This window comes from Triticum dicoccoides, chromosome 2A (assembly GCF_002162155.2).
Source record: "Triticum dicoccoides isolate Atlit2015 ecotype Zavitan chromosome 2A, WEW_v2.0, whole genome shotgun sequence".
Taxonomy (NCBI): domain Eukaryota; kingdom Viridiplantae; phylum Streptophyta; class Magnoliopsida; order Poales; family Poaceae; genus Triticum; species Triticum dicoccoides.
Window position 1 is genome coordinate 320,972,304 of NC_041382.1, and position 133,442 is coordinate 321,105,745.

The 133,442-nt window shown below is 46.4% G+C and overlaps 1 pseudogene; it reads left to right on the forward strand.

Moving 5' to 3' along the window:
• The first annotated feature begins 67,668 nt into the window (after positions 1–67,668).
• Positions 67,669–120,301, forward strand: LOC119357841 (annotated as a pseudogene).
• Positions 120,302–133,442: the final 13,141 nt, after the last annotated feature.

A 133,442-nucleotide genomic window follows, 5' to 3' on the forward strand; every position in this document is an offset into this window, starting at 1 on the left:
AGCCCCGATTCCTGTCGGTATGCACACCTACAGTTTCCACAGTGGTTACGGCACTACTCCTGAGCGTGCCGTTCAGCTTGCCGCAATGGCAGGAGTCACCGGTCTTCGTCATCAAGAGAGCATGTGCAAGAGAACCGTTCTTATCAATATTATCCCACCATCATCAAGAATCCTAGGCAAATCCAATTTCCCTCCATCAACCCTCAAGATGACCTGGCTATCCTCGCCATGTCTCGTTAAATGATGGCCGAATGTCATCTTATTTTCGAGTTAGTCAGAGACACCATTCGAGCCAGGAGATTGCTTGGTGTCGCTTTACCTCAGTCTCCGCCAGCTTATCCAACTCCTCCACCTCGTCCATCCGGAGTTTCAGAGTCAGCGGTTCCACTCGCTACTCCCTTAGCTTCCTCGTCAGTTCGTGAGCGTTTGCTCAAGCATAGGATGTAATCCTTCGTGTACTGCATGTGCATCTGCTGTAGCATCATGCTTGTGTGTGCCTGTGTGGAGCAGCTTTGTAGCTTGTGTGCTGTGTGCTTTGTTGCAATAAATCCTTTTCTCGTGCTTCTTTGTTTTGAATCCTCGGTGTTACCCCTTATGGAAATTATTCCTCGACCGACACCGGATCAGAAGAATCCGTAAGCAGTACAGATATACACCTAGAAAGTCAGTTAAAAGCAATGAGGTTTTCAGCCGACAGCATTGTATTGCAGACATCCATTTGGATATAAATTGTACCTTGATCAGACTTTCAGCAACAAGTACCTATCAGAGATACACTTTATCGCAGCAAAGATTAAATCAGAAAGAATACAAAATTGGATCAACAGTGCATTTCAAGTCAAAGGTATGGGCTATGCACATAGATTGAATGTGCCATAAGTCACAATTAAAACACTGCGACACCCAGAGTTCAGTCCAAATGCACGGTGAATTCAGTAAGGACAATCAGACAATTCTTCTCATATAAGTAATCAGCTGCCGGACTGAAAAAAAATATGTCATTCCCTTCACCAAGAAAATCAGTCCCGTCCTTCTCCACAAAGTTTTGACAAAGTGTACAAAGATAAGGTTCCTAGTGTGCATCAGTAGGGAATGAATGGATTCCCATACAAGATATTCAGTCTTCTTGATAAAATACTACAAAATCTTCTGTCATAAGGTACCGAGTCTTCCCTAGCAAAGTCTTTAAGGGGGGAAGCTTATGCGGTACGCTACCCCATTTTCCTCAAAAAGATATCCACTGAAGGCTTCGAGCACAAGCCACCTAGTCTTCCTCAACACGATACCCCGGTTGTTTCGGAGAAGTATGTACTTATGATGTTCAGGCCAGTCAGTATGCCAGGCTTAGTTGGATATGATTCATTGTTGAGATGGTGGATAGTTATGTTGTACCCTCATGACTATGTTGATATCGTGCTCATGCATTGTAATTGCATCATGTTATTTTATCATGGCTCAGCATTTTTGCATTCAAGTTTAGCCGGATTAAATTGAAGTTGAACACCTGTTGGCTGAGTCGTGGTGCCACCATATCGAACTGACCAGTGCAAGCACGCTTACCTTTATGGGAAGGTCCTAACTGGGTCTATTGTCGTGCCTCTCGCCTGTGCCTCCAACTAGGGAAGGTTATGGGCGTGCGGTACCCTGGCCCAATAAGCAGACATAACCTTTTGTGCCCGTGTTGTTATTATAGATCCGGTCCCTGTGAGAGACGGCACCTGTGAGCGACATTTTGGCCACGACGGTGGTCGTTGTGTCTTTGGTAGACACGGGGCCACCCAGGACTAGCCCACATGGGAGAGGGTCGGAGTGGCCAGGAGAGTGTCATGGCAGTAGATCGGTTTTGTCGGAACGTCGTTGGTCCACCCGAATGGGAGTGCGAGGCCATGGGTTCTGTAGTGTGGGTATAATGTACTAACCTCTACAGAGTGTATATTAAATCTATTGATAGCCGCGCCCGCGGATAAGGGCCCAATTCGTAGTTGGTCACACTATGAGTCAACAGTAATAATAATAATAATAATGTGCTTAGTAACAACCCCGGTTCGATAAGGAGATAAGTTGGTTGTCATTGCCGGAAGGATCAGCGTTTGAGGCCAAGTATTGGTCATGGTTTTGATCGCCTGAAGGATCACGGTTTGAGACCAAGTGTTGGTCAGGGTTTTGATTGTCGGGATGATCACCATGGTATCGAGGATACCAAGCTGTTGGATATTCATGATGTTGTGCGAGAATCGTGGGTAAGTATCAAGCTCCTTGTGGTCATTTGATGATTACTACGGTATTGTTTATACCAAGCTTGCTTTGATCCTGATATGATTGTGTAATGTCCGAAGTTGGTAAGTGATGCATGTGATGGTTACGAGGTAACCCGAGTAGAATAAATGGTGCATATAGTGTCATCATGTTGCATGATGGTATCTTCAGATTTATATGTTCATGCCATGATCATATTGTTCTAGCGATATTATGTTTATGTTGTTCATGCCTTGTTTTTCTGATGATCTCATGATAATTCCTGCTTAACCTGTAATTGCCATGCTGTTGTTTGTCTTGAATGCTTCTGGTTATTGTGAGCTTGCAAGTACATTCAATGTAGTGACCTGGCGTGTCATGCCAGTTTGCAGGTCGTGCCTAGATTGCTTGCTTGATTGGTGTTGTTCCTATGTTCGCGAGCTAGGATAAACGTTCCAGCCAGAGTCCCTGCGGATTGGAGTCCATCATCACCGTTCGTTGTTCCGCTACCAGTAGTTGTTCCGCTACTTTGAGCTGTTGTGCTGCTTGTATAGAGCAACCGTGGTTGGCCTAGTGTCGCCGTGCCGATGTTAATCATTGTAATATTGGAACCCTTGTATTCATATTCGTGTTGTAATAGAGAGCTGGTTTGTTCTATACTAAGTAGTGTCGTATTCCAGAAGACTTCACCTCGATCTCTGGGCTGGAATATGGGGCATCCCGGTTTCTCTGAGCTGGGGTGCCACAAGGAACCACATTGTAATGATGTGGAGGGATTTATTGATACAACTGCTGTAGGGGAAACGAGGAAAGTTTTCGATGCAAGAATCACTAGCATACATTTTCCTGTTCTACATTACTTTGCAATATTTGCTAGTAGATGCTTACTTGGTCGCGGGAACTATGGAGATCTTAGTGCCCCTGATATTGTTATTTTGCACCATGCTCTGTTTCGTGATACCACTTTCAGTTTAGGCGCTATTGTTGCTAAACGGTTAAATCTGAAGCATACAAAGGGTCCTGTCTTAGGAGGCATCTTCGCCTCGCGCCTTGCTGCACACTTTAACATACCTATTAGGCATTATGAGAAAGAGGAAAAGTTGTTGCCTCATATTTTTCTAGATTATAAGAGCATGGTAGCACATGATTTTATTGTTAAGAATAAGAACAAGATGCTTAACTATAGACTGATGTTTGGTAAGAATCACTTTGAGACTATTACCTTTCCTGCTCCCTCTTTGTTCATCATATTTTCAGGCACGTACCTTATTTTGCCGGAGGCCGTTCAGGCATACCAGAGCCTGACATCAGCTCCAGAGCCGGAGCCGCTATCTGATCCTCATCGTCAGTTTGTTTATCAGTGGCACCCTGAAGACCCTCCTCAGTACACCGGAGAGGGCAGTTTTGATCCATGGGCATATACCAACTTAGGCCAAAATCCTAAGCTTGGGGGAGTACGTATTTCTTAGTGACATTACATTCATGTTCTCACAATCATGCCAGTTGTCGGTGCTCATACTTTTTCATTGTATAATCCATGCTAGTTTATTTTCTTTTTGATATTTCTTCTTGTGTGTTTGAAAAACCTTAAGAAAAACCAAAAAAATTAGTTGTAGCTTTTTGCTAGTTTACTTTTCCATGCTTGTAGTAGTAGTAATCAAAAAGAAAACCCAAAAAGATTTCTCGTTCTTCTTTTGCTTGCTAGGAGCTTTCCCGTGTAAATAGTTTTGTTTCTTTTCTTTTTCTTTGGGGGTCGAGAGGAGAAGACCTTGATGAAAATGTTGAGTGGCTCTCATATGCATTATTGTCGATCTAACAAACAGCCCATATTATCTTGTCTTCTCCCTTGTATTGAATGCTTGCAGATTCTAGCTTAGTCCAATGCACGCGCACTATTATTATTATCCACACTATTCGGTCGTGCAAGTGAAAGGCAACAATGATGATATATGATGAACTGATTGAGATAAGAAAAGCTGGTATGAACTCAACCTCTCTTGTTTTTATAAATATGATTAGTTCATCATTCCTGATTCAGCCTATTATGAATGAAACATGTTTGCAATGACAATTAGAGATTAAAGTTGCACATGCCATGCTTAATTTGCTAGGAGTTTATAATGGTTTACCTTGCGTGCCAACATGCTACTAAAATGGTTGTGATGTGGTATGATAGGGTGGTATCCTCCTTTGAATGATTCGAGAGGCTTAACTTGGCACATGTTCACGCATGTAGTTGAAACAAAATCAACATAGCCTCCACGATATTTATGTTCATGGTGATTTATATCCTACTCATGTTTGCATTCAGTGGTTATTAATTTTAATGCATGTTCATGACTGTTGTCGCTCTCTAGATGGTCGCTTCCCAGTCTCTTTCTAGTCTTCACTTGTACTAAGCGGGAATACTGCTTGTGCATCCAGTTCCATAAACCCCAAAAGTTATTCCATATGAGTCCACCATACCTTCCTATATGCGATATCTACCTGTCGTTCCAAGTAAATTTGTATGTGGTACACTCTAAACCTTCAAATGAAATTATGTTTTGTATGCTCGACTAGCTCATGTATCAACTAGGGCTGTCTATATCTTCCATCCTAGGAGGGTTATTCTCAAGAGGAGTGGACTCCGCTACTTACTCACGAGAAAATGGCTGGTAACCGGGATGCCCAGTCCCATGCTCAAATCAAATCAAAATAATTGCAAACAAAACTCCCCAGGATTGTTGTTAGTTGGAGGCACCCGTTGTTTCGGACAAGCCATGGATTGATGTTTGTTGGTGGTAGGGGGGATATAAACTTTACCATTCTACTTAGGAACCGCCTATAATATGTGTAGCATGGAAGATATCAAGATCTCTCGGTTGTTATGTTGACAATGAAAGTATATCGCTCAAAATATTATTCATCTCTATTTCAAAATTGAGGTCTGGCACCTCTGCAAATCCCTGCTTCCCTCTGCGAAGGGCCTATCTACTTAATGTTATGTTGAGTCATCATCCTCTTATTAAAAAGCACCAGTTGGAGAGCACTGCTGTCATTTACATGCATTACTATTAGTTTACATTGAGTATGACTGTGACTGGATCTCTTTTACCATGAATTACAATTTCCAGTCAGTCCTTGATCTTAACAGGTTCTCTGCATTTATGTTTTGCGGTCTCAGAAAGGGCTAGCGAGATACCATCTTGTTATATCATATTATGATTGTTTTGAGAAAGTGTTGTCATCCGAGATTTATTATTATTGCTCGCTAGTTGATTATGTCATTGATATGAGTAAACATGAGACCTAAATGTTATTGTGAATATGGTTAGTTCATAATCTATGCTGAAAACTTGAATGCTGGCTTTACATATTTACAACAAGAGAAAATAGAGTTTGTAAAAGTTTGTCTTTATCACTTTCAGTTTGTAAACTGAATTGCTTGAGGACAAGAAAAGGTTTAAGCTTGGGGGAGTTGATACGTCTCCAACGTATCTACTTTTCCAAACACTTTTGCCCTTGTTTTGGACTCTAACTTGCATGACTTGAATGGAACTAACCCGAGTTGACGATGTTTTCAGCAGAATTGCCATGGTGTTATTTTTGTGCAGAAACAGAAGTTCTCGGAATGACCTGAAAATCAACGGAGAATATTTTTGGAATATATAAAAATACTGGTGAAAGAATCAAGGCTAGGGGGCCCACACCCTGTCCACGAGGTGGGGGCGCCTACCCTCCCTAGGCGCGCCCCTGCCTCATGGGCCCCCTGGTGCTCCACCGACCTCAACTCCAACTCTATATATTCATGTTCGGGCAGAAAAAAATAAGAGAGAAGGATTCATCGCATTTTATGATACGGAGCCGCCGCCAAGCCCTAATCTCTCTCGGGAGGGCTGATCTGGAGTCCATTCGGGGCTCCGGAGAGGGGAATCGTCAACCTTCCTCCGTTAGGGTTTGATCCCTAGTATCCATTATGTTCTGAGATTGCTGTTGCTATGACTTTGCTATGCTTAATGCTTGTCACTAGGGCCCGAGTGCCATGATTTCAGATCTGAACCTATTATGTTTTCATGAATATATGTGAGTTCTTGATCCTATCTTACAAGTGTATAGTCACCTATTATGTGTAATGATCCGTTAACCCCAAAGTGACAATAATCGGAATTCTTACCGGTGATGACCGTAGTTTGAGGAGTTCATGTATTCACTAAGTGTTAATGCTTTGGTCCGGTACTCTATTAAAAGGAGGCCTTAATATCCCTTAGTTTCCAATAGGACCCTGGTGCCACGGGAGGGTAGGACAAAAGATGTCATGCAAGTTCTTTTCCATAAGCACGTATGACTATATTCGGAATACATGCCTACATTACATTGATGAACTGGAGCTAGTTCTGTGTCACCCTATGTTATAACTATTGCATGAGGAATCGCATCCGACATAATTATCCATCACTGGTCCATTGCCTATGAGCTTTTCATATATTGTTCTTCAATTATTTACTTTTCCATTGCTACTGTTACAATCACTATAAAACCAAAACTGCTACAGTTACTTTTGCCACCGTTACCACTATTATCATATTACTTTGCTACTAAATACTTTGCTCCAGATATTAAGTTTCCAGGTGTGGTTGAATTGACAACTCAGCTGCTAATACTTGAGAATATTCTTTGGCTCCACTTGTGTCGAATCAATAAATTTGGGTTGAATACTCTACCCTCGAAAACTGTTGCGATCCCCTATACTTGTGGGTTATCACCATCTTGACCTGATGATAAGCAGAATAAGCATCCAGGAAGCTCAAATGCTCACAACCCACCGTAGCATCAATGATCTGATCAATACGGGGAAGAACAAAAGGATCAGCTAGGCAAGCTTTGTTAAGGTCTGTGTAATCCACACACATACGCCAAGTGCCATTTTTCTTAAGTACTAGCACCGGATTAGCCAACCACTCAGGATGAAAAACTTCAACGATGAACCCTGCTACTAAGATCCGGGCCACCTCTTCTCCAATGGCCTCACGTCGCTCCTCATTAAAACAACGAAGGAATTGCTTGACCGGCTTAAATTTGGGATCGATATTGAGAGTGTGCTTAGCAAGTTCTCTCAGTACACCTGGCATGTCAGAAGGCTACCATGCAAAGATGTCCAGCTTCTCACGGATGAACTCGATAAGCGTGCTTTCCTATTTTGGATCCATATTGGCACTAATAGTGAATTGTTGAGATGAGTCGCTAAGGGTAAAGTCAACCTACTTGGTATCATCCGCCGACTTAAACTTCAACAAAGGATGATGCTCTGTGGTTGGCTTCTTCAATGGAGTCATAATTGTTTTTATAAAACTTAAGCTCTTTTGTAGCACAAGCAGACTCAGCATAAGCAGCATCGCCTTCTTCACATTCCAAGGCCATCTTCCTGTCACCATGTATTGTGATGGTCCCCTTGCGACCCGACATCTTAAGCTGCAGATACACATAAGAAGGCCGCGCCATAAACTTGGCGTAAGCTGGCCGTCCAAATAGAGCGTGATAGGGGCTTTTGATCTTGACTACTTCAAAGTTCAAAGTCTCTCCCCTGTAGTCATATTCATTGCCAAAAGCCACTTCCAAGGCAATTTTACCAACTAGATACGCCGACTTACCAGGTACTACTCCATGAAAGACTGTAGAGGATGGCTTAAGATCTTTGTCAGTTAAATTCATGCGGCGAAAAGTATCACAATAAAGGATATTGATACTGCTACCTCCGTCGATGAGCACCTTAGTGAACTTGTAACTTCCCACTTGAGGGGCTACCACTAAAGCCAGCTGACCCAGTTTGTCAACCCGGGGCGGGTGATCCTCACGGCTCCATACAATTGGCTGCTCTGACCACCGTAAGTATCAGGGTATTGCCGGCTCAACAGTGCTCATCGCTCGTTTATGAACCTTCCGATCCCGCTTGCACAAGATCATGGTGAAGACATGTTACTGGCCACTATTAAGCTGCATTAGATTTCTTTGATACCCTAACTATTGTTGCTGATTATCCTGATTGGGCTACTGGTTATAATTGCCCTGATTGCCCTGACCCTGATATCTAGAATTTGATCCACCGCCGCCAAACCCGGGCCCATGAGAGCCAGATCCTGACCCGCCTTGTGGGTCATTATTGTTATTGTGTTCCGGGCGAGATCCGGAATTCTTATATTCCTTCATGATAAAACAATCTTTCCACAGGTGAGTCAATGATCTATCTTGGTAGCTGTGTGTTGGGCAGGGCTGGTTCAACATCGCTTCAAGGATGAACTTTGGTCCTCCCATCCGAGGAAATGGCTTTCCCTTCCAACGTCGGTCGTTATTTTGTGCATTAGTATTAGCCACAAAGTATGGCCCGCCATCAGGCTGCTTGCGCTTACCATTACTACCCCGGTTATGACCTGCCATGTTTGACAGCTTCCCTTTTCCATTACCGTTCTTCTTCCTCTCATTGGACCTCTCCTCATCAGACCCAGGATCCTTAGTATTGTCAGAATTAGCATATTTGATGAGAGCCTCCATGAGGTCTCCCATGTCGTTGCAGTGACGTTTAAGCCGCACTAACTTTTGCTTGAGAGGGGTGAAACGACATTTTTGATCCAGAATCAGAACAACAGAGCCGGCGTTGATGCTATCTGATGAGTGGATAATAGCGGAAACCCGACAGACCCAATGGTTGGGCCGACTCATCCTCGCGCTGGACAGAAGCATCTAGTTCGATGATCGACATAGGTTGTTTGCACGTGTGTTTGAAATTCTGAATAAAATGCACTTTCAACTCCACCCATTAATAGATAGAATTAGGGGGCAATCCCTTCAACCAGGTTCGAGCCGGCCCATACAACATCATGGTGAAGTACTTGGCGCACACAACGTCATTGACATCTAACATCTCCATAGCCAACTCGTAGCTCTCAATCCAAGCCTCGGGAGGCTGATCAGCAGTGTAATTGGGCACCTTTCGAGGGCCCTTGAAGTCCTTAGGCAAACAATCATTGCATAGATCTGGTGCTAAGCATGGCATACCCACTGTCCTGGAAGTCATCCCAGCCTGTACAGACGCCGAAGGATCCAACAGAAGTTGTTGATGAGCCACTAATTGAGCCGCCAGCTCCACCTCTTGACATGCCCTAGCCTGATCCATCAAAGCCCGAACATTGTTATCATCATGCGGCGGGTCATGCCCACGCAGTTGGTTCCGACGCTGATCGTTGTTGGAAACTACCAGCGACTCAATGTGCCAGCTATAACTTCAGTTGCGGTGTGGAGTTGAATGAATTCGCTTGCGGCTATATGAGTAAGCCGCCTGCTAGACCACCACTGTTTGAAGAAGCTCCACAGCCTTTTGGGTCTCGACCGCAGCGGGAGACTCGCCTTCCACTGGAAGAGCCGCCAGCTGCGAAGTCGCAGCAATCATGTTATCCAGAGGGTTGGAGTAATGACCCGGCGGTGTTAACACTTAGTGAGGTGGGGTTGCATTCAAATGAGGTGGGTATGTTACACGCAGTGGAGTTGTTAGCCTGGTTATGGTGCCTCGGTAGCCCTGGTCACAATGGGCGGGTTACTTGGTCCTGCTCGAGGTGTATTGAAAAGATTTCTTGCCTCGAACTATGAAGGTAGACAGCTCTGGTATCCGTGTAAGACAGCATTTGATGCATTCTGTTCCAAATTTAACCGGAAAGCTTCTGCTTTAACCCGTTGTGACTCGGCTCCCAATGTGGCTTGGTGTGTTGCCATCCTAGCATTCTCAGCATTAAGCTCCTCCTTAGCCTGAGCTACCTCATCCCCAGTTTCACGACTTCCGCATTATGCTATGCTTGAGTCGCCGGGGTTACTTCTTTAGCTAATAGATTCACCAAAGCATCCAAGAGCTCAGATAATTAAGACCTGAGTCGGCGGGCGCACAGGGCCGCTCGCCCCGTCCATTGCTGCAGTCGTTGAACTAGAGGTCATAGCTGCAATAGTCAATGAATTCAACATTTGTTGCGTACCGACCATGAAGATAGAAACCCCGCTCGGCGGCTCATAGGGGTCCGAAATATTGTCGCCATCGGAACAGCCCCCAAGCCTGCCATCCTGTAGCTGATAGATTGATTCGGTCTCGCCGGTTGAAGACTCATCACCTGAATAGATGGTTGTCTCCTCTCCATACATAGAACCTTCTCCGAGATCCGCTCCATGAACAAAGCCAACGAAAGAACGGTTCCTGACGGGTTGGATCTTTGTCGGTCGTGCACGCTGGGCCGTCTCAACGTTGTCGGTGCAGATACCTGGCTTAGGCTCCGACTCTCCAATCTTGTCGATGAAGACGTGAATTCCGCCAAAGGGGACCCGGTACTCGTACTCGATTGAGTCATCCATGTAGATCTTGCTGTGGTGACTCTTGGTCATCCGACCCATGGCGTATCCCTTGATCCCTAAGAAGCTGCCCTTCAAGAACTCGAAACCACTGTGCTCGAGCCCCACGGTGGGCGCCAACTATCGTGGATTTGTCACGGTAGATTCCCTAGTGAAAGGACTTAGGTGTGGATCCATCGCAACTAGGTTAGCTTGAAGGGGTTGAACGGGATAAAGGACATAGAGAGTTTACCCAGGTTCTGCCCCTCACAACAAGGTAAAGGACAACATCATGCTTCTATTTGTATTGCTTGAGTTTCGATTGCAAGGGAGATAATACGCTTGACTTGGTTCTCAATTGCTTGTATCTTGAGTTAACCCGTCGCTGGGTCTCACCTTTATATACACAGGTAGAGACCCAGAGGCTTAAAGAGTCCCAGTCGGCTCACACAATGTAACCGACTCGGTTTCTAACTAATCATGCCTTACGGAACAAGTCTTCATATGCGGTTCACATGCCAGGTCTTGGGCCTCTACTTGGCCTGCCTCCAAGATCTGCCGTCTTCATACTTCACCTTGGGCCTCCTTGGGCCTTCTTCTTGTTAAACCAGTAATGGTGTAAACCGGACCCTCCTGGGCGGGTCACACCTTGAAGCTATATCCCCAACACAAGGCTAATGGGAAATGGAGGCTTTGCATAGATTTTACAGATCTGAACAAGGCATACCCATAGGACCTATTTCCCTTGTCGTGCGTTGACCAGATTGTGGATTCAACCTCCGGGTGCGACTTGCTCTCTTTTTTGGACGCATACTCTGGGTACCATCAGATCTTTATGTCCAAGGAAAACAAAGAGAAGACCGTGTTCATAACCCCATGTGGCACGTACTACTTTGTACAGATGCCCTTCATGTTGAAGAGCACCGGTTCCACTTTTGCAAGGGTAGTCCAGATTGGTTTTGAGTCGCAGTTGCACAGAAACATTGAAGCTTACATGGATGATATTGTGGTCAAGACCAAGGACAGATCAACCCTCATTCAGGATTTGGAAGAAACCTTTGCTAATTTGCGCAAGATCAACTTAAAGCTGAACCCGGAGAAGTGTGTGTTTGGCGTTCCTTCCAGCAAGCTACTTGTCTTCTTTGTGTCCCATCGGGGAATAGAGGCCAACCTCGACAAGATCAAGGCTATCGAGCAGATTCAAGCACCCAAGATAGTGAAGGACGTGAGGCGTTTGACTGGATGTGTTGTCGCGCTTAGCAGATTCATTTCCAAGTGCGAAGGCAGATGCTGCGCTACAAGATTTGAAGGCCTATCTTTCCTCTGTGCCCACTCTGGCTGCTCCCAAACCACAAGAGTCGTTGCTGCTATACTTAGCGGCAACTAATCAAGTGGTTAGTGCAGCACTGGTAGCGCAGCGGGAAGTGCATGAAGCGGCAACTACAACCATTGTCCCCTCTAGAGAAGAGACTGAACACGTCCTGGCAAGGTCATATGCAGTTCAAGGCCAGGGAGTGCAAGGTAGCGGAGATAACCCCTAGGTTGCCGCAAGGAAGAAGGTGGTGCAACGCCCAGTGTACTTTGTCAGCTCCCTATTGCAGGGGGCTAGATTGAGGTATTCCGGCATGCAAATGTTGATTTTTGGCCTTGTCATGTCCTCAAGGAAACTGCGCCACTACTTCCAAGCCCACAAGATCACGGTTTTCACCAGTTTCCCTTTGCAATAGATACTCCGAAACCCTGAGGCCACCGGCAGGATAGTGGAGTGGGCCTTGGAGTTATACAACTTTGTCTTGAAGTTCGAGAGCATGTCAACTATTCAGATCAGAGCATTGGCAGAGTTTATTGCAGAGTGGATGCCAACTCCTGATGAAGAAGTGTTGGAGACAATCATTCCCAGCAAGAAATTAAGCACCCCTAGAATGGATCATGTATTTTGATGGTGCCTTCTCCCTACAAGGTGCAGGGGATGGCGTGCTTCTTGTTGCTCCCACTAGGGAGCACCTTAAGTACGTCGTCCAGATGCATTTTCCCCGGGAGAAGGCTACCAACAATACTGCCGAGTACAAAGGGCTCCTTGCCGGGCTCAGGATTGCAACAAAAACTGGGGATCAAGAAGCTGATCATCCGCAGAGACTAGCAACTTGTGGTGAGACAAGTCAAAAGGATTACCAAAGTCCACTGATGGATGCATACATTCAGGAAGTGAGAAAGTAGGAGGAGCACTTTGATGGATTGCAAACAGAGCATGTACCTCGTGCGGAAAACAACATTGCTGATCATGTGTCAAAGTGCGCCGCGCCAAAACTCCCCGTGGGACCTGGAACTTTTGTCCTCCATCTGACTCAGCCCTCCTATCCCCGGCAACATTTGTTCTCATGGCTTTGAGAGACTCATTGATATCATGCTTGGGTGGAATAGATCTATGTTTCAAGGAATCAATGTCAAGAGAAATTCTATCCGCACTCCTAGCCAAAGCATCAATCTTAAGCAATTTTTTGTTCAATCAAAGCATTGAAATTCTTTTGCGAACTCATAAATTCTTTAACACTATTGTAAAAAATTAGAGGGCATCTTATTATAATTTCCATAAGAATTGTTGTAGGAATTACCATAATTATTAGAGGAATTACTAGGAAACGACCTTGGATTAAAATTACCTCTATACGTGTTATTACCAAAATTATTCCTACCAACAAAATTCACATCCATAGATTCATTATTATTTTCAATCAAAGTAGACAAAGGCATATCATTAGGATCAATAGGATCACTCTTGCTAGCAAATAATTTCATAAGCTCATCCATCCTTCCACTCAAAACATTAATCTCTTCAATTGCATGCACTTTTTTACTAGTCGAAGATCTTTCGGTATGCCCTTGAGAATAATTAACCATAATATTATCTAGGAGTTTGATAGCTTCTCCTAAAGTAATTTCCATAAAAGTACCTCCGGCAGCAGAATCAAAAAGATTTCTAGAAGCAAAATTCAACCCGGCTTAATTTTTTGTATAATCATCCACAAATTCAAACCATGAGTAGGGCAATTTTGTATCGTCAATTTCATCCTCTCCCAAGATTGTGCAACATGTTCATGATCAAGTTTCTTAAAATTCATAATATTGTTCCTAAGGGAGATGATCTTAGTGGGAGGAAAATACTTGGAAATAAAAGCATCTTTACACTTATTCCATGAATCAGTACTATTTTTAGGAAAAGATGAAAACCAAGTTTTAGCACGATCTCGAAGCGAGAACGGAAATAGCTTCAATTTAACAATATCATTATCCACATCTTTTTATTTTGCATATCACACAAATCAACAAAATTATTAAGATAGGATGCAGCATCTTCATTGGGAAGGCCGTAAAATTGATCTTTCATAACAAGATTCAACAAAGTGGTGTTGATTTCAGAAGATTCCACATTAGTAGCAGGAGCAATCGGAGTACTAATAAAATCATTATTATTGGTCTTGGAAAATTCACACAATTTGGTATTCTCTTGAGTCATCATGACAAAGCAAGCAATCCAACACACCAGCACACAAAAAGCAAGTGAAAAAGACAAACGGAAGAGGGGCGAAGAAAAGGCAAATCTTTTGAAAATCGTTTAGAAGTGGGGGAGAGGGAAATGAGAGGTGAATGGCAAATAATGTAATGCAAGAGATGATAGTTTATGATGGGTACTTGGAATGTCTTGACTTGGCGTAGATCTCCCCGGCAACGGCGCCAAAAATTCTTCCTGCTACCTCTTGAGCTTGTGTTGGTTTTTCCCTTGAAGAGGAAAGGGTGATGCAGCAAAGTAGAGTAAGTATTTCCCTCAGTTTGAGAACCAAGGTATCAATCATGTAGGATACAACAAACAAGTCATCGAATACCTGCACAAACAATCAACAACTTGCACCCAACTTGATAATGGGTTGTCAATTCCTTCACGGTTATTTGCAAAAGTGATCTCTGATAGACATAGATAAATGGTAAAGTAAATATATTTGGTATTTTTGGTTTATAGATTAGAAAGTAGAAGATTGCAAAGGAAGTAAATCGGAAACTAATATGATGGAAAATAGAAGATTATATGATTGAAAATAGACCCGGGGGCCATAGGTTTCACTAGAGGCTTCTCTCAAGATAGAAAAAATTAAGATGGGTGAACAAATTACTGTGGAGCAATTGATAGAAAAGCGCAAAGTTATGATGATATCTAAGGCAATGATCATGAATATAGGCATCACGTCCGTGTCAAGTAGACCGACTCCTGCCTGCATCTACTACTCTTACTCCACACATCAACCGACTCCTGCCTGCATCTAGAGTATTAAGTCCATAGAACAGAGTAACGCATTAAGTAAGATGACATGATGTAGCGGGATAAACTCAAGCAATATGATGAAAACCCCATCTTGTTATCCTCGATGGCAACAATACAATACGTGTCAGTTCCCCTTCTGTCACTAGGATCAAGCACCGCAATATTGAACCCAAAGCTAAGCTCTTCTCCCATTGCAAGAAAAACCAATCTAGTTGGCCCAACCAAATCGATAGTTCAAAGAGACTTGCAAAGATATCGAATCATGCATATAAGAATTCAGAGAAGATTCAAATAATATTCATAGATAAGCTTGATCATAAATCCACAATTCATAGGATCTCGGCAAACACGCCACAAAAAGGTATTACACCGAATAGATATCCAAGAACATCAAGGAGTACATGGTATTGAGAATCAAAGAGAGAGAAGAAGCCATCTAGATACTAGCTATGGACCCGTAGGTCTGTGGTAAACTACTCATCTTCATTGGAGAGGCAATGGTGTTGATGTAGAAGCCCTCCGTGATCGAATCCCCCTCCGGTAGGACGCCGGAAAAGGCCCCTAGATGGGATATCACTAGTACAGAAGGTTGCGGCAGTGGAGAAGTGTTTTCATGGCACTCCTGATTGGTTTTGGAATATTTGAGAATATATAGGCGGAAGAAATAGGTCAATGGAGTCATGACGGGCCCACAAGGGTGGGGGTGCTGACGGTGTCCTCGACTAGGGGGTACTCACCACGTCGTCTCCCGACTAGGTGGATCGGGCCAAGGATCCCCATGGCGGTTTACTCATGGGCCACTTCGGGCAGCCCATGTCGCATTCATGGAATATTCCACAATCTTGATGATCAAGACGAGGACTCCTCTCCACCAATGTATTCGACTAGGACTCTTGTTATCCTAGGCCTCCGATAAATTATATAAGCCGAGGCAGGCTAGTCGATAGATTAGTATGACATTATTCATCATACCCTTAGGTTTTAGACCACAACATATGATCTCGCAGTAGATCAACTCTGTACTTGATACTCCATCAATATAAATAAGAGCAGGACATAGGGTTTTACCTCCTTCAAGAGGGCCCGAACCTGGGCAAAACATCGTCTCCTCTATTCTTGTTACCATTGATCCGAGAATCCACAGCTCAGGACCCCCTACCCCGAGATCTTACAGTTTTGACACCGACAATGGTGCTTTCATTGAGAGTTCCACTGTGTGATCAGCAAAAGATCAACGGCTCGCCTGTAGATCAACTGCGATGTCGATGTATTTGTCACCGGCTCGAATGGTCACCTTGGCTTGACCAAGGACTGTGCCTTGCCTCTAATCGTCATGTTCGGACAAGGGCCTTCATCAACATCAACTCTGATCTCTATCATGATCATGGAGGAATCATCCATGGAGCTCGGGGGCTCAACGTCAACATTGCCCTCGGGCGACCGTGCTGCTTTTTCAAACATCGAACTTGTATCCGCTACCACCACCTCCTCGAGCATCACTTTGATGATTCCTTCAGTGGAATTATGTGGAATTGAGTCTACAACAACAGTGTGAAATATCTTCGCGTTCCGATGGAGAAATCTCTGCCGATCTCAGATATATCGAAGCCCTGTCGAATCTAGACGGGAATCTGGATGAGTTTGTAACGTGGTTTCTAGCATCTAGCTCGGATGTCATTTGGAAGATCCAACCGTTGATCGGCTGTAACGATTCGACCTCAGACGGTCAAATATCTGTGCATAAGTGTCATCACTGGATCGGTATGCTGACACGCACAGTACTCGAGGATTTATATTAGATGTAAATCACATGTATAAAGTAAAGTAAATACTATTACCTCAATCCAAATAGCGGAAGTAACAACAATGTTGTGGATTCCCATCAACACCAACGACAAAGTTGAGTGTAGAAATTGTAACCCTAACATATCACTTACTCATCATAAGATTCCTCCAACATGAGACGTTGCAGCCACAAAGGGTCAGTACATTGAATGTACTGGCAAATTCACACCATAGGATAATGATGAATAATACCTATCACGACATGCATATTTGGCTGGTGGAGGCTCTAAGTTTAATTTTTGCATAAAGCTAAATTTTCCCTACTACACAGGAATATATTTTATTTAACTACAAAGTTTGTTGAAAAATACTGAGAAGGTTCCTCCAACTGAATCCCAAAATAATAATGATCAACCCAACAAATTAATTAAGTAAAGTGATGAGATCAACAGGATAATCCAAGAACCAGATACTCAAGATGTCCATAACCAGGAAAACGGCTAACCATGATTAGTTTGTACACTCTGTAGAGGTTTGTGCACTTTTCCCCACAAGACTTGATCTCCTCCGTTGGATTTCTCGCACTACACGGTGTTTAAGAAACGGATGATCGAGACACAGTCTTTTAGAAGCATTAACTCTTCATTATGGGTAGACAGTACCACCTACATCCCCTACATCTGCTAGTCTACAACTAAAAGAGGTCGTGCAACATACTCAACTATGCTAGAGCCCATAATAGCTTGTGGCTGCACAAGGAAGTTTCTAGCATGAATAATCTTATGATCCCTTTGAGCCTGGGTGGCATTCCATAGGGTGATCACACGGGTACTCCGGGATCCCCTTGGGCAAGCACTAGGTTCTCCAGGTGCCCGTGAAAACCACTGGGTACTCCAGGGTGCCCCAACCAATCCACCCAGATGTGTATTAAAGTGGCCACCTTAAGTTAAACCTTAGTTAACAATAACTCTCACATCTTTCATGAATTCTCTCAAACCAATCCACGTCTATGAGCATAGCATAGCAGTATAAGCATAACATAGTAACTCCCAGGGGTTGAATGCAAGACAATAGGTTCCTACCTCATCAACTACTTCCCAATACCCACATGTTATCAATCCTACTCATGCAATGTTTGAGGGTTGAAACTAATGCATAAAAACTGGGTAATAAAGGGGTATGATCAAAGTGTGAACTTGCCTCGTACTATTGACGAAGATGATTCACACTCATAACTCCTGATAGTTCTGCTCGTCACACTTCGATCAATCTATCGTAAGCAAGCAATAGTAACCATACATAAGCAATCATGCAAAAGAACCGAAGAAAATATCTCAGAAAACTTTGAAAACAAGCAATTTAATCTTGCAACATAAAACAATTTCTAACAGTACCAAAATTAAGTGAATTTGTCCTTATCAGAAAGGTTATGTTAGGGGCTTCGATTTGCAAAAAGAATCAACTAAATCGGAGTCATAAAACTCAAGTTACGATCAAACAAAGCTCAAATACAAATCTATTTGAATTCAAATTTTAAAACTTTCAAAAATATGTTTAAGTTGTTTTATTTTATAGAGCGGTTCATAACGAAGAAGTAGGCGTTGGTTTCGTTGGATTTGGACAAACGAGCGAAAAGTAGCGAAGGTTTGAAGATCAGGGACTAATCTGTAAATAAAATATTTATGGATGGGTCCCTGGCCGAAATTAAAAAGAAAAAAGAAAAAGCATAAGTGACGAATTCGTCCACTACAGAGGCCTAACCAGTGAATGTTCGCTGTATAATAAAACCTAAAAAATGGATCTTGGGTTTTTTAAAGGAAACCGGATCGGACCGACGGTTTTATACCATCGGCGGTTTTGTCGAAATCCGGCGGGGCTCGGCATCGGCGGTGAGCGGCTTCATCGTCGTCAGGCTCGGTGGTGTTGGCGGCGAGGCGAGGCGCGGGCGGCTCTGGCGTGCGGCATCCAGAGATGGCGGCGGCGACATGCAGCGCAGGGCGGCGCCGAGATGCGGGAGGAGAGGGGAGAGTGGCGTGGCTCCGCTTTTTAAGAAGGGGGGGGGGCTCGGGTGCGTGGAGGAGGGGGCAAGGGAGGAGGAGTCCAGGCAGACTCAGCGGCGGTCGCCGGCATGTGGCAGAGGGACTCCTGCCCGGGATCGGTGACGAGCGCGGCTGGGTTGGGCCGTGGCCTGTTGGGCCGGACCTGTTCGGCGGCGGAACTTCTCTTCTTTTTTTAAACATTTTTCCGGACAAACAAAATAATAAAAACAAAATAAATAAAAAGTACTATATAGGCATATAATATATCTAAATTTTCAGAAAAAGTTTTTCTACAACATGAACATTTTTCTAATGTCAAATAAAATCCACAAAAAATTAAATAATTCAAATAGTGCTACAGCTCTAATAAAATCCTATAAAAATCATTTTAAAAATACCAAAATGATTTCAATTTTACTTCTCTCCAATTTTCTGATGTAGGGAATCATTTTACCCTATTTTCCATATATTTTACTTTTGGAGAAAAATAATTTGAATAAAAGGCCAAATAACTCCAAATTTGAAAAATAATTTCAAACGGACTTTGAATTTAATTCTTTGAAACTCCCAACTCGTATTTCGTAGGTTTTGAAGAAGTCATTTTATCTTCTCTCATGAAAATCATTGAGTTGCTTAGAGTTTCCGAATTTGAAATATTTCCAAATAAAATTCAAATCATTTCAAAACCCTTTTCATTTATTTAAATGGAAGAAGTCATGTCATCTTCTCTCTAGGATTTTGTGATGAATTTGTTTTTGATTTCACGGAGATCATAAATGCAAAAATGAAAGTTTGGGAAAGTCCTTTTATTCCCTCTCATTTAACTTTCAAAAGTTTCAATTTCACTCACTTTCAGTCAATCAATCACACAATAAACAACCAACGAAATCTATCTATTTAATATAACATTCCAAAATTTAGAATTTTGGGATGTTACAAACCTACGACCCTTAAAATGAATCTCGTCCTCAAGATTCGGAGAGGCTACAAAGAAATAGGTTAGGGTCGGGGTCTTCTAAAAATCCATCGATCATCACAGGGGGTCTCGGGTGCTACCACCCTTAGAAGCATTGTTACGGTTCCATGAAAACTCATATACTTCCTCCTTTTCGTTGACAGTGTCGATCCTCTCGGATCTTCAGGATAATTTCTTCTCTCGGACCTTTCGGTAGTGGCATAACCTTTTTCCTCAATTCATTGGGTCGTCCTTTCATCTTGGCAAGGTTATACCATGACTGGGTCTTCTTAGCTGACAGGTCTGGCGCCAATACTAAACAACTATCGATATCTCATGGTGGTCAACAATTTATTGTTTTTTCTGCTGGAAAAAAGGTGTGGGATTTATTCTCACCGTATGACCTACGATTTGCCACAACTGCCTTGTACAAGGGAAAATACTTATACCATCTAAGGTTCAGACAAGGTTTAATACCGTTGTCTCTCTACTATAGGCAAGTCACTCAGATTTACCATCCCATATAGCAAGGCGAATAGTAAGAGTAAGTCGGTATGGTGATCAATCCATCCCGCACCCAAATCATTACCTTTTATACGGTTTAGTGAATCTCGGATTCTAACACTCGGTCATCCTCACAAGCATTGCAGAATTTCTCTTGTCGACGAACCAAGTTTGGATAAATCCATTGATTCTGCAGGCCAAACAAACATCTATCGTTCCTTCACAACTCTTTGGTTTTGCGTCAACTCCTATAAGATCATCAGTTGCTAAAATCGTAACTTCCTCTAGGGTTTTTTCCTTCAGCAAGAGTGTTCTTGCTTCTTGGCAGGTCCTGGGGCATGTGGGTTATGGGCCTACCTCATCACTTGTACACCTTGAACTCATCATCGGGGCAACTAATCATTATTTCAACATCCAACTTCTAGCATTCTTAAATCCATCCAAGGTATTGTCTCTCTTCCTTCTATTGGTACCAAACTGAGATGTGATTAGTCAGACTCATCATGGAGTTACAATTGCTCCATATTACCAATATTATACCTCCTTTATATCCAATAGTATTTCATCCCTTCATACTCTTGGGGTATCCCACATATCAAGACAAAACTCATACTTATTTTGTCCGAAATCCACTCCATGGAATATCATTATCCTTTCCAAGGGTCAAGTGTCCTCACAGGGTATTACCACCCTTAAAATGCTCCAATTCTTCCATAGACCATATTTCTCATATCCTCGAAAATGGTCAAAATCTTCCTTCATAGAATAACAACTCATAAAATCCAAATTAGTACCCATGATACTAACTTTATTGATTCTCCAATGACTACAATCTCTTGTGTTTCCATACATGCCTCAATTCAACACCTCGATATAAATGAATGGTTCCCACTACTACTATATTACTTTCATTGCATACTCAACTATTTAGCACTAGCCTCCTTCTCTTTGGGACAATCCCTAGCAATGTGCCCTGCTTCATTACAAGAAAAACATATTACTTCTGACAACTCTCGAGGTTTTCTTTTTGGGCAACCGCTGAAGTAGTGCCCTAAATCCTTGCACCTGAAACAGGTGATATGACTCAGGTCCTCCTTGGAATCCAATCTATTTCTCTTCCTGGATTTTTCCGTGCCAATCAGGGATTCTATTTCCTGTGGGCCATACTCTACTTACTCTGTTGGGAATTCTACTAGATCTCCGTTCAGACAATTCTGGGAGATGTGTCCTTCTTCTCCACATGAATAGCACAACTTGGTGCAGGGTTTAATTGGGTCTGCTTTGGGTGTGTCCTCTACCTCTTCCTTCATCACTTGTTATTCTAGAATTTCCATGAGGGCTCCTTTCATTGCTTCTTTCTTCTACTAGATGGTTCTTTGTACCATGGGGTAAATGTGACACTGAGCAGGGTAGTGGGTAGTCCCTTCAAACAAGAAACAAGTAATATTCCAAGTTGAGCATTCTTCAGCTGGGTGACCTTCTTCACAATGAGGGCATTCACCCTTGTGTTCTTTTTGGGTGTGTCCTATTTCTCCATAGAGCTTGCATGCACAAGGTTTCTTCGTATCACTTCCATAAGGCTTCAATTTTTGGGACACAAACCGAGACTTTGGCAAAGTCAACTTAAATTCTTTCCAAGTGGTTACTCATTGCCATCCATTGATGGTTTGGTACATGCTCCACCAAGTAGCAACACCTCTTTCAAAGCACTGAAGAGCGTGCTGGGTCATATCCTTTCCAACTATAGTGTTATTCTTCATGTGATCCTCCATGTTCTGAATCCATCAGTCCGTCGCCAATTGGCTTATCGGTCCAGGAAACATGAGTTCATCTCCATTCATCCTCTATTCGGTCCAGGGGTTTGGGGTGAGATAAGAGAGATAGAGAGGGATACACACAATGCAAACAATAGTTTTGAAAAGACAGATTTTATTTGTGGTTGTCGCAAAACATCAAACAAATGACAGCTCACAATCATTGCATCTAATGTAAGTATATAACAGGGGTTTGGTCTTCTAAAGGTCAATAAATCTTCAAGGTCGCCAAACTCTTCAAGTCTTGTTCATGTCTCTGATGACTACTTCTGATCGTGCTTGTCCTTCTCAAGTTCTATTGCCAGATCATCTCTGTTGACGCGAATTCTCTCATGACGTCCTTTAGTATTTCCGCAGTTGCGTTCCAAACTTCTCGTTCCAACATCCTTGGCATGAACCATGGTCCAACCGTCCTTCAGTTCCTGTCGAATCTCTAGTATCTCGAGGTTTTGATCCACCAGCTTGGCCACTTTCAGCTTCTTGGTCGTGAGTTCTTCATGAAATACTTCCTCATCAAATACGGCTTCCTGCAGATCCACCCTAAACTTCTTCATGTAATACTCCAGATCTTGGCGATACACCAGCTAAGATTAACTGCATCCTTTGCTGACAAATGCTCCATCAGCCTTCTACCATCCAATCCTTCCATGCATATGCATGCTTATCTCAGCACGGTGAGAATAGCATAAGCGGGCGATAACATCATGGATACCCATGTTTCTGCTCTTGTCATTTCCATGAGCTATCATTCCATAGTTGATATCTCCTGCCTTAGGGTTTTGTTGACAAAACTTTGAGTTCTAATGTTCCATGTTCCGGTCTTTCTTCGATACACCTTGATCTCAGGTATTGACAGCTTCCATAGTCTGCCAAGTTCCATAAGGGTAGCCTTCCTAGGTCATACAAATCTGGGAATTCTTCAGAGCCTTCAAATTCTCCTAGTCTTCGGAGTCTAAACCGTTGCAGTTTCCATTATTATAGTGCACGGTAGAATCCTCTTCATTCCAAAGTGGTCTTAGTTGTCTGATATCTTGTACTTCTTGGAGTGGACTCATTAGTCGAATCTTTGAGTGGTCAAAAGGGAAAAGGGTTATGGTCTCACTAAAAGGAAATATTTGAATAAGCTCATAAGAGAAGAGAGGTAAAAGATCTTTTTGAAAAGAAGGTTGTAGAGAAAAATCTTTCCTATGGGCTTGCCAGTTTCTAGGGGTCACGTCCTATAGTCAACCTGTGCTCTGATACCATCTTGTAGTGATCCGACCTCAGGCGATCAAATCTTTGTGCATAAGTGTCATCCATAGATTGGTATGCTGACACACACAGTACTCGAGGATTTATAACAGAGGTAAATCACATGTATAAAGTAACGTAAATACTCTTACCTCAATCCAAATAGCAGAAGTAACAACAAGGTTGTGGATTCCCATCAACACCAACGACAAAGTTGAGTGTAGAAATCATAACCCTAACGTATCACTTACTCGTCGAAAGATTCCTGCAACATGAGACATTGCAGCCACAAAGGGTCAGTACATTGAATGTACTAGCAAATTCACACCATAGGATAATGATGAATAATACCTATCACTACATGCATATTTGGCTGGTGGAGTCCCTAAGTTTAATTTTTGCATAAAGCTAATTTTTCCCTACTACACAGGAATATATTTTATTTAACTACAATGTTTGTTGAAAAATATTGAGAAGGTTCCTCCAACTGAATCCCAAAATAATAATTATCAACCCAACAAATTAATTAAGTAAAGTATTGAGATGAACAGGATAATCCAAGAACCAGATACTCAAGATGTCCATAACCGGGGACATGGCTAAACATGATTAGTTTGTACACTCTGTAGAGGTTTGCACGCTTTTCCCCACAAGACTCGATCTCCTCCGTTGGATTTCTCGCACTACACGGTGTTTGAGAAACGGATGACCGAGACACAATCTTTCAGAAGCATTAACTCTTTACTCTGGGTAGACAGTACCACCTACAACCCCTACATCTGCTAGTCTACCACTAAAAGAGGTCATGCAACATAATAGCTTGTGGCTGCACACGGAAGTTTCTAGCATGAATAATCTTATGATCCCTTTGAGCCTGGGTGGCATTCCATAGGGTGATCACACGGGTACTCCGGGATCCCCTTGGGCAAGCACTAGGTTCTCCAGGTGCCCGTGAAAACCACTGGGTACTCTAGGGTGCCCCAACCAATCCACCCAGATGTGTATTAAAGTGGCCACCTTAAGTTAAACCTTAGTTAACAATAACTCTCACATCTTTCATGAATTCTCTCAAACCAATCCACGTCTATGAGCATAACATGGCAGTATAAGCATAACATAGTAACTCCCAGGGGTTGAATGCAAGACAATAGGTTCCTACCTCATCAACTACTTCCCAATACCCACATGTTATCAATCCTACTCATGCAATGTTTGAGGGTTGAAACTAATGCATAAAAACTGGGTAATAAAGGGGTATGATCAAAGTGTGAACTTGCCTCATACTATTGATGAACATGATTCACACTCATAACTCCTGATAGTTCTGCTCGTCACACTCCGATCAATCTATCGTAAGCAAGCAATAGTAACCATACATAAGCAATCATGCAAAAGAACTCAAGAAAAGATCTCAGAAAACTTTGAAAACAAGCAATTTACTCTTGCAACATAAAACAATTTCTAACAGTACCAAAATTAAGTGAATTTTTCCTTATCAGAAAGGTTATGTCAGGAGCTTCGATTTGCAAAAAGAATCAACTAAATCGGAGTCATAAAACTCAAGTTACGATCAAACAAAGCTCAAATACAAATCTGTTTGAATTCAAATTTTAAAACTTTCAAAAATATGTTTAAGTTGTTTTATTGTATAGAGAGGATCATAACGAAGAAGTGGGCGTTGGTTTCGTTGGATTTGGACAAACGAGCGAAAAGTAGCGAAGGTTTGAAGATCAGGGACTAATCTGTAAATAAAATATTTATGGATGGCTCCCTAGCCGAAATTAAAAAGAAAAAAGAAAAAGCATAAGTGATGAATTCGTCCACTACAGAGGCCTAACTAGTGAACGTTCGCTGTATAATAAAACCTAAAAAACGGATCTAGGTTTTTTTAAAGAAAACCGGACTTCAAAAGGAAACCGGATCAGACCGACGGTTTTATACTGTCGGCGGTTTTGTCGAAATCCGGCGGGGCTCGGCGTCGGCGGTGAGGGGCTTCATCGTCGTCAGGCTCGGCGGTGTTGGTGGCGAGGCAAGGTGCGGGCGGCTCTGGCGTGCGGCATCCGGCGATGGCGGCGGCGGCGAGATGCGGGAGGAGAGGCGAGAGTGGCGGGGCTCCGCTTTTTAAGAAGGGGGGGCCTCGGGTGCGTGGAGGAGGGGGCAAGGGAGGAGGAGTCCGGGCGGACTCAGCGGCGGTCGCCGGCGTGCGGCAGAGGGACTCCTGCCCGGGATCGGTGACGAGCGCGGCTGGGTTGGGCCGCGGCCTGTTGGGACGGACCTGTTCGGCGGCGGAACTTCTCTTCTTTTTTAAACATTTTTCCGGACAAATAAAATAATAAAAACAAATAAATAAAAAGTACTATATAGGCATATAATATATCAAAATTTTCAGAAAAAGTTTTTCTACAACATGAACATTTTTCTAATGTCAAATAAAATCCACAAAAAATTAAATAATTCAAACAATGCTACAGCTCTAATAAAATCCTATAAAATCATTTTAAAAATACCAAAATGATTTCAATTTTACTTCTCTCCAATTTTATGATGTAGGGAATCATTTTATCCTATTTTCCATATATTTTATTTTTGGAGAAAAATAATTTGAATAAAAGGCCAAATAACTCCAGATTTGAAAAATAATTTCAAAGGGACTTTGAATTTAATTCTTTGAAACTCCCAACTCGTATTTCGTAGGTTTTGAAGAAGTCATTTTATCTTCTCTCATGAAAACCATTGCGTTGCTTAGAGTTTCTGAATTTGAAATATTTCCAAATAAAATTCAAATCTTTTCAAAACCCTTTTCATTTATTTAAATGGAAGAAGTCATGTCATCTTCTCTCCAGGATTGTGTGATGAATTTGTTTTTGATTTCACGGAGATCATAAATGCAAAAATGAAAGTTTGGGAAAGTCCTTTTATTCCCTCTCATTTAACTTTCAAAAGTTTCAATTTCACTCACTTTCAGTCAATCAATCACACAACAAACAAACAATCAACAAAAACTATCTATTTAATATAACATTCTGAAATTTAGATCGAGGGCTTCGCTATCTCTTCATCAGCCTACTCTGAAGACTTCGGTGTCACCAGCCGACCAGCTTTGTCACGTTAGCTGGACGGGGGCTTTGCCTCGGCGATCCAACCTTTGCCAGCATCGCCATGCCGTCGCTTCATCGCCATTAGGCAATGGGTGTGTGGATCTTGTCCCAATTTTGGGAGTAATGGTTCTTCATATTGCTACAATAGATAAACCAGGTGCTATTAATCCTAGTAATTTTTCTTGCTTGGGTTTATTTTTCTGAGGAATTATTACTCCGGTTTGTTCCATCATCTATACACAGGCCAGTCAAATGTTGGCCACATTAACAACGGTCGCCTGGTGGTTCGGTCAGTTTCCGTATACAGTTCGGTGAATGCCGAATCCAGAACTCGGACCAGTCTGTGAATTCAGGCTTTGCCACGCCTTCACCGTGTCACACCGACGCCCTGCATCAACATTGACTTCGGCGCCAGGACACATCTCCTTAAATAAATTATTTTTGCAAAATGCAATTATGCAAGGATTTTATATATATTTATATTACTATTTTTGGACCGCACTATTTTATGTGTGTAGGTGATCGACTTCGACTGCGTCACACGGTCACTTCGGCAAGCCAACGTCGTTGTCGCAATTGGCATAAATCGGCTCATATGATCACCTTGTTTATTGAATTGCCATACCGACGTGTTCGGTTGCCTCGGGGACTTCGGCCTCATCAAGAGGGTCCTACCTCGTCGGGTGTTCGGCGACGGGCCATATTTCTTTTATTACCCCCTTCGCATAAATTATTAATCATGCGAGTTTTATTAATTTTTTTATTTACTATTATCTCCGGCTTGCACTATCTTCTGTGCACAAGTAAATTATCCGGATTGGGCAGCGCTGTCACCTCGGCTGGACCGGGGGCTTCGTCATCACTTCATTTACCCACGCCAGGTACTTCGGTGTCACACTGCCGGCCTGCATCGGCCGTGCTATGTCACCACTTTGGAGCATCGAGCACTTCGCTCTGCCACCTCGAGATCGGCTTGGGGGCTGGGACCTCGTCCCGCCATAAGCTCAGACCGCTCGATGTGTTTTGTTCCTAGTCGTTGCAAAATCTTTTTCTATCACTCCTTTTTCGATGCGAGTGTGTGGTCAATAGCTAGATTGGTCATTTTCTCTCTAATGACCGCTCGAGTTTAGTCCGCTAAACTGGTCTAACGAAAAGTACCATGCCTTTGGGATAGGAGGTTGAAGCCGAAGGCTGACCCACTCAACGTCTTCAGATCGGACGTGTCATGTTAAAGCACGATGGAAGCACGAACTAATTTTAAGACCAATTTTCGGATTGGCACAAAAAATTGATTTAGTTCGGACGTAGAGTTTCCGCATAAGTTTTTTTGTTTTTTAAGCTTATGTCACTTTTTGATCTATTTGTGTGCTTTTTTTATGAGGCGGGACATCCTCTTCACCGAGGTACCCTGCGTAATAAAATAGCTTGGGAAATCTTTTTCGACCCATAGTTCGGCATTTTTTCTGCTGACCTGCACCTCGGTGTTGGGTCTGAGCATAAATCCCGCAGTCACTGCCGGACACTTTTTAAGCATCAACAATATCAACAGGGGGGCTGCGACTTGAGCCGAACCCACCAAAAGCCAAGGTGCTCCGAGGAGTCCTCGGGAAAATGTTCTCGGATATTGCTTTATATGCATCAGTTTTGAATTGTGTCTTCGGTCAATAGTTGGGTTGCCCGGCGGCTCCTGTGCTTGCCTCCTATGTTCCGCTTTTTCGGCTTGGTGCGCAAAGGGAGAATCACTGCGATTGTGCTTCCAGCTAGCATGGTTAAGCGCCTCAGTGGAGAAAGCCAAAAAATGACTGTCACAATAAGCGTAAACTGGTTAGTGATCCGATGACTGTATTAAACTATAAGATCAATAAAGGTCACCCCGTGTTAAATGACGACATTCATAACATTGGCCAAAGTGTTTACGGCTTGACCTCGAATGTGCTGAACACTAACCGAGGGCTAGTTACTGGCCTCCCAACTTTAAGCTCCGATGACTAAGTGAAAGTTATAAAGCCCGCTTATCTGATTGCCTCATTTTCGCTAACACAACCGCCTTCGGGCACCGAGACGTCGGCTAAGGGTTGTTTTGTTATCGCGAAAACAACCTGCGTAGCATCTACAAGGGGGTGGAAGCCGACGATGGGCCACTTTCAACTGATAAACGGTCGCAATGGACTCAAAATAGACATATCATCGGTGTTTGTATTTAATATACGAGGGCTGCCTTCCACAATCATTGTTATAAAAGCCATAAATACGCATCAATTTGACTTAACATTTTGGCCAAGTTGGGTTGCCTGGCTCCTGTGCTTACCCCTACGTTCCCGATTATTCGGCTAGGCAGTAAAGGGAGCACCTCTGTGATTGTTACTACCAGGTCATCCAAGTTAGTACCTCAGGCTGGGCGAAGCCGAAAGCTAGCGATCTTAAAGGATATAATTGGTCGGCAATGACGAAAGTGAAATTTTGGTTCATTAATACCATAGAGTTCTGGAGCTTTCCCCAAACTAAATCCTCAATATTTTCCTCCCGCATTGATTGGAGGTGAGGTTTCATGATTATGATCAGCATGACAACCCAAAGAAAGGAACCGATAGCGGGATTATTTTCTTTGGAAGATGTTTCATATCTCTCTATGTACCTTTGTTTATAAAACCGTATGGCAGGATTGCCATGTTTTCCATAAATCTTTGCCCTTATAATGGCTTTATAAAGTAGGACAAACACTCCCCGACTTCTGGCCAAGGAGTTGAAGCCGATGGTCGGTCAACAAAGTTTTCTACAGTGCGGATCCGAGCATTAATGATGCAAACTAATTGGATACATAGAATCATTACACATAATTTGTGATTTTACTCTAGATATCGATCCTTAATTCGGCCACCCGCACCCGCATTAAGGCTCGGGGACTACTGGGCTTCGGGCTTATCGTTCACTAATATTAAAGGGGCAGATTGATCCCCTGATCTTGTGTTGCCACCCGACCAGTGTCTCGGGGGCTACTGCATTGCCTATTTAATGCAGGAAATTCAAAGTGCTCAGTGTTCGGCTGAACCGTACTATGCGCAAACGCATCTTCGGACAACAATAGGTACCATCTGGGACTTATCCGGCATTAAGCTAATATATTACGGTGACTTCGCAAAACCCTCTCTCAAGGGCCCGTTCGCCGACCACTATTTCCTCTAATATATTACACCACGTCTCTATTCCTAAGTATGCTGCCGAGCTTGGAATTGATCCTCAGGCTAATTTTACGAATCGACCTGAGTCTCAGGGGCTACTAGGGTCAGCGGTTTGATTTTATCCTTCAGGTGCATCTCGGATATTAGGCCAACACGCACCTTGAGGGCTACTAGCTATACATATCGGCAGAGAATACATTGCACAATTCAGAATCAAATTCATAACAATCAGCCCATGGCCGGGGTGGTGCACCATCTCGGATACAGTCCGACGTTGGTACTCGACCGCAAAAGATACCTCGGAAGCAGTCCGGCATAAAGCTCAATTGCAAGTGGCTGGCTCCATAGAGGGCATCTCTGGCATTAAGCTTGTTTGAACCCTTTTAACCTTTTCAAGACCAAGGTAATCTATGACACCTCGGATACAGTCTGGCATTGGAGCTCGGATACATTCCGGCGTTGAAGCTCGGAAGCGGTCCAGCGTTGGTGCTTGGCTACAAAAGATACCTCGAATGTAGTCCGGCGTTGGAGCTCGAACGCGAGAGGACATCGCCGCACGGGAAACACTTCAAACCCAAGGTAGGCATAAAAATAACAAGGCATTGATAATGGCCGATAACTTAAAGGGGCTCGTCGTTTACCCGATGTGTAAACTCTTGGACTCACTTCGGCGATCCTCAAGATTGAAGATGGGAAGATTTTTTGAACCAGTTTTCAAGACCGACGACCGAAGATGAAGAGCAGTTTGGAAGAATCGAGGAGCGTCCCCAACTTGAAGACCGGTTTAGGGGGCTACTAACGGTGTCCTGGACTAGGGGGTACTCACCATGTCATCTCCCGACCAGGTGGATCAGGCCGAGGACCCCCATGGCAGTTTACTCATGGGCCACTTCGGGCAGCCCATGTCGCATTCAAGTAATATTGCACAAGACTTGATGATCAAGACAAGGACTCCTCTCCACCAACGTATTCGACTAGGACTCTTGTTATCCTAGGCCTCTGGTACATTATATAAGCCGAGGCCAGGCTAGTCGATACATTATAATGACATTATTCATCATACCCTCAGGTTTTAGACCACAACATATGATCTCGCGGTAGATCAACTCTGTACTTGGTACTCCATCAATATAAACAAGAGCAGGACGTAGGGTTTTACCTTCATCAAGAGGGCCTGAACCTGGGTAAAACAACATCTCATCTGTTCATGTTACCATTGATCCAAGAATCCACATCTCGGGACCCCCTACCCCGAGATCTGCCAGTTTTGACACCGACCGGTGCGCCCTACCCCCTGGGCGTGCCCTCCGTCCTTGTGGCTGCCTTGTGGCTTCCCTGACTTGCACTCCAAGTCCCCTAGATGTCTTCTGGTCCAAGAAAAATCATCGTGAAAGTTTCATTCCGTTTGGACTCCGTTTGGTATTCCTTTTCTTGGAAACTCTAAAACAAGGAAAAAACAGAAACTGGCACTGGGCTCTAGGTTAATAGGCCAGTCCCAAAAATAATATAAAATAGCATATGAATGCATATAAAACATCCAAAATAGATAATATAATAGCATGGAACAATCAAAAATTATAGATACATTGGAGACGTATCAAGCATCCCCAAGCATAATTCCTGCTCGTCCTCGAGTAGGTGAATGATAAAACAGAATTTTTGATGTGGAATGCTACCTAACATATTTATCCATGTAATTTATTTTATTGTGGCATGAATGTTCAGATCTGTATGATTCAAAACCAAAGTTTAATATTGACATAAAAACAATAATACTTCAAGCATACTAACAAAGCAATTATGTCTTCTCAAAATAACATGGCCAAGGAAAGCTTATCCCTACAAAATCATATAGTCTGGCTATACTCCATCTTCATCACATAAAATATTCAAATCATGCACAACAACCGCGATGACAAGCCAAGCAATTGTTTCATACTTTTGATGTTTCTCAAACATTTTTCAAATTTCATGCAATACATGAGCGTGAGCCATGGATATAGCACTATTGGTGGAACAGACGGTGGTTGTGGAGAAGAAAAAAAAGAAGGAGATAGTCTCACATAAACTCGGTGTATCAATGGGATATGGAGATGCCCATTAATAGATATCAATGTGAGTGAGTAGGGATTGCCATGGAACGGATGCACTAGTGCTATAACTTTATGAAAGATAAAAAAGAAACAAAGTGGGTCTGCATCCAACTTGCTTGCTCACGAAGACCAAGGCAATTTGAGGAAGCCCATCATTGGAATATAAAAGACAAGTTATATAATGAAAAATGCCCACTAGTATATGAAAGTGACAATATAGGAGACTCTCTATCATGAAGATCATGGTGCTACTTTGAAGCACAAGTGTGGCAAAAGGATAGTAGCATTGCCCCTTCTCTCTTTTCTCTCATTTTTTTATTTGGGCCTTCTCTCATTTTTTTGGCCTCTTTTTTTTCGTCCGGAGTCTCATCCCGACTTGTGTGGGAATCATAGTCTCCATCATCCTTTCCTCACATGAGACAATTCTCTAATAATGAAGATCATCACACTTTTATTTAGTTACAACTTGATACTTAGAACAAAATATGACTATGTGAATGCCTCTTGCGATGTACCGGGATGTGCAATGAATCAAGAGTGACATGTATGAATGAATTATGAATGGTGGCTTTGCCACAAATACGATATCAACTACACGATCATGCATGGCAATATGACAATGATGGAGCGTGTCATAATAAACGGAACGGTGGAAAGTTGCAAGGCAATATATCTCAGAATGGCTATGGAAATGCCATAATAGGTAGGTATGGTGGCTGTTTTGAGGAAGGTATATGGTGGGTTTATGGTACCGTCGAACGTTGCGCATCACAAGAGAGGCTAGCAATGATGGAAGGGTGAGAGTGCGTATAATCCATGGACACAACATTAGCCATAAAGAACTCATATACTTATTGAATAAATCTATTAGTTATCGAAACTAAGTACTATGCACATGCTTCTAGGGGTTAAATTGGTAGGGAAAGACCATCGCTCGTCCCCGACCGCCACTCATAAGGTAGACAATCAATAAATAAATCATGCTCTGACTTCATCACATAACGATTCACCATACATGCATGCTACGGGAATCACAAAATTTAACACAAGTATTTCTCAAATTCACAATTAATCACTATCATGACTCTAATATCACCATCTTCATATCTCAAAACAATCATAAGGAATCAAACTTCTCATAGTATTCAATGCACTTTATATGAAAGTTTTTATTATATCCCTCTTGGATGCCTATCATATTAGGACTAAATTTATAACCGAAGCAACTTACCATGCTGTTTAGAGACTCTCGAAATAATATAAGTGAAGAACGAGAGTTCATCAATTTCTATAAAATAAAACTATCGCCGTGCTCTAAAAAGATATAAGTGAAGCACTAGAGCAATATTGCCTAGCTCAAAAGATATAAGTGAAGCACATAGAGTATTCTAATAAATCACGATTCATACGTCTCTATCTAAAAAGGTGTGTACATCAAGGATGATTGTGGCAAACTAAAAAGCAAAGACTCAAATCATACAAGACGCTCCAAGCAAAACACATATCATGTGGTGAATAAAATTATAGCCTCAAGTAAAGTTACCGATAGACGCAGACGAAAGAGGGGATACCTTCTAGGGCATCCCCAAGCTTAGGATCTTGCTTATCCTTTAATATTACCTTGGGGTGCCTTGGGCATACCCAAGCTTAGGATCTTGACACTCCTTATTCCATAGTCCATCAAATCCTTACCCAAAACTTGAAAACTTCACAACATAAAACTCAACAGAAAATCTCCTAAGCTCCGTTAGTATAAGAAAATAAATCACCACTTTTGGTACTGTTGTGAACTCATTATTTATTTATATTGGTGTAATATCTACTGTATTCTAATTTTTCCATGGTTCATACCCCCCGATACTAGCCATAGATTCATCAAAATAAGCAAACAACACATAGAAAACAAAATCTGTCAAAAACAGAACGGTATGTAGCAATCTGGATATTTCGTATACTTCTGTAACTACAACAATTCTTACAAATTAGGAAGACATAATAAATTTGTCTGTTAATCTTCTGTGAAAAGAATCAGTATGTTATCGTGCTTCTACTAAAAATGAAAATTAATCTCCTGGGCGCAAAATTTTCTGTTTTTAGCAAGATCAAATCAATTATCACAGTAAGCTATCCCAAAGGTCTTACTTGGCAGAAACACTAATTAAAACACAAAACCACATCTAACCAGAGGCTAGGCAAATTATTTAATGCAAAACATGACCTAAAAAGCAAGAACAAAAAATAAAATTCGGTTGGCTCCCAACAAGCGCTATTGTTTAACGCCCTTAGCTAGGCATAAAACATGAATAGATCTAAGTATTATCATCTTTGGTATGCAATCCATAAGTTACTCTCATAATAGATTCATAAGTAAATTTAATTTAATTTGTTGGAAAGTGTTCCATTCCTTTCCTTAACGTAAATTGAAATCTAATGTTTCCTTCCTTCATATCAATAATTGCACCAATCGTTCTAAGGAAATGTCTACCAAGAATAATAGGACATGTAGGATTGCAATCTATATCAAGAACAATGAAATCTACGGCCACATAATTCCTTTTTGCAGCAATAAGAACATCATTAATCCGTCCCATAGGTTTCTTAATTGTGGAATCCGCAAGATGCAAATTTAAAGAACAATCATCGAATTCACGAAAACCTAACACATGACATAAAGTTTTTGGAATCGTGGTAACACTAGCACCCAAATCACACAAAGCATGGCATTCATAATATTTAATCTTAATCTTAATAGTAGGTTCCCACTCATCATAAAGTTTTATAGGGATAGAAACTTCCAATTCAAGCTTCTCTTCAAAAGATTGCATCATAGCATCAACGATATGTTTAGTAAAAGCTTTGTTTTGATTGTAAGCATGAGTAAAATTTAACATGGATTGCAACAAGGAAATACAATCTATTAAAGAACAATGATCATATTTAAATTCCTTGAAATCCAAAAGAGTGGGTTCATTGCTACTTAAAGTTTTGACCTCTCCAATCCCACTTTTAGCAATTTTTGCATCAAGATCTAAAAACTCAGAATCATTGAGACACCTTTTAACTAAATTTGACTCACCTCCAGTCCCATATTTATCAAAATTTATATTGGAAAACAAAGATTCAATATGAGCCACCTCAATCACTTTAAGATCTTCATCATTATTCTCATGGAAACTAGAAGAACACGCTTTTATAAATCAATCTTTTTTAGCACGCATCTTAGCGGTTCTTTCTTTGCACTCATCAATGGAAATTCTCATGGGTTTGAGAGACTCATTGATATCATGCTTGGGTGGAATAGATCTAAGTTTCTAGGAATCAACATCAAGAGAAATTCTATCCATGTTCCTAGCCAAATCATCAATCTTAAGCAATTTTTCTTCAATCAAAGCATTGAAATTCTTCTGTAAATGCATAAATTATTTAACACTATTCACAAAATCAGAGGGCATCGTATTATAATTTCCATAAGAATTGTTGTAGGAATTACCATAATTATTAGAGAAATTACTAGGAAACGGCCTAGGATTAAAATTACCTCTATACGCGTTATTACCAAAATTATTCCTACCAACAAAATTCACATCTTAAACTATCATTGTTATTTTCAATCATTATTATTTTCAATCATTGTTATTTTCAATGAGATCCATAGATTCATTATTATTTTCAATCAAAGTAGACAAAGGCATATCATTGGGATCAATAGGAGCACTCTTGCTAGCAAATAATTTCATAATCTCATCCATCCTTCCACTCAAAACATTAATATCTTCAATCGCATGCACTTTTTTACTAGTAGAAGATCATTCGGTATGCCATTGAGAAGAATTAAACATAATATTATCTAGGAGTTTGATAGCTTCTCCTAAAGTAATTTCCATAAATTCTTTGTATAATCATCCACAAATTCAAACCATGAGTAGAGCAATTTCGTATCGTCAATGTCACCCCCCCCCAAGATTGTGCAACATGTTCATGATCAAGTTGCTTAAAATTCATAATATCGTTCCTAAGGGAGATGATCTTAGCGGGAGGAAAATACTTGGAAATAAAAGCATCTTCACACTTATTCCATGAATAAATACTATTTTTAGGCAAAGATGAAAACCAATCATAACAAGATTCAGCAAAACGGTGTTGATTTCACAAGATTTCGCGTTAGTAGCAAGAGCAATCGCAGTACTAATAATATCATTATTATCTGTGTTGGAAAAGTCACAAACTTTGGCATTCTTTTGAGTCACCGTGACAAAGCAAGCAATCCAACGCACAAGCACACAAAAAGCAAGCGAAGAAGACGAACGGAAGAGGGGCATAGAAAAGGCAAACCTTTTTGAAAATCGTTTGAGAAGTGGGGGAGAGGAAAATGAGAGGTGAATGGCAAATAATGTAATGCAAGAGATGAGAGTTTATGATGGGTACTCGGTATGTCTTGACTTGGCGTAGATCTCCCCAGCAACGGTGCCAGAAATTCTTCCTCCTACCTCTTGAGCTTGCGTTGGTTTTTCCCATGAAGAGGAAAGGGTGATGTAGCAAGGTAGAGTAAGTATTTCCCTCAGTTTGAGAACCAAGGTATCAATCCAGTAGGAGACAACGAACAAGTCACCGAATACCTGCACAAACAATCAACAACTTGCACCCAACGTGATAAGGGGTTGTCAATCCCTTCACGGTTATTTGTAAAACTGAGATCTGATAGAGATAGATAAATGGTAAAGTAAATATTTTTGGTATTTTTGGTTTATAGATTGGAAAGTAAAAGATTGCAAAGTAAATCAAAAACTAATATGATGGAAAATAGAAGATTATATGATGGAAAATAGATCCGAGGGGGCATAGGTTTCACTAGAGGCTTCTCTCAAGATAGAAAATATTATAGTGGGTGAACAAATTACTGCCAAGCAATTGATAGAAAAGCGCGAAGTTATGACGATATCTAAGGCAATGATCATGAATATAGGCATCACGTCTATGTCAAGTAGACTGACTCCTACCTGCATCTACTACTATTACTCCACACATCGACCAACTCCTGCCTGCATCTAGAGTATTAAGTTCATAGAACAGAATAACGCACTGAGTAAGATGACATGATGTAGCGGGATAAACTCATGCAATATGATGAAAACCCCATCTTGTTATCCTCGATGGAAAAAATACAATACATGTCGGTTCCCCTTCTGTCACTGAGATCAAGAACCGCAAGATTGAACCCAAAGCTGAGCACTTCTCCCATTGCAAGAAAAACCAATCTAGTTGGCTAAACCAAATCGATAGTTCGAAGAGACTTGCAAAGATATCAAATCATGCATCTAAGAATTCAGAGAAGATTCATATAATATTCATAGATAAGCTTGATCATAAATCAAAAATTCATCAGATCTCGGCAATCACACCGCAAAAAGGTATTACTTTGAGGAGAATATGGTATTGAGAATCAAAGAGAGAGAAGAAGCCATCTAGCTACTAGCTATGGAACCATAGGTCTGAAGTAAACTACTCACACTTCATCGGAGAGGCAATGGTGTTGATGTAGAAGCCCTCTGTGATTGAATCCCCCTTCGGCAGTACTCGAGAAAAGGCCCCTAGATGGGATCTCACGTGTACAAAAGGTTGCGGCGGTGGAAAAGTGTTTTCATGGATCTCCTGATTGGTTTTGGAATATTTGAGAATATATAGGTGGAAGAAATATGTCGGTGGAGTCACAAGGGGCCCAGAAGGGCGGGGGGCACGCCCTACCCCCTGGGCGCGCCCTCCGTCCTTGTAGCTGCCTCATGGCTTCCCTGACTTGCACTCCAAGTCCTCTGGATGTCTTCTGGTCCAAGAAAAATCATCGTGGAAGTTTTGTTCCGTTTGGACTCCATCTGGTATTCCTTTTCTGTGAAACTCTAAAACAAGGAAAAAGCAGAAACTGGCACTGGGCTCTAGGCTAATAGGTTAGTCCCAAAAATAATAGAAAATAGCATATTAATGCATATAAAACATCCAAAACAGATAATATAGTAGCATGGAACAATAAAAAATATAGATACGTTGGAGACGAATCAACACATAATCCATTTCCTCCAAACTGGAGAACTTCCAGAACAGCAAGAAGAAGCTAAAAGAGTAACCCGGAGGGCCAATATTTATCAGTTTATTGATGACAGTTGTACAGAAGGAGGCCCAACGGTGAGAAATTGAAGTGCATTTGCCGGGAAGAAGGAATGGTACTATTGGTAGAGATACACAAGGGTATGTGTGGCTCACACATCCGATCAAGGGCTCAGGTTGGAAAAGCCTTCCGGCAAGGATTCTACTGGCCGACTGCCCTCCAAGATGCAGTTGAGTTGGTCACCAAATGTGAAGCCTGCCATTTCCATTCCAAGAATATCTATCTACTTTCCCAAGCTCTTCACACAGTCCCTTTATCATGGTCGTTTTCGGTCTAGGGGCTCGACATCTTGGGCCCCTTCCTCCATGCTATCGGGGGCTTTGAATTCTTGTTCGTTGCAATCGACAAGTTTACAAAGTGGTCAGAAGTAGAGCTCGTGAGAAAGGTGACTACTCAGCCAGCTATTAAGTTCTTGAAAGGATTGGTGTGCCGCTTCGGTGTCCCTGCCAGGATCATCGCTGACATGACACCCAATTCACGAGCCACGCCTTCATGCAATATGTTCGTGCCCTCGAAAGCAAGATCTCATTCTCCTCTGTTGCTTACCCAAGGAGCAACGGGCAAGATGAGAGGGCGAACGCTAAAGTGTTGCAAGAACTCAAGTCGAGCACCTTTGAGAAGCGGCAGAAGTGTGGCAGGCGATGGATCAGCGAGTTGCCGGTGGTTCTTTGGTCCCTCAGAACGACACCAAATCAAGCTACCGGGCAGACTCCCTTCTCCCTAGTCTATGGGGCAGAAGCAGTTATCCCCACGGAACTCATTTAAGGGTCACCTCGAGTGCTTGCCTACGATGAAGTAGCGCAGGAACAACACCGATGTGATGACATTGTGCTACTTGAGGAGAACCGTCTCTGGGCTGCTACGCGTGCCACAAGCTACCAACAAGCCATGCGTCACTATCAAAGCTGCAAGGTTCATGCCAGAGTTTTGAGGAGGGCGACCTTCTCCTTTGGCGCGTTCAGTCCACCAAGGGTACAAACAAGTTGACACCGTTGTGGGAAGGCCCTTACCGGGTAGTACGAGTCACCAGACCTGGCACAGCCCGTCTGGAGACCGGAGATGGCATTCAGTTTAATACTCGTGGAACATCGGGCATCTCCGTAAGTTCTACCCGTAAGGCGCGGCTATCGGGCCCTGCCCGGTAGCCACCCTTTTGTACAGGCCTTACCGATGTTGCATGTAACCCCTTGTACAAAGCCAGGCACAGACCGTGAGCAACAGAGAAATAAATGAAGCATTGCCCCCCCCCTGAAAAATTGCATGCATGCATAAGCATATCATGAGCATGGCATGTTCATGTAGATAAGATCACATATGGCATCATTTTCATCTGCATTCAATTGCAGGCTCTTGCTATGGACTTGGCCCTGAAGAAGAGAAGAGAAGAAGAGCCTACATTGCTATCCCCGACAAGCCAAACAAATAAGTTTTCTCTCTTATCCATACGTGTTTTGTAAGTAGAGACTTGTGCATATGAAAACCTTGCCACCTCTGAAACTTAGGTGCTCCCATCCTTTGATCGAACGTTGCTTCAGTCAGGGTGGTTGTAGTGGCCTCTGGCGAGAAGGTTTGGCGGGGGCTGGTCCCTCTTAATGGTTTATGCTCGGTAGGCCTAGCACCACGACAACGACTTGAGGGTACCGGCAGGATAGCCTACCGGGGGAAACTTTCTTACTTAAATGAATAGAGTCATTTCACCTCTGCATGGACACATTACATGCACAAGTACCCGGCAAAGTTTATCTTTCTCATTAATATGGTGATTAACAAGTACAAATCTTACAAAACACAAACATGGATAAAAGAGATTACATAATTTAGACTAAAGTTTGGCAAGTGCCTACACATTTTAGATTGAAAAAGCATAAATGACTGTGATGCCTTTTGCTCTGTCCGTCCCCTCCATGAAACTACATGAGGAGACGAAGAAGACGGAGGGAAGGACTGGCTAGGATTCGACGCCTCCCCAAGATCAGGCTGGCGCCGTTCCCGGGCAGGGAGGAAGAAACTGGAGGGTAGGTGTCGGTGTTCTGGGAACGGGGGTCCCCAGACTTGCCTCCCTGCGGCCCACGGCGTGGCGCTGTTAGCGGGCCCTTACAGCCCATCTTCACCAACAAGCATTCAACACCCTCGCGAGGGGCCAAGCCTCGCGAGGCGGACGGCGCAAGACCTCCTCAGGAGCGGCCTCGCCAGGCCGGCTCGCGGGGAGTGGAGAGATCAAGGCCAGGCAAACCTCATGAGGTTCCAATGACTTGAGCCATGACGATCGAGACCAGGCCGAGGCCAGGCGGGTGCCAGCGCTCACAGTGTCCTTGATTCCTCTTTGGTGCTAAGGAAGAAGACACACACGAAGAGTACCGAGGGGTCAAGCAAAGGTTTTGATATCAGTGCAACGAGACCAAGACCAGCAGGACGGCAGGATGGAGGTCACCATGGAGCCCAATACGGCGTCACCACCACAGCCTTTGGCAGGCGAAGACTGCTTTTGTCAGGATAACTTGTACTAGCTGTCCCCTTTCAAATTGACTGTTGTTGGCTCCCTTCGTGCTCAATATTTGGGGAGAGGACCAGGGCCTCTATAAATACAATTGGACACCATAGTAGAAGGGGGATCGACCTCACCTTTTATCTGAGCCATCCCATCCTTAGACACACACCAACCAAGCACAAGTACACCTCACCTCAGGAGGCTGTTCTTCCCCTGTACTGTTCATCATCAGCCCAAGAGGCAATCCACCACACCACACTAGAGTAGGGTATTACACCACAGTGGTGGCCCGAACCAGTATAAATCTTGTGTCTCTTGTTTTGCGAGTTCATTGAGCCAGCCTTTGAGACCGCGAAGTGCTTGAGGGCGTGATCGGTGCAGGAGAGATCTCCGCGCGCACCCTAATGTTCGAACCTTAAGGGTTTTGCCGGAACCCGAAATTCATCATCCTTTTTCTTGGATGGTTTGGGAGGAAAAGGCATGGGTTTCTGAACCCAAGGCTCTCTTTCTTTACCATGTTTCCTAGCAACAAAGTATTTCTTATCATAAAGTTGATTCTTTGATTGTGGGTTATCAAGATCAACAACAGGTTCAATTTCTATGTCATTATCATTACTAGGTTGAGCATCATTATGAACATTATCATTAACATTACCACTAGCTTCAGGTTCATTACCAGATTGAGTTTCAACATCAGAAATAGAAATATCATTTGGATTCTCAGGTGTTTCAGTAATAGGTTCACTAGGAGTATGCAAAGTCCTATCATTTTTCTTTTTCTTCTTTTTAGAAGAACTAGGTACATCTATATTATATCTCTGAGAATCTTGCTCAATTATCTTAGGGTGGCCTTCAGGATACAAAGGTTCCTGAGTCATTTTACCACCTCTAGTCATAACTCTAACATCATTATCATTATCCTTACTATTCAATTCATTGAGCAAATCATTTTGAGCTTTAAGTATTTGTTCTACTTGAGTGGTAACCATAGAAGCATGTTTACTAATAAGTTTAAGTTCACCTTCGACATTAGCCATATAATCACCCAAGTGTTCAAGCATATTTGAATTGTATTTCAATTGTCTACGAAAATAAGCATTAAAATCTTCTTACTTAGCCATAAATTTATCAAACTCATCTAAGGATGGGCTAGCAAATTTAGTAAATGGGATTTCAGCTTTAACATATCTGTAGAGAGAATTTACCTTTACTACCTGTGTCGGGTTATCAAGACCATGAGTTTCTTCAATATGTAATGGAGTAAGATTATATGTTTCTTCAATAGGCGGTACATTAAGACCATTTATTTCTTCAATAGGAGGTAAATTCTTAACATCTTCAGCTTTAATACCTTTTTCTTTCATAGATTTCTTTGCCACTTGCATATCTTCAGGACTGAGAAATAGAATACCCCTCTTCTTTGGAGTTGGTTTAGGAATAGGCTCAGGAATTGGCTCCGGAGGTGTCCAATTATTTTCATTTGTCGACATATTATTCAATAGAATTTCAGCTTCATCCGGTGTTCTTTCCCTGAAAACAGAACCAGCACAACTATCCAGATAATCTCTGGAGGCATCGGTTAGTCCATTATAAAAGATATCAAGTATTACATTTTTCTTAAGAGGATGATCAGGCAAATCATTAAGTAATTGGAGAAGCCTCCCCCAAGCTTGTGGGAGACTCTCTTCTTCAATTTGCACAAAATTATATATATATCCCTTAAAGCAGCTTGTTTCTTATTAGCAGGGAAATATTTAGCAGAGAAGTATTAAATCATATCCTGGGGACTACGCACACAACCAGGATCAAGAGAATTAAACCATATCTTAGCATCACCCTTTAATGAGAACGGAAATATTTTAAGGATGTAAAAGTAACGAGTTCTCTCATCTTTAGTGAACAGGGTGGCTATATCATTCAATTTAGTAAGATGTGCCACAATGGTTTCAGATCCATAACCATGAAAAGGATCAGATTCAACCAAAGTAATTATATCAGGATCAATAGAGAATTCATAATTCTTATCAGTAACAAAGATAGGTGAAGTAGCAAAAGCAGGGTCATGTTTCATTTTAGCATTTAGAGATTGCTTGTTCCATTTAGCTAATAACATCTTAAGTTCATTTCTATTTTTGCAAGCTAAAATAGCTAAAGAAGCTTCTTGATCAAAAACATAACCCTTAGGAATAACAAGTGATTCTTCATCATCACTTTCATCAGTATCATCAGATTCAATATTTTCAATTTCTCTAGCTCTAGCAAGTTGTTCATCAAGAAATTTACCAAGTGTCACAGTAGTATCAAGCATAGAAGTAGTTTCATCATAAGTATCATGCATAGCAGAAGTGGCATCATCAATAACATGCGACATATCAAAACGAATAGCAGAAGCAGGTGTAGGTGTCGCAAGCTTACTCAAAACAGAAGGTGAATCAAGTGCAGAGCTAGATGGCAGTTCCTTACCTCCCCTCGTAGTTGAGGGATAAATCTTGGTTCTTGGATCTTTCAAGTTCTTCATAAAGATAAGCAGATATATATCCCAAGTGACTCAAAGAATAGAGCTATGCTCCCCGGCAATGGCGCCAGAAAATAGTCTTGATAACCCACAAGTATAGATCGCAATAGTTTTCGAGGGTAAAGTATTCAACCCAAATTTATTGATTCGACACAAGGGGAGCCAAAGAATACTTTCAAGTATTAGCAGCTGAGTTATCAATTCAACCACACCTGGAAACTTAATGTCTGCAGCAAAGTATTTAGTAGCAAAGTAATATGATAGTAGTGGTAACGGTAACAAAAGGTAATAGTAGTAAAAGTAATGTTTTTGGTATTTTGTAGTGATGATAGCAATAGCAGCGGGAAAGTAAATAAGCGAAGAACAATATACGGAAAGCTCGTAGGCAATGGATCGGTGATGGAAAATTATGCCGGATGTGGTTCATCATGTAACAGTCATAACCTAGGGTGACACAGAACTAGCTCCAGTTCGTCAATGTAATGTAGGCATGTATTCCGAATATAGTCATACGCGCTTATGGAAAAGAACTTGCATGACATCTTTTGTCCTACCCTCCCGTGGCAGCGGGGTCCTCACGGAAACTAAGGGATATTAAGGCCTCCTTTTAATAGAGAACCGGAACAAAGCATTAACACATAGTGAATACATGAACTCCTCAAACTACGGTCATCACGGTAAGTATCCCGATTATTGTCGCTTCGGGGTTAACACATCATAACACATAATAGGTGACTATAGACTTGCAAGATAGGATGAAGAACACTCATATATTGATGAAAACATAATAGGTTCAGATCTGAAATCATGGCACTCGGGACCTAGTGACAAGCATTAAGCATAGCAAAGTCATAGCAACATCAATCTCAGAACATAGTGGATACTAGGGATCAAACCCTAACAATACTAACTCGATTACATGATAGCTCTCATCCAACCCATCACCGTCCAGCAAGCCTACGATGGAATTACTCATGCACGGTGGTGAGCATCATGAAATTGATGATGGAGGATGGTTGATGATGACGATGGCGACGGATTCCCCTCTCCGGAGCCCCGAACAGACTCTAGATCAGCCCTCCCGAGAGGTTTTAGGGCTTGGCGGAGGCTCCGTATCGTAAATTGCGATGATTTCTTCTCTCTGATTTTTTTCTCCCCGAAACACAATATATGGAGTTGGAGTCGGAGAGGCAACAGGGGGCCCACGAGGTAGGGGGGCGCGCCCCCACCCTCGTGGACAGGTGGTGGGCCCCCTGTCCTTCATCTTTTGCAAGTATTTTTCATATTTTCTGAAAAGTTGCTCCGTGAAGTTTCAGGTCATTCCAAGAATGTTTGTTTCTGCACATAACTAACACCATGGTAATTCTGCTGAAAACAGCGTCAGTCCGGGTTGGTTCCATTCAAATCATGCAAGTTAGACTCCAAAACAAGGGCAAAAGTGTTTGGAAAAGTAGATACGACGGAGACGTATCAAGGGTATAGTCCGTAGAGGCTATCAGAATTCATGGATGCTAGATAGATAGGGTTTAGCCATTACGATCTCGAGGTAGATCAACTCTTCTAACCCCTATACTTTTCAAATACAATCAAGCAGGACGTAGGGATTTACCTCCATTAAGAGGGCCAAAACCTGGGTAAACATCGTGTTCCCCCAGTCCCTTGTTACCTTCTGTCCTTAGACGCATAGTTCGGTACCCCTTACCCGAGATCGGCTTCTTTTGACACCGACAATGTTGCTATCATTGAGAGGTCCACTATGTCATCGGCAGAAGGTTCGATGGCTCGTTAAATCGTCGACAACGATGCTGCTTCTGGGGAAACTTTCCTCCCTGAGCTTTTTGTGTTCGATGGCTTCACTCTGCGTGCCAATTTAGATGGTCACCTTGAACAAATCGATAGCTATGCCCCTGGTCATCAGATCAGGTTCGGAAGCGAGAATTACATCGCTGATATCTGAGGAGACTTGATCTTCAAAGGACTCTCGGCCTCGACCGTTGTTCCTCATCTACATGGGGGAAACTTGTCGGATCCACCATCAGGCTCCGTTCAAGAATCAACTATCGTTCCTGCCCTAGCCTCAGCGGACCACCCTGTCCAAAGACGGGAGCATGAGCCCCACCGGACCCTCTCCAACTAAGGAGCTCCTTGCCGGAGACCCAGAGGTGACTATATTACCAGTAGGCCTGGAATCAAACAGGACTCCCACTATCCTTGGGAAGCCGGACTCACTCCTGGATGCTAACTCCAAACCCTAGAGGTCTAAGTCTATTGAGAACAATCAGGTGCCATTTACCATGCCCAGCTCCGCAGGTCCCCGAACACTACTAAGCGAGTCCGGCCTACTCTGCAGAATGACAGCTCGGTGTATCCAAAGCTGGCCTAGCAGTTTCGCCTCTTCAGGTCACCCAGTAAAACCACAGCATGCGTATGGCACGTGCATAATTACGCACTTAAAATACACTAGGCAACGACGGAGGCACACTATGGACAAGGTCCATAAAACGGCTTGACCCTATTTGGACCTTAACCATTTTCCCCTCTTATACTACAGGTTCATTAAAACCTAGCCACCATACGGTCGGGCAAGGGCTCTTTTCCAGGATTCTTTTGTATAAACACCGTCGACTGCTCCTTTCAAAGGATTTCTACCAAGGGGAAACGGCGTAGACCTGCGGCAGGGCATCAATGGGATGTTCAAGACTACCTTCTCTTTTTAGGCCTTGTATACAGCTTCCCTTGTGTGCAAATTCTCAGCATGTAAAATAGCCTTGATGTCTATGGCATTATCTGTAATAGTATGTTTTTACATAGTAATCAGAGTATATAGGAAACAGTTTATCGCCAACCCCTATTCGGTATTGGCTTATTTTACCATCTGTATTCCCTCCTTACTTTAGATTGCAACATATACTTTGGTCCAACCTAAATGCCGAGGGATCTATTTGGCCACGTATATTTTCAAAAGTCCGAACTCTTCTGGGGTATACTTCAGCGTCTCGAATATTGCATTATATGCATCAGCTCTGAATCATGTCTTTGGTTTATAGTTGGTTTCCCGGCTCCTGTGGTTACCACCTTACGTTTCGCTAGTTTGGCTAAGGTAGTAAAGGGAGAACTACTGCGATCGTGTTTCTGGTTCATCCGGTCGAACACCTCAGTAGAGAAAGATGAAAACTTATTGTCATGATATGGTGAGAGCTGGTCAGAGATTCGGTGACTTACTACAAATCATTTGTGATTCAATCCATGTTATAGAAAGGGCTGGTCTTCACCCAGTCATGCAACAAAGGCATCCTAGTCTGGACGACCGCTTACGTACCAGGGGCTAGTACTTAGCCCCACTATCAAACTCCTATGGCTAAGTGAAAGTAATAAAGCCGCATAGTGTCATTGCCCGGTTCGCTGCGCAGACACCTCCTTTATGGACAAAGATGTTGGGTCAAGAGTTATCACGCGCTATACCGAACACCCCTGTAGCATTTACGTGGGGGCTGAAGCCGACGACTGGGAAACTTTCAGAGTTAAAATGGCCACACATGACGAAAATAACTCTAGATAAAAGGCATAAAATATATTACAAGCCTTGGTTCACAAAACCAAGTTTTAACAGCCCTGATAAATTCACTCAAACATAACATCCCTTGAGCATTGGCCCTCTACTATTCGGGCACCCACAAGGACATCTTCAAAGTACCTCTCCAGCTTACGGTGGGCCTTGCCTTTGGGCGGGCCGGCAGTTGCGACATTGGTGGCCTTCATCTTCGCCGAGTGCATCTTGACATGGGCAAAGGCCATCCGTGCACCCTCTATGCATGCTAATCGCTTCACAACTTCAACTCGGGGCAGCGCATCGACGAGTTGCCTCACCAAGCCGAAGTAGCTGCTAGGAATGGGTTCGGCTGGCTAGAGACGGACTATGAGATCCTTCATCGCCAAGACGGACATCCTATGCAGCTCTGACAATTGCTTCATCTTGTTGCTCAACAACGTCGGGTGCTCCGGCGCCAGGAACTGAGACCAGGACAACTTCTCTATCGAGTTACCCTCTTGGGCTCGGAAGAACTATGCGGCATTGGCAGCACTCCTCGGCAGATCCGTAAAGGCATCTGGAGAACACCACAAACAAGTGAGAAAGGCATATCCTTTACCCGCAAATATACTCTGCAAAAGAAAGGGCTTACCAGCCACTATTTGTTCGGCCCACAGGATCTCTCCACAAGTACTCCGGGATTCGGTCCGTGCCTCTTTTGACTCCTGGAGGGCCTAGGCGAGTTTGGCCGCTTGGGCCGTTGTCTTCTCCTCCAAGGCCTCACACTTGCCAATGGCGTCCTTTAGTTCTTGCTCCACTTCGGCCACCCTCTCCTCGTGCTACGGCGGGCGACCTATTCGGTCTTCAATTCCGCAACCGCTTTGTCAGTGGTTGCTCTATTCGCATTCGCCCCCTCCTTAGCTTGGGCAAGGGCACTCTTGAGGGTTTCGACCTCGGCTGCTCCAACTGCACTCATAATCACAACAGTAAATGAGTTCAACTTCGAATTTGCATATTACTTCAGATATATGATCAAACTCTTTAAAGGTACACGCATACCTTGCGTCCCGTCGAACCGCTTGCTAATGCGGTCGATTTCATCATCCGCCAACTCCAGTTTCTGATTAAGCTCAGAAACTTTGGTGGCCTGCACGGTCGCCGCCAATAGGGAAGCCTGTTATAAAATAGAAAAGTATGTCACCTCTTCCAAATACTATGTGATCCTCTGTCCGACTTTTTCAGCACCGGGCAGAGTGTCAGGGGCTACTATCAGGTATATTTTCCTTCATATGAAAAAGCATCTAGAGCATTATGTGGCATACCTCGAAGCCTGTTAGCAGGCTGGTGAAGGCTTCGTTCAGCCCGCTCTTGATAGACTGACCCTTCTCTACCACAGCATCTATCAGGGTGCGGTGCTCCTCCACGATGGAAGCATGTCGCAGTGCTTCCACCAGAGTATTCGGCGCCTCCAGATTAGTGGAGGCCGCCGCCAGAGCTGATGCTCCCCCCTCCTCCAAAGGGGATGCTCGCCCGATTGTGGAGCCTTGGTCTCCGGAATATTGTCCGGCTGGGGGCTGACCTGGTCAGGGCCCCCGCTGTTGGTCGCCATGGGAGTCGCACCCCCCATGTCTTCGGCATCTGAGGTATTACCCTCGGTTGCCGTCTCGCCAGCCTCGCCCACCTCTCCGCGGCCTGGAGAGGTCCTTCGGGACAACACCTTGGTGTCATCTGTGATGATTGGCAAAGGTGCTCACGGGGGCGTCTCGCTCTCTGCCATCTCTGGTGGTAGAGAACTCCCCTAAGATAGTGAAGGGTTGGGGAGGTCCCAAGCAGGGCTGAAAGGCACACAATATAATATGTTATATTATGATAACATAATGGACCGAAGACGTACAATAAATCCTTTAGTACTTACGATTCGGCAAGGGGCTTCACCCTGGGAAGCCTCTTGGGGATGGGTTCGGCCTCTGAAGCTGGAAAATCCGAGAGGGCCATCTTCGCCCTCTTGGGAGCCTCCTCCTCCGGGTCTGTGGAGGCTGCCCTCTTCTTCTTCCTCCACTTAAGAGAGAAGTCGCTTTCTGCTTCCTCCTCTTCGTCTTCATCTCCCTCATGAGAGGAGGGGATTTCGGTCTCTCTGGACACTGCGCCCGAAGTACTCTTATGGAAGAGGCCTCCTTTGGCTTCCTTGTGCGTCTTCTTCTTAGCCTTCTTATCCGGCGCCTGATAGGGCGTCGGGACCAGCATCTTCGTTAGCTGAGGTATGGCCGGATCTTCAGGTAGCAGGTGTCCGACACTTAATCCGCTCCGCCTTTGCTATCTAGCCCTGTACAAAGGATAGTAAATTGATTATTCAGACTTACCGGCGTCGCCGGATTTTCACTGTCAAGACCAATGTCTTCGGTCTTCTTCGGCCATGCTTTTTGGGCCTTGAACAACAGCTTCCATATGTCTTCGTGTCTTGTGCCAAAGAAGCGATTCTGGGTCCGTGGATCTTCCGAATTGAACTCCCACATGTGAGAGGCCTAGAGTTGGTAGGGAAGAATCCAGCAGAAGAGCATCACCTGGATCACGTTAGTGAGACTGGCGTTCTTGCCAATCAAGTTTGTGATGCGCTTCTGCAACATCAACAATTCCACCATGGATCCCCAGTCTAGACCCTTAGTGGTCCATGAGGTGAGCTGCATAGGGGGTCCGGATCTGAACTCAGGAGTGGCCGCCCACTTGGCATCGCGGGGTTCGGTGATGTAGAACCACTCCTGCTACCACACCTTGTCGGTCTCCACGAAGGCCCCCATTGGCCAGACAGTGTTGGGGAACTTGCTCACCATGGCGCCGCCGCAGTCCGCATGCTGCCCATCGATCACTTTCGGCTTCAGATTGAAGACCTTGAACATAGGCCAAAGTGTTGGGGGATGTGGAGCACTGCCTCACACACAATGATGAACACCGAGATGTGAAGAAAGGAATTTGGGGCTAGGTCATGGAAATATAGGCCGTAGTAGAACATGAGGCCCCGGACAAAGGGATGAAGGGGAAACCCTAGACCTCGGAGAAAGTGGGGAATGAATACAACACTTTTGCCGGCCTCTAGAGTAGGGATGACTTGGTCCTTGGCAGGGAGCCTGCGCATGATATTCGCAGACAGGTATCCCGCCTCCCGGAGCTCCTTGACGTCCTTTTCGGTGACGGAGGAGGCCTCCCACTTGCCCTTTGAACTAGATCCTAACATGGCTGGGAGGCTGGTGGCGGTGGGAAATATTGAAGCCTAGGCGCTGGAGCTTGAGGATGGGAAAGCAGGAGAGGAAATAAGGTGTGGGGAAAAACATGGATCTTTATCCTCTTATATAGGTAGTGAATATCAAACGCCCCCACAAGCCTTGAAACTCGTCTGTTCACGATGGGTCATGCAAATGGCACGATTGGATTACCCAAAACCGTATTGATGACGATCCCGTAATGGGCGGGTGTCAGTATCAAAACCAGCGGATCTCGGGTAGGGGGTCCCGAATTGTGCGTCTAGGCCGGATGGTAACAGGAGACAGGGGACACTTTGTTTTACCCAGGTTCGGGCCCTCTCGATGGAGGTAATACCCTACTCCTGCTTGATTAATATTGATGATATGGGTAGTACAAGAGTAGATCTACCACGAGATCAAGGAGGCTAAACCCTAGAAGCTAGCCTATGGTATGATTGTTGTGTATGGAGTTGATTGCCTACGGACTACAACCCTCTGGTTTATATAGACACCGGATAGGGTTAGGGTTACACAAATTCGGTTACAATGGTAGGAGATCTTGAATATCCGCATCACCAAGCTTGCCTTCCACGCCAAGGAAAGTCCCATCCGGACACGGGACGAAGTCTTCAATCTTGTATCTTCATAGTCCAGGAGTCCGGCTGAAGGTATAGTCCGGCTACCCGAACACCACCTAATCCAGGACTCCCTTAGTAGCCCCTGAACCAGGCTTCAATGACGACGATTCCGGCGTGCAAATTGTCTTCGGCATTGCAAGGCGGGTTCCTCCTCCAAGTCCTTCATAGAAGATTGTAAACACCAATAGTAGTGTCCGGCTCTGCAAAATAAGCTTCCATATATTGCCATAGAGAGAATAATATGGACACAAATCAAATTTGCCAACGTATTCCGCAGTGCGTCATCACACTACGGCCAAGTCCTTTACTCGAATCGTTTTTACTTTTCCACCCCAGCATGTTTTGCGAGGCGGTTTCCTTGGCACGTCTTGTCAAAGCAAAGATCATGTGTCCCCTTTACGGGATTCTCATCAATACGGACGTAGGTAACCCTAACCGCGCCATTTATCATGGCGCTTGGGAGGCAAGCGAGTTTTATTAGGCAGGTGAGGACGCACAACCGCATCCGCCCATATAAGGAGATAAGGATCCACCTTTTTACCTACGCCTTCTTCCTCCTTTGCCTATCCATCTCCTGCGCACTCGAGCTCCAGCGCCCAAGCCTGCACTTCCCACCTCAACCTTTTCCAGCAATGTCCGTAGCGGGAGGCAAGTGGATGGTCTCCTCCGTCAAGGAGGGCCATGTCAAAAAGCTAAGGAAGGCCGGATACTTGTCCAAAGACATCGCGCACCGGCTTCCCGAGGAGGGGCAGCTTCTCCCCACCCCAAGGCCACATGAGAGGGTAGTATTCCTTCCCCACTTCCTCCGCGGTCTGGGTTTTCCACTTCACCCATTCGTCCCGGGGCTCATGTTCTACTACGGCCTGGATTTCCACGATCTGGCCCCGAACTTCGTCCTCAACATCTCGGCGTTTATCGTCGTGTGCGAGGCTTTCCTCCGCATCCGCCCCCATTTCGGCCTCTGGCTCAAGACCTTCAACGTCAAGCCCAAGGTGGTGTGCGGCAGCCAAGCGGAGTGCGGAGGCGCCATGGCGGGCAAGATGGCCAATGTCCTATGGCTCGAGGGCTCCTTCGTGGAGACCCTGAAGGGGTGGCAATCGTGGTGGTTTTACATCACCGAGCCGCGTGATCCGAAATGGATCGCAGCCCCCGAGTTCCGATCCGGACCCCCCACGCGGCTTATGTCCTGGAAAGAGACGGGCCTGTCGTGGGACGATGGAAAAGAGCTGACTAGACTGCAAACATGCATCCAGTCCCTGGTGAGCAAGCCGATCAAGCTCGTCAATGTAGTCCAGGTTATGCTCGTCCGCCGAATCCTCCCGTGTCAACAACGGGATTTTAATCTGTGGGAGTTCGACCCGGCGCAACACCGAACCCTTAACAGGCTCTTTGACACGACGTATGAAGACGTATGGAAGGTGCTAACCAAAGGCGCCAAGGCTCCCACATCCGCTTCTGAGGACCGCAGATACAGCTCGCAGCGTCACGCTAGTGAGGTAAGCTATTTTCACCTTTTACAGGATGTTTAGTTTTTTCATAGTTTGACTCTATGCGGGATCTAAACTCCCTTACCTTTGACAGGCTTGGCGTGCGAAGTCCAGATCGATTAACTGTCCGGCTCCCTTGCCCGAAGACCCAGCCCCAGCTCTACTAGTGAAGCTGCCGGCTCCGGCGCCTTATGTGGTGCCGGAAAAGAAGGCCAAGAAGAAGAAGACCACGAGGACTCGAAAGAGTGCCCGACGTATGGTGGCGTCGGACTCGTTATCCGGTGAGTCCAAGACGCACTCCTCCCGTGAAGACGAGGAGGAGGAAGAAGAAACCTCTCCCTCTCCAGCGGGGGGAGGAAAGAAGAGGAAGGCCGCCCCAGTAGGGGGGGCCGAAGGGTCCAAGAGGAGGAAAACCCCTCCGCCGGACTACGCCCCCGACGCCGACGAGGACGAAGAGGAGTGGCCGGACAGGGCCAGGCGTCCAGCGAAATCGTAAGTGTTCGGATACCAGAGTAATTCATGATATTCCTTTCGTTGCACAGCTTTCCCTAATGCTGAATATAATCATGCAGCCCGCCCTGGGCCGAACTCAACGAGTCGTCGAGCGGCTCCCTGGATTCTTCGGACGTGAACTCAGTTCCGCCCGCTGTCTCCCCCCGCACTGTGGATGATGCCGAAGTGGCGTCACAACAAGCTCCGGGGCAGGAGGAGGTGGTCCTGGAGGAGCCGCAAGGCGACCTCCCGGACTCCAGGAGTAAAGGGGACAAGACCCCCCAGGGCTCCAAGTCCGGCTTTGAGCCGGACACCGTGCAGGAATCTTCAACGATTCCGGACCACGGCAGGCGAACTCCTTCAAAGAGGAGCAAGCCTTCTGAGACGGTAGCCTCCGTCCAACCGGAGGTGCCGGACAATCTGCTGGAGGTGCTTGAAGGCGCCTCCATCGACGAGGAACATCGTACTATTATGAGTACGGTGATCCAGAAGGTTCGGTCCACCAAGAGCGGACTGAGTGAAGCTTGTGCTAGCCTCCTAACAGGCTTCGAGGTAAGTAAAAAATATGTAAAAATATTACCGCATAGACAGTAGCCCCTGATGCTCTGTTTGGCATTCGGAAAGAAAAGCCGAATAGAGGATCTATTAAATTTCGCAGGAGTCTAACAATAAAGAGTCAATATGCGTATGCAGGCTTCGCTGCTATCCACCGCCGCACTGACTGCGGAGGTGGGTGTCCTAAAACAGGACCTCGGGAGGACCGAGCAAGAGCTCGGCCTTGCCAAGCGGCGGTTCGAGGAGAAAGAAGGTAAGAAATACCTTACTTAAAAGGGTGCCTATAGAGAGGCGTGATTGCAAAAAATAACAGGATTGTACTGCTTATTGTAGGGGCCACGACTGAGGTGGCAACCCTCCAGCAGGCGCTATCTGAGGCCGAAAAGAAAACGGCCGTGGAGCGCACCGAGCGAGAGAAACTTGGGGCTCAGGTCGGCGAGGTGCAGCAAGAGCTTCAGGCTCTCATGAAAAAACATGAGATTTTGGAGCTTGAGTCAAAGACCCAAGCGTCCGAGCTCGCGACGGCCCTTGAGACTGCCAAGTCTGTCAAGGCTGAAGCCCAAAAGGCCCTCCAAGAGTTGGAGGAGGTGAAAAAGATAGCAGCGGGTAAGGCATTCTTCATGCAAAGGAGAAATATAAAAGTAAACTACTTGTTACTTACCCGAATCCGGAGCTCTCCAGGGGCATTCGTAGATCTTCCTCGCAGCGTATCCGACACCGCTGCATTCTACCGAGCTGAAGAGGGTAGCTCGACGGAGAAGGTGTTCTGGTCTCAGTATGCTGAGGCCGGATACCCTGTGCCCTTGAGCGACCAGCTGAAACAGCTGGTCGAGCTCCACAAGGCGGCCGAACAGGCCATGAAGGGCTTCATTGTTCGGCTGTGGCCCGGAGAGGGGCCCTACCTGGGAGCTACTTCGGGCTGGTGCGATGGCTGGTGGAGGCCTGTCCAAGGCTCGAGGTCGTCAAGCGCTCCGTCTGCATCGAAGGTGCCCGTCGGGCCCTTGCCCGTGCTAAGGTGCACTGGGGTAAGCTGGACGGTGAGAAGGTTGTGAGGGACGGGCCGCCGCCGGGGAAGGAGCATCGCAAGCCTGAGAACTACTATAAGGATGTTCTTGCGGGTGCCCGCCTTGTGGCGGATGAATGTACCAAGGATGTAATTTTTGAATGAACTCGCTCATGTTTATCCTGTGGGCTGAAAACTTGTTCATATGCGCTAAGCAATGCTTATTGAATTTAAAATATTATTTTTTGTGCGGCCGTTTATCAAAAATTGAGAGATGGCCAGTCGTCGGCTTCTGCCCCCATGCCACTAGTGTTGGGGTGTTCGGTGATAAACCTGAGCGCTCTTTTTCCCATGGTTGGGTCCTTCGAGGGAGGCGCTCAGCACGACGAACCAGGCAATCGGACTATAATGCTTGAACACTCTCACTTAGCCATACAACTTCATAATTTTAAATTTCGGCGAAGCCCCTAGTTCGGAAGACAGAGTTCGGGGCGCTATCCACGCCTTGGCTGGGGTTATCCAGCTCCTCGCTCAAAGCGACATAAGTCTTTAGGGACTCGAAAAACCTCTCGAACAGCGACCGGTCTCTCGCCTCATCATGACAGTCAGTTTTGGCTTTCTCCACTGAGGTGCTTAACCCAGCTCAACCGGGGCACAATCGCAGTGGTTCTCCTAGTGCTACCTTAGCCGATATAGCGGAACGTAAGGCACCAAAACATAGGAGCCTGGCAAACCCAACTATTGACCCAAATCATGATTCGGAGCCGATGCATATAGTGCTATAAGTTCGGGGTGCCGCACTTGTGAAAGTGTACGGACTTCTAACACCATATTAAAGGGTACTGAAGCCCCTGGCGTACTTGTCGTACCACAGTGTAGGGGTGCAACATGTCATTAATGAACATATATAAAAGAGAGTAATGCAAAAAATAGATAAAGGCGATGCATTGTTTATATAAAGGCTATTTATCAAAGCCGAACAATACAAATAGTGTGGTAAGCAAAAGATAATTGACTATTCAGTATGTCCTGACCAGGGGCAGGCCGCGGAATTGTATTTAAAACAGGTATACTGCTCGTAACAGCGACCACCTGGGAGTTCCATAATGCGGCATGGCTTGTCTGCCTCCCTGGTTCTTGCATCGTTTGTGCGGCAGTCAAGTTGCCGAACAGGTCGTCCGAAGTATGGAGTCCTGAAAGTAAGAAAAAGTTAAAAAAAAGAATCCGGTAGCCCCTAGTACGTTTTAAGCCGTATTTTGGGCGTGCCTTTATTGTGCCCCTTCCCCTGTGCCCATGGTATTTCAAGGGTGTAGTTATGTACGCGAGGTGCTGGTTTCGCTATGTCGCGAAAGCTGGGGTTGGGGCCGTATTGCTACGCTTGGTCGGAGTGTGCCAGGCGGTCCTGCTGTGGGTTACTACGGGCGCGCTTGGCAGTGTCTGGCTTTTTAATGGCCAGACTGGAGAATTGCCTGAGAAGACTACTTTGTACCTCCGCTGCGAGAGCCGCTGTATGCTCCTCCGTACGGAGGGAGCGTTCGGTGTTTTCGTTGACCGTAATTACTCCTCGAGGGCCTGGCATCTTGAGTTTGAGACATGCGTAGTGTGGCACCGCATTGAACTTTGCGAATGCGGTTCATCCGAGCAGGGCATGATAGCCACTGCGAAACGGGACAATATCGAAGATTGACTCTTCGCTTCGGAAATTGTCCGGGGATCCGAAGACCACGTCAAGTGTTACTGAGCCTGTACAGTTTGCTTCTACACCTGGTATAACGCCTTTAAAGGTCGTTCTTGTGGGCTTAATCCTTGAGGGATTTATGCCCATTTTTCGCACTATATCCTGATAAAGCAGGTTCAGGCTACTACCGCCGTCCATGAGGATTCTCGTGAGATGAAATCCGTTGATGATTGGGTCGAGAACCAATGCGGCGAAACCGCCATGATGGATGCTAGTGGAATGGTCCCTTCGATCAAAAGTGATCGGGCAGGAGGACCATGGGTTGAACTTTGGGGCGACTGGCTCTATCGCGTATACGTCCCGTAGCGCATGTTTCTGCTCCCGCTTGGGAATGTGGGTTGCGTATATCATGTTCTCCGTCCGCACTTGTGGGGGAAAACCCTTCTATCCATTGTTGTTTTGCGGCTTGGGCTCCTCGTCGTCGCTGTGCAGCCCCTTGTCTCTGTTTTCGGCCCTTAACTTGCCTGCCTACTTGAACACCCAACAATCTCTGTTAGTGTGATTGGCTGGCCTTTCGGGGGTGCCATGTATCTGGCACAAGCGATCGAGTATTCGGTCCAAACTGGATGGGCCCTGAGTAATCTTTTTGAATGGCTTTTTCCGCTGACCGGATTTATAGCCTTTAAATCTGATGTTGACTGCCGTGTCTTCATTGCTGTCGCTGTTAACGCGGCGTTTTTGCTTATTCCGATGTGTCCTGCCACTTTTTTCCTTGGTACCCGAATTACCAGGGTTCTTTGATAAGTTGTTACTACGAGCTAGCCAGCTGTCTTCTCCCGCGCAAAAGCGGGTCATGAGTGTCGTGAGGGCTGCCATGGACTTCGGCTTTTCCTGTCCCAGGTGCCGGGCAAGCCACTCGTCGCGGATATTATGCTTGAAGGCTGCTAGGGCCTCTGCATCGGACAGTCGACTATCTGGTTTTTCTTTGTTAGGAACCGTGTCCAGAATTGTCTGGTCGATTCTTCTGGCTGCTGAATTATGTGGCTTAAGTCGTCGGCATCCGGCGGTCGCACGTAAGTGCCCTGGAAGTTGTCGAGGAATGCGGCTTTCAGGTCCTCCCAAGAACCGATTGACTCTGCTGGCAAGCTGTTAAGCCAATGCCGGGCCGGTCCTTTAAGTTTGAGCGGGAGGTATTTGATGGCATGTAGATCATTGCCGCGTGCCATGTGGATGTGAAGGAGATAATCCTCGATCCATACCGCCAGATCTGTTGTGCCATCGTATGATTCGATGTTTACGGATTTGAAACCCTCTGGGATTTTATGATCCATTACTTCATTCGTGAAGCATAGCGGGTGTGCGGCGCCTCTGTACTGGGCTATATCACAACGCAGCTCAGAAGAGCTATGTCTGTTGTGTTCGGCCCGGCCGGATTTGTTGTATCCGGAGTGAAGATCATTGTCACATGCCGTAGGGCGCCTGCGCGATCCGTAGATCGATCTTGTTTATCTTGCCTTATCCTCCAGTATGTTTCGCAGGTCGGGCGCATTTTCCCGTGCCTTAGTTGAGCGGCGTCGGGGCATGGCTTGGGTGGAGGGCTGACAGGCCTCTCTGTCGCGGCCGCGAGGTGGCCGGTCTGCCATGTCATGCGCTCGTGATGTAGGTGCTTCCTCCTCTGATCGGGGTAGCGGCATGCGCTTCGGGTAACTCTTGGAGGGGCATTCGAGTTCATACTCTTCGGCCGCAAGGTCTTCAGTCCATCTGTCAGCTAGCAATTCTTGGGCAGCTCTAAGCTGTTGCTGCTTTTTCTTGAGGCTACTTGCCGTGGCTAAAAGCCTGCGTTTAAAACGCTCTTGTTCGGCGGGGTCTGATGGTATGACAAATTCATCGTCATCGAGGCTAGCCTCATCTTCGGAGGGGGCGTATAGTTATCATCCTCGACCTCTCGGTCTGCCACTCTTTCATGAAGGCTGGTTTCTCCATCTTCCTGTGCCGAATTTTGCTGAGGTGGGTGTTCTTCGGTGCTATCCGGGGTAGTATTATCTCCCGTGCCGGAATCACCGTTTTTGCTTTGGCGGGATTTAGAGCGGCTTTTGCTGTTTCTTGGGGGCGTCATCCCCCACTGTTCCATCGCCATCTCCATCTTTTGGAGTATCCACCATATATATGTCATATGACGAGGTGGCCTTCCAGCGCCCTACAGGTGCTGGTTCTTGTTCGTCTCCTGCATCGTCGTCCATGCCGTCGATGTCTTCGGAGTCGAAGTCAAGCGTGTCGGTTAAGTCGTCGACAGTGGCTACGAAGTGGGTGGTGGGTGGGCTTTGAATTTCTTCATCGTCCGTATCCCAACCTTGCTGACCGTAGTCCGGCCAGGGCTCTCCTGATAAAGAGAGAGACTTTAGAGATTTCAGGATGTCGCCGAAGGGCGAGTGCTGAAGGATGTCCACGGCGGTGAACTCCATGATTGGCGCCCAATCGGATTTGATCGGCAGGGGCGCGGGGGGCTTGGAGCTCGGAGAAGAATCCGGCTCCTCGGAGTCACGGGCCATGCAGAGTGCGGGGCTGGAGTTCGCCTCAATCGCCTCTGAGATCACAGCCCCTGAGGCAGCGTCCAACCGTCGATCCTCGATCGGTGCAGTGGGCTCCGACTCAATGGTCGGAACTGATGCGTGCGCGGCCTCCGAGGCACTGTTCGGTGGCAGAGCTATATCATGCCCATCGAGACAGTGCGGCGCGCTTGGCTGTGGCTCGAATCCGTCAAAGATCAAGTCCCCGCGGATGTCAGCCGTATAGTTTAGGCTTCCAAACCTGACCTGATGGCCAGGGGCGTAGCTTTCGATCTGCTCAAGGTGGCCAAGCGAATTGGCCCACAGTGCGAAGCCGCCGAAGACGAAGATCTGTCCGGGGAGAAAACTCTCACCCTGGACTGCATCGTTGTTGATGATCGAAGGAGCCATCGGGCCTAAAAGCGACGACATAGAGGAACTCTCAATGAAATCACCAATGTCAGTGTCAAAACCGGCGGATCTCGGGTAGGGGGTCCCGAACTGTGCGTCTAGGCCGGCTGGTAACAGGAGACAGGGGACACTTTGTTTTACCCAGGTTCGGGCCCTCTCGATGGAGGTAATACCCTACTCCTGCTTGATTAATATTGATGATATGGGTAGTACAAGAGTAGATCTACCACGATATCAAGGAGGCTAAACCCTAGAAGCTAGCCTATGGTATGATTGTTGTGTATGGAGTTGACTGCCTACGGACTACAACCCGCCGGTTTATATAGACACCGGATAGGGTTAGGGTTACACAGAGTCGGTTACAATGGTAGGAGATCTTGAATATCCGCATCGCCAAGCTTGCCTTCCACGCCAAGGAAAGTCCCATCCGGACACGGGACGAAGTCTTCAATCTTGTATCTTCGTAGTCCAGGAGTCCGGCTGAAGGTATAGTCCGGCTACCCGAACACCCCCTAATCCAGGACTCCCTCAGCGGGAATGGTCTTTGTTTTGACAAGACGTGCCAATAGAGGCTGTGCCTCGAAATGTGAAGCGGGAGATGTAAAAACAGTTTGAAATATTAAGAGGCCGGACATGACGTTTCGCTGAAAAAGTTGTCAGTGGAAAGACACTATTTTGTTTAGTATCTTACCTTCATGGCTAAGGGTTGTGACAATTATACAGAGTCGGATATAGTTCTTTTGTTTAGAAGGTTGCTTTCTACTCAGGAGAAGGAACCCACCTTGCAATGCTGAAGACAACCCGCATGCTGAACATATCATCATTTAAGACTAGTTTAGGGGCTACTGAGGGAGTCTTGGATTAGGGGGTCCTCGGGCGTCCGGGCTACTGGATATGGGCCGGACTGATGGGCCATGAAGTTACAAGGCATAAGTGATTCCCCCGTGTCCGGTAGGACTCTCCTATGCGTGGATCGCAAGATCGTTGTACGGATATGTAATGTCCTTCCTCTGTAAACCGACTTTGTACAACCCTAGGCCCCTCCGAATTTTATATAAACCGCATGCTTTAGTTCATAGAGGCTATCAGAATTCATGGAGGCTAGACAGCTAGCGTTTAGCCATTACGATCTCGAGGTAGACCAACTCTTGTAACCTCTATACTTATCAAATACAATCAAGCAGGACGGATGGTTTTACCTCCATTAAAAGGGCCCAAACCTGGGTAAACATCGTGTTCCCCCTGTCCCTTGTTACCTTCGATCCTCAAACACACAGTTCGGTACCCCCTACCTGACATGGGCTGGTTTTGACACTGACACCCCCACCATGGCGGCTAGTGCGGGCACCAGGCGCTCTGGATAGCTCCACAGAGAGCATGGCCATCTCAAATGACCCGAAGTTATAAGGATGCCATGCGTTGTACATGCATGGGCACAAGGAGCCCGCCTATGCGCCGGACGGGCAACACCCCGAAAGGAGGGATCTGCCATACCCTATGGTGAACCACTCTCGTGGTCTCCCTTCGACATTGCAGGAAAAGGGGGGATATGCCATGATCGACTACCATGCCTTGCGCCCATTATGGGCCGCGGCACGATGTCACTTACGTCGCCCCTCAATAATATTGAAGCCATGGGCGGCCCGGCGATGAGCACACCGGAGTCACTACCCCCGATGCTACGGCAATGCCGCCCGTGCACCCCCTGAGGCCTGCACGAAGACGGGAGGGGGGTCCTACCCTAGCAAAGGTGTGACCGTGCCCTTCTTCTACTCCCCAAGCATTGACACAAGCATTCGACATCATCAACCCCAAGATAGGGTCCGGGGCCTAGCCCCAGGCTCTCCGTTTCAGCATACCTAGAAGAAAACAAAGAATGGAGGAGGAGGGGTGTGTGGATGAGTACTCCCACTTCTCCCCCGCCCCTTCTTTTATAGATGGACTAGGGCTGGGAGCTGACCCCTCGGTAGGTAACCACCGCCCTCCTCCACCAATCCAAGAAGACCGAGCCCCTGCCTTGACGCTCTCCCGCACCACGCGCCACCATTACCTACCCCACTCAATGCATGTAGCATATGTGGCTAAGGATAAGAGCGTGGTGGGAAGAGTGAATTGGTAGTTACTCGCTCGAGCGTTAAAGTCATTCACGGGCCATTACAAGAATGACCCCACTTCAATTGGTGTTACGCGACGCACGGGCAAACCGAAAGCTGACTTGGGCTCAGGTTAATGAAGAAGCAAAGAAAATCTCAAAGGACAAGCAACTACTACCCTCTCGCCTGTGCACAAGTTAGGACCTTCCTCGATGATGCTCAATAGTGTGTTTTTGGGCCAGCCCTGGGGGCTCCTGTCGATGCAACAAACCCTGGGTCTGTTTCCCAAACTGTGCACAGGCTTAAGAGCAAAGATTACAACATTCAAGACCAGACCAGGCACAAGTGATCAGCTCTTTGAGGAATCAGAGTGCAGATCAAGAAGATCAAGTCAAGCCAAAGGATCAAGAAACCTCCCTTGCCGGGTAGGTGATCCTAGCGAGGTCAAGGTTACCCCAAAGACAAACCTCATGACCGTCCCGATAGGCCTGTCGGACCCTCCGAAGGCAAACTACCCCACTAAGGCTTCACCGCTCCACCTCACAGTGATGCAAGTCATCGATCGATGCGGTGTCAAGCCCCCAAGTGATGAAGTGGTTGTTTCTTGCCACATGGCAGCCACTTCCTATGGAAATCACCTCCAAATGACACCCGTCCAGAGACATGTCATGCAGGCATGAGAGATGGTGGCAAACAGCCCCGCAAGGCTTCCCGGTCAGGCTATGATGTGATACTAAGTGGTGCATTTAATGCGCTCTGCCCTGCTTGCAGAGTTAGGTATGATAGCACTGTTTGCTATCTAATCAGTGCTTAGTGACTGATTTGCCATTTGGGTGACCCCTTGATCTATATAAGGAGGCCCATGGCAACTGTAGAAAGGATTCGAACCCTTGTACACTGATACACGCGTTGCTGCTCTCGCTCCGAGGCAACCTTGCCGGGAAAGAGCGTTGTGCTTCCACCACAATCCACCATCAACCCACCAAAGAAGGTGTTGGGGATATTACTACTGGAGGTAAACCGGCCTTATGTAGCCGGGTTAACTCCTTGAAGATTAGAAGCCCATAAAGATGCAAGGACGATGGCGCTTCACGAAGGCCCAAGGCCCAAAGGCGGGTTAAAGCCTGTAAATGTAAACCGACCTAGTCATGTAACTTGTATTATAAGATAGGAAGGATAGAGACCGAACCGGATACGTTTATGATCCGACGTCGGGACTCTGTAGCCCGGCGGGCGTCAACCTATGTATATAAAGGGACGACCCGGCCGCGGTTTAGGGACAGACAAAAACTCGAGAGCCAGACAAAGCGGATTCGCTCCCTGGCCTTCGAAACCCTAGCAATACCAATCACAACTAGACGTAGGCTTTTACCTTCCTTGAAGGGGCCGAACTAGTATAAAATCCCCATGTCCCCTTGTCCGGTTTAACCCCTTTGAGCTAACCCATAGCGATGGCTCCACGACTAAGTCCTTTCACAAGGACATCTGCCGTGACAAACCAACGACAGTTGGCGCCCACCATGGGGCTATCGCACGATGGTTTTGAGTTCTTGATGGGCTTAAGGGATACGTTGTGGGCCGGATGACAAAGAGCCATCGTGGCAAGCTCTACATCGACAATGCAGGATGGGGTCCTGAGGCTGATTCAATCGAGTACGGGTACCGGGTCCCCTTCGGTGGGATTCACGTCTTCATCGGCAAGATCGGCGAACCGGCCCCTGAGCCGGACATCTGCACGGACATCATCGAAACGGCTCGGCGTGCAAGTTCTTCGCCGGTTCAGCCCGAGGCAAGGCATGTTTTCGTAGGTGCCATCCATGGATCGAGAAACGAGGACGGGCCGGTGTCCTATGGAGAGACCGTGGTCTGTTCTGATGACGAATCTTCTAGAGAGACCGAATCGCTTTATCAGTTGCAGGACGGCCGGATTGATGGAGGATCCGAGGGCAACAGTATTCCGGATTCCACTGATCTGCCAAACTGGGCCGCCATCTTCATGCTCGGCACACAATCAACGCCTCATTCATCGACCGCCGTAGCAATACTCTTCGGTTCAACAACGGCTACACCGGCAGGGGCAGGAAGTTTTGCGCCGCCTCCAGCACAAGTCCTGTCTGATTTGTTCGATGCTTTGGCAACATTGATGGCTGCAGAGGTGGATGCAGCAGCCAAGGATCAGCACAATGCGGAGATTGCAAAGGTGAAAGATCAGATAGCACAGGCTAAAGCGGACAGAGAACACTAGGATGGCTACAGAGCGGGCTGAATTGGAAGCACAGGCCTACCGGATTAGGCTGGATCAGAATGCTTTAGAGGAAGTCATGAGAAGAAGGTACCGATCGCGTCTCCCATCGGTTTATGAGCCACAGAATCTCTTCAACACACTAGGAGCAGGAGTTGGTAACCAACCAATGCTAAACCGGGCGGAGGCACCGGGAACTGGAGCGTTGGTTCAACCGCGCACGATGGACCCGCCTCGCCAGAACAATGTTGTGCCACAGTATGTAGCAACGCCTCCAGGGCATTATTCCAACCCATTGGACAATATTGTGGCCGCCTCTTCACGCCTGGCAGCCCTCCCAACCGACGGCGAGTCACCAGTTGTGGTGGAAGCACGTCGAGCCAAGGATCTCCTTCAACAGCGCTAAATCAACAGCAGGCATATTCACACAGTCGTGAGAGGATTCATTCCACTCCCCGTCCAAGCCGAAGCTATAGCAGACACGTGGAGGACGAACTGGCTATGTCCAGCAGTGCACGTCGCCAAAATTCGCCGCGAGGAAACAACCCGGCAGGGGGAGGCGCTAATGCGCAGGATGTTGTGGACCACGGCCGCGCACGTCGGGAGGCCGAGTTGGCAGCTCGACACGGAGCACGACAACATACTCCGGTTCACCCTACGGCTTCAGTAGATCCAGGTGTGGTGTTCAGTTCCTTAGGGGTGCCGTGTCTCACCCCCGCTTTGCGTAATGTGAGACTGCCCAAGGACTTCAAGGGACCTCGTAAGGTACCAAATTACACCGCCGATTTGCAGCCAGAGGCGTGGGTGGAGAGGTATGAGATGGCAATGGAGATGTTAGATGTGGATGAGGCAGTATGTGCTAAATATTTCACCATGATGTTGGAAGGAACAACTCGTACTTGGTTGAAGAGCTTGCCAACTAACTCTGTCGGATCATGGGCCAAATTGAAGCACCAGTTTATCCAGAATTTCAAAGATACTTGTAAGCAGCCAATGTCAATCATGGATCTGGCCGCTTGTGTCCAAGAGGAAGGGGAGTCCATGACCCATTGGCTTAAACGGGTCTCAGCGATTTTTCACTCATCAGATCGTATCAATGCAGACACCGCGGTGTTAACATTAGAGGGCAATTGTCATTTCAAGCCGCTCAAATAGAAATTAGGAAGGATCAAACGTCACTGCAACGATATGTCAACGCTCATGGCCGCTTTGGTTAAATACGCTGATTCAGATAATACCAAGGACCCGGATTCAGAGGAGGACAACGGAGAAAGGGAAAAAGAACGGCAACGCCAAGGGTCGGCAGCATAATCCGGCAGGCCACGGGAACAACGGTAAGCGCAAGGCCGACAACAGCTTGGACTTTGCGGCTAATACCAATGCTTAGGAGAATGGCCAGCGCTGTAAGGGCAAGCATCCCCAGAGGGGTGGAGGTTCAGGCCCCAATTTGGAGCGCCTGTTAAATCAGCCCTGTCCAAACATGGATCAAAGGAGAAGCCATCGTCGCATCTTTGGAAGGACTACTATATCATGCGGGATTTCAAGAATTCCAATATGTTCCAGTATGATAATGGCCCGCCCGACAGTTCAGGAGGTGGTTTCCACAGGCCGGGTTACGGCGGTGGTGGTTCCGGTTCAGGGTTTAAAGGCAACCAAACTGGACACATCAATCAAGGGCACCAAGGCAACCAGGGAGGCTACAACCATCAGGGGAATCAGCAACAACAGCAGCAGTCAGGTTACCAAAGCAATCCCAAGCAGCTAAATAGCGGGCAATATCATGTTTTCACTACTAGTTTGTGTAAGCGTGATCAGAAGCTTCACAAAAGGGCGGTAAACTCTGTTGAACCGGCAGTACCTCAGTATTTACGCTGGTCTGAGCAACCCATTTTATGGAGTAGAGAGGATCACCCACCCTGGGTTGATAATCCGGGTCACTTGGCCCTGGTGGTAGCCCCGCAAGTTGGGGGTTACAAGTTTACTAAAGTGCTCATGGATGGGGGAAGCAGTATCAACATTCTATACTATGACACATTCCACCGTATGGGGTTGACAGATAAGAATCTTAAACCGTCAAATACGGTCTTTCATGGGTTGGTGGCTGGTAAGTCTGCATATCCTGTTGGTAAGATAGCCTTAGAGGTAGCTTTTGGAGATGATTATGATTCAAGGTCAGAAACATTGATGTTTGAGGTGGTAAAGATCAAAAGTCCGTACCACGCCTTGTTTGGACAGGCGGCTTATGCTAAGTTCATGGCAAGGCCATGCTATGTTTATCTGCAGCTTAAAATGCCAGGTCATAAGGGGACTATCACAGTACATGGAAGCAGAAAGATCGCTTTGGAATGTGAGGAAGGTGATGCAGCTTATGCGGAGTTGGTTTGTGCCACGGAGGAGCTGAAATTCTATAAGGAGCAAGTTCGTCCAGTAGACATGACTTCTTTGAAAAAGCCAACTATGGAACACGATCCGGCATTGAAGTTTAAATCGGCCACAGATACTAAGATGGTTGACTTTGTTCCTGGCGATTCATCCAAACAGTTCAGCATCAGCGCGAACCTGGATCCGAAATAGGAAAGCGCGCTCATCGAGTTCATCTGTGAGAATCGGGACATATTTGCATGGAAACCTTCTGACATGCCAGGTGTACCGAGGGAACTCGCTGAGCACACACTCAACATTGATCCTAAGTTTAAACCGGTCCGGCAGTTTCTCCGCCGCTTCAATGAAGAAAGGCGTAAGGCTATTGGTGAAGAGGTAGCCCATCTGTTGGCCGCAGGGTTTATTGTAGAGGTCTTTCATCCAGAGTGGTTGGCTAATCTGGTGCTAGTTCTTAAGAAAAACGGCCTTGGCGTATGTGTGTGGATTACACAGATTTAAACAAAGCTTGCCGTGCAGACCCCTTTACTCTCCCTCGCATTGATCAGATAATTGATGCAATGGCAGGTTCTGACCGTTTGTGTTTTCTGGATGCGTATTCTGGTTATCATCAGATCAAGATGGCAGTTAAGGACCAGGAGAAGACAGCTTTCATAACTCCCTTTGGAGCCTTCTGATATGTTTCCATGCCTTTTGGACTCAAGAGTGCCCAGGCAACTTACCAGTGATGTGTTCAGAATTGCCTTCATAAGCAAATTGGGCGCAATGTTCATGCATATGTGGATGATATTGTGGTAAAGTCCAGAAAGGAGGAGACATTGATAGATGATTTGAGAGAAACCTTTGACAATCTCCGGGTTTACAAGATGATGCTCAATCCGGAGAAGTGTGTTTTTGGTGTCCTAGCGAGCAAGCTCTTGGGTTTTCTGGTGTCAAACAGAAGAATTGAGGCTAATCCAGAAAAAAATGCAGCAGTTACATCTTTGGCTAAACCGGCGTGTGTCAACGATGTTCAACGTCTGGCCGGCCGGATTACAGCCTTGAGCCGGTTTATCAGTCGCCTTGGAGAGAAGTCCATCCCTTTATATCAGATGCTCAAGAAAACAGATAAGTTTGTCTGGAGCGAGGCAGCTGATAAAGAATTCAAGGATCTGAAGAGGCAGCTAGCTGAACCGCCCATGCTTGCAGCACCGATCGATAAGGAGCCGTTATTACTATATGTGGCTGCTAATGCCTGGGCTGTTAGCGTAGCTATTGTGGTAGAGCGCAAGGAGCTTGGCAAGGAATATCCGGTTCAACGGCCGGTTTATTATATCAGCGAGGTGCTCATTGAGTCAAAGCAGAGGTATCCGCATTGGCAGAAGCTGGTGTACGGAGTGTTTATGGAAAGCCGGAAGCTTAAACATTATTTTTAGGGCCATCCCATCACAGTGGTCAGTTCAGCACCTCTGGGTGATATCATTCAAAACAGAGAAGCAACTGGCCGGATTGCCAAGTGGGCTATTGAGCTTGGACCTCATGGGCTCAAGTATATACCCCGCACAGCAATCAAATCCCAGGCACTCGTGGACTTCATCAATGATTGGACGGATGTCAGTGTCAAAACCGGCGGATCTCGGGTAGGGGGTCCCGAACTGTGCGTCTAGGCAGATGGTAGCAGGAGACAAGGGACACGATGTTTTTACCCAGGTTCGGGCCCTCTCAATGGAGGTAAAACCCTACTCCTGCTTGATTAATATTGATGATATGGGTAGTACAAGAGTGGCTCTACCACGAGATCAAGGAGGCTAAACCCTAGAAGCTAGCCTATGGTATGATTGTTGTATGATGAAGTTGTCCTACGGACTAGAACCCTCCGGTTTATATAGACACCGGATAGGGTTAGGGTTACACAGAGTCGGTTACAATGGTAGGAGATCTTGAATATCCGCATCGCCAAGCTTGCCTTCCACGCCAAGGAAAGTCCCATCCGGACACGGGACGAACTCTTCAATCTTGTATCTTCATAGTCCTGGAGTCCGGCTGAAGGTATAGTCCAGCTACCCGAACACCCCCTAATCCAGGACTCCCTCAGTAGCCCCTGAACCAGGCTTCAATGACGACGAGTCCGGTGCGCAGATTGTCTTCGGCATTGCAAGGCGGGTTCCTCCTCCAAGTCCTTCAAGAAGATTTTAAACACCAAGGATATTGTCCGGCTCTGCAAAATAAGCTTCCACATATTCCCATAGAGAGAATAATATCAACACAAATCTAATCTGCTGACGTATTCCGCAGTGTGACATCACACTACGGCCAAGCCCTTTACTCGAACCGTTTTTACTTTTCCACCTCAACACGTTTAGCGAGGCGGTTTCCTTGGCACATCTTGTCAAAGCAGAGATCGTGTCCCCCCTTTTACAGGATTCTCATCAATACGGACGTGGGTAACCCAACTGCAGCATTTATCACGGCGCTTGGGAGGCAAGCGAGTGTTACTAGGCTGGTGGGGACGCACAACCGCATCCGCCCATATAAGAGGATAAGGATCCACCTTTTTACCTACGCCTTCCTCCTCCTTTGCCTACCCATCTCCTGCGCACTCGAGATCCAGCGCCCAAGCCCGCACTTCCTACCTCAACCTTCTCCAGCAATGTCCGGAGCGGGAGGCAAGTGGATGGTCTCCTCCGTCACGGAGGGCCATGTCAAAAAGCTAAGGAAGGCCGGATACTTGTCCAAGGACATCGCGCACCGGCTTCCCGAGGAAGGGCAGCTTCTCCCCACCCCAAGGCCCCACGAGAGGGTGGTATTCCTTCCCCACATCCTCCGCAGACTGGGTTTCCCACTCCACCCATTTGTCCGGGGGCTCATGTTCTACTATGGCCTGGATTTCCACGACTTGGCCCCGAACTTCGTCCTCAACATCTCGACGTTTATCGTCGTGTGCGAGGATTTCCTCCGGATCCGCCCCCATTTCGGCCTCTGGCTCAAGACCTTCAAAGTCAAGCCCAAGGTGGTGCGCGGCAGCCAAGCGGAGTGCGGAGGCGCCATGGCGGGCAAGATGGCCAACGTCCTATGGCTCGAGGGCTCCTTCGTGGAGACCCTGAAGGGGTGGCAATCGTGGTGGTTTTACATCACCGAGCTGCGCGATCCGAAATGGATCGCAACCCCCGAGTTCCGATCCGGAACCCCCACGCGGCTTATGTCCTGGAAAGAGACGGTCCTGTCGTGGGGCGATGAAAAAGAGGTGACCGGATTGCAGACATGCATCCAGTCCCTGGTGAGCAAGCCGATCAAGCTTGTCAATGTAGTCCAGGTCATGCTCGTCCGCCGGATCCTCCCGTGTCAACAACGGGACTTTACTCTGTGGGAGTTCGACCCGACGCAGCACCAAACCCTTAATAGGCTCTTCGACACGACGTATGAAGACGTCTAGAAGGTGCTAACCAAAGGCGCCGAGGCTCCCACATCCCCTTCCGAGGACCGCGGATACAGCTCGCAGCAGCACGCTAGCGAGGTAAGCTATTTTCACCTTTTACAGGATGTTAATTTTTTCCATAGTTTGACTCTATGCGGGATCTAAACTCCCTCACCTTTGATAGGCTTGGTAGGCGCAGTCCGGATCGATTAACTGTCCGGCTCCCTTGCCCGAAGACCCAGCCCCTGCTCTCCTAGTGAAGCTGCTGGTTCCGGCGCCTTATGTGGTGCCAGAGAAGAAGGCCAAGAAGAAAAAGGCCACGGGGACTCGAAAGACTGTCCGTAATGTGGTGGTGTCGGACTCGTCATCCGTCGAGTCCGAGACGCTCTCCTCCTGTGAGAACGAGGAGGAGGAAGAAGAACGCTCTCCCCCTCCAGCGGGGGGAGGAAAGAAAAGGAAGGCCGCCCCAACGGGGGAGGCCGAAGGGTCCAGGAAGAGAAAGACCCCTCCACCGTACTACTCCCCGGATGCCGAAGAGGACGAAGAGGAGTGGCCAGATAGGGCCAAGCGTCCGGCGAAATCGTAAGTATTCGGATATCAGAGTAACTCATAACGTTCCTTTGTTGCACAGCCTTCCCTAATGTCGAACATAATTATGCAGCCCGCCCCGGGCCGAACTCAACGAGTTGTCGAGCGGCTCCCTGGATTCATCGGACGTGAACTCAGTTCCGCCCGGGGCAGGAGGAGGTGGTCCTGGAGGAGCCGCAAGGCGACCTCCCGGACTCCAGGAGTAAAGGGGACAAGACCCCCCAGGGCTCCAAGTCCGGCTTTGTGCCGGACACCGCGCCGGAATCTTCAATAGTTCCGGACCGCGGTAGGCGAACTCCTTCTAAGAGGAGCAAGCCTTCTGAGCCGGCGGCCTCCGTCCAACCGGAGGTGCCGGACAATCTGCTGGAGGTGCTTGACAGCGCCTCTATCAACGAGGAGCACCGTACTATTATGAGTACGGTGATCTAGAAGGTTCAGTCCGCCAAGAGCGGACTGAGTGAAGCTTGCGCTAGCCTTCTAACAGTCTTCGAGGTAAGTGAAAAATATGTCAGAATATAACCGCATAGATAGTAGCCCCTGATGCTCTGTTTGGCGTTCGGAAAGAAAACCCGAATAGAGGATCTATTAAATGTCGCAGGAGTCTAACAACAAAGAGTCAATATATTAAATGCTAGCCACCGCCGCACTGACTGCGGAGGTGGGTGCCCTAAAACAGGGACTCGAGCGGACCGAGCAAGAGCTCGGCCTTGCCAAGTGGCAGCTCGAGGAGAAAGAAGGTAAGAAATACCTTACTGAAAAAAGTGCCTATAAAAAGACGTGATTGCAAAAACTAACTCGATTGTACTGCTTATTATAGGGGCCATGACTGAGGTGGCGACCGTCAAGCAAGCGCTGTCCGAGGCCGAAAAGAAAGCGGCCGCGGAGCACACCGAGCGAGAGAAACTTGAGGCCCGGGTCGGCGAGGTGCAGCAAGAGCTTCAGGCTCTCATGAAAAAACATGAGAGTTTGGAGCTTGAGTCAAAGACGCAAGCGTCCGAGCTTGCGGCGGCCCTTGAGAGTGCCAAGTCTGCCAAGGCCGAAGCCCAAAAGGCCCTCCAAGAGTTGGAGGAGATGAAAAAGATAGCAGTGGGTAAGGCATTCTTTATGCAAAGCAGAAATATAAAAGTAAACTACTTGTTACTTACCCGAATCCGGAGCTCTCCAGGAGCATTCGCAGATCTTCCCCGCAGCGTATCCGACGCCGCCGCATTCTACCGAGCTAAAGAGGGCAGCTCGACGGAGAAGGTGTTCTGGTCTCAGTATACTGAGGCCGGACACCCTGTGCCCTTGAGCGACCAGCTGAAACAGCTGGTCGAGCTCCACAAGGCGGCCGAACAGGCCATGAAGGGCTTCATAGTTCGGCTGTGGCCCGGAGAGGCCCTGCCTGGGAGTGCTTCAGGCTGGTGCGGGGGCTGGTGGAGGCCTGTCCAAGGCTCGAGGTCATCAAGCGCTCCGTCTGCATTGAAGGTGCCCGTAGGGCCCTTGCCCTTGCAAAGGTGCACTGGGGTAAACTGGAAAGTGAGAAGCTTGTGAGGGACGGGCCACCGTCGGGGAAGGAGCATCGCAAGCCCGAGAACTACTATAAGGATGTTCTTGCGGGTGCCTGCCTTGTGGCGGATGAATGTACCAAGAATGTAATTTTTGAATGAACTCGCTCGTATTTATCCTGTGCGCTTAAAACTTGTTCATATGCGCTAAGCAATGCTTGTTGAATTTAAAATATTACTTTCTGTGCGGCTGTTTAGATGGCCAGTCGTTGGCTTCTGCCCCCATGCCACTAGTGCTGGGGTGTTCGGGATAAACCTGAGCGCTCTTTTTCCCATAGTTGGGTCCTTCGAGGGAGACTCTCAGCACAACGAACCAGGCAATCGGACTACAATGCTTGAACACTCTCACTTAGCCATAGAACTCTATAATTTTAAATTTCGGCGAAGCCCCTAGTTCGGAAGACCGAGTTCGGGGCGCTATCCACGCCTTGGCCGGACAAAGCCGACTCCTCGCTCAAAGCGGCATAAGTCTTTAGGGACTCAAAAAACCTCTCGAACAGCGACCAGTCTCTCACCTCATCATGACAGTCAGTTTTAGCTTTCTCCACTGAGGTGCTTAACCCAGCTCAACTGGGGCACAATCACAGTGGTTCTCCTAGTGCTACCTTAGCCGATATAGCGGAACATAAGGCACCAAAACATAGGAGCCGGGCAAACCCAACTATTGACCCAAATCATGATTCGGAGCCGATGCATATGGTGCTATAAGTTCGGGGTGCCGCACTTGTGAAAGTGTACGGGCTTCTCACACCATATTGAGGGGTACTGAAGCCCATGGCGTGTTTGCCGTACCATGGTGTACGGGTGCAACATGTCATTTAATAAACATATATATGAAAGGAGGATAATGCAAAAAATAGACAAAAAGCTATGCATTGTTTATAGAAAGGCTGCTATCAAAGCAGAACGATACAAGTAGTGCGATAAGCAAAAGATATTGGGCTATTTAACATGTCCTGGCCAGGAGCAGGCCGCGGAATTATATACCAAAACAGGTATAATGCTCGTAACAGAGACCACCTGGGAGTTCCATAATGCGGCATGGCTTGTCTGCTTCCCTGGATCTTGCATCGTTTGTGCGGCAGTTGAATTGCCGAACAGGTCGTCCGAAGTATGGAGTCCTGAAAGTAAGAGAAAATTAAAAAAAGAATTCGGCAGCCCCTAGTACGTTTTAAGCCGTATTTTGGATTTGCCGTTATTGTGCCCCTTCCCCTGCGCCCATGGTATTTCTAGAGCATAGTTATGTACGCGAGGCACTGGTTTCGCTATGTCACGAGGGCCGGGGTTGGGGCCGCATTGCTACGCCTGCTCAGAACGTGCCAGGAGGTCTTGTTGTAGGTTACTCCGGGCGCGCTTGGCAGTGTCTGGCTTTTTAACGGCCGGACTAGAGAATTGCCTAAGAAGGCTGCTTTGTACTTCCGCTGCGAGGGCCGCAGTGTGCTCCTCCGTACGGAGGGAGCGTTCGGTGTTTCCGTTGACCGTGATTACTCCTCGAGGGCCTGGCATCTTGAGCTTGAGATATGCATAGTGAGGCACCGCATTGAACTTTGCAAATGCGGTTCGCCCGAGCAGGGCGTGATAGCCACTGCGAAACGGGACTATATCGAAGATTAACTCTTCGCTTCGGAAATTGTCCGGAGACGCGAAGACCACTTCAAGTGTTACTGAGCCTGTACAGTTGGCCTCTACACCTGGTATAACGCCTTTAAAGGTCGTTTTTGTGGGCTTAATCCTTGAGGGATCTATGCCCATTTTCCGCACTGTATCCTGGTAAAGCAGGTTCAGGCTACTTCCGCCATCCATGAGGATTCTTGTGAGATGAAATCCGTCGATAATTGGGTCGAGAACCAATGCGGCGAAGCCGCCGTGACGGATGCTAGTGGGGTGGTCCCTTTGATCAAAAGTGATCGGGCAGGAGGACCATGGGTTGAACTTTGGGGTGACTGGCTCCACCGCGTACACATCCCGTAGCGCACGCTTCCGTTCCCTCTTGGGAATGTGGGTTGCGTATATCATGTTCACCATCCGCACTAGTGGGGGAAAACCCTTCTGTCCACTGTTGTTCGGCGGCCTAGGCTCCTCCTCGTCATCGCTATGCAGCACCTTGTCTTTATTTTCGGCTCTTAGCTTGCCTGCCTGCTTGAACACCCAACAATCCCTGTTGGTGTGATTGGCTAGCCTTTCGGGGGTGCCATGTATCTGGCACAAGCGGTCTAGTATTCGGTCCAAACTGGACGGGCCCTGAGTATTCTTTTTGAATGGCTTTTTCCGTTGACCGGATTTATAGCCTCTGAATCCGGCACTAACTGCCGTGTCTTCATTTCCGTCGCTGCTAACGCGGCGCTTTTGCTTATTCCGACGTGTCCTGCAACTTTTATCCTTGGTATCCAAATTACCAGGGTTCTTTGCTAAGTTGTTACTGCGAGCTAGCCAGCTGTCTTCTCCCGCGCAAAAGCGGGTCATGAGTGTCGTGAGGGCTGCCATGGACTTCGGCTTTTCCTGTCCCAGGTGCCGGGCAAGCCACTCGTCGCGCATATTATGCTTGAAGGCTGCTAGGGCCTCTGCGTCCAGACAGTCGACTATCTGGTTTTTCTTTGTTAGGAACCGTGTCCAGAATTGCCTGGCCGATTCCTCTGGCTGCTGAATTATGTGGCTTAAGTCATCAGCATCCGGTGGTCGCACATAAGTGCCCTGGAAGTTGTTGAGGAATGCGGCTTCCAGGTCCTCCCAAGAACCGATTGAGTCTGCTGGCAAGCTGTTAAGCCAATGCCGGGCCGGTCCCTTAAGTTTGAGCGGGAGGTATTTGATGGCGTGTAGATCATCGCCGCGGGCCATGTGGATGTGTAGGAGATAATCCTCAATCCATACCGCAGGATCTGTTGTTCTATCATATGATTCGATGTTTACGGGTTTGAAACCCTCTGGGATTTTATGATCCATTACTTCGTCTGTGAAGCATAATGGGTGTGCGGCGCCTTTATACTGGGCTATATCACGACGCAGCTTGAAGGAGCTATGTCTGTTGTGTTCGGCCCGGCCGGATTTGTTATATTCGGAATGAAGATCACCGTCACGTGCCGTGGGGCGCCTGCTCGATCTGCAGATCGATCTTGTTTGTCTTGCCTTGTCCTCCAGTACGTCTCGCAGGTCTGACGCATTTTCCCATGCCTTGGTTGAATGGCGCCGGGGCATGGCTTGGGTGGAGGGCCGAGAGGCGTCTCTGTCGCGGCCGCGAGGTGGCCGTTCAGCCATGTCATGCGCTGGTGATGTAGGTGCTTCCTCCTCTGATCGGGGTAGCGGCCTGCGCTTTGGGTAACTCTTGGAGGGGCGTTCGAGTTCATACTCTTCGGCTGCAAGGACTTCGGTCCATCTGTCGGCTAGCAAATCTTGATCAGCTCTAAGATGTTGCTGCTTTTTCTTGAGGCTGCTTGCCGTGGCTAAAATCCTGCGTTTGAAACGCTCTTGTTCGGCGGGGTCTGATGGTACGACGAATTCGTCGTCGTCGAGGCTTGCCTCGTCTTTGGAGGGAGGCATATAGTTATCATCCTTAACCTCTCGGTCTGCCGCTCTCTCATGAGGGCTGGCTTCTCCATCTTCCTATGCCGAATCTTGCTATAGGGGGTGTTCTTTGACGCTATTCGGGGTAGTATTATCTCCCGTGCCGGAATCGCCATTTTTGCTTTGGCGGGATTTAGAGCGGCGCCGCTCACGCCGGCGCTTTGGCTGTTTCTTGGAGGTGTCATCCCCATTGTTCCATCGCCATCTCCATCTTTTGGAGTATCCACCATGTATATATCATATGATGAGGTGGCCTTCCAGCGCCCTACAGGTGCTGGTTCCTGTTCGTCTCCTGCATCGTCATCCATACCGTCGATGTCTTTGGAGTCGAAGTCAAGCATGTCGGTCAAATCGTCGATAGAGGCTACAAAGTGGGTGGTGGGTGGGCTTCGAATTTCTTTGTCGTCCGCATCCCATCCTTGCTGACCGTAGTCCGGCCATGCTTCTCCTGATAAAGAGAGAGACTTTAGTGAGTTCAGGATGTCGCCGAAGATATCCGCTGCGGTGAACTCCATTATCGGCGCCCAATCGGATTCGATCGGTAGGGGCGCGGGGGGTTCGGAGTCCGGAGAGGAATCTGGATCCTCGGAGTCATGGGTCACGCAGAACGCGGGGCTGACGTTCGGCTCGATCGCCTTTGAGATCGTAGCCCCTGAGGTGACGTCCAGCCGCTCATCCTCGATTGGCGCAATAGGCTCCGGATTAAGGGTAGGAACCGGTGCGTGTGCGGCCTCCAGGGCACTGTTCGGCAGCAGAGCAAGATCATGCCTCTCAAAACAGTGCGGCGCGCTTGGCTGTGGCTCGAATCCGTCGAAGATCAAATCCCCGCGGATGTCTGCCGTGTAGTTTAAGCTTCCAAACCTGATCTCATGGCCAGGGGCGTAGCTTTCGATCTTCTCTAGGTGGCCAAGCGAATTGTCCCACAGTGCGAAGCCGCCGAAGACGAAGATCTGTCCGAGGAGAAAAGTCTCACCCTGGACCGCATCATCGTTGATGACCAAAGGAGCCATCGGGCCTTAAAGTGATGACACAGAGGAACTCTCAATGAAAGCACCAATGTCAGTGTCAAAACCGGCGGATCTCGGGTAGGGGGTCCCGAATTGTGCGTCTAGGCAGATGGTAATAGGAGACAAGGGACACGATGTTTTTACCCAGGTTCGGGCCCTCTCGATGGAGGTAAAACCCTACTCCTGCTTGATTAATATTGATGATATGGGTAGTACAAGAGTGGATCTACCACGAGATCAAGGAGGCTAAACCCTAGAAGCTAGCCTATGGTATGATTGTTGTATGATGAAGTTGTCCTACGGACTAGAACCCTCCGGTTTATATAGACACCAGATAGGGTTAGGGTTACACAGAGTCGGTTACAATGGTAGGAGATCCTGAATATCCGCATCGCCAAGCTTGCCTTCCACGCCAAGGAAAGTCCCATCCGGACACGGGACGAAGTCTTCAATCTTGTATCTTCATAGTCCTGGAGTCCGGCTGAAGGTATAGTCCGGCTACCCGAACACCCCCTAATCCAGGACTCCCTCAACGGAGTTACAGGCACCTGAAGAGAAACCAGACAATACATATTGGACTATTCATTTTGATGGATCCAGACAGTTGGAGGGCTCGGGGGCTGGAGTCATACTAACTTCCCCACGAGGTGACAAGTTTTGTTATGTCCTCCGTTTATTGTTCCCTTGTACTAACAATGTAGCTGAATATGAGGCTTTGCTCCACGGTCTTCGGATGGCTAAGGAGATGAATTTGAGTCGGGTTAAGTGCTTTGGCGATTCAGATCTACTGGCTCAGCAGGTGTCTGGCACTTGGGATTCTAAGGACCCACTCATGGCTGCATATCGACGAGAGGTGGACATAGTGGCTGGTCACTTTAAGGGTTATTAGGTGGACCATATAGACCGGCGAAAGAATGAAGCGGCGGACACTTTAGGTCATCTTGGTTCCCAGCGTAAACCGGTCCCGCTCAATGTCTTTCTTGACGTGTTGCATAATCCGTCAGTCAAGATGCCAATCGAAGAAGATTTGTATATTCCTAATCCGGAGGCTCAGTTGGTGGTAGCTCTGCATGCCATACCGGATTGGACAATCCCATATCTGGCTTACATGAACCGGGGCGAGTTACCAGACGATGAAACGTTGGCCCGACAGATAGTCTGGCGTTCCAAGTCCATGACCATACTCAACGGGGAGTTACATCACTACAGCGTTTCAGGAGCAATTCAGCGTTGTGTTTCTCCTCAAGAAGGTTGTGAGATTTTGCGAGAAATCCATGAAGGGGACTGCGGTCACCATGCCGGTTCAAAGTCTTTGGTTGCTAAAGCTTTTCACCATGGTTTTTACTGGTTGACGGCGCATGCTGATCCGGAAGATTTAGTCAAGAGGTGTGACGGGTGTCAAAAATTCGCCCGCCATGCGCATGTTCCGGCTCAAGAGTTGCGGATGATTCCAATTACGTGGCCGTTTGCAACTTGGGGGCTTGATATGGTTGGACCCTTCAAGCGATCTAAGGACAAAAAACCCACCTGTTACTAGCAGTTGATAAATTCACCAAATGGGTGGAGGCAGAGCCAGTCAGCAAGTGTGATGCAGCCACGGCGGTTCAATTCATCAAGAAGGTGATATTCCGGTTTGGTTTTCCACACAGCATTATAACAGATAATGGTACTAACTTGTCAAAGGGGGGATGGAAGAATTTTGTCAACGTCAGCACATCCGGCTCGATCTAGCATCGGTGGCTCACCCCCAATCTAATGGTCAAGTAGAGAGGGGAAATCAAGAAATTCTACGGGGTATCAAACCCACGCTTATGGTTCCCTTAAAGCGGACACCGGGTTGTTGGGTTGAGGAGCTACCTTCTGTGTTATGGAGCATCAACACCACACCCAATACGTCTACGGGTTACACACCTTTCTTCGTGGTCTATGGAGCGGAGGCCGTTCTTCCTAGTGACATCCGTCACGACTCGCCCCGTGTGACAACTTATGTTGAAGCTGATAATGAGAAGGCACGTCAGGATTCTTTGGACCTGTTGGATGAAGAGCGTGATCTTGATGCAGCACGATCGGCGATTTATCAACAAGATCTCCGATGTTATCACAGACGCCGGTTTAAAACCAGAACCTTTCAAGAAGGCGATTTGGTGCTCCGGCTCATCCAGGATCAGACTGATATGCACAAGTTATCCCCACCTTGGGAAGGACCCTTTGTGGTCAGCAAAAATCTTTACAATGGGTCTTACTACCTCATTGATGTTCGAGAGCATAAAGACTCACGTCAGTCGGATGAGGAGACCAAGCGGCCATGGAACATAGCTCTCCTTCGGCCTTACTATACTTGAAGCCATAGGCTCTTCATCTATACATATTTATGACAGTGTATATATCATATAATAAACCGGAGCCTCCGTTATAAGCGGGGTATCTGTTCTTTTTACATCCTGTGTGTGTTATACGAGTTAACTGACAAAGCGGAGTTTTATTAATCCGGTCTTAGCAGTTGCACGGATATAAAGAATATCACTAGGGGGCTTGGTCATATTTGAACTACAGCTACACTCTTGATCGGTTTTGAAACCATGAAGGGATATCACTAGGGGGCTTGGTCATATTTGAACTACAGCTACACTCTTGATCGGTTTTGAAACCATGAAGGGATATCACTAGGGGGCTTGGTTGTTATCACACCATAGCTACACCTCTTGATAGGCATTTAGGCCACAAAACGAAAATATATGGAGCCAAAGAGAGTGTTGCACAAAGCCCAGACTCAAACATGGGCACACACTGAGCACAACTCACAAAGTTACTTGGGGGCTCTTTTTGCAAAGCAACAAAGAGTTCGAAAGGACCCTTGTAATTGGCTATCAAGCCATGGCTTGGAAGCCTAGTGTATTCACCTAAAAACCCGGGTTAACCTGCCTTCATCAAGTAAGCCACTCCTGTCCAGGTAATCCTGGTATGACCCATCGAACGTTTGACATATCAATCTTTTATAGACCCTGAACTTGTCAAAGTTAAAATGATGATTGGTTAATTGGAGGCCCATCTTAAAAGGCTTTGTTAAATGGTTTAACTCAGAGGCCTGGCAGCCCATGAAAAGCCTCGATTTGGAGCCTGGCAGCTCGTAAAAAGCCTTGCATATTCTCCTCTTTGAGTTTTATTTGTTGATGTTCATTAGTATTTTTTGATAAACCGGCGTCCTTCACCCGGCTCGCTTTTCAACTACAAGTTGTCGGCACATGGTCAATTACAAACCGGTGTTTATTGACCCAGTCTGGTTTGACTAAATTACCAGTGTTATAAAGAAAACCCGGTAGTTATCCCGGTCCGGTTTAATATATAGACCGACATTGCAAGGATGGGGTTATCAATGTTCCGGATTGGTATTAACACCTTTGCCGTATACCCCATTGGTCAGCCAATGAGGTATGTTATGTTTATTGCTTTTTGTACAAACACTTCGATTATTTCATCTATGTCTTATACACTTCCTGGACATCATGACCCGTCTAGCGGTAAACCGCTAGCTACTTTTGAGTTGTTTTACCCAGGAACACAATTCATCATGGGTTATGTATAAATATATCTCAAAAGGTGGCAAAAGTCGTCATGAGGCATTACAAAACATGCTCGATGGCATGGCAAATAACGGAGTTTTGGCTATCTTATTACGAGAAGTTTTCAAAGCGGCTCCAATGGCATAATTGTTTTTCACAACATCGGCACACAGTAGCTAGTAAACCGTCGACCGGTTTAAGAAGCTTCATCTGGATAGTTTGATGGTTGAGGGTCAGTTGGTGTGGGCACTTCTTCATCCCTCCCCAAACGCTGGAAATCAACCGTCGACCAATCAATTCCAGTTAAAGCTTGAAATACTGCTTCCTCATGGATAAGATTGGAGGGGTTGATATCAGGGGCATAAGTGTGCTTACGAATCGGAGGCACAAGTTATTCAACTTCATGGATGTCGGCCGGTTGTCTTTTCCCTTCAGCATCATAAACCGGTTGAAAATGGGACAAGTCTGTATCATCGGCCAGTTTGTTGGCTACTGGCCGCATCTGTTTGGTCAGCCACCAGAGGTCATCGTTATCAAAGTTTGAACCATCTTCCTTCACACCTGGATATCCTTTAATGATATCATCCGCCTCAAGGTCTGGAATCTAGGCTTTGGCTCGAATAAGTGCGGTTTAAGCTCCGGACCTGGCAGCTGCCCTCTTCAATTCGGCAATACGGGCTGGTAACATGGCCAACTTCTCAAGTGTTTCTTTAATCAAAGTCGGGGCCGGTGTGCTGTAAGTTGCCGTGCAAATAGCCCGCTGAGACCCATAGTACAACTGTTCAACCAATGTATATGCCGCTTTGAGCTTCATGCGCATATCTGTTCCAAGATGAGCAATCCGGGTGCCTGTCACGGTTTAACATCAGCATTCTGGTCAAAGATAAGGTTCCACAAGTTATACCAAATACATAAAGGACACACTTACCAAAGATTGCAGAAGTCATGGCGTTAATTTGTCGTTTCAAACTAGCCAGTTCCTCTGCAGCCGGTTTCAACCCAGGCTTGGCGTCTTCGACACTCTTTATTAAACCGGATTTCTCGATCTCCCATTCAGCACGGTCTTTGTTGAAAGATTCTTTGAGTTTTTCCATGGCGGCTAGGGCTTTCATCAGCTCCTCTTTGGTTTTGGTGGCTTCTTCTTGTTGGGACTTCACATTGTTTTGCAAATCAATGTTTCGGGTCTCTTTATTCCTCATATCAGACTGCAAACAGTGAAGATATATCAAATGACAGGATACGTACATATTCTAAGTACAAACCGCATAACAGGTTATGCACTTCGTACTTGGGCGCTAATGCCTATTTGCTCTAAATTGGTACAGTTTATACAAGTCTCCAGAACAATGTAAACATTATCCTTGACACTTGGGGGCTAATGTATGTTGATTCACAAACGGATGCATGGATCAAAACCTGGATTAACTTGCTAGAGTTAAACCGGCCTTTGGGGGAGACGCGGTAGAAAGCTATCTATTTGCTAAAGGGTAAATCTGGTTCTTATCGGTGGCTTAAAGTGCTATGAAGACCCGGGTTATGATTCACATTATAACCCGGCCCTTGGGGGCTATTTGGGCTAGCATTTTCAGACTATGAATCATGATACAAAGGAGGAAGAAGATACCTCATATCGCTCCTTCATCAAATTTACCAAACCGGCTTCATAATCCAGGTTTGCGTGCAAGCGATTCAAGAAGCCAGAGTGAAGCTCCTCTGCATTGAGATGGGCATAACTTGCCAAATCACTGCTCCATTTGCCTTTTTCTTTAGCAGCCTGCTCTTCTTTGGCACTATGTTGAGCCAAAACTACAGGATGGCCAGGAGAGCTATGGCCTATTCCAGTAATAATAACGTCATCACCTTGGCCTTCAGGGTTTTTGGTTGGTGATATTGGAATTTCAGCATCTTTCACCGGACTAGCCCGGTTTGGTTCTGCCGATTCAGCATCGGGCGCGGCAGGCTCAGCGTCTGTTGGCTCATTAGTATTTTGGCCTTCAAGGGGCGGGTCATCAGAAGTAGCTTCAGGTTGAGGGCCTTCCGGTTCACAAGTTTGTTCCGGTTCACCTCTTGGTTCTTCTTCTTCGGCGACCGGGTCTTCGGGCGGATTGGTGACCCGAGCTTTCTTGCTGGGTCTGGCTTTGTCCCAGCAAATAGAATAAAAGAGGATTAACATCCTATTCAAAGGATTTATGACGCATTGAAAGGAAAGGTTTTTACAACTTACCCAGCCATAGTTTTCAAAGGGGGAGTTGAGTTGCTGTCGATTCACCAGAAGATGAAGGAGGTGTCACCTGATAATTTGAATCGGACGGATTAAGAGGCTGTCTGAAATAACCTGCCTTGGGGTAAGTATGGTTAGAAGTAGGAGAGACCTCAGACTGGCGCTTCCGAACCGGGGTATCAGGTAAACCGGCTGAAGTGACCTGCTGGCCACTATGCCGGGTTGTCCGGGGAGCTTCATGCTGCTGAGTCTTCAAAATAAATGTTGGATCCAAGTGAGCAAGAGGATGAGAAAATCTTACTTTTCGGACTGCTTGGCGAGTTTTTTGTGTTGGCATAGAGTCTGAACCGGAGGAAAGGGTAATTACCTCTACATCATCAGCTTGACTAGCTTCTGCGTCCTCCTGAGGAAGATCATTGTTAATGATATGCATGAAAAGAGATCCAAGTGAGTCAAGTTCTACCTCAACATATGGATCATCAGTGTCATCATCAAGCTCCATGTTGATCCGGTCAGCCGTTTTCTGTTTTGACGTCCGTTTTATGGCTTTGGTTTTGGGGCGGGATGGCTTGACCACTTTATCCCCAGTCGGCTTTGCCGGTTTCTCTACGGTTTTCCATTTCCAGAAGGGGTCATCACCCTACATACACAGAAGAAGGATTACAGGTTTCATAAGCTAAAAATATTAGAGATGAAAAGGAAGTATAATGCTTACAGTAGGCAGTTTGTTCTTGGCATAGAAGGGAGTCAGACCGGTTTGACTACAGGCCAGTTCCCATTCATTCAGAATCTTCTTTACACCTTCAGTGACTTCTTCCTCAGATAATTGAAGGTTGCAATGGCGTTGAGGGTCACCAACCTCACCGGTATACTCACACATTAAACCGGAACGCCGACTTAGTGGCAAGATACTCCAGGATATCCAACAGCGCACAAAGTCCACGCCTGTTAAACCGTTCGCCATAAAGGCCCGGAGTTTGGCGAGTTGAGGGGCATATTTCGCCCTTTCTGAAGAACTCAGGCGTTGTGGCATTGGATGGGTGTTGGATAGTCTGTGATCACGAAAGTCGGGGAGGGGATTTTCATCTTCAGGGGATGTATCTCTGCAATAAAACCAAGTTTGGTTCCATTCCTTTGGATGGCTGTGGAATTTGGCATGAGGAATTTCAACCACTTTCCGCTTTTGAATTGAGAGACCCCCAAGTTCAGTGTTAGGGCCATTTACAAATTCTGTGCGCCGGTTTAAATGAAAGAAGTCCCGGAACAGCTCGGCGGTTGGTTCTTCTTGTAAGTATACTTCACAGAAGACCTGGAAGTTGCATAAATTGGAGACCGAGTTGGGACCAATATCTTGAGGAGGAAGTTGGAAGCTGGCAAGCACATCTCGGTAAAACTTTGACCCTGGCGGTTTGGAACCACGGCCTATGTGGTCAACAAAGACAACCACCTCACCCTGCCTTGGGGTTGGAGGATTTTCTATTCCTGGAACTCGCCATTTGATTTCAGTTTTCTTAGCCAAAGTGCCAATGCTCACCATATCATTCAATTGTTCCTCTGTGACCTGGGAACGAGCCCAGTTGCAAGCGGTGAATTGCTTGGCCATCATGGAACAAATGAGCTGGAAACAAAAGGCCAGTTTATAAATCACATAGGATAACATACAAGATGCAAGGGAGTAAAATATGCCCTGATAGGGGACATGGCATAAACCGGAGATCAATGCAATAATGCATAAAAGGTAGTACCACGACAGGGGTACTCAGACACTGTTAAATCGGAATATAATTATGGAGGTAAAAGTCTCTTCCGGTTTATCACAGGGCTAATGGTATAGATTACTTATACAAAATTAAATCACCTATGATGGTGTGAGGAGAAACAGGTTTCACAGAGGTATGTGAAATTTTTGGATCTAAGATAATATAGAAAAGTAAAAATAATTGGATCTAGAAAGCGTGAAGAACCGAAGCAACTTATGAAGGACTAGATCAGTTCTTTGTACATAAGGGTTTGTGGTGATAGCAGAAGATTAGCTACGGCAAGGAGTACGTCAGGTACGAAGTGTTCGCCTAAAGGCCAAGCAAGAACAGCACTAAAAGCTCTGATGAACCTCAAGAACAGCGAAGAGCAAGGAAACCCTAATGGATCTAGGAAAGAAGGGGGAAAGGACTTACTGCGACCGCGGAAGCAGCGGAAGGGCGTTGTGGAACTCTGGTGCGAACAGGTTGATGCAGCGGCCGACGGCAAAGCAGAGGCGAGGTTCGAAGATGACGGCGGCGCTCGAGTGCGGGGTCGTCGAGAGGAAGAAGAAGAGATGAATGGGTAGCGGAAAGAAAAGAAAGGGGTCCTCTGCCCCTGTTTATAAGGCAAAGTGATAAAATGACAAGTGTGAGAATCGAGGAGCCCAAAAATGGATAAATTAATAAAAGTGTCGCCTTTGTGACTGAATACACATTAAATGAAGGCAATCGTTGACATCGGCGGATAGATAACGTCAGGGTGGTTTATCATAATCTGGGAGTATGACGACACGGCGGTTTACAAGATCAAGGTGAAGATATGAGGGAAGAGATTTTCTAAGTGTAGAAGATTGACATGAACAAGTTCAAACCAATCTGGGGCCTAATGTTGGGGATATTACTACTGGAGGTAAACCGGCCTTATGTAGCCGGGTTAACTCCTTGATGATTAGAAGCCCATAAAGATGCAAGGATGATGGTGCTTCACGAAGGCCCAAGGCCCAAAGGCGGGTTAAAGCCTGTAAATGTAAACCGACCTAGTCATGTAACTTGTATTATAAGATAGGAAGGATAGAGACCGAACCGGATACGATTATGATCCGGCTTTGGGACTCTATAGCCCGGCGGGCATCAACCTATGTATATAAAGGTACGACCCGACCGCAGTTTAGGGACAGACAACAACTCGACAGCTAGACAAAGCGGATTCGCTCCCTGGCCTTCGAAACCCTAGCAATACCAATCACAACTAGACGTAGGCTTTTACCTTCCTTGAAGGGGCCGAACTAGTATAAAATCCCCGTGTCCCCTTGTCCAGTTTAACCCCTTTGAGCTAACCCGTAGCGATGGCTCCACGACTATGTCCTTTCACAAGGACATCTGCCGTGACAAACCCATGACAGAAGGAGTAGGGTTTTATGCCTTGCGGTGGTCCTAACCTGGGTAAAATCGCCCGTGTGATCTCTGCCGTGTTGTGCGATGTTCTCCGCTCTTTGTGCAATGTTCTCAGCCCCCAAGCCAAACCACAAGGGCTTAATGGCCCCATAGGTGGCCATGGTTTCCCACGACAAGAAACCTTCCGGAACACTCCAGAATCCTGAAAAACAGGAGGTACATGGTACGGTAAGTAAACGGACTCCAAAAAATCTGCAAAATATTTTTTTTCAGTTCTGGAATATTACAAAAATTAGGAAAATAATAAACAACCAGGAAGGCAACCGAGGAGGGCATAAGACACTAGGGTGCGCTTGCCTTGCTTGGCGCGCCCAGGTGGGTTGTGTCCACCTCCGCCACCTTCCCAACTCCGTTTTCCCCTCGTTTTGCTTGCTTCCAAAGATAAAAAATTATATACCCCCCTGAACATATTGACCACTGTATCGCAGAGAAATCTTCTGTTCTTCTTTCTTCCTGTTTTCTATTAGAGCTTTTCAGGTCAGGCATCATGTCTTCTCCCTCCTCCAACAATGAAGAAGGTGAAGCTTGGTTGCTACACGAGGGACTAGGGGAAGTAGGAGTTGAGGAGGTTTCTATGGAAGAATATGAAGAGAATTCTCTCAGAGCTCAACCTCCGGCTTCTGAGAGGGGCACACTGGCTGGCATCTCCACTTGGCCTAATCCCCATCAAGCCATGAGATCAACAAACTATCAAGAAGGGATCTCTCTAAGGAGGCCTTTGCATAGGTTACATCGAAACAATGTTGCCAATTTGATTCACAATTATGGGTTTGAGAATATTCTTGTAGAAACGTGTTGGGCCTCCAAGCACAGAGTTTTGTAGGACAGTAGGAATTTTCCCTCAAGTGGATGACCTAAGGTTTATCAATCCATGAGAGGCGTAGGATGAAGATCTCTCTCTCAAACAACCCTGCAACCAAATAAAAAGTCTTTTGTGTCCCCAACGCACCTAATACAATGGAAAATTGTATAGGTGCACTAGTTTGGCGAAGAGATGGTGATAAAAGTGTAATGTTGATGGTAGAAATATATTTTTATAATCTGAATAAATAAAAACAGCAATGTAGCAATTGATAAAATGGAGAAAAACGGTATTGCAATGCTTGAAAATGAGGCCTAGGGTCCGTACTTTCACTAGTGCAATATCTCAACAATGCTAATATAATTGGATCATATAACCATGCCTCAACGTGCGATGAAGAATCACTCCAAAGTTCCTATCTAGAGGAGAACATAAGAAGAAATCATTTGTAGGGTACGAAACCACCTCGAAGCTATTCTTTCCGATCGATCTCTCCAAGAGTTTGTACTAAAATAACACCAAATAATTTCAGATTCATAATACTCAATCCAACAAAAAGAACCTCAAAGAGTGCCCCAAGATTTCTACTAGAGAAACAAAAGACGAGAACGTGCATCAACCCCTATTCATAGATTACCACAATATCACCTCAGGAGTCCGTGAGTTGAGTGCCAAAACATATCTCAAGTGAATCAATATAATACCCCATTGTCAACACGAGTATTCATATGCAAGACATATAATACCCCATTAACAAAGCCCGTGATACATCAAGATAGTGACATCTCATGAACACGAGAGAGAGAGAGAGATTAAACACATAGCTACTGGTACAAACCCTCTGCCCTGAGGGTGGACTACTCCCTCCTCATCATGGTGGCCGTCGGTATGATGAAGATGGCCACCGGAGATGATTCCCCCTTCCGGCAGGGTGCCGGAACAGGGTCTAGATTGGTTTTTTCATGTCTACAGAGGCTTGCAGCAGCGGCACTTCTCATATAGGGTTAGCCCCTGGGTTTTGGAATATTTTGGAATTTATAGGGCGAAGAGGGGGTCCGGGAATATGGACTTGTACATGGAATATCCCAAGCGCAAGAAGAGCTATAGTGAGCATGTACAATGAGCTTTGGGTAAGTCTCTGCATTTCACTTAATTCATACTGGCCTACATGTACGATTTGTGTGCAGTGGCAGATCCACCAATTCAAGTTACCAGGGGCGAAAATTTAACTTAAAAAATACAAAGGCACTTGCACTCCGGAAATCAACATAACTTGAGAAATGTGAAGCTACATGCACTTTGAAAACCAGCTAATGATCAAAAGTAGTTCAGATTATAAAACACTAAGTGATGTAAGCACCAAAAACACAAAATGCAACATGGTGTACAAGGACTACTAACATGGTATGTACCTGCTTGAATTATTCGTTCTCTGGCTGCAAATATCGAAGTGTAATTGCAACTATAACTAGTGCGCAAACTGAATATCAATATATGTATCCTACACAAGTGTGCCAATAGTTTCAAACAACAGATTAGAAAAGTATTTATGGCAAGTTGTCATGATACAGGGACTTTCTAGTTGATGGCCTTGACATTTCCTCAAGCCATGAAAATGTACTATAATTTGCTTGTCATCAATGCCTGCAAATCTCTATGTTCTCTCAACATAGCAGATCATCATTAGACACTAAATCCTTCAATGGGAGCTTACAAAATGCTTGCATTAGATCCCTCATTAGACACTATATGTTCATCACCAGGAGCATGTAAAATGTTTGCATCAAATCCTTCATTAGCAGTCTATTCATTAGACACTTCAGGCTCAAGAACGACATGAGCTTGTATGTTTGCTCCGAAAACTTGATTAGATACATCAGGTTCAGTCAGTTTAGTATTGTGGGAGTTATAAAATAAGCAAAAGTTGGTTTCATCTTCTCATAGACTCCCTACATACAAGCAGTTTTACAACACCGTCAAGTTTAACTATGGGCTAGAAATTGAATAGTTGAATTAGATATAATCAGGGATGTGATGTACCTGCTCGTTACGCATGCTGCTCTTGCAACCTGTGACTTTCCGTTCGCAAGCTCGATGCCATGCCCGTGCTGCCGCCGCTGCCTCCTACACTGGCTACACCGAGGGTTGGATCTTCATCTTCTTGTCCTTCAATTCACTTGAAGCTCGGAGACAACCCACCAACGAGGGCGCGAGGAAGTGTTGTGTTGGTCTGTGCAGCGGTGGCTAGGTTAGGAGCGAACTAGACTGGAGGCTGGAGCGAATGAATCGGGATTTTTACTGCTGTCGATCGATATGGGAGGCACTCGTTTGGGCCGCGAGCCTGGCATAGGGCCTGACTTGCCCTAACGTTATTGGCCCATCCAAATTGAAACATTTTTCTTCATTTTTACATTGCCTCCTAGTGCGTTGGGACAAACAAAACTAGCCTGGGCCAACCTGGACGACTCAAACTAGGTGCACACTTTCTAGCCACCGAGGCGGCCGCCCATACCAGGGCCTATAGTGGTGTCGCCCCTTTTTGCGTGTATGATTGGGGTAGTGAAAAATATTCCAGTGGCGCTTTTGATTTACCCACGGAATGGTTGAATTTCTTGTTTCTATGAACTGAGTTCGCCAATAATGTGAAGGATGCCAGTCTTTTCATCCTATTGTAGATTGCTTAGATCTCGATATGCCAAATGTAATCCCATGAAATATACAGTAAAAGCCAGTGTGATGTGTGTGACTACAACTAGTTTGACAACCCATCCTCATATAACATATCAAGGACGCACCATCTTATCAGATTAACCATTCGACTTACCAATGCAGTGTGGGAAGAAAGAAGTATTGGGACTGCATATCCAAGCAATTGATGCCGTGGACTCCTTCGTAGAACCTTGTAAGCGAAAAAGAAGTTGAAGTGTGCCTTATTGCAAAATTGTTCAATTATGTTGCTTGGCTTAATTTAGTTTGCTACTGATTACATAATGCCATAGCCTGTTAATCCTATTATAGACTGCGCCTATCTATGTGTTTGATACTTACTGTTAAGAATTACCTGTTTGCCTGAACTTAAATAGCTACTTAAGCACGTAGATAGCTCGTCATATGTACTTCTAGGGTGCAGCAGAATTCACGTGTAATTTACGTTTTGATACCATGTTTGTGTAAATGGTTTGTTGTTATCACTTGTAGAACTAGTAATGTTTGCATGTTCATAGATAGACAGCTGTCAGGTTTATATGAGGGACGCCGTCTTTTAAACTTATGTATATGTGTTGGAATCATTTTGCTTACATCAAAGAAATTTACAGATGTCTATGTTGTTGGTAAACTCTACCGACTTGTTACTTTAATATGTTGCCAGGAACTTGTTAGTTTTATAAGTTCATGTGTAATTACGTTGCCAAAACTGGTTAATTTTTCTAGTTTGATGTTAGTTTCTTATGGATCTTGCAACACTTTATTTATGATTTCTAACATTCGTGTTTGAAGGATCCAGCTAAAACTCCATTGGCACAACAGGTATGTTTTCAGAAACTTCCTTGTTTACCTGCTCAATTTTTCAGGATCCGAATGAAACACCAATGCCACAAGAGGTTCCGTTTGCAAAACATGTTTGTTTAACTGCATTGCTACTACAGCCGGTTGCTCTAATCACGTTACTGGCTACTCAACTTTTCAGGATCTAAGAGAAACTCCAATGCCACAACAGGCACCTTTTGCAAAACTTGCTTGTTTAACTGCTTTGCTGCAATAACCAATTACAATGATGTTAACAACTACTTTTTAGCATTCAATTGAAACTCTTTAATTCCTTGTTTGTTTAATTAGTTTGATGTTATAACTCTCAGTTGAGATGTTTTTCTAATTTCAACTTTTCGAAATCCAATCGGAACTTTAATGGCAAAACATGTTAGCCCAAGATCAAAGAGTGAGGTCCCCAAGGAAGTTGTGTCATCCCACAATAGTGCCGGCTCTAGAGGCTAAACTATTGGTAGAGAGAGATTCTGCTTCTACACTTAGAGATGAAGTTGACATGTTGAGGAAGAAAACAGCACAATCACAAGTAGTACTCAAGACAACCATTAAATATTTGGTGGATTTCAAAATGAAGCAAGCTGAGACTGACCGCATTATTAAGGTCCTAAAGGATAAAAGGAAATTAAATCCCCACTTGGTAAATCATAGGTGAAATTTTCTCTCCATCGTTGAATAACCTTTGGGTTGTTTGTTCATGTAATCGATCAAACCATTTGTTTTAGAGATCATGTAATTATTGTTTTTTGGTTTGTAATTTTTTTGGCACAAGTCTGTATTAATTGATACGATTCTGAGACATTTCATTTTGATTGTTGTGCTAGACCTACAAATATGCCAATCGGGCTCAATATGTATTCAACAATAATAGTTGTATAGATGGACCTTAAGTAGCACGGATCTGAAAGGGCTAAGATGATGTACTAGCTTCGCTAAAGAAAGGATGTTCTTCTAGCAAAAAAAAGTACAACAGTATGGCTTATGTATGTTAGTTGATATTATTGATCCATATACTCTATAAGTGTTTATATGTCTGTTAGTTTTGTACATTATTGGTTGATTAACTCAATATTTGAATCTTGATACATCGCTTGTGTACATATCTAAATGGGATTACACAATGCTGCGTGTGACACTTGAGTTGGACATAAAGTGGTTTCAAATATTCAAATTCACCTTAAACTGGATTCTAGCTTCAGAATTCGAGTATCGGCATTTGTAAATCATATTCATATATGACAATGGAATACATCTTTGTCGTGTTTTTGAAGATATATAAAAACACATAGAATGATCTATAAAGATTCATTTATGAATACAAAATGGATTTGAATTTAGTTGCCAGGGCAAACGTGGATGCTTATTGTCCCAAAATTCGAAAGAAGCGGCAAAACGTCCACTCCCACGTTGGCTGCCTGAAGCCAAGTGTTTGGGAGATGGAAATTACTGTCTACCCCTTACATGGACAATCCATCAACCAGATTTCCACTGCTCTCAATAGGGGTAGGTTAGTAACTTCAATTAGACGTGACACGACCGCCTCAGAACCCATTCTGACACGGTGGGCGCCAAACATGGGCGGCAAAACACATTTGATTCAAGCTCGTCCAAAAGACCTTCGTATCTCCCTCCATTTCCCCATTCATACACGGTGGGTGGCAAAACAAAGTCGACTCGGCCGAAATCGATGTAGGAAAATATTTTCAATAGGGGCAGGTTTGTAACTTCACTCAGACGTGACACAACCGCCCTACCAGTCAGCCCTGTCCATACATCATGGGCGCCAACCGCGGGCCCCAAAACACCCTCTCCTTGCACGATATCGCTTTGGACAAATATTGGCGAGATGCGAGATTACCGTCCTATCCCCAACCGACGAGACGTCCAAATTTTAAACGGGGGATAAGTTCGTAACTTTCCCATATTTCAGATAGGCGTGTCCCAAAAACATGGTTTCTCGTACCTCTCCCTCCATTTTCCCATTCATACATCATCTGCCACCCCATCCATCGCCGCCGTCCTCCACCCCATCCATCGCCACCGTCCTCCACCATGCCGGAGCGCCTACCAAGACCGCATCGTCCACTACTAGAGATGGACGTTTCTCATCCACGGCGACAGACCAGAAGCCTTGCATCATGTCCCATCGCTTCTTCGGCGCCATCATCCTCTTTGCCGGGGCCGCTGACATGACCTTCTCGTCCATCTCAATGGGACTTATCCCCCGATGCACCCGTCTACCGTCGCAGATCTGCTTCAACGCCACCGACATCCATCCCACTCCCGATGCCTACACAGAGCCGCAAGAGAGGTGGTACTGTACTTTTTGAGCTCAACAAGAAAATAGATAGTAACTTGGTTACTGTACTTTCTTTTCAGCTCTTGGAATTTAGTTCTTAGTTCGAAGTAAACAATGGATGCTAAATAAAAATTTTGTGGTTTACAACTTTAAATCTGCCATGGCACAGTCATATTAGGGTTTAATTGAACATGCTTAGGGTTTAATTGATCATGTTGGTGTCATGGTGGTTTCTTTAATAGAAATCAGAGGGGAAACCCTCTTTTGCTCAAAAAAATGCTGAGGGTTTCACCCTTTTAGGATCACTATACGATCAGCATACGTGCTTTGTGTCATTATAGCACTGCTCCACCCATCAAGCTAAACTAGCTTAGTTGCTCAAATATTCCTAATTTAGTTTCGAAAATGCATGTACGCCGCTCCGGTGTGTATCTCTACAGGGTGCCCACGGTGGGCCGCGGCCTACCCTGGGATTTTGGGTCCGCCCAGGCCCCAATTCCCCTCTATTCTACTGCGATTCCGATCTCTACTTGTCCCCAGCCGCCTGCCTCGCCGGCGACTTGCCATCCCCGGACGGCATGACTCTAGGAGGAGACACCGGACTAACAGGAGGTCAGGAGCCGCTCACCCAACAGCATCAACGTTGCCCGGACGCGCCACCGTGCCTACCTTCCCAGTACATTCAGGGCTCAGGCATGCAACACCCACTAAGCCAACCCAATTTATCCTGAGATACGTCCTCAACCCTTTGCAGCCACTCCTCATCAGCCATTTTCTAATTGATTCATTACTCATTAGGCAGGATTGTCATTACGGTTTGTTGTGTACTGAGTGCTACCTACACTTAATGTTTCAGATGTGTTTCAGTAATCTTTAGCACCTGTGAAGTTCACAGGGTTTCAAAATTTTGGCCCTAGGAATAGACACTAGTCATTTTGGATTGTTGGTCGTAGAGACATTGACCCAAATTACTACTTCAGGCCAGGTTTTTTGACAATTTTACTTATCTTTCTTACTCATTCGATATGATATCCAATTATTCACGTTGATTAGTTGCAAACAATAAGTGCTAGACCAACTTCTTGATTCAGAATTTGGATGGTCTCTTACTGCAGTTACAATTATGCATACTTATCCTAGTAAGCTCACAAGTAATGATAATTTCACTACATCTATGCTTGCCTTGTCATATTTCTTGTCAATATTCTTTCAGGGTGGACCACCCTGTTTAAAAATACTAGAACCACATACATGAGTGAATAGTATTTCTCTGTGTGATCTCTTCCATCATGTGTGGGCAACGAACACTGCATCATATAGAAAGAAAGTGTCATTTCCACCTTTTACATAGACTACGATCTTTTACATGGAATACAATCTGCCTACTTGCTTTGTGTCGAACTACCAGCACTCCACCCTTGAAGCTAACATTATGCCACTCATAATTCCTTAGTTTATTTGTTCAAATACAAATTTGATATGATTCTAATGTTCCTACTTCAGTTTTGAAATGTGGGTCTGCCTGTTATCGAGACATCAGAAGTTTGTATTTCTCTGTGTGGTATGGTCAGCATGGTTGTGGGGTGAACTTTGCATATGCAGGGGTTTATAGGGAGACACTCTTCGAGTTGAATCCGCAATGCACTCCATAGATAATCTGACTACTTTTTTATGTTTTCATGAATCTCAGATAGTGAACAACATCATAATTATTATGAGCTTGCGCGCATGAAAGAATAAAGCAGAACAATGCCATGGCTGTCAAACTTGGCATTAAGGGACTAAAATCAAGTCTGGATGCAATTCAATGGTAACACTCTCCACCTATAGATTCATGCTTAGAATATGATCCTAATAGTGATTCTGAGCTAGTGTAAGACCTAAGTCAATGTAGCTCCCTAGTGGAGGAGTCAGAGGTTGATGCCCTATCGTATTCACCCATCAAGGTGCTTGCTCTAACTTTCCAAGGTTATATTGGTCACACATATCTTGCAATTGATGCTTTGCATTACTTCTACTTTGTTGCATTGCCATTAGCTTAGTTTACACATCATGTAAGTGAATTTTCCCTGCCTATCCATTTTCATTACATATTCCATCTGTCATCATACCATATTTATCCATTCAACTGATGTTCTTGTGTATCAGACGTTCAGAAGGAAGAGGGCAATTGCTGATCACGGAGGAGCATGAGCAAAGTATTTGGAAAAGGTAGTGACACCTGATAAATCAAATAGCCCATTAGGTGTAGTTGCACTATCACCTGACCCACAAAACACGGCCCAACTCTAGCAGACCCTAGCCCTACTATAGTGGTCATCTCTGATGCCCCAACTCAGCAGACCCCAACTGCAGCAAACAGAATGATGATGCCGCTTGACATAGCACTAGCTCTACGACGCAAAATACCCATTCCAGCAAAGAGTACACCAAATCCAGTTGCCAAATCCATTTTCGAACGAGAGAGAGCCCCAATTGCTGCAAATAGGACCCCTGTTCCATTTCTTCCCAGTTTAGAAGACGAAGATTATATTGTTGTCAGGAACTTTGTGCGCATATTTCCTTCATGGAAAGATTATACCGCAGACACAGAACAATTTCCGGTCTTCCTCCGCAACTTACACGTAAGTAATGTACTAATGTTATTCATGGTAATTACTGCATATGTTTCTGCTGACAGAAGACATAAGATTTCATTCTTTTAAATAGGCGAGGACCAAACTGGATTGTCAAGACGAGCAAGGGCAGGTTGTGCTTTTCAAGAACTCGTTGATGAAGTATCGTTCCTACCTAAGGCAAGTGCACTTCGATGGCAAGCCTCTAAACAAAATTTCTGTAAAGTCTCCGTGCTACATTTATCAGACAGTAACTAGAATAATCTTGTTACACATTGGTCTCATCTGCAATGTAAGCTACTGTCTATGATATCACATCACAATTTGAACTACATTTATGCATGTGCCTTAACATCTCATTGTACGAAAACTGTTTGCACAAGAACATTCATTCTCAAGGGACCACAGAATCTCGCAACTATACTGCACACCGCATTGCTCTTGTGAGTACCTCTTGCCCTATATGAGCATACTTACTTTCATAGATGGTTGATTATGTAGCATCTGCACATGTTAGCCTCATTATCGTCCATTTGGTGGACATTCACTACAAGAAATATGTCAACTTGTGATCCTCACTATTGGCCGCTGAAAGGTCATTGTTTTTCATTTGCGACCTTTTTTGACCAAAAACAGAAGGTCAAAAGCTGGCAGTCATAAACTAAAATTAACGACATTCTGTAAAAGGTCGTTGGTTCCACGACCAATTTTTTGGTCACTAGCAGTCTCCCCAGGCCACGTAGGATCCAGCGTGGCAAGCTGACATGGATAAGAAACAGCCCGGTCCAACTCGGTGTTTATATGGGCCAAGCCCATTAATTCAGCCCATTTAATGTAATTTTCCCTTGTGCTTCGATTAGCTACATGGGCCTGGCCCAACAATTCAGCCTTTTCTTTTCTTAGGATACAGCCTTTTAACCTCAATTTCTTTCTTTTTTACAATCCATTTGTAAAGCCTTTTTACGGCCCAATTCTAGCCCAATTCTTTTTTGGGTCTCAGCCATTTGACAATACAGTTACTTTTCGGGACTTGGCCATTTTCATTAAGCTGGCCCAACTTGCCAACTTTCTACTTCTCACGTTTTCACAGTACACAAAAACACATATTTCAAATAGATCAGAACTAAATTCTTGAAATGATAGGCAAAATTAGCCTATTACAGTCTTTACATAGTATTCATAGAAACAGATATGCTAACTACTACGACAATCTGCATTAGACAAGAAACCACTTTATGCTACAGCACCATCATCAGCATTAAAACAAAATAGGCCGCCCCACGCCATGGCACACCATCTTACTCAATCCAGCCTCAAGGAACTAGCAGCATGGCTTGCTCCCTTGGCCCAGCTCCTTGTTGTGGAGGACGGCCGAGACTTGGATGCGGAACTCCCTGCACATGACATATTGTATCAATGCTTGCAGCAACAAAAGGAACTCACATACCATAGGACTGGCGCAATAGTGTATCAACAAAAGGAGGCATTACAAAATTCTCAAACAATGTTGCCAAAGGGATTAACCTCGCAGAAACACACAAACCTGAATAAACACCACCATCCATTCAACCAACGGGATATAACAAATACCAAGTCAGGCAGCACACACAAATAACTATGTTTGTGCAAATCAGATCTTCTGCATAGAACAGTACATCCTATTCAAAAGAATACACATACCTCAAGCTATGTAACTACAGAAATAAGAGGAAATGAATGCAATTCTATATAGACAAAAACAGATGTAGCAATGTTAAGCAAACTTCAGTATTTGGTGGGACAATGAAAGAGAAGTTCAGTTGAAGAATTTAGGTTGCCATTCAGTTGAAAAATCACTATGCTGCAACTGTCATTTGAAACTATTGTGGATTTGTTTTGATACAGAAGATAGAAGTGGTAAAATATGTTTGCTACATCTATGTCATGGATTTGTTTTAATCGCAGAAGATATAGTTGGAAAAATTATCTCCTACTAGCATGTAGCAACTAAGATTTAAGCAGGTATGACATTTCATATGTTACTAGTCCACAAAGACATGAAAGAGATATTCTAGAGGTGAAGTAAATGGGGCACATTTTGAGCCTGAATTGGGATACAGATCGGGCACTAGAACAGTTCCCACAATATTGACACCATCCTGATGAGACCCCTCTCCATCAGGTCCTTGCTGGCCTTGCTGAGCGAGAGACCCGCTGATCTGCAGGTAGTAGGTAGACACAGGGTAAGCAAGACCTTTAGCACCATATATAAATCAAACAACACAGATGAGGATACACTAATACACTGTGCATACTTGAAAATGCTAGAAGAGTTAAAATTATTAAACTAAGAGCAGTCACAGCAACACATCATACTTGAAAATGCCAGATTTAGCATACCTCTATTCCTACGTAGTACTACACATAGGTTAACAACTATGAGAGCAACAGAGCATGCCAAGACTGCAATTGGCCGACTAATTGCTTAAGGTCACAGTGCCAAGAATACCGCTACATCTACAAGTACAACAAAAGAAGACTCCTGGGTCTTCACATACAGCATGCCAATGCCACAGAACCACACACATCGCTCTATAGCACTACCTAAATAGGTACTGGTTTGTTATACTTGTAGTGTTGTGGGACTGCCAGGAAAGGCTTGAAGGTCAACAAGATCCCAAGTACTGGTTCCTCTGATGATGCGCCACAGTACTAGTACTAGTTCCTCTAGTTGACCGCGACTAATAGCCATGGATGAACCTCTAACAGCAGCCCCCGGTTGCAACTCGGAGAGGGATCACAAAATCTCCAAACATCACTAGAATTACACATATCGTTTCATCCCAAAAAAATAACCGAGGACTCAGCTATGACCATAAAATGTGTATTATCACAGCAGGGTCTATAGAGTAATTGTTAATCTTAGCAACAAGTCATAGGAAGTCTAGCGGCATCCCCATCGGCCCGTCCACTGTCGCCCAGACTGCCGGGGGGGCGCGCGACGCGGGGTCGCCGCACAGTTGTTGTGAATCTACCGAGTCTACGATCGCTTGAAAACTAGGGACAGTCGCTATGACGAATCACATGTGCCAAGATCAGGGGGAGGATACTCACCATGGCTGTGAACGCGGGGGAGGAGGCCAGACTCCTCGTCTGCGGGCACCCTCGCCTCCATGACCCGTCTCCCTGCCTTTTAGAGCTGCAGACGCCGCGAGGTCGCACGCGACCGTGTGGATCCGGACGAACAGAGCCGTGGACACGGATGGGACTCGGATGTGCGGCGGAGGTGGTTGCCGAGGCGGGCGCGGAGACGGGGTGGGATCACCGGGATTTTTGGCGTGGTGGAGGAGGTCGTGAGGAGGGCAGGAGGAGAGGGCGAGGGAAGAAGGGCGCCGCCGCTGGGGACGGGAAGCTAGGGCTTGAGATGGGTGGCGATGGCGATCTGGATCGGAGAGAGATAGAGGGAGGCGGCGGGCGGAAGGAATGGCCTCGCCTGGACTAGCGGATATGGGGATGAAGGAGAGGGGAGGGGATGGCAGAGAAGAGGTCGGCGGTGGTGGATGGGTGGCAAAGGTGGGGGAAAGGGAGGAGAGGGGACGGTGAAGACCGACAGCGAGGGGAGAGGGAGGTGGGTGGCGGATCTGGATCGGGAGTGGAGGCGGCTGCAAGCGCTAGGGTTGAGAGTAGGGTTTGCTGCGCGCGATAGAGAGAGAGAGATAGCGGAGGGCTAGGATGGACGGACGGGTGTATGGATGGATTGTTGTTTGCCATGTCATCAATCCAGGCCACACCTGATTTCACCAATCAAAGTTAAGCTTATATAATTTTGTTTTTTCATTTGTTTCTCTTATAGTTTTTACCCTCTTATTCTGGATAAACATTTAACATATTAACCTCTTATAGTTTATTCAAATAAATCAATATTTTGCACATGTGTGTATGTAGGGATGACATACAATGTTGATTTGGGGGGTTTTAATTTTCTTTGAGAAAAAGAATCATTTTCCATTTTTGCACATGTGTGTATGTAGGGATGAGAAAAAAAATTGATTTGGGGGGTTTTATTTTCTTTGCGAACAAGGGTGCATCTTGGAATTCCAAACAATGGTGCCTAAGGGAGTTTTCATTTTCTTTTCATGGAAAATTCATTTTCCATTTTCCGAGTGCCCGAAATGAGTTTTTTTTGTGAAGGACCTACCATATATTTGTTGCAAAATTAGACCAATTCAATTTTCTAAAATACTAGGCCATATTTAATGCACAATTGACAAAATGGTTGGGTGTCAAAAGCTTTGATCCATTTCTGGTAAAAAGGACAAATTTCCGCCCATTCAGTAGGAATCGGGTCAAATTTGAACTATAGCTGCCTCATAGTTTGCTATTTATTTTTTCCAAAAATCATTTCTAGGTACATAAGTATCTATTTAATCAGAGAAACATCAAATTTTTTCCAAGATTCAACCACTAGCTAGGAACGGTCAAGCCCGCCGTTTTGACCGCATTTTGAAACTGGCTTAAAAAATTCAAAAAAAATTCAGAAAATTGCAACTCCTTCACATTGTGTCATCATATGTGACCAAGTTTCCAGGAAAAATAATAAACTTGTAATACGGCAACTATTTTAAAAAAGTGTTCTCAGAAATGAGCTATCATGCGTGAAGATTCATGGCTTTCAAGCCAAATGATCAATCTTATGGCCACATTCATGGCATAGTTTCATCAAATGATCTCATATTGTGCACAAGGGTGCATCTTGGAATTCCAAGCAATGTTGCCTAACGGAGTTTTTATTTTCTTTGCACGGAAAATTCATTTTTCATTTTCCGAGTGCCCAAATTGAGTTCTTTTTGTGAAGGACCTACCAAATAATTGTTGTAAAAATGGAACAAATCAATTTTATAAAATACTAGGCCATATTTAATTCACAATTGACCAAATGGTTGGGTGTCAAAAGTTTTGATCCACCTCTGGTGAAAAAGACAAATTTCTGCCGTTTTAGCTGGAAGCGGGTCAAATTTGAATTGCGGGTGCCTCATAGTTTGCTCTATATTTTTTCCAAAAATCATTTTTAGGTACATAAGTATCTATTTAATCAGAGAAACATCAAAAGTTTTGCAAGATTCAACAACTAGCTAGGAACGGTCAAGCCCGCCATTTTGACCGCATTTTGGAACGGGCATAAAAAATTCAAAAAAATCAAAAAATTAGGAAACCTTCGCATTATGTCATTATATGTGACCAAGTTTCCAGGAAAAATAATAAACTTGTAATACGACAATTATTTAAAAAAAAGTGTTCTCAGAAATGAGCTATCACACGTGAAGATGCATGGCTTTCAAGCCAAATGATCAATCTTATGGCCACATTTATGGCATAGTTGGTTCAAATGATCTCATATTGTGCACAAGGGTGCATCTTGGAATTCCAAACAATGTTGCCTAAGGGAGTTTTCATTTTCTTTGCACGGAAAATTCATTTTCCATTTTTCGAGTGCCCGAAATGAGTTTTTTTGTGAAGGACCTACCATATATTTGTTGCAAAATTGGACCAATTCAATTTTCTAAAATACTAGGCCATATTTAATGTACAATTGACCAAACGGTTGGGTGTCAAAAGTTTTGATTCACCTCTGGTGAAAAAGACAAATTTCCGCCGTTTCAGCTGGAAGTGGGTCAAATTTGAACTACAGCTGCCTCATAGTTTGCTCTATATTTTTTCCAAAAATCATTTCTAGGTACATAAGTATCTATTTAATCAGAGCAACATGAAAAGTTTTGCAAGATTCAACCACTAGCTAGGAACGGTCAAGCCCGCCGTTTTGACCGCATTTTGAAACGGGCATAAAAATGAAAAAAAAAAATCAAAAAATTGGGAAACCTTCGCATTGTGTCATTATATGTGACCAAGTTTCCATGAAAAATAATAAACTTGTAGTACGGAAATTATTTTAAAAAATGTGTTCTCAGAAATGAGCTATCACGCATGAAGATTCATGGCTCTCAAGCCAAATGATCAATCTTATGGCCACATTCATGGCATAGTTTTTTCAAATGATCTCATATTGTGCACAAGGGTGCATCTTGGAATTCAAAACAATGTTGCCTAAGGGAGTTTTCATTTTCTTTGCACGGAAAATTCATTTTCCATTTTCTGAGTGCCCGAAATGAGTTTTTTTGAAGGACCTACCATATATTTGTTGAAAAATTGGACCAAATCAAATTTCTAAAATACTAGGCCATATTTAATGCAATTAACAAAATGGTTGGGTGCCAAAAGTTTTGATCCACCTCTGGTGAAAAAGACAAATTTCCGCCGATTCAGGAGGAAGCAGGTCAAATTTGAACTGCAGCTACCTTATTGTTTGCTCTCTTTTTTAAAATATCATTTCTAGTTACATAAGTATCTATTTAATCATAAATACATTGTTTGGTGGCGATACGTCGAGGTTTGGATGTGGCCCAGGGCCCCAACTCCAAAGCGCATAAACTCGCATGCCCGCCGCGTGGTCACCACATGACCTTGGCATTAACATGCGTTCTGGGAGGCCTAGGCATGTCTAGTGGGTTGGGCACTCCCCAGGTAGGTGCTAGGAAGAAAATTACAATAGAAGAATCTCACAAGGAGACTGACCTATGCTCAAAGATGAATTAGCAGCCAAGTGTTTGATTAGCGGTACGGGAAATACACATGGCCAATGGGCATGAGTTTTGGCTGAGGATGATCATCTACTAAGGAGAATGTCTTCACAAATTTTTTATCTCAAAAGGAGGATCCTAGGTGGTACTTGCTTTGCAAAGTACCACACTGGAAAAAATATGAATGTTGAAGCTGGGCTCAAAATAATGAATGGATTGAGCTGAAATTTGGTGGAGGATGGTTATTTGGGCATAGGAAAGCATTATAGAAAATTGATACCATTTGGACATGCCAAAGTAGTACTTCCTTCACAATGCTCTTATATGGATAGCAACTTGGGAAAACTAGTGAGAGAGATTGGATGAGTGAAATGAGCTCAAAATTGGTGTAGGTAAGTTACATAGGTATGGTCATGCGCTGGTAAATCTTCAGATTATTTGGGTAAGCCTGGCTAGTACTTACTTCACAAAGCTTCTCTTGGGGTAGAACCTTTGGAAATTCCCTGAGAAAGATTTACTAGAAAAATTGAGCTGAATATTATCATGTGGCAATGATTTGGGTATGGAAGAGTGCCCAAAAAGTTTGAGGGTAATAGGAGGGGTCTAGATAACACTTGCTTTGCAACGTGCCAATCTGGCCAGAAAATATAAATTTAACCTGGGCTCACATAGATGATTTGACTGAGCTGCAATTTGGAGGAGGGTGATAATTTGGGCATATGAAGGAACTGTATAAATTTCATGTCATTTGGATATATAAAAAAAGTACTTCCTTCACAATGCTTCTAGGTGGACAAAAACTTTTGAAATTTGTCGAGGAAGATTTGCTAGGCAAATGGAGCTGAATTTTGTCATGCGGTAATGATTTGGATAGGAAAGACTGCCCAAAAATTCCAAGGGCAATCAAGAATATATAAATAGCACTTCCTTCATAAAGTGTTGTTGTGAACAGAATAGGAAAATGAATATTGTTGAATTAGTTTTGAACTAGGCAAGGAAGGATTTTTACATATTTGACGAAGATATGACCCAAAGAATTTATGAGATTTTTTGGGAATTCTGGGAATGACAGAAATATAGGTTGCTTCACAACCTAGGGCAAAAATTGACACATGGACATCACATATATGCAAAACTGATGAGGTGGCGCCAAGTCATACCAATCCACCACAATTTACAAGATTATGACCATCTATATTGATCATGATCAGCTAGAAATAAGGCAGCGGACTAGTGTTGTCTGCTTTATGACCATTTCGTGTAAGGAAATTACGACCCTTCTGACCAAAATGGTCGCAATGGTTTAGGGTTTGGAGCCCCCCGAACAGCTTTTGACCAACTGGTCTCAAATGGTCATTGATCTATGACCAATTCTTCCAGGGTCACTTACACAAGGTCACTAGTTGACATATTTCTTGTAGTGATTATAAGATCCGTATGGACTCTTAAATTAATTTGGAATCAACCCAATGCTTTTAAAGAGGTTTAGCTCTGTAGTCCTGTTGTAAGGACTGAACATCGTCTATCACTGTACTTACATTAACAGATACTCGCTCCGTCCCATAATATAAGAACGTTTTGTATAGTACACCAGTGTTCAAAACACTCTTATATTATGGGAAGAGGGATTGGTTCATTGTGTAGCATTATACATCTTATCTCCCTCGCCCACCATTTACTAAACATATCAGATCTATATTTAATCTTACCAAAAAGGTGAAGACACAGACAATGCTAGTGCGGAAGTGTAGCCCATTGCTCTTGTCAGTACATTTTGTCCTGTAATGCTTGTACTTCCAGGGATTGGTAGTTGATTATGTGGCATCAATCTGCATCTTATCTTCATTATCCTCTATCCCTTCTAGTATTATTATATCTATAATTACTCTACAAAATGTAGAGTACACGCAATGCTTATGAAGAAGATTCTGTGCTGAAATTCTTGAGTTATCCTTCCTTTGACATGGAGATGGGCATTATAAAGCCGGTGTTAAGTGTTAATGTAAGTCAGTCCTTCTAAAGCCTTTATCCTCAACTGCTGTTTAATTTTCTCATACTCCCTATCGTTAACAGCTATTTAGTTTGCTGTTTCTATCAAAATGCATGTCCACAACAACCGTAAGTTCCAAGTTTTACTTGTAAAACCAAATTCCTTATTCATACCATGCACATTACTCAATACTCCCTATATGTATGCTTGTTTTTTTGGATCTATAATCTAGCGTGTGGTGAAGCAGCCCATGTTTGCACCTTGTCATCTCCTGTTTTATCTTACTGATGTGGTTAATGATATGAACAACACGCCATGCACATTAACCAAAATAGATACAATGATTGTCTTTGCCCTTCATGTATGCTTGTTATGCTGACATGGTATTCCAGTAGTGTGGTGAAGCTCCCCGCATTATGAACAATGCCAAATTATGCTATGTGAACTTACTCTTTATTTTCTAATTTTAAATTGGATGGAATTGACAGCACGGTTATCTTCTTTGTTTATACACTTGCAAAACCTGTCATCTCTCTTCTTGTTTCAGGGTGATATGCCTGATGGCATGCACCAGTCTGCTGAACTGTAGCAACCTGGATTTTGGCCCTTTTTTTCTTTTGATTTATTTGGTTTTTGCTCTGTTTTTCTTTTTGGAGTGGTTCTGTGGCCTTGTTACCTGGGAAATCAGCTTCATTTCCTCTCCCAAGTGGCTCATCATTCTCAAAACCTTGCCAAGATCATGTCACTCCAATGCTTGACCAAACCCTAAAATCTTTTTCCTCAGGAATATTCCGTTTCCTATTAAAGGAATAACCCTGTCTGTTCTAGGTTGTGAAGCAACCCATATTTCTGTCCATCCAAAAATCCCCAAATAATTCATATAAATTGTTTGGGTCATATCTTCCTCAAATATGGCAGAATATTTCATTGGCCATATTTCCATCATACTCAATAAATTCATTTCCTATTCTGTCCTAAATGACACTTTGTGAAGCAAGTGCTATTTCTCTTTGCCCATTTGCCCCCAAACTTATTGTGCATGATATATAATCCAAATAATTGACCTGTGCCAAAATTCAACTTCATTTTCCTAGCCAAACTTCCTCAGTGATTTTTCAAAGTTCCTGTCTAAGGGAAGCCTTTGTGAAGGAAGTGTTATCTAGGATTATCCAAATGAGTTGAAATTTGGCATGCCTCTTCTTGTGCTCATATTATATCACTCCTACAAATTTCACCTCCATCCCTTGAACTATGTGAGCACAACATCAAATCTTTGATTCTGTCAATATTTTCAAGTTGTGAAGCAAGTATATTTTATATTGCTTCATTTTGCCTGACAATTTACCAGAGAATTCTCCTACCCAAATAACTTCTCTCCGCCGAATTTGGCATCAATTATTAAAGCCAATATGTCTCTAGAATTTTTGCAAGATTCTGGTCAGTGAAGATAGTTGTGAAGGAAGTACCATTTTGGTGAATCCAATTGGTATGAAATTTTTATAGATTCTTACTATGACCAAATCATACTGCCTTGCCAAATTTGAGCTCAAGTTGATGGACCATGTGAGTGCATCATCCAAATCCCAATTCTGGACCATATTTGGCAGTTGCAAAGCAACTATATTAAACCTTAGTCTTAATCTTTTCAAAGTTACCAGGGTGAAAGTATTTCTTACCCTAAACCTCATAGACAACTCCATTTGACCCAATCAAATCTCTGTGGATCAGCAGTGCTCAGTCAAATTTACTGCAGTAAACTTCAAATGGTGATTACCATTTAACCAAAGCATATTTCAGTGATCTACCACCTCAGTTGCAACCTCCACTGGATGAACCACACGCTAGACAACATGGTCAAGCCCATCTCCCCCACTACATGCTAGTGCGCGCGGTGACCGCGTTAATGTCAAGCCTGTGCACGCACCATGTGTGTAGTGGCCCCGTCCAGGGCGTCTTCTTGCTCGGGCCCCTCCTCTGCTCGGCGTCTCAGCGAGCATGACCGTGTCCCCTAGCTTCCTCTCGTCGTCGCCATTCTCCTGGACCCCTCTCCCCCTCCGTCCGCTTTCTCCCCGACGCAAGCCTCCGCGCGCCCATGGACGAATAGTGGCGGTTTTGGCTAGGAGCTCGCCGTCTTCTTCGTCCCTGCGCTCCCTTGGCCGCATCTTCCCCGTGAACTCTCCCTCCTGTTCCCTGTCATCACCGGCCTCCGAGCTCATGCGCACGCACACGCGTTCGCAGCGCCGGCCACGTGTCCGCGGCGACGATAGCTCGGCCTCCCTCCCCCACCTATTGATAGAACCTCCCCACGGCCTCCGAGCACACCATCAGCCCTCCCTCACTCCCAGAGACCTGACTAGCCAGCCCCTCGAGCTCTAGGAGCTCTCCTGCCCCTCCCATGGCCGAAGCCTCGCCGACGGCCTCTGCTCGAACCCAAGCTAGCCGAGCTCTCTTTCCCCGTCCTACCACCTCCAGTAGCCTCCCCAAGTCCCCTGGAGCCGCCCTAATGCTTCTCCTCCTCCTCTGGTGGCCATTGGCCGTGAACCCCGTCGGTGCCCGTCGCCACTGTCTGCCATGTCCTTGATCCCTCTCGCCTCGGTCCTCCCTAGAGCCCGTGCTCTCCGCATGCGGGTGCGACCTTTCCTGCTGAGCTTGCACATAGGTCAAGCGAGGCGGGGGTTGGCCGAAGCCGGCCGGACGAGCCCCCGCGCCGGCGACCTCCCTCTGTTCTTCGCCCGCGTCGGGGGAAGAAGAGGAGGAGCGGGAGTAAGGAGTTGACCGAGCGCATGGACCCCGTGGCCCCACCGGTCAGTGACTCGGGGGGTTGACCCTGCTGATGCTTACGTGGAAAGTGGAGATGTATTCGGGCGTGTGCATTTTCATCTGCAGAAAGCGTATCACGTGAAGTGCGCTTCCTCTTTGGGTAAGCGTATTTCGTTTGTTCTTCGAGCGCAAATACGCTTTCCTCTCTGGAAAGCATATTTTATGAAATTTGCTTCTGCCTTATCCACTCAGGGGGTTGTTTGTGATGATATTTTTGCAGATTAGTCCCTGAACTTCCTCACCTCACAAGTTTTTACTCGTAACTCCAAAGCTCACTTCTTCGTTTTGTCGATCCCGTTCCGATGGAATCATTTTCACCATGTTTTGACATTCTAAAAATGACTATTTTGCCCTTGCACTTAATCAGCCCCTCCGGGAGAGAACGTTTTCCGGTGATTCTTTCCGCGAGCTTCTCACACTTCTTCCCGGTGATTTCTTCCACCCCAGGAAAGCCACACCCTCCATTTGCATGATTGCAATGTAGTGACATAGTTTATTTATTTAAACTAGTTTAAAATATTGCATTAGCTATGCATGATTTGTTCATGCCATTTCTCAGAGTATGGTTTTGATCTAGATGTTGCCATGATATTGCTTGGAGTTCTAGGACTTATGTTTTGATGATTATGTGGATGACATGTGCCTTTGGATTCTTAGTGGCTATTATGATGAGAGTATCTGGTATTATCTTATAGCATTACTTTGGATATCATGTGCCTTTGGATTCTTAGTGGCTAGTATGATTATTTTCATGAGAGTATCTGGTATTATTTTGGAGTATTACTTTGGACATGTGCCTTTGGGTTCTTAGTGGCTATTATGATTATTTCATGATGGTAGCTGGTATTATCTTGGAGTATTACTTTGGATATCATGTTGCCTCTGGATTATTAGTGGCTAGTGTTAGTTTCATCATGATGCTAGATGATATTATGTTTTGGAGTATGATGTTGGAGATGATGCTTGCTGTGGATCATAGTTGGATAGTTAGTTCTTGATATTTGATTAGTAGCCTTATCATTCTTGGATTCATCATAGTAGTGTTATGTTGTCCTCTGAGTATTTTGGAGAGGCGATATTCAGCTTTGGATTATTTGTTGGATATTGCTATGATTTGGATTATAGGTAGATAGATGATATTGGAGTATCAGTTATTACTATTATATTTTGGGGATAAATTCCATCATTAAGTTGGTGAGGTGCCACCGAACCGGAATTTCTCTAGTGCAACCACATTTTCCTTTATGGGAAGGACCTAATGCGGTCTATTGTCATGCCTCTCGCCGGTTCCTCCAATGAGGGAAGGTTATGGGCGTGCGGTACCCTGGCCCGGTAAGCAGACATAACCTTGTGTGCCCGTTGTTGTTGTTATGTGCACGTGTCCCTGTTTGGGACGGTTTATTGTTTTGTCCACGACGGTGGTCGTTTTGTCTTTGGTAGACACGGGGCCACCCAGGACTAGCCAAGTGGGGAGTGAGCCGGAGTGGCCGGGAGAGTGTCATGGCAGTATATCGGTTTTGTCCGAACACCGTTAGTCCACCCCGAATGGGAGTGCGAGGCCATGGGTTCCGTGGTGTGGGTACAGTGCGCTACCTCTACAGAGTGTATTTAAATCTATCGATAGCCGTCTCCTCGGTCATGGGCATGGGTTCGTACAAGGTCACACCGTTCGATCAACACTCACATGACGGAATGACTTATAGGTGATTTATATGTTGATATTTTGACCAGTACAAATTGGCAGGATGTTGATGATGTGGGAGACCAAGTGTTGGTCGTGGTAGTGATCGCCGGAAAGATCACCATTTGAGACCAAGTGTTGGTTGTGGTAGTGATCGCCGGAAAGATCACTGTTTGGTTTTGATCACGAGGTGATCGAGATGGTATATTGCTTGGCCGGTTAGCCAAGAGAGATATGGTTATGGAGGTCTGAGATGGTGATTAGTATTGTATCAGTTTCATACCATGCTTAGTAGTTGTTTCATCATAATAGTTGTTAATTCAATTAACATGTTAAATGCTATGTTATTGTCTTGCCTTGATGTTTATGGTTGTTGTGAGCTTGTAAGTACATTCAATGTACTGACCTGGCGTGTCATGCCAGATTGCAGGTGATGCCATGATTGCTTCATTTCTTGTCGATGGTTGCCATGCGTGCGAGCTAGATCGTGTCCCAGCGAGAGTCCCGGTGGAGTGGAGTTCACCACCTTCGTCGTTGTTCCGCTGCTAGAAGTATTCCGCTACTACAAGTTGTTTCGCTGCTAGCATAGAGCAAGTGTAGTATCGCAGGCGTAGTGTCGCCGTGCTGAGAGTCCCAGTGGAGTGGAGTTCACCACCTTCATCGTTGTTCCGCTGCTAGAAGTATTCCGCTACTACGAGTTGTTTCGCTGCTAGCATAGAGCAAGTGTAGTATCGCAGGCGTAGTGTCGCCGTGCTGATGTGCTTCGTTGTAACATCAGACCCTTGTATTATTATTCTTGTAATAAGAGCTGATTTGTTCTATGTCAAGCAGTGTCATATTCCAGAGACTTCTCCTCGATCTCTGGGCTGGAATACGGGGCGTTCCGGTTTCTCTGAGCCGGGGTGCCACAGGCTTGGTATCAGAGCAGGTCTGGCTGTAGGACACCCTAGTCAGTGCGAGCGGTAGAAACTGGTAGAAATCGGTAGTATAGAGTTTTGCTTGTTTATTGCATTTGGTTGCTGCATTTGTTTGTTGCACATCATGCATATACCCTTATTATTTGCTGCTAACGATTTATCTGGTGAGTGTAGCTGGTATCAGCTCGGATCCACTACATCTCAGCCTTTGCATTTCTCCAGTTTTCTTTTCTTGCCCATTCTTTGGTGTTTGGCTTCATTTCTGTCCCAGTGGAGTGATGCCAAGTGATCCCGCCACTGTTTGCAAAAATGGTGCTATGGTATCGCGCCGAATTCCTTCCTTTAGCCCCATTTCGTTTTGGTGATAGACATGCTTCTATCCCGGATCGTCCTTTTTATATTGTCGTGTTGGCAACCCTTAATGGTCTTAGTCATCAAGAAAGGGCAATCTCAGTAGCCTCAGTTTTTCCCCGCTATCCTATTTCTTGGACGAGTACGGGTATTTTCCGTCCACTTGACAATAATCTGGCAACGATATTTGTGTCCTGCTACATGGTTACCAAGTACGTCCTCACCTCCGAGCTAGTCCAGGTTGCTACCTGGCTAAGCTAGCATTTGGTGTAGCGCTGTTTACACCAATTCTTCCACACCTTTATTCATCCTCGTGCACATCGTCATAGCATGCTAAATCGTAGTACCGGAGATCCAACGAGATTTGTGTGCTTAAGTAGGCATGCATATTGTGTGACTAGCAATAATATGTGACATTGATTGTGTGTGAATTGATTGTTGTTTTGTGCTTTTGTTTAGTTGAGTTTTCCTTTTGCTTCTTTCTTTTTGGGCCCCGGTGTTACATTATTTTTCCCCTATAAAGAGTTGCTCATCAACTGACACCGGATCCGAAGAATCAGCAAGGAGTTCAAATATTTGGAAATTCAGCTAAGGTGAATGAAATTCTTAGTCGACTGCAGTGAAATGGGGAATATCTGATTTTGAGGCTGATAATCAATTTTTGCATTAGTGTGTACTCCTCACAATAGTACTGATAACTCAAGTCTACACCAGTACAAAATACTCACAGCAGTAATAGTCAAGTTAGCAGCAAGACAAGTTAGGTACAAGATCAACGGTATATTTTCAATCAAAGGTATGGAGCATATACAAAATTTTGGCTTAGCAAGGCATGATGCTTGAAATATGTTATCATCTGATATAAAGTCAGCATGTGATATGCTCAAGGAAGCCAGTCAAACAAACTTTATCATGCAAATAGTCAGCCATAGAATATTATGGGTGTCCATGTGTGTGGATTTCAGTCCGCATATCATAGTATGAAGTTGTGGATATGAGAAACTCAGTCTTCCTCCACACGCTATCAGAAGAAATTTATGATGCAAGGCTCCTCAATTTTCCTCAGCATGATATGTGGACAATGTCCGGTCCAAGATAACCGGTCTTTCTCAACAAGATACCTCGGGAAAAGCTTCTGACAGACAAAAATGAAAACTTTCTCAACAAGCAAACCCGAGGAAAAGCTTCTCAAATACAGGACTCAGGCTTCTCCAGCACAATAATCAGACCAAGCTTCGTGTATAAGTTGTAGAGCCTTCTTCGACATGATAACCAAACAAAAGATTTGAGCAGAAGCTGATGAGTCTTCCTCGGCAAGATACATGAATGGCTTTTCTCTGAAGTGCAAGGATCAGATTTGCAATAATTTTGTCAGAGATACAATGCAGTCAAAACATATGCATACCGCAAGGATCGAGTGTTCGCATGCATCCCCAACCATATCAGTCACTCATACGAGGTATGGCAAGGATCCAATAGATATACCTAAGGAAAGTAAGGATCCCACAACCTCACGAGTCAGGGAAAGGAAAATGAGCAGAGATACGTCTTATGTAATACAAGGATTAACAAGATCTAAATATGACATCACAGAATTAACAGTCTTGTCAATGGCCACCAAGACCAATATTCTGCATCTACAAGGGGATCTCATGAGCTCTTGTCACCTTCTTGTATGATTGGACTCGACAATGAGCTCTCTCCAGCTAAAAGCTCCGAACATATGTCATATGTGTGTGGACCCAGGTCAGAAAAATAAGCAAAAGGAATAATGCCAACAATATCACACTAGCCACAGTCATGGTCATATGAAAAATCAAGGACGGGTGTGGCCAAGTTATGTCAGTAAGGTATCCTGATGAAGAAAATCATGACCGTTAAAACGGTGAGACTGACAACAAAGGTATGATGATTTTTGCGCGACCATCAGGGTCGGGATACCCAATTCAGCTGAAGGCCGTAATTCCATATGGATCCACAAAGACATACACTCAGCGGCCTACCCTGTTTTGCAAGGATTTCATGCCCCGCTGACCCGCTGGGAATGTTTACGGTGAAAAAACCAAAATGGGTATACCGACAGAATAAGAAAATCTAAAGCCAAACAATCAGCTCAGACTCGGTATACTCATCGATGGAATCAAGTACATGGTCAGTCTGTCAGGAAAAGCATTTGTCTGCCAGCCCCCGTCGGGCCAGTCTCAAGATGTAAATATTTGAGGTATGACATAGCTATAACTCCCTACACTGTTATATTGCTCACGACAGAAGGCAGTCAAATCTCTGGCATGCCACATGCTCGAGCCAATGGAAATAAATCAAGATAAATCAGTGCCACCTATGAGCAGTCAGATCCAGTCAGAAGATGGCTCTGATTAATTCTCAGCATTTATTCAAACCAGAAGGCCTGCATTTATTTGAAGCAACCCCATGACAAAAGTATTAAGGTTTTCATGATAAAAGAAAAGTTTATGCTTAGATCCATTGGATATCACGTCAGATCTGAGGGAATCAATGTCAGCAAAAGAACTTGGTATATGAGCAAAAACCCGTCAGAATTTGGGGAAAGGTGAAGCAAGCCACACCAGAGCGAGGTAAGTTGATCATCTGAAATTCTTGGGGGAACAATAAATAAAGGAAAAATGATGCTTGAGTTGGAAACGGTATCCTCAAGTCATACTTGTTCCCAGAGCAACTAAATTTCGAGGACGAGATTTCTTTAAGGGGGTAAGAGTTGTAACAGCCTGGATTTTAGCCCTTTTCTTTTTCTTTTAATTTATCCGGTTTTGCTCTGTTTTTCTTTTTGGAGTGGTTCTGTGGCCTTGTCACCTGGCAAATCAGCTTCATTTCCTCTCCCAAGTGGCTCATCATTATCAAAACCTTGCCAAGATCATGTCAATCCAATGCTTGACCAAACCCTAAAATCTTTTTCCTCTGGAATATTCCTTTTCCTATTAAAGGAATAACCCTGTCTGCTCTAGGTTGTGAAGCAACCCGTATTTCTGTCCATCCAAAAATCCCCAAATAATTCTTATAAATTTTTTGGGTTATATCTTCCTCAAATACGGGAAAATATTTCATTGGCCATATTTCCCATCATGGTCAATAAATCCATTTCCTATTCTGTCCTAAATGGCACTTTGTCAAGCAAGTGCTATTTATCTTTTCCCATTTGCCCACAAAATTTTTGGGCATGATATATCATCCAAATAATTGACTTGTGCCAAAATTCATCTTTATTTGCCTAGCCAAACTTCCTCAGTGATTTTTCAAATTTCCTGTCTAAGGGAAGCCTTTGTGAAGGAAGTGCTAGCTAGGGTTATCCAAATGAGTTGAAATTTTGCATGCCTCTTCTTGTGCTCATACTATCTCACTCCTACAAGTTTCAGCTCCATCCCTTGATCTATGGGAGCTAAACATCAAATATTTGATTCTATCAATATTTTCAGGTTGTGAAGCAAGTATATTTTATATTGCTTCATTTTGCCTGAAAATTTACCATTGAATTCTCCTACCCAAACAACTTATCTCCACCAAATTTGGCATAAATTATTAAAGCCAATATTTCTCTAGAATTTTTACAAGATTCTGGTCAGTGAAGATAGTTGTGAAGGAAGTACCATTTTGGTGAATCCAATTGGTATGAAATTTTTACAGCTTCTTACTATGACCAAATCATACCGCCTTGCCAAATTTGAGCTCAAGTTGATGGACCATGTGAGTGCATCATCCAAATCCCAATTCTGGACCATATTTGGCAGTTGCAAAGTAACTATATTAAACCTTAGTCTTCATATTTTCAAAGTTACCAGGGTGAAAGTCTTTCTTACCCTAAACCTCGTAGACAACTCCATTTGACCCAATCAAATCTCTGTGGATCAGCAGTGCTCAGTCAATTTTACTATAGTAAACTTCAGATGGTGATTACTGAGGGAGTCCTGGATTAGGGGGTCCTCAGACAGCCGAACTCTATACTTTGGCCGGACTGTTGGACTATGAAGATACAAGATTGATGACTTCATCCCGTGTCCGGGTGGGACTCTCCTTTGCGTGGAAGGCAAGCATGGCAATTCGGATATGTAGATCTCCTCCCTTGTAACCGACTCTGTGTAACCCTAGACCCCTCCGGTGTCTATATAAACCGGAGGGTTTAGTCCGTAGAAACACTACAATCATAATCATAGGCTAGCTTCTAGGGTTTAGCCTCTACGATCTCGTGGTAGATCAACTCTTGTAATACTCATATCATGAAGATCAATCAAGCAGGAAGTAGGGTATTACCTCCATCGAGAGGGCCCGAACCTAGGTAAACATTGTGTCCGCGGCCTCCTGTTACCATCAGCCTTAGACGCACAGTTCGGGACCCCCTACCCGAGATCCGCTGGTTTTGACACCGACATTGGTGCTTTCATTGAGAGTTCCACTGTGCCGTCACGATAAGGCTTGATGGCTCGTCTTGTTGTCAAGAACAACATTACCTCTGGGGGAGCCCTGGCTGTAGGCCAAACTCTCCGACTAGGCGGCTTCGTCATGAGTGCCCGTTCGGCCGTCGCGCCGACGATGACCTCTCGGGTCATCAAAAACAGCCTCCACGTCGGCTCGGGATTCACCAAGCATATGGGTCCAATGGAGCTCTCTTATTTGAACGAGATTCTGGATCGCATCGCCGCCTTGGGAGTCGCTACGGACTATGATCAGATCGGGCTTAAACCCGACCAAAGGGAGATTAACTCTTCACCGGTCACCCATCAAATAGCGGTGGTGGAGGAGCGATGCAGCGATTCTTCCTCTATTTTGAGGACAAACTATGTCCGGATTCCCAATCTCTTCGAGCCGGATACCCGTCTATGGGAGAACATGGCTCGATCTTCGAACCTAGAATTGGACAGCGGGCCAGAACTATTGGGCAACGTCCCAGAGCCCGAACTGCTAAACTCGGAAACTCCTCTGCCCCTGTGTCTCAGATCGGGTCAGGGTTTGGACCTAAATCTACCCACCCACCCTCACATAAGTGATCATTCCCACATCAGACAAGAGCCCCAAGAGACAGTACATCACTATTGGGCCAGATTCCTCCTTGTAATGAGAAAGGTCAAGGACTGTTATGAGGAAGACGCAATTTCATTCTTTTGCAAAAATTGCACGGACAAGGGAATCCTCAACGCCATAAGTTGCCATGACATAGCACACTTCACTGACTTGGCGGCCATAGTACAGAAGTACTGTGCGATGGAAAGCACCTTGAAAACCCAAACAAAATTCTGGGATCCTCCAGCTCTCACTAAACCCTCTGTCCGAACTAAAAGGGTGTACTCTCATAAGTCACCCGATCGAATTACAAAGAAAGCAAAGCCCACTGCAGGGCGTGGAACCATATTGGAGGGAAGGCTCAATGGGCCATGCAAAATTCACAGTACACCGGATACTATGCCAACACATAGCCTCAGAGCATGTTGGATACTCCGGCAGGTGGCCAAGAGGGGCGAGGATCTCCTCACCCACAATACCACAAAGCACCATCCCGTGGAAAATATCAATACACTACTGACAGTCTTCGAGACATTCACCTCAAATAATAGGCGCAAGCGAGCACTCCGCAGCCTTGCCGAAGTCTGCCACGTTGCACCAATAAATCCATGGAACGATACGGCTATAACCTTCAATGTCAGTGATGAACCTCAATTCCGAACAGCCCGAGAACCAGCGCTTTGGTCCTTAGTCCAATTGTGGACGGCTTCCGGCTTACTAAAGTGCTCATGGACGGTGGCAGCGGATTAAACCTCATCTATGAGGAGACTCTTAGCAAAATGGAAATAGACAAGAGCCGCATTGAGCAAAGCAGCACGACCTTCAGAGGAATCATCCCTAGTCGGGAGGCACGATGCACGGGAAAAATCACACTAGATGTGGTATTCGGCACGCCGGATAATTATAGGTCCGAAGAAATCACATTCCAAGTGGCCCCATTTAGTAGCGGATACCATGCCCTTTTAGGGCGGGGGGCATTCACGATCTTCCAAGCTATATCCCATTACGAGTACATGAAGCTCAAGATGCCCGGGCCCAATGGAATCATCACTCTAGCTAGTGATCTGGACATAGCACTCCGCGCCAAAAATAAAACCGCCACACTGGCCCTCGAGGCATTTTCCGAAGCCCTCGCCATTGAAGAACTAACTGCGCTGCGCTCCACAATGTACAGAGACGATGTGATACTCGACAAAAGACCCAAGTCCACCTCTTTTAAACCAACGGACAAAATAGTCAAATTCCAGGTCCACCCAACGGACCCTACTACAGACGCCGCACTGCGGGAGTTCTTGCGCGAGAATTGGGACATCTTCGCCTGACATCCTTCAGACATGCCAGGAATCTCACATAGGCTGGCCGAGCATAGCCTAAACATTCTAAAGGGATTCAAGCCGGTCAAGCAGACTCTTCGGCGTTTCTCAGAGCCTAAGCGACAAGCCATGGGAGAAGAGCTAGCCAAGTTACTCGAGGCCGGATTCATTAGATCAATAAAACACCCGGACTGGCTAGCAAACCTAGTGATGGTACCATAGAAGGACAAATCCTGGCGCCTATGTGTCGATTTCAAGGACCTTAACAAGGCTTGCCCCAAGGATCCCTTGCCCCTCCCTCGCATTGATCAAATTAGCGATGCTACTGCAGGACACGACTCATTGTGTTTCCTCGAGGCATACTCCGGATACCATCAAATCAAGATGGCAGAGTCCGATCAAGCCGCAACGACATTCATCACTCCATACGACCCCTTATGTTTTAACACCATGCCTTTCGGGCTCAAAAACGCCGGTGCAACCTATCAACGCATGATTCAGACATGCTTGGAAACACAAATCGGCAAAACAGTGGAGGCATACATAGATGAAGTGGTCATTAAAACCAGACACGTCGAATCCTTAATAGACGACTTGAGGCTTACGTTCGACAATCTCTGAACATATGACATCAAGCTCAATCCGAAAAAATGCGTTTTCCGCGTGCCCGCCGGAAAGCTCTTGGGCTTGATCGTTTCCAATAGAGGAATTGAAGAAAATCCGGCTAAAATCCAAGCTCTGTCACAGTTGGCTATCCCAACAGACCTCAAGCAAATCCAGAAATTAACCGGATGCGTGGCTGCCTTAAGCCGCTTTATCTCCCGACTGGGAGAAAAGGCATTACCCCTTTATCACCTTCTTCGGTGCACCGAACACTTCGAGTGGACGGATGTGGCCACGGCCGGATTGGAAGAAATAAAGCCCTCTTGGCCAGCACCCAATCTTGGCCACGCCAAATACCGGCTAGCCAATGCTGTTATATATAGCGGCAACACACCAGGTTGTAAGCACAGTGCTCATCATCGAACGAGAGAAGGACGGACATAAGTTCAGGCTACAAAGGCCGGTATACTACGTATCCACTGTCCTCACTCCATGCAAATCACGGTACCCACATTATCAAAAGATAGCATACATGGTGTAACACCTACGATGTGACTATATCTCCCACGTGTCGGAGCACAACTTAGAGGCATAACCGCATAGTAGGCATGTCGCAAGAGGGGTAATCTTTACACATCCCATGTAGTGAATAAGAAAGGGATAAAGAGTTGGCTTACAATCGCCACTTCACACAATACATGAATATAGCATTACATCATCCAGATACAATCAAGGTCCGACTACGGAACCAAATAAAGAAAGACAACCCCTAATGCTAGATCCCCGATCGCCCCGACTAGGCTCCATTACTGATCAACTGGAAACAAAACAACACAACGAACCCGATCTTCATCGAGCTCCTCCTTGAGCTCGGTTGCGTCACCTACACGGTTATCATCGGCACCTACAACTGTTTGAAGTAGTCTGTGAGTCATGGGTACTCAACAATTTCATACCCACGCGATCAAGACTATTTAAGCCCGTGGGTAGGAAAAGGGGGTAGTGAGGTGGAGCTTCAACAAGCACTAGCATATATGGTGGCTAACTTACGTAAATGAGAGCGAGAAGAGAACCAAAGCATGGTTGTGAACTAGAAGTGATCAAGAAGTGATCCTGAAACTACTTACGTTCAAGCATAACACGAGACCATGTTCACTTCCCGGACTCCGCCGGAAAGACACCATCACGGCTACACATGCGTTTGATGCATTTTAATTAAGTTAAGTGTCAAGTTCTCTAGAACCAGACATTAACAAATTCCCATCTGCCCATAACCGCGGGCACGGCTTTCGAAAGTTCAAAACCCTGCAGGGGTGTCCCAACTTAGCCCATCACAAGCTCTCACGGTCAACGAAGGATATTCCTTCTCCCAGGAAGACCCGATCAGACTCGGAATCCCGGTTACAAGACATTTCGACAATGGTAAAACAAGACCAGCAAAGCCGCCCGAATGTGTCGACAAATCCCGATAGGAGCTGCACATGTCTCATTCTCAGGGCACACCATATGAGCAATCCGTACAACTAAAACCAACCCTCAAGTTTCCCCGAGGTGGCGCTGCAAGGGGCTTTAGTTCGGACCAACACTTAGAGAAGCACTGGCCCGGGGGGTTAAAATAAAGATGACCGTTTGGTTGGCCGACTCAAGGGAAGGGTAATAGGTTGTTAGGAAAATGTAAAACCAAGGTTTGGCCTTGCTGGAGGAGTTTTATTCAAGGCGAACTATCAAGGGGTTCCCATTATAACCCAACCGCGTAAGGAACGCAAAATCAAGGAACATAACACCGGTATGACGGAAACTAGGGCGGCAAGAGTGGAAGAAAACACCAGGCATAAGGCCGAGCCTTCGACCCTTTACCAAGTATATAGATGGATTGATTAAATAAGAGATATTGTGATATCCCAACAAATACCCATGTTCCAACAAGGAACAAACTCCATCTTCACCTACAACTAGCAACGCTATAAGAGGGGCTGAGCAAAGCGGTAACATAGCCAAACAACGGTTTGCTAGGACAAGGTGGGTTAGAGGCTTGACATGGAAAAATGGGAGGCATGATTAAGCAAGTGGTATGTATCGCGGCATAGCAATAGCAATAGAGCGAGCAACTAGCAAGCAAAGATAGAAGTGATTTCGAGGGTATGGTCATCTTGCCTGCAAAGTTCTTCGAGTTAACGTAAGCTTGATCCTCGAAAGTGTACTCAACGGGTACCTTGAACATGAACTCGTCTGCCGGCTCTACCCAAGGCAAGAACACAAGCAAAGGAAACCACAATCAACCATGGAGCAATGCGCAAGCAACATGATGCAAAACATGGCATGATATGCGGGATGTGATATGCAATGCATATGCATGCTCCAGAAGGAAAAGATTCAACCAGGCCTGAACTTGGCAATCCAAGAGTGCCGATGGAAAGATGAGATGATTTCGGTCGAAATCGATATAAAGATCACCGGAATCGGATGCACGGTTTGCAAATGGCAAGCAAAACAAGAATGGCACGATTCTGCGATTAACACCATGATGCCGTCTAAAATGCAACAAGAAACTAAGATACTGCACTCTAACATAGGAACAAAGCACATGGAAGTGATCTACTCAAGATGCTTGACAAAAGATGAACACTGAGCTACGGCTAAAACTCACAAGAGCAGGTTCAAACAAGCATGGCAAAAGTGTAAAAGATAACAGCATCACGGACTAAGTGAAAATACTAACATGTCAGGATATAATATTAGGAAGCAATGTTTAGAGCAAGATAACAACATGCTACAGGATCAGATCATAGCAACACAAGGCATGGCATGAATCTACTCAAAGCATATAACAGAAGTCCCTTACTGACTATAAGCCAAAAGTGCACAGAAAACATGACGGCACCCATGTAAACATAGCAAGTTTCGTTAACACATTCAGACAGCAGAAAACTGAACATGGCATAAACAGAGTTATGAAGGCATGTTTGCGAGCTCGACGCGCTCAACACAAGGCATTGCATGACAAACTAAGCATACTACCTGCAAGAAGACATGTTCAAGAAGCTAACCATGGCAAGAACAATCTCATAGCATGCATGGATCAACTACAACAACCTTGGCAAAATTGATTAACACGTAAACAATCTGCCAGGAACATTTTATAGCAAAAGTAGAGCAAGATTGAGTCATGCTAGGGCACTCCATAAATGCAAACATGGACACGGATGGATAGAGCATAACCATATCTCGAAATCATCCTTACTGAACATACTCAAAAGAAGCATGGATCTCTCTGTAGCAACATGAACACATAGCACAAAAATAACAGCTGCCGGTGTCAAAACCGGCGGATCTCGGGTAGGGGGTCCCGAACTGTGCGTCTAGGCCGGATGGTAACAGGAGGCAGGGGACACAATGTTTTACCCAGGTTCAGGCCCTCTTGATGGAGGTAAAACCCTACGTCCTGCTTGATTGATATTGATGATATGTGTAGTACAAGAGTAGATCTACCACGAGATCAAAGAGGCTAAACCCTAGAAGCTAGCCTATGGTATCATTGTTGTTGCTACGGACTAAAACCCTCCAGTTTATATAGACACCGGAGAGGGCTAGGGTTACATAGAGTCGGTTACAATGGTAGGAGATCTACATATCCGTATCGCCAAGATTGCCTTCCACGCCAAGGAAAGTCCCTTCCAGACATGGGACGAAGTCTTCAATCTTGTATCTTCATAGTCCAGGAGTCTGGCCGAAGGTATATTCTGGCTATCCGTACAACCCCTAATCCAGGACTCCCTCAGTAGCCCCCGAACCAGGCTTCAATGACGACGAGTTCGGCGCGCAAATTGTCTTCGGCATTGCAAGGCGGGTTCTCCTCCAAATCTGTGTACCTGTTGAATAGTGTCTGGTTTCTTGTAAATGTAGTGCTCCTTGGCTTTTACGCCCAATAATGGCCGTCTTCCACGTGTCAAACGAATACGAAAAGTCAGGGTGTTTTTTTATATTTACATCCCTAGCCGCGTGAATGAGCCGCCTATTTAAGGGGACGAGGATTTAGATCCAAACCACACCTTCTCCCCTCCGCGAGTATTCATCAGAGCGTATCCGATAGAGGTCCATTCTATCATGGCCGGCCGCCGCAGCTCCTCCTCTCGCCCTTCCAGCCCTCAGCCTGGAGATTGGAAGAGGTGCTCCATCCCGCACAGCAAGCTAGTGACACTCCAGACCAAGGGATTTCTCCCCCCGGCCTATATGGTCCCGGTTCGAGCCGGACTTGCCACCTATAATGGCGGAGAGCCAGCGGAGAGCGCCCCCAATCCCTCCAAAGGAAAGCGGGTATGCCTTGTCCCTTACTTAATAAGAGGGCTCGGATTTCCAATTCATCTATTTATCCGGGGGCTCCTGGAGTTCTATGGCCTCCAGCTGCACAACCTCACGCCTGCCTCCATATCGCATATCACGGGCTTTGTAGCCCTTTGCGAGCTGTTTTTGGGCTGCGAGGCTCATTTCGCGCTGTGGAAAAGGCTATTCTGCCTCATGCCCCATTCTAAGAAGGGGTCAATATATCAAGTGGGAAGAGCCGAAGTGTGGCGCATCGCCGGGACCGGATATCTATCCGGAACCCCAAAGAAGGCGTCCGAGGACTGGCCTTCGGAATTGTTTTATATAAAGGACGTCCCGCTGCCGGATGCTGTCCGGATCGACCTCCCTTAGTTCGACAGTGCTCCCCTAAATAAGCGCCTAAGCTGGCGTCCACGGAGCCCTCAGAGGGAAAGTGACAGGGATGTTCTTTACCTGATGGGCCGGATAAGATTGTTAGCTCATTTCGGACTGACCATGATTGGGGTCATGGCCGCATGCATCATGCGAGGGGTGCAGCCGCTTCAGTATAGAGGCCACCCCATGTGGGACTTCAACGGGGAGGACGATGCCACCCGCTACGGCCGTAAGGGGCCGGATTCGGCTGCCGCTCTAATAAAGACCTTGTCCGCTTTGTACAAGGGAGAAGAGGAGGAATTTCTCCGCTTCAACCCACACGGTGGATTTTCTATGTACAATCCCCCAAGTTGGGTAAGTGGACACTTTTACTTGCCCATCCATTTTATATTCCCATCGTTAAATATTCAGTCTAACGACTTCAACGCAGGAACTGCGCCAGGCTGTTAAAGAAATAAACAACCCTCCTCCACAACCCGAGGATCTGGGATGGTCCCTCGACCCGGCCTCTCAAGAGGATCCGGACTTATCTGTGGAGCTGATTGATGGGGTGTTTCATCAATTGAGCAAGGACAACGCCTTGGTGGCCATTACGGCCGATTACCCAGGGCTACTCCCAGCCTCACAGGTAATTGAGACCGAAGTCCCAGCACTTTGAAAAGGGATCTATCCTCGCGTGTTTTCGATTGGCGTATGACAACCGTGTTTTGCAGGGGAGATCCTTGAGATGGGAGACTGAGCCTGCGGCGACTAGCCAAGGAGGGGCGGCAAGGCCCCGCGGGCTGAAAAGAAGTGCGGTCCGGACTGAGACGCCGACGCAAAGGTATAGCGCGCCATCTTATTCCCAGGTGTTATTCCTTTAAGGCATACTAACGCTCGTGTTTTCTTCAGGACAAAGAGACCTCGCCACACTATATCCTGAGAGGTTGCCAATCGCGGCTCCACCAGCCAGGCTCCAAAGCCTGGTCCAGAAGCAGAGGCGAACACAAGGTGCGCACCGGACGCTCCTCCGATAGAGGACGCGGACAGGCTGTCTGCCACCAATTCCGAGGTGGAGAGTGCCATGAACCACAGGCATCGTCGGACAGTTCTTCGCGACGCTTGTTTCTCCCAAGAGGCATTGGATGCCTTCAATTCGGGAGATGCATACCTCCGTGCCGCTCAAAATGGTCTAGCCAGAGCCATGGAGCAATATGTAAAAGACATACGGGTAAGAAAATTTTGGTAATTATATATATATACCAGTAGCCCCTGAGACTTGAAACAGTTAGAATAACTGATTTAAGGATCATTTGTTATGCAGGTTCTTACAGAAAAGAATACCCTACTGTCCCAGGAGCTGGAAGAGTGCAAAGCCCAACTTGAGGCCGCACTAGCCTCGGCAGGGGAGCCCAAGGAGACCCCCTCTGGTAATATATGCTTTGAAAGATAAGTATTTTTCAAAGTGCGGCCTGTGTGCAAATCTGACAAATGAAATTGCAGATGGCGCCGGATTAAACCCGGAAGAGCAACAACTCCTACGCCAGTTGAAGGCTGGTGAGAGCGTGCTGACAAAGGTGAGGCGGGAGAAGAACGATCTCCAAGATGCCAACACCAAGCTGGGCGTTGAACTGAAGGATGTTTGTGCCCAGCTGTTGGACTCCGTTAAGGAGAATCAGCGGCTTCGACGCGGCATATTTAGTAAGTGCTTAAACAAACTTTGAAAAAGAGTTCAGCGAGGAAGTCGACTAACAGAGTAATGTCTGTAGGTATGCTAACAGGTCGTCCTGCAGAGGAAATGCCTGGTTCTACGGGTGACCTTCTTCCCGAGCTCTCACAACTGCACGAGCGAGTTCAGCGGGTGATGCAAGGCGCCGCCCAGGCCTTGTGGCCATCCTTCTCCATGCCCGAAGGCCTTGGAGAGCTTGTAGAGAAGCTGAAGGGAGCGCGGCGGCGCTTCCGATTATGGAAGATGTCGGCCTGCCGTCAATGCACCAGGGAGGCCTGGGCCATGGTGAAGACGCGGTACACGAAGGCTGACCCAAACCACATGGCCTAGGTCGGACCCGTGGGGCCCGATGGGAAGGAGATCCCTGTGAGCTTAGTATACGGCCAGGTAGAATTGGCCGCAAAGTATTCCCAATAGGACTGTAAACTAGATAGCATGTTAGATGGTATTGGAGAGGAATACAATCAATCAGATTGACTATGTAATTTTAATTGACATGTGTAATGCCTTTAAGCCGGATTGTAGATCGTTTGTCATGGCTGACTGTCGTGGTATTCTCACGGGGGGCTTGCGAGTCGACAGATGCCACAAGGGCTTAGTGTGAGGGTAAGACTGCTGCTGATAGGACCGGGAGCGGGTATGCGAGTAGCACGCGCTAGTTACCCAGGTTCGGGGCTCTCCGGAGAGATAACACCCCTACTCCTGCATGTCTGAGTATATCTGGTATATCTATCTAGTACAGAGTTGCTCCTGGAGTTGTATCTGAGCTCAGTGCCATAGGCATCTAGCTTTGCATATGTCTTATATGGGTGTATGAGCTAGCTAGCAAGTGGGCATGAGAGTGCTCCACCGTGCGTGGCATGTATGCATGCGTGAGGGAATTCATCCTCCCTGGATGGATGGATGTGAGCCCATATATATAGTGTGGAGCTATCTTGATATGTAAGCTATGTGGGTAGCTTAGGGAGTAAGCTAGGTAGTGGCATGGGAACAAGGGGCATGATGGGGTGTCATACTTGTCCCCTGGGTCACTTCATAAATAGTGCCAAGGGACAAGTGACACTATACATGATGACATGAGGTACAGCCGTCTCGTCCGCGGTATGGCCATCACGTCAGGGTCTTGTCAGTGTCGGGTCGGGTTGCAGTCTGTAGCCGGCTATTTGGCATAGTCGGCAGCCGGCTGGTTGGCGCAGTCGGCAGCCGGCTGGTTGGCGCAGTCGGCAGCCGGCTGGTCAGAGCAGTCGGACGGGGAGCCGGCAGGAGCGGTCGGGCAGTCGGACTGAGGGGCTTTGCTAGCCCCGATGTCTTGAAATATCGTCTTGCCGTCCTCGGGGTACCCATGGTCGATTACTCCGACAGTAGCCCCCAAGCCTCCGGGCAACTTGGCAAAGTTGGGCGGAGGTTTTTTGGCGAGTGTTCAATGAAATGATCATGAAAAAAGACAAAGTTAGTCCATGCGGATATATCAAATGTTTTCTTTTAGCATTGCAAGTTTTATGCGGAGGGTGCCGACTCGGTTTCGTCCGAGCCCCCTTAATCTTTTTCGTGTTCCCTCCGCTTTTTGGCTTGTGCTCTTGCTTGCCGGACAGCCGCTCTGCGGTCTGTGGCTAAGAGTGGGCCGCGAAGTGGAGTGTACAGTACTCAGAGTCTAGGAGCAGATTCAACCGAGTAGATACTTGTAAAGGAAAACGGCCGGGTCGCCCGAACCGTTTTTCTTCCCGGACGTTTTTCGCGTGGGTGGCCTCCAGCATTCACCCTTGCTAGCTGGATAGCCGCTCTGCGGTCTGTGACTATGAGTGAGCCTTTGGTACTGCGCACGCTACTAAGCCGTCTGCAGGAACTAATGTCTCAGGCCAAGCGGCCAGCCCCGGGCCAACTCTGGCTGGCACCGGGGCGAACAGTGATGCAACTGTAATAAAAAATGCGAAGATAGCACCCAAGCATCGCTCGAGGTTATCCGTGCTTGCGTGATGCAAAAATATGCGGGCGAGGAGCTCACATTGATTTTCGTGTAGTCGCGGTCGTCCAAAACAGCCGGCGCGACTCGGCGCTCGCGGAGCGCGTCGGCGCACCCGCTTGGTGTAGCCTTCGAGCCCCCGGGTGCTCGAAGGGGGGTTCCGGCCGGTCAGGCTCGACCGGCCAGGCGACGAGGCGTCTTGCAACGTCATTTTTCGTCTCTTCTGCCGGCTGGGGGAGCCGGACAGAACTCTTCTCTTGTCTACAATCTTCGCGGGGGCGCGCCAGCGCACCCGCTGGGTGTAGCCCCCGAGATTCGGGCCGACTGCTGAGCAGTCGGGCTGGATCTCCCGGCAACTACTTTGTCTGCTTCTTCGCGGGGGCGCGTCAGCGCACCCGCTAGGTGTAGCCACCGAGATTCGGGCCGACTGTTGAGCAGTCGGGCCAGATCTCCCGACGACTACTTTGTCTTCTCTCTCTCACGGGGGCGCGTCAGCGCACCCGCTGGGTGTAGCCCCCGAGATTTGGGCCAACTGCTGAGCAGTCGGTCCGGATCTCCCGATGACTACTTTGTCTTCTCTCTCTCGCGGGGGCACGTCAGCGCACCCGCTGGGTGTAGCCCCCGAGATTCGGGCCGACTGCTGAGCAGTCGGGCTGGATCTCCCGACGACTACTTTGTCTTCTTCTTTTTTCTTCATTTGCGCCGGCTGAGAACAATCAGACACAGCTGTTTTTTTAAAGCCGGGTAGCGGGCGTGAGGACCCGGCCTGCCCGGGTGGCAGGAGCCGGCCGTCCGGGAAACGGGCGCGACCCGGCCATCCGGGTGGCGGGAGCTGGCCACTTTCTGTTTCTTCTCTTTGTCCGACTCCATGTGGGCAGCCGGACCTATTTTTTTTTTGTAGTCGGTCCTTTGACTTTTCTCTCTGCTTCAGCCGGCGCACTGTGCCGAACCAGCCGGCCTCTCTCTTTCTCTTTCTCTTTTTTCTCTTCTTTTCGCCGCTTGAGCAGTCAGTAGGAGCGGGACGCTGCGGAGGTCGGATGGCATGCCAAGCCAGCGGCCGGGTCGCGGCAGAAGCCGGTGGCCTGGACGTGATGCGGCAGCGGAGGCGGCGGACCGGGTCGGAGGCGGAGCCGGCGGGGAGGCGTCGGGGCACCGTAGCAGCGCATCGGGACCGGAGCAGGCGGCTATGGGCGCGAGGGAGCTGGCGACGGGCGAAGCCAGGCCTGGGGCGGCCGGAAACAGGCGGAGGAGCAGCCGGCGCGGGGGAGGCCGGTCAGGCGAGGCGGACTTGGCAGCAGCTACCCGGCCCGCGCGCGGGAGGCGGCAGCGGCGCACACGACGAGCGCCGATGCCGGCGGCTATGGGCGCGAGGGAGCCGGCGACGGGCGAAGTCGGGCCCGGGGCGGCCGAAGACGGGTGGAGGAGCAGCTGGCGCGGGGGAGGCCGGCCAGGCGAGGCGGACTCGGCAGCAACTACCCGGCCGGCGCGCAGGAGGCGGCAGTGGCGCACACGACGAGCGCCGGTGCCGGCGGTGGGTGCGTAAGGCATGCGGAGCCGGTGGAAGACCGACAGGGCGGAGGCGAGCCGGCGAGGGCCCGAAGCCGGCTGGCGCTAAGCACCAAGCAGCCGGCAGGGGCCCGGAGCCAGCCGGTGCGGGAACGGATAGCCGTGGCCGTCCGGTGCGGACGGGTGCGAAGGAGGACGAGGAGGCGCGGGCTGGGCCAGGAGGGCGATGTCGACGCGACGAGGCAGCCGGCATGGGCGGAGCAGGCGGCGGCCTCGACGGGGAGGAGTAGAGCCGCGGGAGGCGGCAACGGCGACCCAGGCGGCAGGCGTGCAGACACGGGGATGTGCGCGGGCGCGCAGACACAGGGTCGGGAATAGCGCGCGAGCAGGACGTGCAGGCCACAGTCGGCTGTCGTGCGTGCGTTGTCCTTTTCGTGTCCAGCCACCATGAGCAGAGTATGGGTGGCATCCAGCCATTGTATGAGCAGTGTACTAGGCATATCTTGCTTGCGTCTGGAAAGTGTACAACATATATACGAATGGTGTATGGGTAGTGTATGACCACGGTTGACTTGCATCTAGCTAGCTTGCAAGCCGATGGTATATGGAGGAGCGACGCGCGACTCAGCCGAAGCAAGGCGCAACGTGGAGGGAAGAAGACGCGAGCGGCGCGTGGATGGCCATGGCCGACCGAAACGAGGCCCCGCGTGCGGACGGACGGTCGGCGCTGCGTTGGTGAAGACGAAGATGGCGAAGCCGACGGCGAGGACGCGCCATCCCGCACGGCCGCTCCGGGGGCGGGTCGAAGTCGAGCCCCCGAGCGCTACCGGAGAGACGACGCGCCGCCGTGGCGGAGATGACAAAGATGGTCCCGCCCGGACTGCGAAACCAGCAGCAGCGCGGTAGCATAGTACCGCCCCACGGTGGGCGCCAACTGTCGTGGTATTCTCACGGGGGGCTTGCGAGTCGACAGATGCCACAAGGGCTTAGTGTGAGGGTAAGACTACTGCTGATAGGACCGGGAGCGGGAATGCGAGTAGCACGCTCTAGTTACCTAGGTTCTGGGCTCTCCGGAGAGATAACACCCCAACTCCTGCATGTCTGAGTATATCTGGTATATCTATCTGGTACAGAGTTGCTCCTGGAGCTGTATCTGAGCTCGGTGCCATAGGCATCTGGCTTTGCATATGTGTTATATGGGTGTATGAGCTAGCTAGAAAGTGGGCACGAGAGTGCTCCACCGTGCGTGGCATGTATGCATGCGTGAGCGAATTCATCCTCCCTGGATGGATGGATGTGATCCCATATATATAGTGTGGAGCTAGCTTGATATGGAAGCTATGTGGGTAGCTTAGGAAGTAAGCTAGGTAGTGGCATGGGAACAAGGGGGCATGATGGGGTGTCATGCTTGTCCCCTGGGTCACTTCATAAATAGTGCCAAGGGACAAGTGACACTATACATGATGACATGAGGTACAGCCGTCTCGTCCGCGGTATGGCCGTCACGTCGGGGTCTTGTCGGTGTCGGGTCGGGTTGCAGTCGGCAGCCGGCTGTTTGGCGTAGTCGGCAGCCGGCTGGTTGGCACAGTCGGCAGCCGGCTGGTCAGAGGAGTCGGACGGGGAGCCGGCAGTAGCGGCGGGGCAGTCGGACTGAGGGGATTTGCTAGCCCCGATGTCTTGAAATATCGTCTTGTCGTCCTCGGGGTACCCGTGGTCGATTACTCCGACACCGACCTTTTCGCTTCAACCTCAGAACCTGACGATCCGGAGTGTGTCCGAATACCCTCGCGGTTATATAAGAACCGGGGTATGCATGGAGACCAGGCGTAGGGGTCATTAGTGCTTGAACAGACAAGTGCCCAACTAGTTATGTTATATTACAAGATTAGTAAGAAACATCTTCCAGGGAGAATAGTTCCGTTAGGGGTTCCTTTCCCTGGGAGGCATGCCCTAAAGTGCATGTCCATTCTGCGAAAAAAGGCGCAGGAAAAACATCTGGGGGCGTATATATAAAATGAAAAAAGATCATCTTTAGTTCACCGACCAAATATTCCCTTAAGAACGCTAGCTTTCGGCTTCACCCAGTCTGAGGTACACATCCGGCTGACCCGGCAGTAACAATCGCAGAGGTGCTCCCTTTACCACCTAGCCGAACTATCGGGAACGTAGGGGTAAGCACAGGAGCCAGGCAACCCAGCTTGGCCAAAACTTAAGTCATATCGATGCATATAATGGCGAATAAAAGGTACATGCGGAAGTGTGACACATGTGTTGGGCATGAAGCCCGTATAAATAAGCTTCTGTTTAAAGAAGCCCCCAGGTTTAATGAGCGCGGATAGCGCGTCACTTTATGAGCCTTTAAAGGCTATAAGAGAGAGAGAGGGGAGAAGGAGAGAAATGTAAGACAGAAAGTATATAAAAAATGGACAGAGGAAGGAGACGAACACAGAGTCCGGCGCTAGGCATAGAATCTTCGTAGATGGGCTGCGTTCCATGGGTTCGGCTCAAGTCGGTTATCTGATGCATCTCGCAGGCGGTACGCTCCACCATTCAGGACTTGGTCGATTATTAAGGGACCTTCCCACTTGGGCTTGAGTTTGTCCTTTTTCTTGTCCGGTAGGCGTAGAACTAATTCGCCAACGTTGTAATTTTTGGCCCGTACTTCTTTGCTTTGGTATCTTCGACCCTGCTGTTGATAGAATGCGGTACGGGCTTCTGCCACGTCACGCTCTTCCTCCAAGGCGTCCAAACTGTCCTGCCAATCGAGCTCGGCTTCTCTTTCCTCGTACATGCGCACTCTTGGTGAGTCATGAATTATGTCGCAGGGCAGAACTGCCTCTGCACCGTACACCATGAAGAATGGTGTGTATTCGTTGGTGCGATTCGGCGTGGTCCGCAGCCCCAAGAGTACGGAGTCGAGCTCCTCTACCCAGTGCGTGTTAGATTCCTTAAGGGACCGCACTAATCTGGGTTTGATGCTGCTCATGATAAGACCATTTGCATGCTCGACCTGGCCGTTAGTTTGTGGGTGATAGACGAAAGCATAATCGAGCTTGATGCCCATGTTTTTGCACCAGAGTTTTACCTCGTCGGCCGTAAAGTTCGTGCCGTTATCAGTGATGATGCTGTGGGGGACGCCGTAACGGTGTACAATCCCAGATATAAAGTCTATCACCGGTCCGGACTCGGCCGTCTTAACAGGTTTGGCTTCTATCCATTTGGTGAACTTATCCACCATGACCAGTAGGTATTTTTTCATGTGGGTTCCGCCTTTAAGGGGTCCAACCATGACAAGCCCCCAGACCGCGAAGGGCCAAGTGATGGGGATAGTTTGGAGGGTGGTGGGTGGCATATGGCTTTGGTTTGCAAAAAGCTGGCAACCGACGCATCGTTGGACTAAGTTCTGGGCGTCTGCCCGGGCCGTCGGCCAATAAAAGCCTGTGCAGAAGGCCTTGCTTACAAGGGGCCGAGCTGCAGCGTGATGACTGCCGAGTCCGGCATGAATTTCAGCCAGGAGGTTCCGCCCTTCCTCTTCGGAGATGCACCTTTGAAGGACTTCGGTAGTGCTTTTCTTATAAAGCTCTCCCTCATGGACTTTATAGGCTTTAGATCGCCGCACTATGCAGCGTGCCTCATTTTGATCCTCGGGGAGTTCCTGCCTAGTAAGGTTGGCGAGGAATGGTTCTGTCCACGGGGTGATGACGGCCATTATTACGTGGGTTGAAGGTGTTATTTCACTGGCAGAGCCTCCAATTATGTCAGAGTGTTCGGTGTCGGGCAGTGCGGTTGGGTCCGGGCTGTTATTGCCGGGTTCCCCTTCCCATACTATGGATGGCTTGAACAGCCTTTCCAGGAAGATGTTGGGGGGGGGGGACTACATCACGTTTTGTGCCGATGCGTGCCAGGACATCTGCCGCCCGATTATTTTCCCCGGCTATATGGTGAAATTCGAGCCCTTCGAACCGAGCTGACATTTTTAGGACGGTGTTCCGATAAGCTGCCATTTTTGGATCCTTGGCATCAAAGTCTGCATTTATTTGGGATATTGCGAGGTTCGAGTCCCCGCGCACCTCTAGGCGTTGAATGCCCATGGATACTTCCATCCGGAGACCAGGTAAAAGGGCCTCATATTCAGCTGCATTGTTGGAGTCTGTGTACATTATCTGGAGTACATATTGAACTGTGTCTCCTATGGGGGACGTCAAATCGACGCCATCCCCTAGACGGCCAACATTTTGGAGTCGTCGAAGTGCATGACCCAGTTTGAATATGTGCCGTACTCTTTAGGGAGTTCGGCCTCCGTCCATTCTGCGACGAAGTCGGCCAAAACTTGTGACTTCATAGCTCGACGTGGCTTGTAAGTTATGTCGAACGGGAGGAGCTCAATGGCCCATTTTGCAATCCGACCCGTTGCGTCGCGGTTGTTTATATTATCGTTAAGTGCCACTTCCGAGGCTACTGTTATTGAACACTCTTGAAAGTAGTGTTGCAGCTTCTGGGATGCCATGAATACCGCGTATGCAATCTTTTGATAATGCGGGTACCGTGACTTGCACCGAGTAAGGACAGTGCACACATGGTAGACCGGCTTTTGAAGGGGGAATTTGTGTCCGTCCGTTTCTCGTTCGACGACGAGCACTGCGCTTACAACCTGATGGGTTGCTGCAATGTATAATAGCATTGGTTCGCCAATGTTTGGCGCGGCCAGGACTGGGTTTGTTGCCAAGATGGCCTTTATTTCGTTGAGTCTCGCCGTGGCTGCATCCGTCCACTCGAAGTGTTCGGTGCGTCGAAGGAGGCGGTAAAGGGGTAGGGCCTTTTCTCCCAAGCGGGAGATAAAGCGGCTTAGACCGGCCACGCATCCAGTTAATTTTTGTATTTGTTTGAGGTCCTTCAGGATATCCAATTGTCACAGAGCTCGGATCTTGGCTGGATTTGCTTCAATTCCTCTACCGGATACAATGAAGCCCAAGAGCTTTCCTGCTGGAACACCGAAAACGCATTTTTCCGGGTTGAGCTTGATGTCGTATGTTCGGAGGTTATTGAATGTTAGCCTCAAGTCGTCTACTATAGATTCGACATGTCTTGTTTTAACGACCAGATCATCTACGTATGCCTCCACTGTTTTGCCGATCTAGTTTGCCAGACATGTCTGAATCATGCGCTGATATGTTGTACCGGCGTTTTTGAGCCCGAAGGGCATTGTGTTGAAGCAGAATGGGCCGTATGGTGTGATGAATTCTGTTGCGGCTTGGTCTGACTCTGCCATCTTTATTTGATGGTAGCCGGGGTATGCGTCGAGGAAACACAACGAATCGTGTCCTGCGGTAGCGTCGATAATTTGATCGATGCGGGGGAGAGGGAAGGGATCCTTTGGGCAAGCCTTGTTAAGGTCTTTGAAATCAACGCACAGGCGCCAGGATTTGTCCTTCCTTGGTACCATCACCAGGTTTGCTAGCCAGTCCGTGTGTTTTATATCTTTGATGAATCCGGCCTCCAATAGCTTGGCTAGTTCCTCTCCCATGGCCTGTCTCTTAGGTTCGGAAAAACGCCGAAGAGCCTGTTTGACTGGCTTGAATCCTTTTAGGATATTTAAGCTGTGTTTGGCCAGCCTGCGTGGGATTCCTGGCATGTCTGAAGGGTGCCAGGTGAAAATGTCCCAGTTCTCTCGTAGGAACTCTTGTAGTGCGGAGTCTACATCAGGGTTTAACTGTGCCCCGATGGAAGCTGTTTTATTGGGGTCTGTTGGATGGACCTGGAATTTGACTATTTCGTCCGCCGGTTTAAAGGAGGTGGACTTGGATCTTTTATCGAGTATCACATCGTCCCTATTCACCGTGGAGCACAGCGCAGTCAGTTCCTCGGCCGCTAGGGCTTTGGATAGCGCCTCGAGGGCCAGTGCGTCTATCTTGTTTTCGGCGCGGAGTGCTATGTCCGGATCACTAGCGAGAGTGATGATTCCGTTAGGCCCGGGCATCTTGAGCTTCATGTACCCGTAATGGGGTATTGCTTGGAAGACTGTAAATGCTTCCCGCCCTAGCAGAGCGTGATATCCGCTACTGAACGGGGCCACCTGGATTGTGACCTCTTCAGACCTGTAATTATCTGGCGTGCCGAACACCACATCTAGTGTGATTTTTCCTGTACAGCGCGCTTCCCGACTGGGGATTATTCCTCTAAAGGTTGTGCTACTTTGCTCAATGCGGTTCCAGTCTATTTCCATTTTTTGAAGGGTTTCCTCATAAATGAGGTTCAATCCGCTGCCGCCATCCATGAGTACCTTGGTAAGACGAAAGCCGTCCACTATTGGACTGAGGACCAATGCGGCTGGTGCTCGGGCTGTTCGGAATTTAGGTTCATCACTGGCATTAAAAGTAATAGCCGTGTCACTCCATGGGTTTATTGTTGCTACTTGGTAGACTTCGGCAAGGCTGCGGAGTGTTCTTTTTCGCATATTATTTGACGCGGAAGTCTCGAATACTGTTAATACCGTACTGGTTTCTCTGGGGTGGCTTTCTGTGGCTTCTGGAATTAGAAGATCTTCGCCAATTTTTGCCACCTGCCGGAGTATCCAACATGCTCTAAGGCTGTGAGTTGGTGTGGCGCCCTCTGCACTATGAATTTTACAGGGTCCATTAAGCCATCCTTCCAGTACGGTTCCATGCCCTGTAGAGGGCTTTTGCTTTTTGGTATTGAACCCGGGTCTCTGGCGATGATGCACCCTTTTATTTCGGACTGGGTTTGTATTCAGGGCCGGATTGTCCCAAAATTTTATTTCGGTTTTCCAGGCGCTTTCCATCGCACAGTACTTTCGTACTATGGACGCCAAGTCAGCGAAGCGTGTAATATCACGGCGACTTATGGCGTTGAGGATTCCCATGTCCGTGCAATTATTGTAGAAGAATGAAATTATGTCTTCCTCATAGCAGTCCTTTATCTTGTTCATAACCAGGAGGAATCTGGCCCAGTAATGATGTACTGTTTCTTTGGGCTCTTGCCTAATTTCGGATAGATCGCTTATGTAGGGGTGGGTGGGTGGAATCAAATCCGAAACCTCACCCAATCTGAGACCCAGGGGTCAAGGAGTTTCCGAACTCGGAAATTTGGATTCTTGGATGCTGTCCAATGAATCTAGCCCGTCGCCTGACTTTAAGTCCAGGTCTTGAGTGATGTCCTCCCCTCCGCAGGTATCCGGCTTGGAGGGATCGGGAATCCGGACATAGCTAGTCCTTAAGATAGATGAAGGGTCGCCGCACTGTCCCTCTACCACGGCAACATGATGGGTGACCTGGGGAGAGTTAATCTCTCTCAGATCGGGCTTAGGCCCAATCTGATCGTAGTCCGTAGCGACTCCCAGGGCGGCGATGCGATCCAAGAGCTCGTTTAGGGAAGAGAGCTCCATTGGATCTAGCTGCTCGGCGAATTGACGTGAAGATTGCTTTCGATGACCCGAGAGGTCATCGTCGGCGCAGCAGCCGAACAGGCGGTCATAAGGAAACCACCTAGCCGGAGAGTTTGGCCGACAACCAAAGCTCCCTTAGCAACGGTGCCGTCTTTAAAGACAGGATGAGGCATCCTTCCTGATGGCGACGGCACAGAGGAACTCTCATTGAAAGCACCAATGTCGGTGTCAAAACCGGCGGATCTCGGGTAGGGGGTCCCGAACTGTGCGTCTAGGCCGGATGGTAACAGGAGGCAGGGGACACAATGTTTTACCCAGGTTCGGGCCCTCTTGATGGAGGTAAAACCCTACGTCCTCCTTGATTGATATTGATGATATGTGTAGTACAAGAGTAGATCTACCACGAGATCAAAGAGGCTAAACCCTAGAAGCTAGCCTATGGTATGATTGTTGTTGCTACGGACTAAAACCCTCCTGTTTATATAGACACCGGAGAGGGCTAGGGTTACATAGAGTCGGTTACAATGGTAGGAGATCTACATATCCGTATCGCCAAGCTTGCCTTCCACGCCAAGGAAAGTCCCTTACGGACACGGGACGAAGTCTTCAATCTTGTATCTTCATAGTCCAGGAGTTGGGCCGAAGGTATAGTCCGGCTATCCGGACACCCCCTAATCCAGGACTCCCTCAACAGCAGACAAAGACTTAGTGAAATTCTAAGTCTCTGAAATTAGCAATATCACGAGAGCTACTTTGCATGCTTGTGCTAGTCACCACATTGATCACAAAAATACATGGCATACACCCCTGTAAACATGGCATGGCATAGCCCAAAACACATGTAGAGCTCATAGCCATATGCAGCACACAATAATCATGGCAAAAATGACAAATGCTCAAGATCTGCTAAGAATCAGGAACAACATTATGAAGCACTCTTGCAACAGTCATTAGGGCATCAAGATGGACTCAAACAAGCATGGTGCAATGGAACAAAATGAAGAGGACATCATGATGAACATTTCGATATATCATGCCTGCAAAACGGAGCTACGGATGAGGAGATATGGTATGTTGAACAGATCTAGAAAATGTCACAGATCTGGGGACTTAGAGAAAAATAGACCTCCGAAAAGTCAATGGGATGGAGTGGTTCCGGGACGGAGGGATCCCAGACGGAGACGGGGTTTGGATCAATTCTGGATGGATCTGGTCCAGGCGAGGTGGCGTCGTACGGATCGGCAGGGAACACCAGATCCGGCGAGGCTCGCCTCTCCGGCGACGAGCGCGAGGGCGGCGGCTCGATGGCCGGTGCTGCTACGGCCGGTGAAGCGAAGGCGGGAGGTGCGGCGTGTTGCGGCGAGGTCAAGGCGGCAGTGGCGTGGTGAGGTAGAGTGGAGGCGCGCCGGTGGCGGCAACCGATGGCGGGTGGCGCGCGGGTGGCGGCGACCGGTGGAGGGCGGGCGGCCAGTGAAGGGCGGCGGCGG